Here is a 121896-nt window from a genome sequence, read left to right as displayed (position 1 = left end):
TTAAAAGAAAAAATTTTCTGAAGTGATAGCTTGGAACCTGGAGAGCAACACCACTTAGAGCATGTTCCCGGGTTCCTCTCTCTGACTACATGAATACAAAGGTGAGAGCAAATGGCATGTTTGCTTTCTCCCTCACTTCATCTCTCTAATCAGTTTCTCTGTTAGAACTCTCTCTGAGTTCAGAATAGCCATTTCCTTATTGGTTACTTTGTTTCCTGAGAAGTGGAATTATGGACAAATAAGTCTAAGAATATTATAGATCAGTGATTTTCAACCTTTTTCATCTTATGGTACACATAAACTAATTAGTAAAATTCTGTGGTACACCAAAAATATATTTTTTGACAATCTGACAAAAAAAAGGTATAATTTTGAATCATTCATACTGTATGGCTATTGTTGTGTTGGCTGTTGTCATTTAAAAAAAATAGGTTTTTATTGATTTTTAGAGAGAAGAAGGGAGAAGGAGAGAGAGATAGACATATTGATGAGGGAGAAATAGCAACATCAATCTGCTGCCTTCTGCATGCCCCCACACTGGGGACTGAGACAGCAACCAGGGCATGTGCCCTGACCAGGAATTGAACTGGTGACCTCTTGGTGCATGGGTCAATGCCCAACCACTGAGCCACACTGGCTGGGCTCTTGTCATTTTTTAATTTTAGAATCTAAGAGGTCAGTGCCCTGACTAAATAGTCAGGTATTGCATGCTTTAAAAAATTTTTTGGCACACCAGTTGAAGATTTCTGTTTCAGATAATCTGCTTTATTAGAATCGAAAGAGGCCGTATTTGAGTATTTTGAAGGGGGCAAAGTGTTCCAAACATCTTTATTTTTGTTAATTGTATTAAAAATAGGATAATTGGAATCTTTATAAAGCTTCTAAAAATTATGTCTCCTAGTGGTATTTTGTAGATAAGTTAATTTTTAATAAACTAAGACCAGCATTGTGTCAATTATTAAATCACTAGGTATTTAAGCCCTTCTATATTCTGCTTTGTGATGCCAGGAATTGGACTCTGAAACTTCATTTCTGCACTGTTCCCTAGATCCCCATTAGATTGTGTCAATAGGACTTGTATGCATGCATATAAGCATAAACAAAGGATGCAAAACTCTGGGGGTAATGGTAAGGTATGTACACATATAATACCTCAAAAAAATTCTAAAAAAAAAAAAAGAAAAGAAAACATCCTATATAATAAAGAGCTAATATGCAAATGACTGGTCGCTATGACACGCACTGACCACCAGGGGGCAGACGCTCAATGCAGGAGCTGCCCCCTGGTGGTCAGTGTGCTCCCACAAGGGGAGTGCCGCTTAGCTAGAAGCCGGCTCATGTCTTGCGAGCACAGCGTCAATGGCGGGAGCCTCTCCCGCGTTTGCGGCAATGTTAAGGATGTCCAACTGCCAGCTTAGGCCTGCTCCCAAGGGCTCCCAGACTGTGAGAGGGCGCAGGCCGGGCTGAGGGACCACCCCCGAGTGCACAAATTTTGTGCACCGGGCCTCTAGTACTTTGTATAATTTTAGTCCCCTCACCCTACATGCGTAGGCATCCAAAGATTCAAGGGGACTCTTCCACCAAATTCAAGGGTTTGTTTGTATGTGAACGTGTGTGTGTGTGTGTGTGTGTGTGTGTGTGTGTGTGTTTGCATATGCCCCTCTCTCTCTTTCTCTCTCTGTCTCTGTCTGTCTCTCTGCTCCTTCCTCTTCTGTACTCTGTCCAGAAAATTGTCACCTTAGTCTACCCAACTCTGATCTGTCTCTTCAACTATGTAAGACTTTGGAGATCTCTTTGCGTTTCTCTTCATGCTGAGGCTTCGAAAGATGGGATATCTTTAAGCTGTAATACAGGCTAATTTTAGGGCTCACTTTGTTTGTGTCCTTTCTCTCAGGAGTCACAGTCTTTTGCTGCCTGTTGCCCAGTATCTGAACAGCATTGTTTCATTGATTTTTGTCCAGTTTTCTAGTTGTCTGAGACAGGAAGGGAAGTCTAGTCCTAATTACTCCACTATGGCCAGAAGCCTGGATCCCAATCTTATCCTCTTTTGCCCAAGTATTTTGTCTTACCATCTGGTTCTTTCCATCTTTCATCATATCAAGTCTCTCCTCTATTACAATGACTATAAAAGAAGAGCAAACTCATTCTTCTTGATTTACCAACCTCTCTCTCCTCTACCCTTTATAGCCAAACTTTTTGAAAGTGGTCTCTATATCCTTGCCTCTCAAAAGTGTTGCTTGTAGACTGGCAGAATCAGCATCAACTGGATATTCATTAGAAATGTAGAACCTCCCACTACTGATTTAACCAGGTGATTCATTTGAGAAGTTTTGTTCTACATTTTACGGGCCTTGTTTCTTCCTGCTCCATCTTGTTCCTGAGTGCACTGTAGTCTGACATCTGTTCTTGCCTAGGTCATGTGTGTCCATCTCAGCCATTAATCCTCCTTTAAATATTTCTTTGGCTCCTGGGGATGCCCTGTTCTCTTGTCCTCTGACCTCTGGGACTTTTGCAGGCTTTTTTTCTTAAATGCCAATATTCTGTAGAATGTGGTCCTCAGCTTTCCTCAGATTTTACATTTCTTAGTCTATCTCATTTTATCTTGTAACTTCACTTTCAACATATATCTCCATCCTGAATCTCTACCGAGTTCCAAGTTTGCATGTCCCATAATCATCTTAAACTCTGCATCTCTACAGCAGACACAATGATCTCTCCCACTATGTCTTCTTTCTCAGTGACTGACACCTCTATTTAGCTATTGTCCAACCCAGAAACTTGTCAGTCATCTTTGACTCCTCAATCACCCTTACTCCACATTAACTCACACTCATTTCCAATTTTAGTCCTTCTCGAAGGCTTATTGATTTCACCCTAAAAATTCATCTCATCTGTCCATTTCTCTTAGTCACTCTTGGTACTTGTGCAACAGGACTTCAAGTTTCACCTGAGATTACTGCAATGGCTTCCTAACTGGTTTCCCTATCTTTAGCCTGTTCTCTCAAAGTTAAACTCCATTTTGCAGCAAGAATGATCCTTTTAATAAGAAGAAAGTGCTCACCCCTCATCTAAAGCCCTTGCCAAACTTCCTAACTAAGCATACAAAATCCTCACAATCTAGTCCTTTCCTACCCAATTCTGAATTTCCTTGAGTGCGTTGCCTCTTCCACTACCACCTGGTTTCTAGGCCTCTGGTCCTGATGGTCCTTTGGCTACATCCTGCTTTTCACTTGTTGTCACCTATTCCTCCCTCAGGTTTCATGTCAATAATCACATTTTGCATGGATCTCTTTCTGATTCTCCCAGCCAGATCTCTCTGTACTTTACACATACCCTTTCTTGGCTCCCACCACATTGTTACGGCTGTGTTTGTGTGAGTTTTGATTGTATTTGTATATGAGGGTAGATAACTCATGTCTCTCTCTTTTTTTTAATGGTTGGTGTTGTTACTCTTTTTTAAAAAAAATCCTTATTGTTGTAAGTGTTATATAGGTCCTCCTTTTCTCCAAATTTCTCTAGCCTGCTCCCATCATCCCCCAGGCCCTCACCATCCCATTGTCAGTGTCCACAGGTTATGCATATATGTGTACAAGGTCATTGGTTGATCGCTTCCCACCTATCCTCCCCTGCCTTCCCTCTGAGGTTCAATAGTCTGTTCAGGCTTCTATGTTTCTGTGTCTATTTTTCTTTTCTTTTCTTTTTAAAAAAATATATTTTATTGATTTTTTACAGAGAGGAAGAGAGAGGGATAGAGAGTTAGAAACACTGATGAGAGAGAATCATCGATCAGCTGCCTCTTGCACACCCCCTACTGGGGATGTGCTCTCAACGAAGGTACATGCCCTTGACCGGAATCGAACCTGGGACCTTTCAGTCCGCAGGCTGATGCTCTATCCACTGAGCCAAACCGGTTTTGGCATGTGTCTATTTTTGATCATCAGTTTATTTGGTTCATTAGATTCTACATATGAATAAGATCATGTGATACTTATCCTTTTCTGACTGGCTTATTTTGCTTAGCATAATACTCTCCAGGTCCATCCATGCTGTTGCAAAGGGTAAGAGTTCTTTCTTTTTTTGTTGCTACATAGTATTCCATGATGTAAATGTACCACCATTTTTTAATCCACTCATCTGCTGATGGGCACTTAGCCTGTTTCCAAATCTTAGTTATTGTAAATTGTGCTGCTATGAACATAGTGAGTGGTGCATATATTTTTTCTGATGAGTGTTTCAGATTTCTTAGGATATATTCCTAGAAGTGGGATTTTGGATTTGGCAAGCTGTATCACCTAGGGTGGGTCCTCTCCCCACTCGCCCTCCCCCCTTCCACCCCTCCCCTTCCACCCCCCCTCCCCATAGCTCCTCCCAGGAAAAGTGGCTGCTTCAGTTTGAAAGCATATGAATGACCCAATGCAGGACTCCAGACTACTGCTTTTCCAAGTCTCCTTGCCCTGCTTCCCACCCCACCTGTCCTCAGGCACCTCAAGTCTACGCCTCCCTTCCTGTACCAATGCCTCGGTGTGTAGTTGCAACTGAAAACTCTGTGCTCTGGGTTTAGATATTAAAACAAAAAGGCAATAGAAACTGCAGCTTCCTCCCCCTCCCTCCACCCCCCCACTGGCTCTGTCTGCCGGGTCTAGACTAGCGGTCTTGCTATCTTTCGTAGCTGCTTGGATGATATGGGCACTGAGAGTTACACCTGCTGCAGGTCCAGAGGCTAACTAGTGTCGTATTGTTGTAACTTAGGTGCTTAGGATCCTTCATTCATTCAACAAATATTTATTGAGTACCCACATAGATTCCAGGCAAGGTTCTTGATCTCATCAAGCTTATACTTTATGAGAAACCATAAACAACAAAATAAATTTTTTTGCTCTTATATATAGTAGGTTCTTATAAATGTTTTTGAAAGAATTAATGTATGAATATGTATTTTCAAGAACCATTGACATCCAGAAATCTTTGATATAATTGTTATTGACTTAAGCCCTTGAAACTCTGCTCTCTAAAAATGTAAAACACATTTTTAAATTGGTGGTAATTAGGTTATTATTCAGAGCCTTTTACTCTATCTAATCTTCATTTTATTTTACCTAGTTTCCCTGAACAAAGCAAGGTAATCAAAGCTGTTAGAAGTGAACTTTAGAAATAGTAGTGAGAAGTGACGTTTAACCTCAAAAATGAAAAAGTAAAATAATAAATTATGTTACTAAGAAGGATATGTTATTTTCATGGTGTTTTATAAAGGTCAAGTCCTAGATCCTAAAATTAGAAACATTTCTTTTCAAATAGCTAAAATGTAGATTTAAAAAAATAGATTTAAAATGTAGATTTTTTACAGAGAGGGATAGAGAGTTAGAAACACCGATGAGAGAGAAACATCTATCAGCTGCCTCCTGCACACCCCCTACTGGGGATGTGCTCGCAACCAAGGTACATGCCCTTGACCTGAATCGAACCTGTGACCATTCAGTCCGCAGGGCGACACTATCCACTGAGCCAAACCGGTTAGGGTTAAAATGTAGATTTTTGATAGTTAATAGATTATCTCAAATTGGCAGAATATTGGGAACACTTAAGATGCTGTGTCACTTTATTAATTTTTAACTCTTTAATTATATGAAAATGTGATAGTAAATCTGTTTTAAATCTTATATACTCAGAATATTAAGTGTGTTTTTTTTATTGCAAGCATCACAAATTTTAACTAACTTCAGCAAAAAAGGAATTTATTGAAGCTTCAATGATCAATGGAAAAGCTGAAGAACCAACAAATGTCCACTGTTTCATTTAGGCCATAGAGGTTATTTTTCTGTAAGTTACAATTCTTCTGGGTTCTATAATTAATTTCACCTATCTGAATTTTCTTGAGTCCTTATGCCTAAGAGCATATGCTACTTGTTGCATAATTTCTGGTATATTGTAATTGCTTACTTAGACATTCAACACCCCAATGCAGTGTTTTCATCTCAAAGTTTTAATACTGCAGAAGTATCTAAGAATAAGGACATTTTCCTACATAAAAGTACTCTTAATCACATCTAAGAAAATGAAAATTAATTCAGTAATATTATCTAATATGCTAGAAACTTAAATTCACCCAATTATTCCCTAAATGTTTCTTTTTAGACCAGGACCCAATAAAAGATCACTTATTGCATTTGTTTTTGTCTCTTAAGTCTCTTTTAATCAAGCAACCCCCTTGTTTTTGTTTTTCATGACACTGACTTCTTTTTGAAGAGTCTAGGCAGTTAGAATGTCTCACATTCTGAATTTATGTAATCATTTCTTCATGCTTAGATTTAAGTTAAACACTTTTAGCAAGAATATTACATGCTTCTTGCTGGAGCCCATCAGGATGTATAAAATGTCAGGTTGTCTCACTACTGGTAATACTGAAGTTGAAGACTTAGTTAAGGTGCAGACCACCAAATCTGTGCATTACAAACCTATGACTGTCTTTTTTCCAGAAACCTTTATCCCAAAGGTTGAACATTCAGCAATAATGAATTGATTGTTACTTCAATTTTAATTAAAATTTTGGAAAAAGCAGAGGAAGGCTGAAAATTGAGGAAAAGGAAATCAATAATATGATATATTTTATTGAATAAATGAATGCAGGTATTTCTCGTTTTGGGGAGTGGATGCTGTGAATTAGAATAATCAAATTGAATTTCCCTATAAGGACATTATCCTGGAAAAGAATTTCCGATCCAGCTTTGATTAGAAGTTAACATTCACTGACTTTATGCTAAAGCAGTACCATAAAAACAGTAGAAAGCATGTATGTGGATCAGACAATTAAAACCATCATTATAATATTAACAACCTATCACTTAATCTTAACTTGAGACCCAGAAAAGGAGTTGGGCATGCTTGGTAGATCAGCCTTTGGAGGAAGTAGCTGTGCAGGGCAGAGAGGGCCTAAGCTCTGGAGCTGAGAGCAGTAATTGTGATGGAGCAAAGCAGGGTAGAAACAGTCCTTAACGCTTAAGTGTTGCCTGTTCGTATTCGATTACATGAATGAATATATGTTGTTGAGAACTTTGGATGTTACATTACTGTAACTTTTAATTTTTAATATTTTTTTATTGAGGTATTATATGTGTACATATCTTACCATTACCCCCCTCCACCCCACGCCCACACATGCCCTCCCCCCCCAGAGTTTTGCGTCCATTGTTTATGCTTATATGCATGCATACAAGTCCTTCGTTTGATTTCATAACTCCCCCACCTCTCCCTAACTTTCCCCCTGTAATTTGAAAGACTGTTTGATGCTTTACTGTCTCTGTATCTATCTTTTTGTTCATCACTTTATAATGATCTTTACTATCCCTAAATGAGTGAGATCATGTGGTATTTTTCTTTCACATTACTGTAACTTTTAATTTTTAAACTTTTGGAGAGCTTAAAGCAGGCGTCCTCAAACTATGGCCCGCGGGCCACATGAGGGTGTTTTTGCCGTTTTGTTTTTTTACTTCAAAATAAGATATGTGCAGTGTGCATAGGAATTTGTTCATAGTTTTATTTTAAACTATAGTCCGGCCCTCCAACGGTCTGAGGGACAGTGAACTGGCCCCCCATTTAAAAAGTTTGAGGACCCCTGGCTTAAAGCAAGAGAGGTGACAGTGGACACCAAAGGATCAGGAAGGATAAAAGGTAGCAGTCAGATTAACTGGATGAGAAACAAGGGTCAAAAGTAACATCATTGGGACCTTGAGTGGGAAGTGGTTGCAGGAGCCTGGGACAGGGTGTGGTCATCGTGTCTGCGAGGGGACAGGTGGAAAGCCAGGCCTCTGGCCCTAGAATGGTTGGTACAGTCACTCCTGGAGTTTTCTTTTTCTGCAACCATAGCTCCTTGGAGGCCAGAAGAAATTAGCCAGCTATGCGCCAGCAAAGCATTATATGTTGTGATTTGGGGTTTGGTTTGACTGTTGGTTTCAGAGAAATTATATTTTGACTGTGGGCCTCTTAACACTGTTTTCTCCAACTTTGGGACTTAAGCCTCAAGCAAGAGGGGACAGCCCTCTGAGGCCCTTTGGGGCCCCCACATTCCAACCTGGAACTTTGAGACAGTGGGGCCTGGGGACCAGGGGGTACTGGGCATTCTGGGCTGTTGGGACAAGAGATGAGGAGGGCAGGGGCCTACGCCTACTATGGAGCAATACCTTAGCACCCTCTCCAAGGCTTCCAGCGGGGCTACCACCAGGAAGAACTCTAGCAGCCTGGTCAACAACAGCCAGCAGTGTGGAGATGTGAGTGGCAAGAGGCTCCGTTTTCCTGTGGGGCGGGGCAAGGAGAGCCACGGACAGATCCCATGGGTGTAACTGTGGTGCTTGGGATGCCCTCATGCAGTGCAGTGGGGAACAGCAACTGGCTAGGGACAGACCAGGAGGTCTTCGGGGCTGTCTGGCAGGCCAGGCCCCTTTAACCCTGACTGTATGACCCTTGGCTTCTTTGGTTAAAGTAGGGGTAGATAGACTTGAACTAAGTAAATAAAGCCTAAAAGGAAAGACAAAACTCTCCAATTGTTCCTGACAGGGTGTGCACAAAGCCCACTTCCCTGGAGTTGGAGTGACTGCACTACTGGATCTGCCTCTTGGGGTCAAGCTGCCTGTGATCCCAGGGAGCAATAATTTATACTATACCACAAAGTTAAACAAAAAGGTAATTTTTGTCTTGACATTGGTTGACTTTGCCAATTTCTACTTGCTTTTAAAGTCAGGTGCTACATTATACAAACTCCATTAAGGGAATTCGCATTAACAGTCCCAGAAAAAAAAAAAAATCAACTCAAACCCACATGTAAACCAAGATATTGTTTAGCATTCATGCCAAGTAACTTCATCTAGTATGGCTTGCACAGAATCATGGGATGGACAGGTGTTATTCTTAGTTCTCTCAAGTTTTGGAAGCATATTAACTTTTCTTTGTAACAACACAAAATACACTTATTTAGTGAGATTTTTTTACTCAGAAATAACTATGTTTGGTTCAAAGGTGGAAAATTATTGGTGTTGGCTGGCATTTAATTATGTTATGATTTTAACCAATCATAAATTGTACAAAACTCTCATTATAGAAACTTTTCTATGATTTTTTTGAGAGAAATATAACAACAGTGACAATAAAATGGAATTGAAATGAGTTGACCTGATTCAGTACTTTATCTTCACTTTATTTATTTTCTCCATTTTTTAAATTAAGGTATTATATGTGTACATATCTTACCATTGCCCCCCCCTACTCCCATACATGCCCTCACCCCCCAGTGTTTTGCGTCCATTGGTTATGTTTCACTTTAATGGGAGAAGGCTCTGCCTCCCCGAAGAGACTCCATGATTTCCCCCAACTTTCCTATCCAGTCTTACTCCCACACAGAATCTCAGTTTCCTCCAGTTGGGGTCTTTCATACCTCCTCTCACATATTGAACTTTAAAATCCAGATCTTGATTTTTTCCTGACTGTAGCACTTGAGATTGTTTGATTTCTTGTACTAGATAAGATCCCAAGAAACAATAACTCTTTAATCCATCATTTTTAACATCTGAGCTTTACTTCTATTATTATTTGATAAACTTGTTTCCATGCACCTTGGAAAAAGATTTTCCAATTTCTTCACTTTAGATTATTGAGATGTAACAGTCATAGTTAATATTATTTCTTTATACTTTGAATGCAGTGCCTTGACCTGGATGAGAAAGGGAGGAAATGGAGAACTTAGCATTAGCTTTATCCATTAAAACACATTTTATCCTAGTCTCTTTCATTTCCTCTCTTCCTTTCTTTTCTGGCTCAGGGGCAGAGACTGATGGAGATCAGTGGAGGAATTGAGTGAGGGTGGGTTTTTAGAATAATTCAGGTCAGGTGTGTGTGTATATGTATGGGTGAGGGGGGTAGGAATAAGCAATTAGCATTACACAATCCAAATCTTTCTGTTGCTGGTTTTCTCCACGTCAAATTCTTCTTGCATGCTTTATTTTGAACAAAAATTCCAGTCATTTTCTAACTTTACATTTGTCATCTTTTTAAATCTGTGTTTGCAGCTTTTTCAACCTTCTTATGGTTTTAACCTGACTGATCCTTATTGTCGACTTTTGGACAACCAATATAATAGTCTTCATGATCCACATTTAAGAGAATACCATTCACGTGAAGATATCCGGAGAAGATTAAAGAAAGGAGGCTACATCACCAGCAATGATGAAGTGGGTTGAAGATTACTTCTTTTTAATCATTGAAGACTTCCAAGACTTGATATAAACTGGCTTCTATACCTCACTGGGGTGGGCGGTGGGGGAGGGGTTTCACTTTTAACTTGGTCATGAGAGATACTTAATGAGGAATTGTATAAATTACTTAGTATTTTGGGTCAAAAGAAATCAAACAACATTTGTGTTTCTAAATGATACTACTTCTTCCAACTTTTTTATTTATAATATCAAAATATGATAACTAAATAATTTGAGGATATAAACATATTTTTCTGACTGTATCATAGTTCTCTATCTCTGTCTCCATGATTTTGTATGCTTGTCAAGGATTATGTCTTATGAAATTTTTAAAAACTAAAGACAAAATAAGAACACGGGTGCTTACTTTGGCAGCACATATACTAAGATTGGAATGATACAGAGAAATCAGCATGGCCCCTGTGTAAGGATGATATGCAAATCCATGATGCCTTCCATATTTTTTAAAAAGAAAAAAAAATTAGGAACACAGCAATATTAGCCTGATACAATCTTGATAAAACATAAGAATAGTTTTATATTCTAACTAGAGGCCCAATGCACGAAGATTCATGCAAGAATGGGCCTACCTTCCCCTGGCTGCCGGCACCGCCTTCGCTCTGGCCGGAGCTGCCTTTCTGCCTTCCCACGCTGCCCAGAGGCCCGGAGCTGCTGGGGCAGTGCAGAATGCCTGTGTCGTTGCCATGGTGATGATGCAAGCATCCTGCCCCGTCCCTGGGCACTTGGTGCCTGCATATGCAAATTAACCCGCCATATTTGGTGGGTTAATTTGCATAATCAGTCCTGATTGGCTGATGGGTGTCGCGAAGGTATGGTCAATTTGCATCTTTCTCTTTTATTAGTGTAGATATGTATTGAATATGTAATTATTATTATACTAGAGGCCCAGTGCATGAATTCATGCACATTGAAAGGACATTAATTAGAAGAAATATTTTAGAGGCTGGGGAGGGACCATGGGAGTTTGGCTCCAGGGCGTGGGGGCCCATCTCGCCCAGTCCCGATTGGTGGGACTCCAGCAGCAAGCTAACTGACTGGTGGGAGTGTCTTCCCCCTGTTGGTCAGTGTGTGTAATAGCAACTGATCAAGTGGTCAACCAATTGGTCAGACACTTAGCATATTAGGTTTTTATATACATAGATTGGTATTTTATTCTACTAACTCCAATTATGTGTACTAAATTCATAAGTCATTTTAAAAAAGTAATGAGACTTAGAAATGTCTTGTTGTTTAACAATTGTAGAGAGATACTACTTACAAAATTGTTAGCAATTTATTACTCTTGATACCAAAATGCTATCAAATTGTATATTATTAACATTTTTCCTTCAGAAAGTGATTGCTATGATTTTTAAATGTTTAAATTTACATTTTTTGTTATTGTTTTGTTTTTTAGATTATATGTAACTTGGCTGAGTTTAACAAGTATAGGCAATATCTTACAAGTCTGAAATTAGACTTCGAAAGACACTACTTAAAAGAACAAGTAAGTTAAATAGTTAAATTTGTTTTCTTACATAAGGTTTGGAAGAAAGGTTTACTTGTATAAAAAGTATTTTCTTATAATACTTTTACCTTTTATTATGACCGACTAATTAAATATTTTTTCCAAATGAAAATTTAGAGCAGGAATAAAGAAGAATTTGAGGTGGTTTTATTGGGCCAAGAAATGGAAAGGGACCAAGCCATCTATTAATATGCCAGTGGTAGTTGGGTATAATTTAATAACTAACTTGCTAATCCAGTGTGTTTCTTCTGATTTGGGGCCAATAGGAATAATCTATTGTGGCAACAAGATTTTTAAACTGGAACCAAAGTCAGCTTGACTAACAGGAGAGAAACAGTGTGAATAGTTATAATGTCCTACAGGTGACTCAAGAACTTGTACACTGTGTGTATGTACTTATGCACATGCAGCTGTGTTCATCCAGTAAAAAATTATATTAAAGGTAAAGTGAAATGATTAGGGGTAGAGAGAGTGGGTATGAATAGTGACTTCTTTTCAATTTTAAAATTTTTATTTTAAAAAAGAATAATTTCATTGATTTTTTTTAGAGAGAGAGAGAAGAGAGAAGCATTGATATGAGAGCTCAACATGGAGTGGCTGCCTCCAGTCTGTCCGCTATGGGAATTGAGCCTGAAACCCAGACATGTGACATGAGGGGAATGCTTTGACCAGAATGGAACCAGCAACCTCTCAGTGCATGGGACAACAGTCAAGCAACTGAGCCACATTGGCCAGGCTCCTTTCAATATTTGACTCAAAATTAGTGTGTGTGTGTGTGTGTGTGTGTGTGTGTGTGATGCAAACACATGCCCATGAGTGAATTTGGATTTTAGGGTCAAGAAAGGTATGTGTATTTACAAATTTATGTTCTACAGTTGAGAGAGTGGTTTAGAAATGAGAATAACTTACCTTTACCTTTAAGTGTTCTCTGTTTCCCCCTCTGTGTCTAGAGTTTCTCTTGTCCTTCTTCCATACTTTCATTTAATTTTTTTCAGAATGGATGGAAATGTACAATGAGATATTTACTTTTCATTTGTAGAGAGATATGTTTTTACTTTGGTTCAGTTACCCGTGTCTGTAATGGATTCAAAATAGATTTAAATGCAGTTAAACAGACTTAGTTATTTAGAAAGTACAAGAAGTTTACTAAACAGTAAGTATAAAAAGGTATGTCAAAGGATAATTCATTTCTGTAAATTTTAAAAACATTATAAATATGTATAAATATACACACATACAGATATATGCATTTATATGATACACACTTTTTAAAATAGGGAATGCTTGCAAAACAAATAAATAAACTACAAGAAAACAATCAACTACGTGGACTTCCTGATGATGCACTGTTCCAAAATTGGTTGTTATGGGAGGAAGCCCAATCTTTTAAGGAACCGGAGCCAGTAGAAGGGCCCAGGTAAGATGGAAGTGAATGTATATTTTATGTATAGATTGTGGACTTAAATAAATTGGAAAAATGCTAGAAAGAATTGAAGCTAGAAATTTTTAAAAATGTAGTAGACACCATTTAATTCCACTATTGACCTAAGTATAGAGAGGAAGGGAGACCAAGAGGTACAGAAATTGGGAACTTGAGTGTCAAGGAAAGGAAGAGCAGGGTTTCTGGTACAAGAGGTAATCCAAACTGATAACTAAAGGACAAATGAGATCCAAAATTCTTTCTGTAGTTACAAATGAAGGAAAACAATCTTTTAGCAGCAGCCTTTAGCAGTAGCTTTTTATGATTCATCTTTAAGAGCTGATAGCATTGAATTTAAGGAGGTTCATGCAAAGTCAAAAATAGAGGTTTGGCTAAACTATATCTAATGCCAATATAGAGGTGCATTGTCCCCAAAAGAAAATGCTAAGCTCTTCAAATATTACCTGCTCATGCTCAACCATTACCATTTCATGGTCAAGCCCGTATCTTAGGGATATTATCGGTTTATCCTCCTCCTCTTTCATCCTTCATTAAGGTGAGGGATTGGGCTACATAGCCTGACTTTTATATTCTGTGGGTCCATTTTGTGGTAGTTCCATAAGCATATTGACATACCAGAGACCCGGATTATAGATGGAAGATGTTGAAGGCTCTGTAAGTCACAGGGGACCCAGGACACATCTTTTTCTTCGGAAATTCAACTTTTTTTTCTTTCTAGATTTGAAATTAAATGTTCAGTTATTGTAGCCTTCTTTGCAAACTCATATACATAAACCCACTGAGTTATGAATAATTACTGTGCAAAATGTTTGTTGTTGTTGTTGTTGATCCTCAACCAAGGATATTTTCTCTATTGATTTTCAGAGTGGAATTAATGGGGGAAAGAGAGAGAGAAACATCTATGTGAGAGAGACATCGATTGGTTGTCTCCCACATGAGAGCCAGAGATTGAGCCTGCAACCAAGGTACCTGCTCTTGACTGAAATAGAACCCACGACCCTTCAGTCTGCAGGTTGACACTCTGTCCATGGAGCCAAAATGGCTAGGACTGTGCAAAAATGTTTTGAAGGAATCCGCTCCACATTTTACCACTGTCTTGGACATAAGAACAGATACTGACATGGTAGAGAGATCTGTATGACAAAGCATGGTGAGAGCTGGCTTACAAATCCATGAATAGAACTGAGAGAGAAACTGAAAATTCTTATAGTGCAAGAAATAAGACTGAGTAAGGAGGTTGTCTGGGTGTATCAAAGCAGCTAATGCCACTATAAGGGAAACATGCAATTCACCTTTGCTTGCATTTGCACTTTTATTTAGTTATTTGGATATGATAAGTAGGAAGTTAGACCAATGTGGACGTACAAAAGAAGAGCAGCGCCTCCTCTGGATGGAAAGAGAAAAAAAACGACAGCAGGAACAAACAAGACGAAAACATATTCTTCGTAAAAAATTTGAAGAGGTGAGAGATACATTTAAAATATTAGGAGAAAAATTGTGCCTAGTGTTTTATTTGAAAATAATTTTAGCTGTCTATAATATTTCTTGAAGCCATTTCATGTCTAGGTAATTTACCCACATTAATCTTTCTTCACAGCTATGATATACAAGTTGTTACATAAAATAATGAGGCTAACACCACAAATTATATCTGTTCTTAAAGAGAGGATTGTGGAAGTTACCAGGCACCATTTAACTCCTTGATCACCCTCAATGTGAGGGGGATACCTTTTTAAATTTAGTGAAAAATAACCATGCCTGCATTCCTAGTCAGTGTGCAGGAAGGAAAGAAGCCCATTCAAAAGCCATGTATGACTTTCCCTACACTTGACCTGGTTTCTGTTAGGCTCTTGACTTGTACTAATTTGCTTATTGGTCGTGGAAAAAATACAAAGGGTTACTGTAAACATTAACCACAGTAACACTGTGCTCTCCAGGAATGGAAGAAAAAAGAGATGTTGCTTCTGACTAAGTCTGCAGAAGGTGTTCAGAGAGAAGTTGGGATAGAGGAACAACGGCGCAGAAATAGAAGAGAGAGTGACAAAAAGGTAGATTTAACTTTCACCTCTAATCTGGGTTGTTAGAGGAGAAGCTTTTGTTAGTTTGGATTTTTGAAAGTACACTATACAAGATGACAATGGGTTGGTTCCCCTAAATCCGTGGTCGGCAAACTGCGGCTCGTGAGCCACATGCGGCTCTTTGGCCCCTTGAGTGTGGCTCTTCCACAAAATACCACGGCCTGGGCGAGTCTATTTTGAAGAAGTGGCATTAGAAGAAGTTTAAGTTTAAAAAATTTAGCTCTCAAAAGAAATTTAAATCGTTGTACTGTTGATATTTGGCTCTGTTGACTAATGAGTTTGCCGACCACTGCCCTAAATGATTTGTGTACATTCTGACTATACTATAAAAAGTCCTGCCTTATTATTTGATACTACTGCCCCGGTGCATTGATTTTTGCACATCGAAAGGAAATTAATTAGAAGGTGGCCGGCAGGACTGGGCCAGATGGGCTGGGCACATCCTGGAGCCAACCTCCCACGGTCCCTCCCCGGCCGGCTGCACCTGGGTGGCGCCGAGGCTTGAAGGGTGTCTGCAGAGTGAGCAGGGTCCCTCTGGCAGGTGGGGTCCTTCAGCCTGGCCTGTAGGGATCAGGCCGAAACCAGCTCTCCAACATCCCCTGAGGGGCCCCAGATTGTGAGAGGGCAGTTTTCGGGTGACACACCCCGCAATCAGGCTCCCTTTTCTCTGGTTCCAGGGTGCGTCACCCAAGAACTGCTGCTGCCAAGTCACCACAGCTCAGCAGTTCTTGTGTTGAGCATCTGCCCCCTGGTTGTCAGTGCGTGTCATAGCTACCAGTCAGAGTGTCTGCCCCCTGGTGGTCATTGTGTGTCATAGCTACCAGTCAGACGGTTGGGTGGTTGGACGGTTGCTTAGCCTTTTTTTTTTTTTAAGAATTTTTTTTTATTGTTTAAAGTATTACATATAGTAGTACATATATCTCCTTTTTCCCCCCCATTGATCTTCCCCCAGGCTCTGGTTCCCCGTCGCATGCCCTCATCCCACACCCCCAAGTGTCTTGTGTCCATTGGTTGTGCTTATATGCATGCATACTAGTCCTTTGGTTGATCTCTTTCCCCCCCTCCCCAACACTCCCCAGCCTTCCCGCTGTAATTTGACAGTCTGTTCGGTACTTTACTGCCTCTGTATCTATCTTTTTGTTCATCAGGTTATAATGTTCTTTATTTTCCATGAATGAGTGAGATCATGTGGTATTTTTCTTTCATTGCCTGGCTTATTTCACTTAACATAATGCTCTCCAGGTCCATCCATGCTGCTGCAAATGGTAAGAATTCTTATTTTTCATAGCAGCGTAGTATTCCATTGTGTAGATGTACCATAGTTTTCTAATCCACTCATATGCTGATGGGCATTTAGGCTGTTTCCAAATCTTAGCTATGGTGAATTGTGCTGCTATGAACATAGGGGTGCATATATCCTTTCTGATTGGTGTATCTAGTTTCATGGGATATATTCCTAGAAGTGGGATTACTGGATCCCCTAAGAGGTCCCAGATTGTGAGAGGGCAGTTCTCGGGTGACACACCCTGCAATCAGGCTCCCTTTTCTCTGGTTCCAGGGTGCGTCACCCAAGAACTGCTGCTGCCAAGTCACCATAGCTCAGCAGCTCTTGTGTTGAGCATCTGCCCTCTGGTGGTCAATGCATGTCATAGCTACCAGTCAGAGTGTCTGCTCCCTGGTGGTCATTGTGTGTCACAGCTACCAGTCAGACGGTTGGGTGGTTGGACGGTTGCTTAGCCTTTTATATATATAGTAACTACTTTTGATTTTATCTCACACCATGAACTATACTTGTAATTCTTATAGAAAAATGATATAACTGATTTTTTTCTTAGAATTTCTTGGGAAAAGTTCTCAATTTTTACCTGCCAGTTAATTTTAAAGTTAGTGCTTTTAATTTTAAATAATATATAATATTTTATGATTTAGAGTATAAATCTGTTTAAAGAGAAATCATTTGCAATCCCAGCACCACCCTATTAACTGTGTACACACACACACATAATATTTCTCTGAATATTTAAATATTCCAATAAATAAATAAATTCATGTTAGTATACCTCTTAGGCTGTTTTGTCGATTGCTTTATTTATTTTTATCCTTTTAATCCCTACCTGAGGACATTTTTACATTGATTTTTAGAGAGAGTGGAGGGGGATAGACAGAGAAACATCAATGCGAGAGAGACACATCAATTGGTTGCTTCCTGCATTGGGATCAAGCCTGCAACTGAGGTACATGCCCTTCACTGGAATTGAACCTGAGACCCTTTAGTCTGCTAGCTGATGCTCTAGCCACTGAGCCAAGCCAGCCAGGGTACGTAGATTACTTTTTAAAATAACAATGGCAACATGCCATATCAATAAATGTTGGTTTAATATTATAAACTAGAGGTCCAGTGCATGAAATTTGTGCACTTGAGGGGGGTGGGGTCCCTCAGCTGGGCCTGTGCCCTCTAGCAGTCCGGGAATCCTCAGGGAATGTACGACCAATGGCTCAGGTCCGCTCCACCACTGCTGCGCTCACCTCTGCTGCGCTCACCAGTGCTTGCCAGCCCTGTGGGAGTGCACTGACCACCGGGGGGCAGCTCCTACTTTGAGCGTCTGCCTCCTGGTGGTCAGTGTGTGTCACAGCGACTGGTCATTCCGCCGTTCAGTCGATTTGCATATTACCCTTTTAGCCAGAAGCCGGGCTTATGTCTGGCGAGCGCAGCAGCAGTGGCAGGAGCCTCTCCCACTTCCGCGGCAGTACTAAGGATGTCCGACTGCTGGCTTAAGCCTGCTTCCCTGGGGGAGCGGGCCTAAGCCATCAGTCAGACATCCCCCAAGGGCTCTCAGACTGCAAGGGGGTTCAGGCCGGGCTGGTGCCCCCCCCCCCGAGTGCATGAATTTTGTGTACCAGGCCTCTAGTGTAGTATAATCATCTTAGGTAACTTATTTTTGACATACCTAGACTAAGTATAAGCTTTACATAATTTAGTTATACATTGATATATATTGCTATATCACAAATTTTTTAATATCGGAAATTCAAATATGTATGGAAAAGATACTTTTGTCACACGTACTTTGTAGTATTATCAAGAACTCACTGCTTAGATGGCAAGGTCAGCTCATTTCAATTTATTGTAATTATTATTTTCTAATATTCAATTTGTTACCACTTTTTTTAGTGGGAGTTCTCTCCAAGTTAGCTTTTTTTCCTTCTTTTTTGCTTCCAGACATCTCTGAAAATATCTTTGTTTGGAGAGCAACAGAATGCCCCAGGTTTCCCCTTAATTTTTGCCTGATGCTAATTTCTGTTCAATGAATCCTAGCCAATATTAGTGGCAATCAGTACAATGGGTAAGTTCTGGCACAGGAAGTACCCATTAGACATGACCACTGATGGGAGGCATGGTATCACTACAGGCTCCTTAAGGTATGTTAATGGTGGAGCTATTTGAAGCATTGATATTTCCAATAGAGTTATTCTAAATTGGCTTTTTTTACATCATGTTTTACTGTAAGAATATTTAAATTCATTTGTGTGTGTATCAATATTTTTATATCTTTTCTTTCAGATTTGACATTATGTATTTCATAACTCCAAATTATGGGCTTGAAATAGAGTTAAAAAAATCTTTATGATAGACTTTCTGACTGGTGTGAGGTGATATCTCATTGTGGTTTTAATTTGCATTTCTCTGATTATTTGTGACTTTGAGCATTTTTGTGTGTGTGTCTCTTGGTCATTTGTATGTCCTCTTGGGAGAAATGTATATTCAGGTCTTCTGCCCATTTTTAAAATATGATTTCTATATTTTTGAGTTTGAAGAGACTGACTGTGTCCTAATATGTGGTCTATCTTTGAAACTGTCCTGTGTGCACTTGAGAAGAATGTATATTCTGTAGCTTTGGGGTGAAATATTCTGAAGATGTCAATTAAGTCAATCTGATCTAGTGAGTCATTTAGGATTGATGTTTCTTTGCTGATATTTTGTTTAGAGGATTTGTCCAGTGATGTCAATGGGGTAGTAAAGTCCCCTACTATGATTGTAATGCTGTCGATCTCTCCTTTGATATCTTCCAGAAGTTTCTTTATGTATTTGGGTGCTCCTATATTAGGTACATATATGTTTACCAGAGTTATACCCTCTTGTTGAATTTCTCCCTTTAGTATTATGAAGTGGCCCTCCTTATCTCTTGTTATGGCCTTCATTTTGAGGTCTAGTTTTGCCAGGTATATAAGTATTGCTTCCCTAGCTTTTATCTCATTTTCATTCACCTGAGTATTTTTTTCATCCCTTCACTATCAGTTTGTGTCAGTCCTTTGTTCTGAGGTAGGTCTCTTGTGGACAGCAAATATATGGGTCATGTTTCCTTATCCATTTCAGCAACCCTATCTTTTGATTGGAGCACTTAATTCATTTATGTTTAAGGTTATTATTGATAGGTACTTGTTAGTCACCATTTTTATTCTTTATGCCTGTGTTCCTACTTCCCTTTCTATTTCTTCTTTTTACAGCAGTCCCTGTAGCATTTCTTGCTTGGTGGTAATAAACTCCTTTAGCCATTTTTTGTCTGTGAAGCTCCTGATTTCACCTTCAATTTTGAATGATAGCCTTGCTGGATATAGTATTCTTGGATTCAGTCCCTTGCTTTGCATCACTTTATATATTTCATTCCATTCCCTTCTGGCTTGATGTTTTTCTGTTGAGAAATCAGTTGATATTCTAATGGGAGATCCCTTGTAGGTAACTTTGTGGCTCTCTCTGGCAGCCTTTAAGATTCTTACTTTGTTATTGATGTTTCCCAGTTTAATTATGATGTGCCTTGGTGTGGGTCTTTTTGCATTCATCTTGTTTAGGACTCTGTGCTGCTTCGAATTGTGTGGCTCTTTCTTCCCAACATCAGGGAAGTTTTCATTATTTCTTCAAACAGCTTTTTTATTCCTTGCTCATATTACTCTCCTTCTGGAACTCCTATTAAGCGGATGTTGTTTCATTTTGTGTTGTCCCAAAGTTCCTTTAGGTTCTCCTCCTACTTTTTAAGTTCTTTCCAGTTGCTGCTGTGCTTGGGTGTTTGTTTTTTTTTTCTACCTTGTATTCTAACTCACTGATGCAGTCCTTAGCTTCTTCTACTCTACTGTTGAAACTTTCCATTGTGTTCTTTATTGTGGCTGTGTCATTCTTCATTTACTCTCAATTCTTCTTCATGTCCTCTTGATTCTTACACATGTTGTTGAATTTTTCTTCCGTCCTTTTCAGTGTCCTTATAACCATTGTTCTGAATTCTTTCTCTGACAAATTGATTGCCTCTGTTTCCTTTATTTCCTTTTCTGGTGATTTCTCCTTTTCTTTTGAATGGGGGTTGTTTCTTTGTCTCCCCATTTTTGCTGTTCCTTTGTGATTGTTTCTACGTATTGTCAGATCTAACTGCTATGCCACCCAGATTTTTTGAATTTGTCTTATATAGTAGATGTCTTATGGGACCCAGTAGTGCAATCTCTCTAGTCCTCTGGGCTGGGCAATCTAGGGGTGCCCCTTACTTGGAATATTTGTGTTTTCTTGGTGTAGTTGGGTCTTGAGTATTATTGTCTATTTGTGGATGGAGTCTCCTGTCAGATTGTCTGGTTATGTGGCTTGCTCTGTATCACATTGACCAAACAGCACAAAATGCAACTCAATAAGACATGACACAAAGGGAACAAAACACGAATGTACTCTCGACACCGATAACCCAATATAAGTGACTACCATAAAAAAGAGAGCAAAAGTGATATCAAAGAAAGAAAAATGGTAAGAGAGAAAAGAAAGAGAAGAAGAATGAAGAAAAAAATATATATGGGGAGAAAACACCAGAGAACAAACAGATAAACCAAAAAATGCAAACAATAAACACCCAGAAAAGAGGGTGGAGGCAGAATCTGTAGAGGCAAAGCTTATAAACTGAAAGTAAGGTTAAGGAATTAAATAAATATGGGGAGGACCTCGGTTCAGTATAGAGAAGGTAGAAAGAGAATGAGTAGATAAGAAGAAAGGAAAGAGAAAGAAAAAAATTTAAAGTAAAAAAATAAGATAAAATAATAATCCTATATAATGAAAGCCTAGGTGGCATCATGTGCGACATCATCACTAGATGGCCCCCACAAGATGGCTGGCAGGGGAGGGCAGTTGTGGATGATCAGGCCAGCTGGGAGGGCAGTTAGGGGCAACCAGGCCTGTAGGGGAGGGCACTTGGGGGTGATCAGGCTGGCAGGGGAGCAGTTAGGCGTCATTCATGCTGGCAGGGGAGTGGTTAGGGAGCGATTAGCTGGCAGGAAGAAGCAGTTAGGGGTAATCAGGTAGGCAGGCAGGTGAGTGGTTAGGAGCCAGCAGTCTCGGATTGTGAGAGGGATGAACGACTGTCAGTTTAGGTCCAATCTCTGCAGCATTGTGCCTAAACCAGCAGTTGGACATTCCCCAAGGGGTCCCAGATTGGAGAGGGTGCAGGCCAGGCTGAGGGGACCCCCCCCCCCATGAACAAATTTCATGCACCGGGCCTCTAGTAAAAAAAATGGAATGAGGAAAAAATAATGTGCAAAATTAAAAAAATAAACAAAAATACAAAGAAAATGAAGAAAAAAAGTTTTTAAAATATTAAAATAAAATAAAATAAAATAAAATAAAATAAAATAAAAATAAAAAAGCGAGGTGTTGTTCATTTCAGTCGAATTTTAATGCCTCATGGGGGCTGGTTTAAGATCCCATACTTCTGTACTGGCTGCCACTTCTCAGTTTCCTGTTAGGTAGTCAGCACCATGTTGAAGTTCCAAATGGTTCACTGCTCCTCTGTTTGTGTCTATCTCTACTGCCTTGACTGCCAGTAAGCAGGACCAATCTGCCCACTAAGCCTGTCTGCCCACTGTCACTCTTAATCTCTCAAGTGGCTGTTTCTTTCAGGGCTATAGTTAGGGAGGTTGCTTTCAAGGACTGAACAGCCTCTCTTCAACACAGTCTCTGAGGGCTCTTCGGTGCTATTCAGATGATTTGTGTCCTTTGTACAACTCACTGTAGTATGGGTGTGGCTGTATTGGTTGCCTGGAGACTGCTGGGAGGGGTTATCTCTTCAGGAGAAAATGGCTGCTTACGTCCGGAGTGTCAGAAATGTCCCAGTGCCAAACTCCTGGTCACCTCTCTCTGACCTGCGCTTCTCCACAGCCTCTACCCAGACAACACAAGTCTGCACCTCCTCCTGCACCTCAGCCATGGGTGAATGTATTTGAAAGGTCCCATGAACTGGGTTTAGCAAATAAAAGCAAAGACCAAAAAAGAGAGGAACAACTGCGTCACTGTGAGTTTCTTTCCCTCTGGCACTGCATGGCTTGGGCTGTTCTTCAGGCCGCCCCCTCTGGACTCAGCCTCTAGCAGCTGTGAACTTAGATCTAGACTCCCCTGCCACCAGAAGCCCTGTGGACTCCCTTTCCACAGTCAGATATTATTCCTGTCCCCATGGGATGTGCCTTGGTGCTGTGCGGCTTTCTTCTGACTCTCTTGGCTCAGAGGTCTCACAACTCTCTCCAGCCCAGATCCCTGATCCTACCATTCTCCTAGTGCCCTCTGCCCTTCCCAGCTGCAAATTGTCTCACCAGCTGAATCTACTTTGCCAATTCCGGGTGGATATTATTCGATTTAGATGCTACTTCTATCTGTTCCAGGATAAGGCACGGGACATGTCTGCCTATTTGGCCACCATTTTGTCTCCCCTCCATCCCATTTTTGTTTTGTGTGTGTGATTTATACACAGTATATTTTCACTCCATTATTTAACAGTAGAGGCCTGGTGCACAAAATCCATGCACTTGGGGGTCCCTCAGCCCAGCCTGTGCCCTCTCCCAACCCGGGAGCCCTCAGAGGATGTCTGACTGACAGCTTAGGCCCGCTCTGCCATGGAGGCAGGAGAGGCTCCCACCACCACCACTGTGCTCAGCAGCCATGAACCCGACTTCTGGCTGAGCGGTGCTCCCCCTGTGGGAGCACACTGATCACCAGGGGGCAGCTCCTGCCTTGAGCATCTGCCCCCTCTTGGTCAGCATGTGTCATAGTGACTGGTCATTCTGCCATTTGGTCGATATGCATATTACCCTTTTATTATATAAGATTAAGGTCCCTTTTATGTACATAACTAGGGGCCCAGTGCACGAATTCATGCACCTTGAAAAGAACTGTGGGCTGCGAGGCTGTGGTGGGCTGCCGCCTCCCACTGCAGCCCCTGGTCCCCTCTCTGCTGGCAGGCCCGCTCCTGCCGCCACCACTCCCATGTGCTGATGGCACTGGCCCCACTCGCACCTGCTGATGGAAGCAGGGGGAGGTGGAGAAGCCCTGAGGGGCAATCAGAGCTGGCAGCCACCCATTGCACCTGCTGATGGTGCCAAGTGATCGGGTCCGGCACCCGGTGCTAGCATTGGGTGGAAGTGGCAGCTCCAGCTGTGGGTGAGAGTGGGGCCGTCACCAGCAGCAGGTGTGAGAGGTGGCTGCCAACCTTGATCATCCCTCAGGACCAGGGAAAGGTGGAGAAGCCCTGAGGGGCAATTGAGGCTGGTAGCCATCACTCACACACTCTGATGGGGCTGAATGATCCGGGCCAGCACTGGGTGATGGCAGCAGGTGCGAGTGGCGACTCTGGTGCTGGCAGTGGGTGAAAGTGCCAGGTGGGACCGTGCCGTGCGGAAGCAAAGAATTTTCAGGTTCGCCCCAATGGCAGCGACCGGCGCCCCGCGTTGGTCTGGTGTTCACACTCACCTGCTCCACCATCCTGCTGGAGCCTATGTCCGCCATGTTCCGCACTCTGCTGCCTACTTCCAACACCTGCCATGTTCTGCGTGCACCCCCTGGTGGTCAGCGCATGTCATAGCGACCAGTTGTTCAGTTTTTCCACCATTTGGTCTATTTGCATATTAGGGTTTTATATATATACTAGTGTTCCCGTTGCAGGAAAAATCCTGCAATAAAATTTCCTGCTGCACTCTACCCCGCTCCGCTCCTCCCTTGTTTGCCCGCCTCACCTTCTCTGCCAGCCCGCCTGCTTTTCCCTTCTCCCCCGGCCCCGCCTCCGCTCTGCCCTTGTCACCCGCCCCGCCTTCTCCGCCAGCCCGCCTGCCTTTCCCTTCGCCCCTGGCCCTGACTTCACTCCTCCCTTCTCCTCCCCCCGGCTTGCTTGCTTCTTCGAAGCTTTACTCCCTTCTGCAGCTCTTGGCTTCTTTCGACGCTGTCTTGATATGCAAATTAGCTGCCATCTTTGTTGGGGTGATTTGCATACTCGTCCTGATTGGTTGGTGGGAGTGGCTTGGCTGATGGGCGTGGCTTGGGTGTAGCGAAGGTGCGGTCAATTTGCATATTTGTCTATTATTAGATAGGACTAGAGGTCCAGTACATGAAATTTGTGCATGGGGGAGGGGGTCCCCTCAGCCCAGCCTGCACCCTCTCCAATCTGGGAACCCTTGGGGGATGTCCAACTGCCATTTTAGGCCTGATCATGGGGATCGGCTTAAACCGGCAGTCGGACATCCCTCTCACAATCCAGGACCACTGGCTCCTAACTACTCACCTGCCTGCCTGCCTGATTGCCCCTAACTAAGCACCCCCTGCTGGGCTGGTCACCCCCAACTGTCCCCCCCCTGCCGACCTGGTCGCTCCTTACTGCCCCCCATGCTGGCCTGGTGGCCCCCAACTGCCTCCCCCCCAAGTCTAGTCACCCCCAACTGCCCCCCCTGCTGGCCCGGGCGCTCCACGCAGCCTGCTGCTCAGTCATTGGTCACCCCTCACTAACCTCCCTGCTGGCCTGGTTGCCTCATGCAGCCTGCTGCTCAGTCATTTGGTTGTCCCTCACTAAGCCCCCTGCTGGCCTTGTCACCCCAAGCAGCCTGTTTGGTTGTCCATTCGGTTGCAATGGTCGCTTAGGCTTTTATTATTATAGATAGATGTATGTATATATCCACACACACCCCCCAAAACTTTTGAGGGTGATCAGGGCCTTTGTGCCCTCTTCTCAAATTCTTAATCTAATCCTGAGCCAGTCAGACATCCTTAGATCTTCTTCTGACATCAACAAATTAACACTGTTGCTTGAACAGGTTTGAATCATATATCCCTAACCTGGATCCTGGCCATCAAATAGCCTTCCCTCCTGCTATCACCTGGTTCAAAGGTCCCAGTGATTTTCTAAGAAGCATTATGAGCAATTAATTTTAAAATAGGTATATAATCATAGAATATAAACATTTTCCACTAAGTAATTATGGCTTACAGGGTAAAGTTTATGGGTAATAATTTGTTATTTTCTTTCCCCTCTGTGCTCTTGTAAGCAAACAGAGCCTGTTAGAATTTCCAGCGTAACTAAATTCTTACATGTATGAAATTAATTTTTTTATTGTGGAGTATATTTTTATTGAAAAAGTCTAGTTGCATCAGTTAACAAATAAATAGTATTTTAAAGTTAATTGATACCAAATAGGTATTATAATACAATTGATAATATTCTTTGTAATTTAATAGCCTTTTAGACTATTTAGGTCTTAAATAGAAGCAGAAACTCACTGGTACTTAAACTACATGTAATTAAAAATGATAAATAATAGCATACACTTTGGCTAATCATTTTACATAACTTTTCCTCTAAACTCCTAATAAATTGAAGTCAGGGAAGTTCATTGCTTGACTGGAATTAATTTAAGGTACCCAGTACCCATAATAGTTTAGAAATAACAAATTTCTCATTGTTTTACTGTTTCTCTCTACTTTAGCAGAAAATTTGCTAGTTGAAATTGTCCCTCCTTATTCTGGAATAATAGATGCCAGTTTCCAAAACAGGGTCCTAGTCTGACCAACCCACCCACTGGCCTCAGGTTGGGTCTAAGAGATGAGGTGAAGCTTTGGGTAGGGAGACAAGTAGAGGATGCCAATCAGAGGGATTCACTGAGCACCTCTTTCCAGGACATGCAGCACATTCATATACAACCCATGGGAAATCCTACTGGCTCTGTCTTCCGAATGCATTCAGATTCCCTTGCTTCTCAGCGCCCTCTGCTGGGCCTCCACCGTTCTTCATGCACAGGTCTTCTCACCTGTCTGAAATGCTAAGCACACTCCTGCCTCAGGGTCTTGTTACTGCTCTCCCTTTCTGAAACATTCTCTCTATCTGGCACTACATTTAGGTCTCTGCTCCAAGGTCACTTTCTCAGTGAGGTCTTTCAGCCCCCATATTACAAAAATCCTCCCAGTCTCTCTCTCTCTCTCTCTCTCTCTCTCTCTCTCTTTGAATAGTGCCTGTGTCTACCCTACTTCATTATTCTCATCATACCTGTATTAGTTTCCTGTGGCTGCTGTAACAAAGTACCACAAAGCAAAATCAATTTTTATTAAATTAAATTTCTGTTGTATCACATTTAAATTTCTGTGGCTTAAAACAACAGATATTTATTCTCTAACAGTTCAGGAGATGAAAAGAACAAAATCCAGGTATCAGCTGAGTTGATTCCCTTCAGAGCCTCTGAAGGAGAGACGACCCGATGCCCGTCTCCTAGCTTCTGGTGGTACTCAGCAATTCTTGGCATCCCTTTGCTTGTAATCACATCATTCCAATCTCTGCTTCCACCTGCACATGCCTTCTTCTCTCTCTGTGTCCTTTTCTTTTCTTCTTCATTTTTTAAAAAATAATTCTTTACTGTTGAAAGTATTACATATGTTCCCTTCCCGCCCCATTAATCCCCTCCAACCAGCTCACCGCCTGCCCCAGACTTTCACTGCCCCATTGTCTGTGTCCATGGGCCTTGCATATATGCGTACAAGGTTCTTGGTTGATTACTTCCCACCCACCCACCCTCCCCTGCCTTCCCTATGAGATTCCTCACTCTGTTCCATGCTTTCATGTCTCTGGTTACACTGTTCATCAGTTTATTTTTGTTACTTAGATTTCATATATGAGTGAGATCATGTGATGCTTGTCTTTCTCTGACTGACTTATTTCACTTAGCATAATACTCTCCAGGTCCCTCCATGCTATCTCAGAGTAAGAGATTCTTCTTTTTTACTGCTGTACAGTATTCCATGGTATAAATGCACCAGAGTTTTTTTTTTATCCACTCATCTGACAGGCACTTGTGTTGTTTCCAGATCTTAGCTATTGTAAATTGTGTTGCTATGAACATAGGGGTGCACACATTCTTTTAGATTGGTGTTTTGGTTTTCTTAGGATATATTCCTAGAAGTTAGATCACTGGGTCAAATGGCAGTTCCATATTTAATTTTTTGAGGAAACTCCATACTGTTTTCCATAATGGCTGTATCCCACCTGCAGTATACTAGGGTTCCTTTTTCTCTACATCCTTGCCAGTACTTGTCATTTGTTGATTGTAGCCATTCTGACAGGTGTGAGGTGATACCTCATTGTCATTTTAATATGCACCTCTCTGATGATTAGTGACTTTGAGCATTTTTTCATATGTCTCTTGGCCATCTGCATGTCTACTTTGGAAAAGGGTCTATTTAGGTCTTTTGCCCATTTTCTAATTGGATTGTTTGTCTTCCTTTTGTTAAATTGTATGAGTTCCTTATATATTTTGTATATTAACCCTTTATCAGATGTATCATTGCTAAATATGTTCTCCCATACTGTGGGGTCCCTTTTAGTTTTATTGATTTTTTTTGTAGTACAGAAGCTTTTTATTTTGATGTAGGCCCATTTGTTTATTTTTCCTTAGTTTCTTTTGCTCTAGTAGATGTATCCGTAAACATATTGCTACAAGAGATGTTTACTGCCTTTGGTTTCTCCTAGGATATTTATGGTTTCATTACTTATACTTAAGTCTTTTATTAATTTTGAGTTTATTCTTTTGTATGGTGAAAGTTGGTAGTCTAGTTTCATTTTTTTGCATGTATCTGTCCAATTTCCCAACACAACTTATTGAAGAGACTCTCTTGACTCCATTGTATGCTCTTGTCTCCTTTGTCAAATATTAATTGAACATAATGGCCTGGGTCAATTTCTGGGTTCTCTGTTGTGTTCCATTGATCTATATATGCCTGTTCTTGTGCCAGTACCAGGCAGTTTTGATTATGGTGGCTTTGTAGTATAACTTGAAATCTGGTATTGTGATTCCTCCGACTTTGTTTTTCTTTCTCAAAATTGCTGCAGTTATGCAGGGTCTTTTCTGATTCCATATAAATTTTTGGAGTATTTGTTGACTGGATCTGTGAAATATGCTATTGGTATTTTAATAGGGATTGCACTAAATATGTAGGTTGCCTAGGTTAGTATGAACATTTTAATGATATTGATTCTACCAATCTATGAACACAGCATATTCTTCCACTTGTTTATATCTTCTTCTATCTCTTTTTTTCAACATCCTATAGTTTTCAGAGTACAGGTCTTTTGCCTCCTTGGTTAAGTTTATTCCTAAGTATCTTCATTTTTTTGTTGCAATGGTAAATGGGATTGTTTGTTTAGTTTTTCTTTCTAATAATTCATTATTGGTGTATAAAAAGGCCATCGAATTTTGTACCCTGCTACATTGCCAAATTCACTTATTTGTGATTGTTTTTACTGTAGTTGACTTCTAATTTCATTCCACTGTGATTTGAGAAGATGCTTGATATGATTTCAATCTTCTTGAACTTGTAGAGACTTATATTGTGTCCTAACATGTGGTATATCTTTGTGAATAATCCATGTGCACTTGAGAAGAATGTATATTCTGTTGCTTTGGAGTGAAATGTTCTTTAAATGTCAACTAAGTTCATCTGATCCTGTGTGTCCTTTAGAGTCACTGTTTCCATTTTAAGTTTTTGCCTGGAAGATCTATCTAGTGAAGTCAGTGGGGTATTAAAGTCTCTTACTAAGACTATATTGTTGTTAAGTCTCTCCCTTAAAGTCCTCTACAAGTTTTTCTAAAAAAATATATTAGGTGCTCCTGTATTGGGTGCATATATGTTTACCAGGGTTATATCCTCTTATTAGATTGATCCCTTTAGTATTATATAGTGCCCTTTGTGGTCTCTTGTGATGGCCTTCATTTTGAAGTCTATTTTGTTTGATATGAGTATTGCTACTTCAACTCTTTTTTTTCTTTGCCATTTTAATGGAAAAAAATTTTTTTCATCTCTTTACTCCCATCCATTAATTCTGATGTGGGTCTCTTCTAGACAGCATATAATTGGGGCATATTTTTGTATCCATTCAGCTACCCCTGTCTTTTGATTGGAGCATTTACTCCATTTATATTTAGGGTTATTATTGACCAGAGGCCTGGTGCATGGATTTGTGCACCAGTAGGGTCCCTCTCCCTGGTCTGTGCCCTCTCACAATCTGGAACCCCACCCCGGCTGGGGAAGGACCGTGGGAGGGCTCCAGGGCATAACCAGTCCCAATTGGGGCCTATCAGGGCCATCTCGCCCAGTCCCAATCAGAGCCGTTCGGGATGGCCAGCCAGGAAGGGACCATTGGAGTTTGGCTGGCGGGGAGGGACCACAGGAGGGCTCCAGGGCCCTTTTTGTGTTTGGGAAGATCTTTATTTGACCGTCTATTTTGAATGATAGCCTTGCTGGATATAGTAACCTTGGTTTCAGATCCTTGCTTTCCATTATCTTGAGTACTTCATGCCAATCCCTTCTGTCCTGTAGAATTTCTGATGAGAAATCAGGTGTTAGCTTTATGGGAGCTTCTTTGTAGGTAACAGTTTGCTTTCCTTTTGCTGCCTTTAAGATTCTCTCATTGTCTTTAATTTTTGCCACTTTAATTATGATGTGTCTGGGTTTGGTCCTGTTTAGGTTCTTCTTGCTTGGGGTTCTCTGTGTCTCCTGTAATTGTGTGAGTTTTTCCTTTACCAGGTTAAGCAAGTTTTTTTGCCATTATTTCTTCAAACATGTTCTCTATCCCTTCCTCCCTCTCTGCCTCTTCCGGCACACCTGCTATTCTAATATTGTTACATTTCACGTTGTCCCACAGCTCCCTTAAGTTGTCCTCCTGTTTTTTTTAATTGTTTTTTCTTTTTGGTTCTCTGATTGAGAGATTTTTTTCAACCTTGCCTTCTAATTAACTTATTCTATCCTCATTTTCCCCTAATCTGCTGTGTATTCCTACCAATGTGTTTTTCATTTGTGCTATGCAATTTTTTAATTTGTTTTCATAGTTACTGTATATTTTCTCAGGTTGTTGAACATCTTTACCATCATTATTCTGAACTATGTTTCCGATAAATTTCCTATCGCCATTTCATTTATTTCTTCTTCTGGAGAATTCTCTTGTTCTTATATTTGGGGGTTGTTTCTTTGTTTCTTCATTTTGGCTACCAGTTTGGGTTTGTGATTTATGCATTAGGTAGATCTGCTATGCCTCTCAATCTCTAGTGTAGGACAGTGTCAAATGCTGTTTCTGACTAATTAGATCAGGTAAAGACTCAAAGTCTCCAGAGACTGCTTCTGCCTACAGACTGATAGGATACCAAATTGAATTACCCTCAGGTGATTGTCCACAGATGAGAAAAGAGTTTTTTTTTTTTTTTAACAAGGTGGGGCAGTTGCTTCTCCCTGGAGGCTAATTATTATTTTTAGTCTCTTAAGTGGCCTTAGGAACACTGCATCTCAGGGCAAGGTGTTTTCCAATAGGTTGGATTAACTGTCTTCCCCCCAGGCAAGGTAAATGTCTGTGTGGGGAAGATGTCCTCTGCTGTGTGAGGGAATGACTCAGCCCAGGAAACCGGGGTTGTCTGCCTTCTGAGCTCTAAACCCTGAACCCCCAATCCTGGTTTCTGCTCCCACAGTTCCAGTCCACTCTGCCCTCCCTCTGCTGGGGCACAAGGTGGGTGGCTCTACAGGGAATTTGTTGCATTGGCCCTTTAAGAGGGTGCCTGAATTTCCAGCTGTCTCTCCCTGGCAGGCAGCAACCCTGCTGCTTTTAACAGCCAGATATTATGGGGTACCCTTCTCAGTTCTGGTGCTTTCTTCTGGGGGGCCCAGCTTGGGGATTAGATCCCAGAGTTCTCATTGCCCCTCCCCCCCACACAGCTGAGATATCTCTCCAGAACTTCAGTTGCTGTCTGTGGGTCCCTGACCAGCCCTTTTGCACCTCTGCCCTTCCTACCAGTCTATATGTGGTCTCCACTTTTGGTCCTTGGGTATCAGGGTTCTCTCCAGCGAGTCTTCCGTTGATTATTCAGTAAGTTTTTCTGTATTTTAGTTGTAATTCCAGTTTGTTCCTGGGAGTGTGTCCATGCAGCATCCTCTTACTCTGCTGCCATTTAAAATCCTGCACATGTTTTAATTGGATTGTTCATCTTCTTTTTGTTGGAGTTGTATGAGTACTGTATATATTTTGGATATTAACCCCTTATCAGATGTATCATTGGAAAATATGTTCTCTTGTTCAGTAGGTTCCCTTTTCAGTTTGATGGTGGTTTCTTTTTCTGTGCAGAAACTTTTTATTTTGACATAGTCCCCCTCAAGGGGTCTCAGATTGGAGAGGGTGTAGGCTTGGCTGAGGGACCCCCCACGCCCCATGCATGAATTTCGTGCACTAGGCCTCTAGTTGATGTATAAAAAGCCATTGATTTTTGGGTGTTGCTTTTGTACCCTGCTACACTGCCAAATTAATTTATTAAATCTAGTAGTTCTTTGGTGAAGTCTAGGTTTTTCTATGTACAATAGCATGTCATCTGTGAATAATGAGAGTTTTATGTCCTCTTTCCCAATTTGGATGCCTTTTATTTCTTCTTCTTCTTCTTTTTTTTAATATATATTTTATTGATTTTTTATAGAGAGGAAGAGAGAGGGATAGAGAGTTAGAAACATCGATGAGTGAGAAACATCGATCAGCTGCCTCCTGCACACCCCCCACTGGGGATGCGCCCGCAACCAAGGTAAATGCCCTCGACCGGAATCGAACCCAGGACCCTTGAGTCCGCAGGCCGACGCTCCATCCACTGAGCCAAACCGGTTTCAGCTATTTCTTCTTCTTGTCTGATCTCTGTGGCTAGGACTTCCAGTATTATGTTAAACGAGAGTGTTGAAAGTGGACATCCCTGTCTTGTTCCTGTTCTTAGGGAAAATTGTTTTAGTTTTTGCCCATTGAGTATGATGTTTGCTGTACATTTGTCATCTATGGCCTTTATTATGTTGAGATATGCTACCTCTATTTTCACTTTGCTGAGAGTTCTTAGGGTTTTGGATTTTTGTCGAATGCTTTTTCTGCATATATTGGTATTATTATGTGATTATTTTATTTGCTTATGTGATGTATCACATTTATTGATTTGCAAATAATCATACCAGATTTGCATCCCTGTAATAAACTTCACTTGGTCATGGTGTATGATCTTTTTAATATATTGCTGGATCCGATTTACTAATATTTGTTGAGGATTTTAGCATCTATGTTCATCAGGGATATTGGCTGGAAATTCTCTTTGTTTGTCGTGTCTTTATATGGTTTTGGAATTAAGATAATGCTGGCCTCATAAAAAGAATTTGAAAGTGTTCTTTACTCTTGGATTTTTTGAAATAGTTTGAGGAGTATAGGTGTTAGTTCTTCTTTGAATGTTTGGTAAAACCCCCCTGTGAAGCAGTCTGTCCCTGGGCTTTTGTTTGCTGGTCATTTTGTAATCACTCTTTCTGTTTAATCAGTTGTTATTGGCCTATTCAGGTTTTCTGATTCTTCCTGATTGAGTTTTGGAAGATTCTATTTTTCTAGGAATGTGTATATTTCATCCAGGTTGTCCAGTTCATTGGAATATAGTTGTTATTAGTATTTTATTTATTTATTTACAATTTTTTGTATTTCTATGGGGTCAGTTGTTACTTCACAACCTTCATTTCTGATTTTATTTATTTGGACCCTCCCTCTTTGTTTTTTTAATGAGTCTGACTAATGCTTCATCAATTTGGCTTATCCTTTCAAAAGAACTAGGTCTTGTTTTCATTGATCTTTTGTATTGTTTTGTAGTCTGTATGTCATTTATTTCTGTTGTAATCTTTATTATTTCCTTCTACTTATCCTGGGATTTTCTTGTTGTTCTCTCTCTAATTCTTTAAGTTGTAGGGTTAGATAACTTATTACTTTATCTTGTTTTTCTGAGGTAGGCCTATAGTGCTATGAATGTCCTTATCAGGACTGCTTTCACTATGTCCCATAGATTTTGGGTTTTGTGGTTCATTTTCACTTGTTTCTAGGATGTTTTTTTATTTCTTCCTTGATTTAATTGGTAACTTGTTTATTGTTTAATAACATAATATTTAGCCTCCATATGTTTGAATGTTTTTATTGTAGTTGATTTCTAATTTATTACCATTTAGAAGATGCTTGATATGATTTTAGTCTTCTTGAACTTTTAGAGATTTATTTTATGTCCTAACACGTGGTCTATCTTTTAAAATGTGCCCTGTGCACTTGACCAGAATGTATATTCTGTAGCTTTGGAGTGAAATGTTATGAAAATATGTTATTTCTATTTGATCTAGTGTGTCATTTGTGACCACTGTTTCTTTATTGATATGTTTTTGTCTAGAAGATCTATTCAGTGATTTCAGTAGTATGTTAACATCCCCTACTACGATTGTATTATTGTCAATTTCTCCCTTAACCTTTTGCACTTGGATGTCGAGTGTGACTCGACACGGTTAGCATTAGAATAAAGGAACCGAGAAAAAAGCAAGCGAGTGCAAAGGGTTAAAGTCCTCCAGAAGTGTTTTTTATATATCTGACTGCTCCTGTATTGGGTGCATATGTGTTTACCATAGTTATATCCTCTTGTTGTATCAATCCCTTTAATATTATAAAGTGGCCTTCATTATCTCTTGTTATGGCCTTCTCTTTGAAGTCTGTTTTTTTTTTCAGATATGAATATTGCTACCCTAGCTTTTTATTTTCATGTCCAATTGCCTCGAAATTTTTCTTTCATCCCTTCACTATCATTCTGTATGAATCCTTTGTTATGAGGGGGGTGTCTTATAGACAGCATGTATAAGGGTCATGTTTTCTCTTCCATTCAGCTACCCTATATCTTTTGATTGGTACATTTAATCCATTTACATTTAAGGTTAGATACTTATTTATTGCCATTCTTAATCTTTATGCCTGTGTTTTTCTCTTTCTATTTCTTCTTCTTACAATAGTCCCATAGTATTTTTTGCAGTGCTTGTTTGGTGGTAATAAACTCTTTTAGTCTTTTTTTTTTTTTGGTCTGCAAAGCTCTTTATTCCACTTTTGATTTTGAAAGATAGCCTTGCTGGATAGAGTAGTCTTGGGTTCAATTCCTTGGTTTTCATTACTTTGTATACTTCATGCCATTCCCTTCTGGCCTGAAGTGTTACTATTGAGAAATCAGCTGACAGTCGAATTGGAGTTCCCTTATAGGTAACTTTATTTTTCACCATTGCAGCCTTTAAGATGCTTTCTTTGTCTTTAATATTTGCCATTTTAATTATAATGTGCCTAGGTGTGGGTTGTCTGGGGTTCATCTTTATTGGGATTCTCTGTGTTTCTGGAATTTGAGTGACTTTTTTTTTTACCAGGTTAGGGAATCTTTCTGCCATTATTTCTTCATATAGGTTCTCTGTTTCTGTCTTAGATCCAGCTCCTTCTTACACCCCTGTAATGGAAATGGTGTTACATTTCATGTCCCAAAACTCCCTTAGACTCTCCTCCTGCTTTTAAATTTTTTTTCCCCATTTGCTGCTCTGAATGGGTGTGTGTGTTTTTTTTACCTTGTCTTTTAACTTGCTGATTCTGTCTTCAGCTTCTTCTAGTCTACTGTTGAAGCCTTTCAGGGTGTTCTTTCATTTATTTTGTTCCTCATTTCCAATTGATTCCAACCTCTTTTTTCAAGTTGAGTAGCTCTCATTACGTCCCTTATAATTTCCATTAAGTTCCTTATAGTTCTCACTAAGTTGCTTGTAGTTTTCACTGAATTGTCTGAGTACCCTTATTATTATTAGTCTGAGTTCTTTATTTGACAAATTGCTTGCCTCTATTTCATTTAGTTCCCTTTCTGCTATTCCTCCTTTTCTTTAATTTGGGGGTTATTTTTTTCTCCCCATTTTGTTGTCCCTTTGTTTTTGTTTCTATGTATTAGATCAAATTGCTATGCCTCCCAGACTTTGTGGGTTGATCTTGTGTAGAAGGTGTTTTGTGGGACCCAGTGATGCAGTCTCTTAGATTTCCTGAGCTGGCTGCTCTAGGAAAGCACCTTACTTGAATTACTTGGGTTCTCCTGTTGTAGTTGGGTTATTGTCCCGTTTGTAGATGGTCTCTCCTCTCAGTTTGGCTGACTATGTGGCTCACCTCTGACCACATTGTGCAAGCTGTTTTGGAGGTGCTGACCAAACAGAACAAAATACAACACAAGAAAACACGAAAAAAAAGAAAGAAAATGAAAAACATACACAAAACCACAACAGCACCAACAAAAGCAATTACCAGAGAAGAGATAATTAGCAAAGAGAAAAAAAGAGCAAGATTGACAGAAAGGAAGAAAGAAAAAATATGAGGAGAAAACAAAACAAAACAAACAAACAAAAATCACAAAGAAAAACCAACAAAAAGTGTGTGTGTGTGTGTGTGTGTGTGTGTGTGTGTGTGTGTGAGGGATATATAGATGCAGAGCTGAAATAAAGAAAACAAGACTAAGGAATTAGGTGAATAGTGGAAGGAAAACGGTTTAAAATAAAGGTGATGAAAAGCAAAGATGGAAAGAAAGGAAGAAAAAAATTTTGAAAAGGAGAACAGAGGAGAAAACAAATAGATCTAAAATAAGAAAAGGAAAAAAAAATGAGAAAGCAGGAGAAAAACAAAAGAGAAAGAAAAAAATTTGAGTTGTAATAAAAAGAAAAAAATTTAGTAGGCAAAGGGAAGAGGAAAATTAGATATATGAATGAAACAACAGATCCTAGAATAATAACAAATCAATAAAGCAGATAGATTAAAAACAAATAAAAAAGGAAAAAAAAAAGGAAAGAAAAATAATTTAAAGAGAGAAGAAAATAAAAAAGGGAAATAAAGAGAAAAAAAGTGAAGTGCAATTCATATCAGCAGTTTAGTGATCCATGGGAGCTCCCTTTGGGTCCTGCTCTTCTTTTCTGTCTGCCAATTCCAGGCTTCCTCTGAGGTACTTAAGTGCTAACCAATCTCAGGAATTGTTCTTTTGTTTTCATTAACCCGCTTGAAGCTCTAAGCGATCCACCATTTGTGTCTGTCTCTACAGGCCTTGGCTGCAGGCAGGAGGGGCCAATGTGCAACTAGCTCTGTTTGTTAGCAGCATGCGGCCCAGGGGTGGGTCAACAAACTTCCCCTCATTCCCCGGGCTCCGCCTCTGCCTGCTTTTGTTTGCCAGCCAGCTGTCAATCTTAATCTCTCAAAAGTCTGTTTCTGAAAGGGCTTTACATAGGGGAGGTGCTGTTTAGCTTTCAGGAAATGTTGTAGGTGTGTCTCCCTGTCCCAGAGCTATTTCTCTGTGAAAGGCCCAAAATATTACTTTGCCCTTGGCTGGACAGAGATCCTTTTATGAAGTTCAGTGGGTTCCGCAGGAGTTTTTATCAGCTCTCCTGTGCAGGGCAAGTACCAGTCTGGTTCCCCGGATAGTGGGGCAGATGGCCCCTACCCCAACCCAGTCACTGGCACTCCTGGGACTGTTCAAACCTGTAGGCTTGGCTTCTGCTTTGGTTTCCTCTGAAAAGTTCAAAATGCAGGGTGTGCCAGGCAGGGCTCCTGAGGATAGGACAGACGGTATCACCTAGGGAGGGTTTTTTTCTTTTCCTGCCCTATTGCTACTGGAAGTGGCTAGCTCCTCTCAGGAAAAATGGCTGTTTCAGTTTGGGAATGTACAACCAAATAACTCCTGGCTGTTGCTTTTCCAAGTCTCCCTGCAATGCTTCCCACTCCAGCCTCTCCTTAGGCACCTCGAGTTTGTGTCTCCCTCCCTGCACCAAAGCATCAGGTGAATAGTTGGAAGTGAAAACTCCTGTGCTCTGGGGCTTAAAAACAACAACAACCCAAACACAACAGCAGCAGCCAAACCCCTGAAACTGGGGCTTTCTCTCTGCCTCCAGTCTACCCTCTCCAGACTCTGCTGCGGCCAGCATCCCTGCTTTCATGTTATCTGGGCTGTGGGTCTTGGTTGTAGTGCTCCTGGGTTGCAGGCCTCTATCTTCTGAGAGAACAGATCCTCCCATAGCCAGGACCTCCCTCCTCACTCTCAGCCCTGCTGCCCCTGGGAGTTAGGTCAGCTCCTCTCTCAACCTCACCCTTCCTGCTGGTCTCCACATGTTTTCTGTCCTTACTTAATATAAGTCTCCTCCTCAGCTGGACCTCATTTGGTAATCCCATGTGGATGTTCTCTAATTTAGTTGTATTTCCAGTCTGGACCTGGGAGGAGGTGCATGACAGGTCTGCCTATTCAGCTGCCATTTTTTTCTCCAGCCCCTTTCTTTCTAAAGATATTACAGTGTCCAAATCTTACACATACTTTTGGTATATTCATCCCTCGGTATTTCATAATTTTTACTATTATAATTTGTATTTTTTTTCAAATTAGATGTTAGTATATAAAAAAGCAATTTTATATTCACCTTGAATTCTGCATTATTAAAAATCATTTTTTCCCAGATGCCAATTTGATACGGAATTTTTGGACTGGAACACCTAGTGTTCCCCTGGGCAGGATGTCCCGGATTCTTTGTCCACCAGGGTTGAAGAATGAATCCACGGACAGCACATGGTAGAGCAAAGGTGGAAATTTATTAAAGAACAAGTACAGACCCCTACATAGGAAGGGGGAAGACTCCCACAGACTTCCTGTTTCCATGGTTTATAGAGGCTGCAGTTCCTGCATCCTGATATCCCCTTTGATTGGTCAATATTCCCTGAGGCCCTCCTCCTTCACTGTCCTACTCCTTCTGGGCTTTCTTCTTTATTTTGTAACTATAGACCTCTTGGATACTCCCAGTTCCCTTATCTTATGTAGATGTAGCTGTTGCCTCTCCCTTGTGTTATGGAGATGTACCTGTTGCTGCTTCCTTGTCTTATGGAAATGTAACTGCCCCTGGCTTCCTTGTGTTATGGAAATGTACCTTCTCCCAGTCTGTAGCCCTGTGTTTTTTTCCATGGACCCCAATTCTAAAAATTCCCTAAGCCTGCCTATAGTCCCCTAAAATTCCTGTTTCAAATTGATATTTACACAAATGATCAGATGGTCTATAAATAAAGGTAGTTTTATTTCTTTTCTTCAAATTCTCTTCTCTTTGTATTTCTTTTCTTGCCTGATTGTATGGACTAGAACCTCCACTATATGTAGAATGGAAGCAAATGTAATAAATATTATTATCAAATACTTCTTTTCCCCTCTCTCCTCTCTACAGGCATATTAGGCTGCTTGGTGTTGTCCCACATCTCACTGATACTCTTCATTTTGTCATTTTGTTTCTCTTAATTTTTCCTTTGGATGATTTCTGTTCCTCAACAGGAATTAATTACTCTCTTCTTTGGAATTGTCTACTGTGCCTTTAATGTATCCATTATATTACTGTCTCACATATTTAAAATTTGTATTTTGGACATTTTTATATCTTTCATGTCTCTTCTTTGCTTTGTGAATATGTGGAATGAAATTATGTTATCCATGTTAATGTTATTTTCTTTAATTCTAACATTTGTGTCATTTCTGGGTCAATTTTGATTGATTTAGTCATTTTAAGGGTCATACCTCTGTTGAATAGTCTTTGATTGGTGCCAGATATATTGAATTTTACTTTTTTGAGTGCTGAGTATTTTTATGTTCATATAAAGGTTTTTAGCTTTTTACTTGGATGCAGATAATTTACTTAGATGTAGTTTGATTGTTATAGATCTTGCTTTTTAAAATTTGTTAGATGGAGCTAGAACCATGTGAGGTCTGGGACTAGTTATTCCCCACTACTGAGGCAAGACCCTTTTTAATACTCTACTCAACACTCTGTAAATACCATGTTTCCAGAGGGGCTGTTGAGGATAGATATGACAGGTGGGTGAGGAACGCTGTTCTCTCTAATCCTTTAGGGTGGGCCTTTCTGAGACCTTAGTTTTTCACATGCATGTACTGATCCATTCTCTTGTTGAATACGCTAGGGAACTCTCAGAGGAGATCTGGGGTTCTTGCTCTGTGCAATCCTATCCTTTCTGATACATCCAGGATCAATATTAGTCCCGAGATTCACAAAGGGAAGTCACATTTCATGTATTATGTCATATTTACCTATGGTCAGCCTGCGTGACTGTGGTTAAGTCACTCAGACATCTTCCAATTGAACATGATTTAGAAATTCCCTCAGCTTCCCAGGACAGCTATGGATTAAGCAACCTTTTCATATATGAAACTGGACTAGTTCTCTGACTATGTGTAGTGAAGTAAATTGCATCAATGTGTTAAATATATACTAGTATATTCATCATGTTTGACCACAAATGGAAATTTAACCCTTAATATACACCCCTCCCAGATTTGTACTCAGCATAACCTTACAAGTCATAAAAGACCATTCATTTCCAATATATTATCATATTATATCTGTGCAGCAGCCACATACTCTGGTGCCATTTTTTATCTTATACGATCCTAATATATAAAAAGCCAGGGGCCGTCATGACAGAAACAACCAGACGGACGACCAAACAGCAGGCTGCATGGGGCGACCAGGCCGGCAGGGGGGTTAGTGAGGGATGACCAAACGACTGAACAGCAGGCTGTGTGGGGCAACCAGGCCGGCAGGGGGTTAGTGAGGGATGACCAAACGACTGAACTGTAGGCTGTATGGGGTGATCAGGCCGGCAGGGGGGGCAGTTAGGGGTGACCAGGCCAGTGTGGGGAGAAGTTGGGGGCACCAGGCCAGCAGGGTGGCAGTTGGGAGCAACCAGGCTAGCAGGCGGGGGGCAGTAAGGGGCAACCAGTTTGGCAGGGGGGGCAGTTAGGGGCGACCAGGCTGGCAGAGGGGGGCGGTTGGTGGTGACCAGGCCAGCAGGGGTGGCAGTTGGGGGCGACCAGGCCAGCAATGGGCAGTAAGGGCTGACCAGGCTGGCGGTGGGGGCAGTTAGGGGCAACCAGGCTGGCAGAGGGGAGCAGTTAGGGGCGACCAGGATGGCAGGGGGCAGTTGGGGGCCACCAGGCTGGCAGGGGGCAGTGAGGGGCAACCAGGCCAGCATGGGGGCAGTAAGGGCCGACCAGGGTGGCGGAGGGGGAATTGGGGGCAACCAGGCCAGCAGGGGGGGCAGTTGGGAGCAACCAAGCTGGCAGGGGGGCAGTAAGGGGCAACCAGGTCAGCGGGGGGGAGGGCAGTTAGGGGTGATCAGGCTCACAGGGGGGCAGTTAGGGGCGATCAGGCAGCAGGCAGGTGAGCAGTTAGGAACCAGTGGTCCCGGATTGTGAGAGGGATGTCTGACTGCTGGTTTAAGTCTGATTCCCAGGATATCCCCCTAGGGTTCCTGGATTGGAGAGGGTGCAAGCTGGGCTGAGGGGACCCCCCCTCCCATGCACGAATTTCATGCACTGGGCCTCTAGTTATATTATAAATACTAGTGGCCCAGTGCACGAAATTCGTGCTCTGGTAGGGTCCCTAGCAGCTGCTGGCCAGGTACTTTCTCCCTTCCCCCAGCCACCTGCCATCACTGCCAATGCTGCCAGCTAGAGCCTTCTCCCCAGGGCCTCCCTCTCCAGGACCTCCCTTCCCCTGGCAGGCCCCGCCCCCTGGTCGAACTCCTGGATGAACTCCCCGTTGAGGAGACAATTTTCATACTACACTCTTATTATATAGGATTTGTTTTGCATTTTAAATAGCAAGTTGATGCTAACCAATATATTTTATTTAATGTTTTAGAAACAAGCCCTTTTAGAGAAAAAAATGGCTTATCGTTTACCAAAAAAGCAAGAAAATGGCTTCAAAAGAAAAGAGATGGGAAAAAATCCATCTGATGACAAAGGAAAAGATGGAACACAGTGTGAATGCAAGAACTTTAAAAGTGATGTGGTTCTGTAGAAAGCACTCTTCTATGTATTTACATTAAAATTCTTTTGTAAAATTTTGCTTACTCTTTCTCTACTTGCTTTGTACTAGGCACAGTTCTAGGCATTTCCCTATTATAGTTCAAGGTGAAAAGTAGACATATATGTAAAAAAGAAATCAAATAATCTTACCAAGTGGTTCCATGGACAAGCTTGCTTATACTGTAGTTCTATCCAATTTCCCTATACTTAAAATAATGTGTTTGCTACTGAAACTTGAAAAAGTTGCATGTAAGATAATGGCTATTATATACCAATACTAGGGGCCCGGTGCAAGAAATTCATGCACTGGGGGCTGGGGGTCCCTCAGCCCAACCTGCCCCCTCTCACATACTGGGAGCCCTCAGGGGATGTCCTACTGATGGCTTAGGCCTGCACACCACAGGGAGCGTACCTAAGCCACAGTCTGGCCTCCCTTTGATGGAGGCAACCGGGCTGGTCAGGGGAAGGCACCAGCCTCATCACCCCATTGCTGTAGCCACTGCCAGTCACCGCAGCCACCAAGGTGTTTTCATCAACACAGACTCCAGTCCCTTCACCAAGAAAAAATGACAACTTTCTTTAGGCATTTTCAGATGTGTCTTTCATAGGATATGGATTTCTTTATTTTTTATTCTCACCTGAGGGTATGTTTCCATTGACTTTTAGAGAATTTGGAAGAGAAAGGGAAAGACAGAGAGAAACACTTTGATTGGCTGCCTCCTGCATGAGCCCTGATCTGGGCCCTGGCCAGGGAGGAGCCTGCAACCTAGGTACATGCCTTTGATCAGAATCAAACCCAGACCTTGCTGTCTGCAGGCTGAGGCATTATCCACTGAGTCAAACCGGCTAGGGCAGGATATGACATTTCTTAGCCCTCCAGCAGCGGACCTTCCTTTTTTTCTCCAGAAGTGTGGTGGAAAAACCCTAGATTACCTTTTTGGATTCTTATTACCCAAGTTACTATGAATATTACCATTGGCATACAGGAAGCTTAGCCAATGTGTAGTCAGAAAAGGTGTTTCCTCTATAGTTCACACCAATGGAGGGCTGGGCCCTGCCCAGGCCCAAAGCCTCTGGCCGAAGCTTTAGGCCTGGGCAGGCCTCTCCAGCTCCCTCTGATCACTGGCTCAGCCCCTGCCCAGGCCTGCCCAGACCGAAAGCCTCTTGGGCAGGAGTGGACCCCCAGCTCCCTACAATCAATTGCAGGGGGTCCGCTCCTGCCCAGGCTGAAAGCAGACCCCCAGCTCCCTGCCCAGGTGATCAATCGCAGGGGGTCTGCTGGTGTACCAGGCCAAAGAAACCCCCAGCTCCCTGTAGTCGATGGCAGGGGGTCTGCTCGTGCACCAGGCCAAAAGCCTCTGGTGGAGGCTTTTGGCCTGGTGCCGAAGCGGACACCCAGCTCCCAGCTTTCGATGGCAGGGGAGCTGGCCCCACTTTCGATGGCAAGGGGTCTGCTCGCCATGCCTACCATCCAATCAGAGCGAGGAGCTGGGTGTCCGCCATGCCCACCATACATTGAAAGCCGGGAGCTGGGTGTCTGCTCCGGCTTCAGGCCAAAAGCCTCTGGCGGAGGCTTTCGATCTGGTGCCAGAGCGGACCCCAGCTCCCTGCAATCTGTCACAGGGGGTCAGCTCAGGGCGCCTATGTATGCAAATTAACCGCCATCTTGGTCGGGTTTATTTGCATACTCGCTCTGATTGGATGGTGGGCGTGGCTTGGCTGGTGGGCATGGCTGGTGGGCCTGGCTTGGGCGTAGCGAAGGTGTGGTCAATTTGCATATTACTGTTTTATTAGGTAGGATAGTTTTCTGCTATGTTGCCAACAGAAAGAATAATAGACAATACCAGAGAAAAACAAAGGGAAGAAAGAAGGGAGGAGTTAGAGAAGGAAGGAATGTAAGAAAGAATTAAAGGGAAAAAAGAAGGAAATGAAGAAAGTTAAAAGGAGAAACATCAGGTCTTGACTTTGCTATGCTTGATCTCTATCAGCTGCCTTTTATTTATAATATTATAAAAATACTAGAGGCCCAGTGCATGAATTCGTGCACGGGTGGGGTCTGGCTGGCCCATCCCGATGGGGGCCCATCTGGCTGGGGCCCTTGGGGGGGAGGGGCCAAGGGCGTTTGGTGGCTGGCCCTGCCCCTGATTGAGGTGGTGGGGCCGATCAGGGGCTGGGTCGATGAGGAGGTGCAACTGGGGCCTGGATCAGGCTGGTTGGCTGCCGCAGTGCGCATCATAGCCACTGTTTGTTCTGGTTGTTCTGCCTTTCCAGTTGCTGGGCTTTTATATATATAGATAGATAGGGTACTTTACAAAATCAATTTAATTAATAATATTGATTAAAATTTCATGGCCAGAATGCAAAAAATATGGACTTGATTTAATTATCAATGACTATGTAGTATCAGGAAAACATGATCATCTTCCATGCAGTTATCCTCAAAGCATCCATCCACCCTATCTGTCCCACTAGTCCTGTTTCTAGGTGAGAGCCTACCTATGTCACTCCAGTAAATTACTAACTAGTCTCCACTGGCTCTTAATTTAACCTATTTCAAACCCATTTTTTAAACTGCTACATAATGATACTTTAATTTGTCTTCTGATTGTTTCTTTTCCTGGTTCCAGAATGTAAAGATCCCCATTACCTCTCAGATGAAGCTCAGACTTCTTATGCAACTAACCATTCATCACATTCATCATAGTCTAGTGTACACACCAAATGTAACTTTTTAATTTATTGCACATATCTCCTTGAAGAAGGCATCTATGATCTAGGCGATATATACATAGACTCTTGAGCCAAAACAGTGAAGTCCTGGTTACCATTTTCTAACCAGGTAAATAGCTTGGACAAATAACCTCTCTAAGCCACAGTTCTATCATTTGAAAACAAAGGTAATACTCCTAAATTATTCCTATAAAATATTTAAACATTCTAGCCCATAGTAAGCACTCTATTTCATTGTCCAATCAAATGGGACTACTGACCATTCCTAAAACACAAATTCCCTTTCATACTTCTATGTCCCTCTCTTCCAATTTTCTCAGCCTGGACTGATGTGCTCACTGAGCATCTGTCCAAATCCTATAATCATTTAAGCTCCACTGTAAATGACACTCCATGAAGTCTTATGTAATAAATGTAACTAGAACATCCCTCTCCTTTGAATCCTTATAGTACTTTGTGTAATTGTTCTTTATTTTTGATATATTCAAAGCCCACTGTTCTTTTATTTTATTTCTTTATTTTGAATTGATCCTAAGAGAGGAAGGAAGAGAGAGAGAAAGAGAGAAACATTGATATGAGAGATAAACATTGATCAGTTGCCTCCTGTATGTGCCCCACTGGGGATTGAACCCACAACCTAGGTATGTGCACTGACCAGCAATCAAACCTGCCTCCTTTTGGTGAATGGAATAACACTCTAACCAACCAAACCACCCTGGCCAGGGCTACTTTGTGTCATTCTTGATACGCTAATTACATACTTCCAACTGTCTTAATCACTCATAATATTGTAACCTTTGTATTTCCCAGGGCACCTGGTTCCGTATGTAGATATGTAAGTATAGACTAATAATGTGTTTGCTGAGTGAACTAATCCATCTATCAGCTCATTGAGACAATGACACAACGTCATGCTTCAGAAATCACTTCAGTAACTACATGAATTTCTTACTCTTCAACTGTTAACTTTCTCATTAAATAGCAAAAACAGTTTCAAGTAGACATTTTAAATATTTGTTACCATAAATCCCCCTCTTTTGAAGAAGTAGATTATAAATTATCTAATTTATATTATTGAGGTGACAGAGGATAAGAATACTTGTTTCACAGATGAAATGAAATCCTTCCTCTGTAGTAATGTCATCTTCCACAAAGTAGGCTGCTTCCAGAGGGACAGGGAGAGAATGGACAAGGAAGGGACTATCGAGGGAATCTGCTCCAGTAGGGGGATAGATCACTTTCACATTTTATATCTCTACCAAAAACCCATTGAGTGCACCTGTTGAGAGGGTACTTTGCCCCCCAAAAGTTTTAGGAACAGGAACTAAAATCAGCTCTATCATGGATAAGGGACATGTATATGGTTGCTTATGCCTGGCTGTGGGCACACAAGAACTGCAATGGTCACTGTGGGCTGGTGGATCTCCAGCCAGTATGTTGGTGTGCATCCCCACAAAGAGGAAATGACATTTTCCAGTTGAGCTGGGTGTAGCCTTTCCTCTCTGCCAGAAGAAAATTCTACCCTCATTTAACTTGAGGGATACTATTTCAAGAGTTATTGTCTTTCTTCCAATTTCACATCTCTCCATCTTCCCCAATACTTCCCCACAGTCCCACATGTAAATTAACATATGAAATAAATGTCACGTGTTAAATAAAACTTTGTACATGTTTGGCTAACCTAGCAAAAAAGACACTAAAAGTATCATAGATTGAATTGAAAAAAAGTATATTACCTGGTAAAAAACTGTTACAGCTGAAATTTCTAGACATAACAGATGTCGAGCTATTGAACCAGAACAATGCCTTTAAATCCATGTAGCATTAGTGTGAGTTCTCAGGTTGTTGACTCTGTTTGTGTTGTGCTACAACAGAAGTTGGCTAAGTTTTCATGTGAAGAGCTAGATAGTAAACATCACAGGATTGCACAGCATATGGCCTCTGTCAAAACTATTCCATTGTGCCTTTGTAGCACAGAAGAAGCTCTGAACAAAATAAGAACAGATGCATGTGGCTGTGATTCAATGAAAATTTATTCATGAACAGTGAAATTCAGATTTTTATTTTTACATCACAAAATATTATTCATTTGATTTTTTTCATGATTAAAATATTGTAAAACCATTCCTAGTTTTGCAGGCTGGTCAAAAATAGATGCTAGATGCCAGGCCAGATTTATCCCATGGGTGGTAGTTTGCTCCCCTGTACTATTTAAATTTTGGATCCATACATTAGTTGAATATGATAACTGTATTCTGTTGTAGTGTTTAGATGTCAGTTATATTCAGTTCATTGTTTTTATTGATTTTCTGCCTGCTGAATCTGCCCATTTATAATAGAGGGGTACTGAGATCTGCTAGAGTCTTTCCGCAGCTAGGGTTCAGGAATCTGGAGAAGGGGCTGTGATGTAAATGAATTGGACTAGACAATAAATATAAATTTGGGAGGCATGGGGGAGCCAGGGGAGGCTCCACTTTCTAGTGAAGTGGGTTCCCCGAATGTCCACACCCTTAGCTTTTTATTCACACATTTTCCCTTTAGCAAAGCAGATATACATATCAAAGGTAAGGTTTGGTAAACAGTAAAGGATGATCAGGTTAGGGGAAATGCCTTCGGCTGTTCTAGAAGCAGGTAATAACATGCAGATTTTCATCCCTGCTGAAGCCTGAAGATCCATCAGCCTTCTGATGAACTTCTTGCATAATTATGACCTGCTGGAATTTTCTTCCAGCATATCCCCCTTTTGGATTTAATAAATTTAACAATAATGTATGCCATTTGCAGAGCTTGGGTCCTTTTAAGATTTTTAAATTCAATGGAAAGGATTGAGTTCTTTCATGTCTCTTTAAATTGCTGCCAGGCATCAAAGGAATCAGTTTTCAGTAAGCTCCTTTCTGCGCCAACAGTTCTTTGAGTCCCCTTTCCAATCACTGTCCAACAGTTTTTTATGGGTTCCCTTCTCAATTACTGTCCCCTGTGATATGGCAGCAATGATACTCCAGTTCTGGATGGTGAACAGGCAATGACAATGCAGGTCCAACCTTCTTTGGCTTGTACTGGGCAACCTGCAGCGACACACAGTTGCTGACTGCTAGCATGGCAAGGCATCCCTCATCTCTGGACTGTTTCTCCTCTGTCTCCTTAGCATGTTGCCTGAGACCACTACTATCTGTGGCTGGAGTGGTTTGGTCAGTTCCTCTCTCAGATCCATTGTTGCAGGAATCCACACGGGCTTGAAGGAGTTTTCTGGAAATACACAAGCATATTCTCAACCAAAGGTTAATAAAGGAATCCTTTCTATAAACTAGACTTGGGATCTTTTCATTTTTCCAAACCATTTTCCTTTGGCTTATTCTGATACCATTTGTGTCTTGCCATCAGCATTACAAGTGAAAAAAATTTTAAAGTAAAAATTTAAGTAATTAAGGCTTGATGTAATTTACTTACAGGAGATTACTCCACTATCACCCTTTTTTTTGTTTTAAATAATATTAAGAGGCTTTTGGAAATCATGCAATGCAGTCTTGATAGCTTTTTTATTCAATTCTTTGCACAGAAATATGACTGGTCTGAATTCACTGCATGATAAGCAGTTTTTACTATGAGATGAACCATCAGTAAAAAATTAGTTAATGCTCCAGGAATAGGTTCCTGCCTAGTACAACTAAGTTCCCCTGAATATTCACCTTGCCAATTTAAATTAGTCTGAAATAAGGCTTATTTTCTAACTTTACTTGTCCTTAGCTATGGATAGTAAATGACATTAATAGAATTTCTCCTATTAGTCTTTGAGCAAATTTACATAAACTTTGTTTAAGGAGGCAAAATGCAAATTACTTACTTTTCTTTTTGAGGCCTAATACATTGACTTTTAATTAGAGTTTTATAGACATTTGCAGGAAACCTCCCTTTATTTCCGCCCAGAGTAATTTCTAGGCCACATTTAGAGACTTTCTTTTTTTAAAAAAAACAAACAAACACCTTTTTCTTTCTTTTAAACTGAGCAACACACATGATTGCTTTTGAGCAATATTCCCATACCTACATTTTAAGTGACTCTCTTACTACTTATGGTAACATTATAAATAATCAGATTTAATGCTTGAATAATAACCTTTAGTTTACCCTGTAAATAGTAGTGGAAGAGATTTTAAAATTTCTCATTTTTATTAAGCTTAAATTTTACTTTTAAACAGTACTCTTTTTGACTAGTGTTCATTTGCATACATAGAGGGGTTATAGGAGGTCTCAGGAACTGCAAATTTTTACATTGGTCTTTGTTAAAGCCAATTGCTTATAAAAACATTGGCTTCTCATTTAAATGAAATTATATGAGACCTTGATTATATTATAAAAAGCTAATTTTTAAAGTAATTAAAGTAGGCATCTTTATTGAAAAAGCAAAGCAAGTAAACTTGTATGTTTGACCTATGAGGTACAGATGCTGTTCCATCCTCCTACCCTATTTGAAGTGCAGGCTGCCAGGGCTTTTTGCCTTTAAAATTCCATTGCTTTTGTTTTTTAAAATTCCACTGCTGAAGAAATCTGGTTCTGCTTAAGAAATATTCAACAATCTTGCCTTGCCCTCCCTTAGAGATTAAAACCTTCATAACATTTAACATATATGTATGTAAATGAAATATATTTATTATTTTTTATTTGATAAAGCTTTGTACGTGATTTCAAGTATATTAGATTGGCCTAATTTAGTTCAAAAATATTTCTTTTAAGAAGAGAGAATAAATTCTTGAATCACTCCAGGGCCCTTGGAATGTTCCAAAAGTCATCTCTTGATTACAGTCTTGAAATTTAACTTGGAAAAATCATCATTATATATATATATATATATCTCCTAAAGATTATATTAATACTTTTAATAATTATTCTAAAAGATATCAATTAAATTTAAACTGATTTTTATATTAAAAATTTGGTTCAGACCATAGAATTAATTCTTCTTTTTAATTAGACCATATAAAATATTATATCTTAGAATTATTTTCTCATAAATAAATTTCTATACTTTATGCATTTTGTTATTGCAACTATATGATTTCTCCTAACTTAATTAGAGCTTTAAAGTTTTAGAAGCCTTAAATTTTAGATGGCAAGTTAAATACTTAGCATTTCTCAGATTAATAATAACTTCACATTTTAAAGGACATATTTCAAATAAAATACAAGACATTTAATTAATAGATTAAATTCTATCCTCTAGATTTTTCATATGAGGCAAACTCAGGTTATAACATTTCAGTATTTTGTCATTTCAAAATACCTAGATATTTAATAAGTTTTATTATTTAATTCAGCAAATTCCAAAGCTTCAAGTTGCTAAAGGCTCTGGAAAACCACATTTCTGGCTGGTGAAAGGAGCAGGGAATCTGGGAGCTATTTAAATGTAAAATCGCCACATTCTTTCTGCTGGCGGAGATGTGACCAGCCCCCTCCTTTATCAAAGAGTGAAGCCAGTTTCCCCTGGGATACTTGGACCTTCATAATTAATACATTATTTATCCATGTTTCAACAATTTTGAGATTCTAAACCCAATTATTATTATCCAAGGCATTTTCTTGGGCAAATTCTCTAACAGAGATAACTTACTGCCTTTCAATGGCCTTAAGGTTAACTTTGGAATTTGGTCTATTATTATTCAAAAACTGCCCTTTATTATAGAAACACTAATCTTGTTGCTTAAAACCAGCCTGTATTTTTTCTTTGGGTCATCTTTGCCATCTTTTTTCTTTTGAGAAAAAGTCTTGGGGTTTATTCTATATCATCCGTAAAGAGATTGATTTACCCCCAAACCTGTCCAAAATTGGATGGAGTGCTCTTTTGTTTTAAGCTAGCTTTCTCTCTCTATGAGAACAGAAATCCCAGATGCATTCCTAAATTCTGCTATGAACTGTTAACTTGGCAATGATGAGACTTTTCTTAGCACTCTCAGGAGTGGGAGTTCATTTTACAGGATCACCTAGTGTCTACCTACCCCCATATCCAATTTCTCTGGGGAAATTCAGTAAATAGTCTGGCCACCCAGGTTGTTTCTTTTCCCAGTTAAACTAAAGGCATGCTTAATAAACTAACAATAAACACATTAAACCAAACAAAAATGACAGAAAAAACTACATTCAACAAATAACATGTAGACTTAATAAATCATTTTTTTTTTCTTGAATCTTTTCTTATTCTGCTCTCCATAGCATTGACTGGCCTTTAAAGTTATTTTAGCTAAAATCTGCTTGTCCCAAGGTGTCCTATGATAATTTTTAAATAAAGCATCAGGGAGTTCCCTGGTGAGAGGATTAACAGCTCCACTCTCTATAGCTGCCAAGTCTTTCCTCACTAGTTGATCCCCAAAACGAATTAGATATAATACAGTTTGAACAAGACCCCACATAGTTAAAGATGACAACTGCACTCTTTGTTCTTGAGCCTGATTTAAGAAAGTACCTTTCGACATTTTAATTTCTCTATAATTTTGCCTTTTAACCAAATTCTTCCCCATTATGGCCTGGCTTTAAACAAAAGATGTTCTCGCCCACTCTGGTTCACGAATTCCAAAGTTTGGTACAGGCTTTACCTGCAGTGAATTTCCCCACTGCATTTTCCGTGACCCCCACCTATTTACTGTGATCCCCACCTTTACCAGTGATTAACTTCTTTTCTTCGCTCTGGCGAATCTACTTCTCTAGATTTCCTTATCTTGGTCACCATAAATACTAGGGTCTTTCTGCAGCTAGGGTTCAGGAATCTGAAGAAGGGGCTGCGATGTAAATGAATTGAACTAGACAATAAATATAAATTTGGGAGGCATGGGGGAGCCAGGGGAGGCTCCACTTTCTAGTGAAGTGGGTTCCCTGAATGTCCGGACCCTCAGCTTTTTATTCACACATTTTTCCCTTTAGCAAAGCAGATATACATATCAAAGGTAAGGTTTGATAAACAATAAAGGATGATCAGGTTAGGGGAAATGCCTTCAGCTGTTCTAGAAGCAGGTAATTAACATGCAGATTTTAATCCCTGCTGAAGCCTGAAGATCCATCAGCCTTCTGATGAACTTCTTGCATAATTATGACCTGCTCGAATTTGCTTTCAGCAAAGGTCTCCAATTATGATAGTAAATTTGTCTGTTTTTCCTTGCAGTTTTATTTGTTTTGCCTCATGTAGTTTGTCACTCTATTATTGGGTGTATACATGTTAAGGATTGTTTTCTTGGAGAATTGGCTGCTTTATCGTTATGTAATGCCCTTCAGTATCTCAGATATCTTTCCTTGCTTTGAGGTCTGTTCTATCTAAAATTAATACAGCTACTCCTGCTTCTTTTGGTTAATGTTAGCTTAATATATGTTTTCTATCTTTTTACCTTAATGTATATGTCTATATTACATGGAGTTTATTATAAACAACATTTAGTTGAGTTTCTTTTGAGCCAGGATGACATTTGTCTTCTAGTTGGTGCATTTAGACCATTAACATTCAAAGTTATTGCTAACCATAAAGGAAATTAAAGATAAATATCACTAATCTTTCCAAACTTTATAGATCATTTTAATGTCAGAACCTTTACTGGCAAAACAAAACAAAACAAAACAAAACTGGTGCAAATATTCCCAAATTATAAATTAAATAGATCATATGAAGTTCTCAAAATGAACACTAAATTATAAATTTTCCCATATCACAAAGAAATATTGTTCTTTCAATTCAACATTTCAATGCTGTAGCACTTAAAAGATTGCTATGTAATTTAAGAATGCTATTTAATATAAACTTTCAAAAATTGAAAAGCATAGTGAAATATATTTTTGTGAGGCAGATTATTTTGTGATAGTACATATTACAACTATAGTTTTTGATGGGAAAAATCACATTTGGAATTTTTTATTATCTTTATTGTGAGGTAACATTGGTTAATAAGATTATTAGGCTTCAAGTGTACATTTCTATGATAGATGTGTGCCCACCACCCAAAGTCAACTACGATGAAATACCAGTTCACATATGTTAGAATGGCTATTACTAATATTTGGAATTTAAAAAAATCTTATTTCAAAAATTCTTACTAAAATAACAAGAAAGTTATAGCAGAGAGGTAATTTGGGGAAGATGAAAGAAGTAATTCTAAAACAATCCAGGAAATCATATAAAAAGAGAAATGAGAGTTCATTAAGACATCCAGTTTGCTTTTGACCAAAAGCAGATTAACAGCTATACTCAGTTTAAAAATATATATTTTTATTGATTTCAGAGAGGAAGGGAGAGATAGAAACATCAATGATAAGAGAGAATCATTGATTGGCTGCCTCCTGCATGCCCCCTACTGGGGCTGGAGCCCCACAACAAGGGCCTGTGGTCTTGACTGGAATCTAACCTGGGACCCTTCAGTCTGCAGGCTGATGCTCTAACCACTGAGACAAACAAGCTACGGCACTAATTTTTTAAAGGCAGTTTGTGACAGTGGAGGGACCAATGGAAGAAAAGCCTTTGATATTTTTATGGGAGGTAAAAGCTTAAATTTGGAGAAATGTTGAGTTCTAGGGATAAAACAAGAAATATACTTAGGACACCGGACGGAGGCCCGGGCGCCCTCTCCGTGCACCTCCCGGTGGCGCTAGACTTCAGTAGAGTTGACTGAATTCAAGGGATTAAGAAGTACAAATTGGGGGGACGCCGCGGCGGCGACGTCCGGAGCGCGGCGATGGCGGTGCCTGGAGCTCAGCGGCCGCCCAGCGCTCGTCCCAGCCGCGCGGCCCTCGCGCGCCTGGTTCCGCGGGACGCGCGCACTGCGCACCGGACGGAGGCCCGGGCGCCCTTTCCGTGCACCTTCCGGCGGCGCTAGACTTCAGTAGAGATGACTGAAATGAAGGGATTAAGAAGTACAAATTGGGAAGTTTGAAAAAGATGGCGGCGGAGGTTAAAGGCTGTTCTGTTGCATCGCACCCAGCGAAATCGGAGGGGATGAGGTGTGGAGGCGCGTGGGTCTGGCTGGTGGCGGGGGAAAGGGGCTTTTGTTCCAAACCTAGGGTAGATTAGCTCTCCATCACCCTGAAATCCATCTTCTGGCGAACCCCGGGAGACCCAGATGCCTGCGGGGAGAGGCGGGACTCTTGTGGAGGTGGGCCCAGCAATCAGTGTTTGCTGCGCTGGAGTGCGGAACGAGGGGACTTAGATACGTGGAAGGCAGAAGGACCAGACTCACAGCCATCGCGGCTCGCTACACCATGGCCTGTTGGCGCCCTGAGACCCCGCCCCGCCCTGGGACCCGCCCCGCACGTTTTGAAGACCTGCCCCGCAAGTCTTGCAGGCACACCTGCGCCCCAAGCAACGGCTTATGCATGTGGGTGGCCTGCCCTCTGGCAGCGGACCAGATGAACTGCTGTTCTAGTCGGACTGCTCCAGGGCCACTCAGACAGGAGGAAGAAACTACAGTTTTTGCTGTAATCCTTGCTGAGTGCCTAAGGCAGTAGCTGATCTACACCCCATTGGAGACCCAGAAACGAGGGCATCTAGTGGTCTGTGGGAGATGACACCAGATTTCAACCACGTGCATAAGGGACACATTCAACAGGAATATTCAGTGAGCGCCAAAGCTTTGCTGCACCAAGACCCGGCCCATAAACGTGTCTCCTGCACAGCAACTCTTCCTTTATAGACAAAGAGAGCCCCCCCAGTGACACCAACAACAATCAAGACTTAACTATACAAAGGAGGACCAAGATGGAGGCATAGGGCGGAAGCCTGATTGTTGCCTACCACAACAACTTTGAGACTACGACAAGAGAGCAGAGCAGACACCATCCAAGACCACCATAGGGCTGGCTGAGTAGATGCTCTACAACTAGAATAAAAGAGGGGTATGTGGGATGATGCTGATGCCGGTGACCCAAAGACCACACTTTAAGAACTACGGCTCAGGCGACACAAAAGAACTATGGCTCAGGCGATACAACAGCGGCCTGGAACGTGCTCGGCGCAGTTTCCCCGGCGGTCTCAGGCTGAGGGGACGGCTCCACTGGCAGCCAAGCACGGACAGACGAGCCCCTATGAGACATGGGGTGGGAGACTCCGCGCTTGCTGACCTCCGAGTCCGTCAAGAATCTCAATGCCCCGGAAGCGGCCAGGTGCGCATGCTCGGCGACCGGCCACCGATGCAGACCCAAGGGCCGACGCAGCGACGCCAGACCGGCCCACCGCCATGCACCGGGTGCACCGGAGCTTCGCCGAGCCGCCGCCCGACGAGTTCTGCAGCAGCCATACTGGAGCTCTGGAAGGATGGCCAGGGGAATTGCTGAGGGGGGATTGACCGGCAGGAATTGGGATCGGGAAGACGGGGCCCCGCTGAGACCCGGGTGCGGGCGGGGTTGCGCGCCTCTGGTCTAGGGTGTGGTCACACGCCTCTGGGTATAAGTGAGGCCTCACGTCCCTGGGTCTAGGTGAGGCCACATGCCCCTGGGTCCAGGTGAGGCCGGACTCTGGGTCCGGGTGAGGCCATGTGCCCCTGGACCCGGATGACGCTGGATCCCGTGCCCGGGCGAGGCCAAGCGCCCCTGGGTCTGGGAGAGCCCACACACCCCTGGGTCCAGGCGAGACCATGTGTCCCTGGATCCGGGTGAGGCCGTGTGCACCTAGGCCCGGGTGAGCCCAAGTGGCCCTGGGTCTGGGAGAGGCCAAGCGTCCCTGGGTCCAGGTGAGACCATGTGTCCCTGGAGCCGGATGAGGCCTCGTGCACCTAGGCCCGGGTGAGGCCACGTGCCCCTGGGTCTGGGAGAGGCCAAGCATCCCTGGGTCCGGGTGAGACCATGTATCCCTGGATCCGGGTGAGGCCTCGTGCACCTAGGCCCGGGTGAGGCCACGTGCCCCTGGGTCTGGGAGAGGCCAAGCGTCCCTGGGTCCGGGTGAGACCATGTGTCCCTGGATCCGGATGAGGCCTCGTGCACCTAGGCCCGGGTGAGCCCAAGTGGCCCTGGGTCTGGGAGAGGCCAAGCGTCCCTGGGTCCGGGTGAGACCATGCGTCCCTGGATCCGGATGAGGCCTCGTGCACCTAGGCCCGGGTGAGCCCAAGTGGCCCTGGGTCTGGGAGAGGCCAAGCGTCCCTGGGTCCGGGTGAGACCATGTGTCCCAGGATCCGGGTGAGGCCTCGTGCACCTAGGCCCGGGTGAGCCCAAGTGGCCCTGGGTCTGGGAGAGGCCAAGCATCCTGGGTCCGGGTGAGACCATGTGTCCCTGGATCCGGGTGAGGCCTCGTGCACCTAGGCCCGGGTGAGGCCACGTGCCCCTGGGTCTGGGAGAGGCCAAGCGTCCCTGGGTCCGGGTGCGACCATGTGTCCCTGGACCCGGATGAGGCCTCGTGCACCTAGGCCCGGGTGAGCTCAAGTGGCCCTGGGTCTGGGAGAGGCCAAGCGTCCCTGGGTCCGGGTGAGACCATGTGTCCCTGGATCCGGGTGAGGCCTCGTGCACCTAGGCCCGGGTGAGCCCAAGTGGCCCTGGGTCTGGGAGAGGCCAAGCATCCCTGGTTCCGGGTGAGACCATGTATCCCTGGATCCGGGTGAGGCCTCGTGCACCTAGGCCCGGGTGAGGCCACGTGCCCCTGGGTCTGGGAGAGGCCAAGCGTCCCTGGGTCCGGGTGAGACCATGTGTCCCTGGATCCGGATGAGGCCTCGTGCACCTAGGCCCGGGTGAGCCCAAGTGGCCCTGGGTCTGGGAGAGGCCAAGCGTCCCTGGGTCCGGGAGAGACCATGTGTCCCTGGATCCAGGTGAGGCCTTGTGCAACTAAGCCCGGGTGAGGCCACGTGCCCCTGGGTCTGGGAGAGGCCAAGCGTCCCTGGGTACGGGTGAAGCCAGATCCTGGGTCCGGGTGAGGCCGTGCGCCCCTGGATCCATCCGGGTGAGGCTGGGTCCCAGGCCCGGGTGAGACCATGCGTCCCTTGGGTATGGGTGAGGCCACGTGCCCCTTAGTCCGGGTGACGCCGTGCCCCTGGGTTCGGCCGAGACCAAACCAGAGGGAGTCGGACCTCCATTACCACCATTTGTCCACCATCCAGAGCTGAGGGGTCAGTGCTGACATGTACACATAAGGAACTACTGGACATCGAAATTGGGTCTCAAAAGAACTGTTGGTCCAGGGGGAAGCTCGCTACAGATTGATTCATTTGCCTGTCAGCATAACTATTATTGCTCGTCTCACATTCAGTTCTTATTAGTATATATCTAGTGACATATGATCTCGCTCATCTAGGGGAAATGATGAACAACATAGACTGAGGAACAAGAACAGAACCAGAAGCAAGGAGGCATCGATCGGACTATCGGGCCTCAGAGGGAGGATAGGGGAGGGTAGGGGGAGGGTGGGGGGAGGGGGAGAGTTCAACCAAAGGACCTGTATGCATGCATATAAGCCTATCCAACGGTTAAGTTCAACAGGGGATTGGGGCATGCGTGGGGAGAGGGGTGGGATGGGAATGGGGGGATGAGGACAAATATGTGACACCTTAATCAATAAAGAAATTAAAAAAAAAAAAGAAATATACTTAGGAAGTGCTCATATCAATTAAATTTTGTTCTTGGAAGAGTTAACTAGTTCTTTTTACCTTAATAAGAATGCACAGATGTTACATTGGTGGGACAAACTGCTCCCTATGGGCACAGTGGCTTCCTTAGAGAATACTGCTATTTGCACCCAGAAAAATCTGAGGTAAGAGAGACCAGAGAGTTGATGAGAGAGACATGACTTTTCACCTCAGTACATGCAAACTACAAGTGCTACACGCTGTATTTTAGATTTATATTCTGATGCTCTTGAATACCATAAGGTCACTACATCAAATATTTACTAAGTTTCTACTATGTCTCAGGCACAGTAGGGAATGTGAGCATAAGAAAGAAGCTTGTAGCCTCTGGCTCAATATAATATTTTAATTCTCTAATAAATATCCATTGAGTAATTTAGATATGCTTTCTCAAATAGTCACATTTCAAACATATTTGGGAATTGCTTAATGGTTACGTTTCTATGTTATGTTTTGGATAAGCTTGGTGTCCATGTTTAATTAATAAAATATGTTAGGTAATGAGTACATTGTTCTGATGATTATCATAACACAATAATATGTTAAGCTCATTACATAAAATTAAGTTATCATTACATTTCACAGAAAGTCAGATTATTAATATTTAAACAAAATAACGTTTTTGCATAAGAACAAAAGGATGTAGTCTATCCTCAATGTCAATCATTTTACAGGTGAAGATCATGTTTCAAAACGTTTTTCTAGTGAATTCTTAATAAATAAGCAAAGGCCTTCTGGTACATTTACACCATGGAATACTATGCAGCAGTAAAAAAGAAGTATCTCTTACCCTTACAGACAGCATGGAGAGAATTGGAGAGTATTATGTTAAACAAAATAAGCCAGTCAGAGAAAGACAAATATAACATGATTTTACTCATATATGGAATCTAGAGAACAGAATAAACTGATGAATAAAATAGATACAGAGACATAGATGCATGGGATAGACTGTTGAATCTCTGAGGGAAGGTGAGGGTGGGTGGGTTGTTGGGAAGATAGTAACTAAAGAACTTGTATTTATATATGCACTAGAGGCCTGATGCATGAAGATTCATGCAAGAATAGGCCTTCCTTCCCCTGGCTGCCGGCACCAGCTTTGCTCCGGCCTGGAGCCACCTTTCTGCCTTTCCACACTTCCCAGAGGCCCGGAGAGGCTGGGGTAGTGCAGAATGCCTGCACCCCACCCTGGCTGCTTGGCACCTGAGTATGCAAATTAACCCACCATCTTTGTTGGGTTAATTTGGATACTCACTCCTGATTGGCTGGTGGGCATCATGAAGGTATGGTCAATTTGCATCTTTCTCTTTTATTATTGTAGATAACCCATGGACACAGACAATAGTGTGGTGAAGACCTGGGGTGGGGGGGTTGGGTATGGGCTAGAAGGGGTTAATAGGGAAAAAAAGGGACATCTATAATACTTTCAACAATAAAGATTAAAAAAAAAAGCAAAGACAACACATTCCTAAAACCCTGTAACAATACCCTAATCAAATGTGAGTTATGTAAACAATATATTCTCATTAAATTTTGTTAAATATTACATGAATTAAGAATCATGTGATTGGAGAATAATACCTGTTATACAATAATTATTTCTTTATATGATGACTTTAGAATGTATGAATTCACTTAAAAGACATTACTAAATAACTTTTCTGAAACTTTTTCTAATGTTAGTATTGGGAAATGCTAACTGTTAAAAATGTAAGTGATTTATCAAACAGAAAATTGATTCACATAAATAATATTTCATTATGACTGGGACTAGAGAAACAACAGTAAAATATATAGAAAAATATTTATATGTCAAAAAATACATTTGAAAGTAGAACATTTTACAAAGAATATTTACAAAGACTTTTTATAATGTTAAATATTAAATACTAAGAAAAGGTATTAAAGGAAGATTTGAAAGTTTTTCTGTATAATTTTATCAACAAGAGAGAATATTCCAAATCTAGAGACATGGCAGCATGTGACCAAGTGCCAACTCCTTTCCCTCCTCCCTTACCTGCTGACACTTGACAAAATAGACAAAATATTTGACTTTTAGAAACTTAAATACCTGCTGAAACTAAACAATGGTGACAATCTCCTAAGGTAACAAGAAATAAATACAAGAAATTAATTAAATCATGGCCAACTAGAAATTCTCATTTCTAAAATAGCATCATAATATTGCTTAAAGTAATCCTGGGAAACTTCATTGACTAACTTGATTAGAGATTAAAAGGCCTTTGAGTGAGAAAGAACCACCTCCTACCATCCACCACATACTTTTGTAAGCACATAGAAGAAAGATGAAGGAGAAAAAATCCAAATACAAGGGCAATTGAGTTTTGGGAGAACATTTTCTTGTGGTTGGGGACCAGCCACTGTAGTATTACTCAGGGGTAAAGGATATAAAAGAACATGAAAAACTGGGAACTTCTTTATTTGGAGCTACATTTGCCACCACCATGGTGTAATATAGTAAGATATTGGATGAAGACAGCTGACATGTTGGGGCAACAGAAAAAAACCCACACGATTAATTGTTATCACAAAATTTATACTTAAATTTATTCCCCTATGCATAACATGGTAAACACAGAATGAAGTAACGTCAGAAGAGTGGCAGTGTAAGGGCACAACTTTTCCTCTCCCCCCAACATTTCAACAAGTTAAACATCTATAACTCAACAAAGAAATCTCTGCTCAGCACAGATGCATGCCTGAGAGACCCATGCAGTGAAACACATAAAGGTGGGAATCTGGGAATAAACAGGGAAACCAGAAGGAAGGAAAGCACAGAAGGCCTGCACATGCAGCCCTGCAGCTGGGAGCTCATGGCTCAGCCGACCAGGAGAGGGGAGAAAGGTGGAGGTAGCAGGTGCTTCCCTTGGCTAGGCAGGAGGAACAAAGAGCTGTAGGGAAGGGGGGCAGCCCAGCAGAGTGAGCTGTGAGCAGTGAGAGAGCAAACAGTGTCTGAGTCGGCAGGCTCCTGACACAGCACGGGGTTCTGCCATGCAGCTCCCCACTGTTGGGCTGGACAGAGGTGTTTCAGACAGAGAAACAGAGCCACAGAGCCATGTCATAGTTTGAACTCCGAAGACTCAACTCCTGTTGCCTTTGGAATTGGGTCCAGGAGTATATCATCTGTAATTCAATAGCTGTTGTAATAGAATTGCTGTTTCCTTCTGTGACTGATCCCCAGGAGGGGTGCTTGGGGTGGGACCCTGTGGAGGTCAGAGGTCACCATTATAGTGAGGGCAAAACAAACCCCTCCACCAAGCAATGTGTCTGTACTGTCCTAAGGAAGCCACAGAGGTTCAAGACTGGGAGACAACAGAGGTAAAAATCTCATGATTCAGTGCCATCTACTGGAATATAGTGGAAAAACCTTTTCAGAGAGAAATGCGAAAACAAAGGACAGCAAATACCATGAAGAACCACAGTAACAATGATAACCAGAAAGAAAATGAAAAATCCCCAGAAAGCAGGCTGGAACACATGGAAATATGTGAAGTAAATATTTCAAGACAGATTTCAAGATTGCAGTTCTGAAAATACTCAACAAGATACAAGAAAATACTGACAGGCTATTCAGTGCACTCAGAAAACAAATCTTTGAACAAAATGAGTATTTTACTAAGGAAATTGAAATTTTGAGAAAGAATCAATAAAAAATTCTGGAAATGAAGTTTGCAATTAAGGAGATTAATAGTGAGCAACTGAGCATAGAAAATAGAATCAACCAGTTAGAGGCAAGAACTAGTGATATCAGAGATAGGAATCAAGAAATGACACAAAGGGAAGAAGAGAAAGACATAAGAATAAAGAAAAATGAAAGAGCTCTATGAAACCTCCCTGACTCCGTCAGAAAAGGTAATATTAAATTTATAGGCATTGTGGAGGAGGAAGAGAGGGAACATGGAATGGAGAGTCTATTAAAACAAATAATGGATGAGAATTTCCTGAATCTATGGAAAGAACTAGTACCTCGAATCCAAGAAGCAAACAGAACATCTAGTTACCTCAATATAAAGAGGCCCTCTCCAAGGCACTTGGTATTGAAGCTGTCAAAAATTAATGACAAAGAAAAAATTCTCAAAGCAGTCAGGGAAAAGAAGGACATGACCTACAAAGGAAATTCCATCAGAATTTCATCCGACATCTCAGCAGGAACTCTACAAGCCAGAAGAGAGTGGAAACAAATATTCAAATGTCTAAGAGAGGAATTACTAGCTACAAATAATATATCCAGCAAAATTATCTATTAAATATGAGGGTGAAATAAAGACATTCCCAGACATAAAGAAGTTGAGGGATTTTATTGCCAGAAAACCTCCATTCAGGAAATACTCAAGGGACTTATTCTGCCTGAAACAGAGAACATAAGGTCACAACATTATGAGTAAGATCACTAAAAACTTACAGCATAAATGGGGATAATTTGTGACAACAAAAACATACAAGGGGAAAGCAGGTCTGAACTGGCAAAGAAAGGTGAAGATCAGATGCACTCAAAAGGGGAAAAAAACTATGGTATATGCAACTTCATTTTTTATACACCTAATGGTAACCACACACAAAAATCTCTAAACCAGGACATTTAGCTTAAACAAAAAGAGGGAACCTTTCATCCCAGAACATCTGATTATACATTCTTCTCCAGTGCACATGGAACATTCTCAAGGATAGACTATATGTTGGGTCACAAAACTAGCATCAACAAATTTAAGAAGATTGAAATTGTACCAAGCATATTCTCTAACCATGATGCCTTCAAATTAGAAATCAATCGCAAAAAGGAAGTAAAGGAAACCACAAATACGTGGAGATTAAATACTACTAAAAGTGATTGGGTCAAAGAAGAGATAAAAGATGAGATCAAAAGATATATAGAGACAAGTGAGCATGACAATACAACATAGCAAAACCTCTGGGACGCAGTGGAAGTAGTAATAAGAGGGAAGTCTATATCATTACAGGCCTATCTCGAGAAACAAGAGAAATCCCAAGTAAACAACATAACATCACATCTTAAAGTACTAGAAAAAGAACAAAAGCAACCCAAAGGCAACAGAAGAAAGAAAATAATAAAATTAGAGCAGAATTAAATGAAATAAAGAACAAAAAGAATATTAAAAAAATCAATTAAGAAAGGAGCTGGTTCTTTGAACAGATTAATAAAACTAACAAGACCCTGGCTAGCCTCACTAAGGAAAAAAGGGAAAAGACCTATATAAAAAAATCAGAAATGAGAGAGGAGAAGTCACCACAGACATCACAGATATACAAAGGATCATACTAGAATATTATGAAAGACTATATGCCACCAAATTCAATAACCTAGAAGAAATGGATAAGTTCCTAGAAAAATATAATCTTCCTAGACTAAATCATAAAGAATTGGATTATCGAAATAGACCAATCAGCTGTGAAGAAATTGAAAAACCATCAAAAACCTGCCAAAAAAAACAAAAGTCCAGGACCATATGGCCCCACCAGTGAATTCTACCAAATGTTAAAAGAAGATTTAAAACCTATCCTTCTCAAACTCTTCCAAAAAATTGAAGAGGCAATACTTCCTTACATATTCTATGAGGACAATATAACCCTGATACTAAAACCTGGCAAAGATAACACAAAAAAAGAAAACTACAGACCAGTATCTCTGATGAATACAGATGCAAAAATCCTAAACAAAATACTAGCAAATCAAATACAACAGAACATACAAAAAATAATAAATAATAATAATGATCAAGTGGGGTTCGTTCCAGGGACACAACATATGCAAATCAAGACTTGTAATACACCACATTAACAACAACAACAAAAACCAGATAAAAATAATATGATCTTATCAATTGATGCAGAACAAGCAGTTGATAACACACCCATTTATGATTAAAATAATAAAATAGGAAAAGAAGGAAAATACCTCAACATAATAAAGGCCATATATGATAAACCCTTAGATAATATCACTCTCAATGGCAAAAAATAGAAAGTGTTTCCTTTCAGATCAGGAATAAGACAAGAATGTCTACTCTCACCACTCTTATTCAACACTAGGGGCCCGGTGCACAAAATTCGTGCACTGGGGAAGGGTCCCTCAGCCCAGCCTGCCCCCTCTCACATACTGGGAGCCCACAGGGGATGTCCTACTGATGGCTTAGGCCCGCTCCCTGTTGGGAGCAGACCTAAGATGCAGTCTGTCCTCCCTTGCAGGAGGCGACCGGGCTGATCAGGGGAAGGCACCAGCTCCATCACCCTGCTGCTGCAGCCACTGCCAGTCACTACAGCCGCCAAGGTATTTTCATCAACACGGATTCCAGTCCCTTCACCATGAAAAAATGACAACTTTCTTTAAGCATTTTCAAGATGTGTCTTTCATAGGATATGACATTTCTTTCTTTCTTTTTCTTTTTATCCTCACCTGAGGATATGTTTCCATTGATTTTCTTCCCCCTTTCCTCTGATCCCAGGCTCGGTCCCTGCCCAAGCCTAAAGCCTCTGCCTCTGCCCCAGGCTTTAGGCTTGGGAAGGGGTTCCCCCACCCGGCCCCTCCGATAGCAGGCTCAGCTCCTGCCCAAGCCTAAAGCCTCTGCCTGATGGCTGGCTGGGAGTGACTTGGGTGCCGAGGAGGTTCCCGGGACCCAGGTATGTATGCAAATTAACTGCCATATTTGTTGGGTTAATTTGCATACTTACTCTGATTGGCTGTGGGCATAGTGGAGGTACAGTCAATTTACATGTTTCTCTATTATTAGGTAAGATAGTGCTGGAAGTCCTAGCTAGAGCAATAAGGCAAGAGAAAGAAAGAAAGAAAAGACATCCAAATAAGGAAGGAAGAAGTCAAACTGTCACTGTTTGTGGATGACATGATTCTGTATTTATAAAACCCTAAAGACTCCACCAAAAAAACTATTAGCAATAATAAACAAAGATAGTCAAGTTGCAGGCTACAAAATCAATGTGCAAAATCCGCTGCCTTCTTGTGCACTCACAACAAAACTTCAGGGGAAAAAAACGAAAAAATCAACAATAACAATTGAATTGCTACATTTGGTGTTACAATATAAAATATTCATATGAATTCTTGAGGAACTAGCATATCTGTTCTGTTCTGTTTTTTTTTAAAAAAATACATCATTTTTTTGGGTGAGGTTTTGCTCCAGAGTTTTAAGGAGTTACTTTTAGTACTTAAAGTGAATGTCATGAAGAATGCAACTTTTTGTATAATATGTTTCCTATTAGATGTTGTAACATATTATACAAAAAGAATGTAACTTTTTGTATAATATGTTTCCTATTTCAGCCATTTTTATGAATATTTTAGACTTTGCATCTTTTAATATGGCAACTTTTGAATAAACTTATTACTGTCATGAAGATGGAATCAACTAGCTCTGAGGAGTCATTATGAAATAAACCTGAGTTTTATACACAACAATGGGATTTGCAAAATAAAACAAACATGAATCTAACTCATTCTGTTAAGAAAATAGATTTTAAAATAGAGGAGATACTTTCATGTAGTACATATTTGATTCATTTCTCATAATGAAAAGCTCCTGCTAGTTACCTTCTAAATTAAAAAAAATTTTTTTTTGTGATTCTGGATACATATAAAAATAAAGTTTTAATGCTTTAAAATATATGTAGATATAAGAATTTAAGCTGGAGATATAGTACATTTAAATATACTTAATATTAATGTTGAAATATTTATAATTCATCAACAAGTTTATTCTTGGTTTCAGTATAAATTCATAATTAGACTAACCATGGTTTGAACTTAGTTTATGTTTTCAACCAAGAAAGTATTTTACATAATTAATATATTAATTTTACCCATTATACTTGGATTTTACATCTATATCTTTCAGAAGAGCTCTAACATCCTCAATTGCACCATGTATTATTTTTTCAAGATAGCTTTGTTTTATAGATTTATTGCACAATTATTTCAGAACAATATGAGGACACAGAGATATCACATTCATTTTATAAGCATATTTTTCTTTTCATTGTGTTTCATGGTTGTATAGGGAACCATAGTTCCGTAATTTGCATTTTATTTGAATACTAGTGCTTCGGTGCACAGATTTGTGCACATTGAAAGGAAATTAATTAGAAGGTGGCTGGCAGGGTGGGACTGGGGGAGATGGGGCCAGACATCCCCTGGAGCCAACCTCCTGTGGTCCCTCCCTGGCCCAGCACCTGGGGCAGCGCCATGGCTGAAAGGGTATCTGTGGAGTGAGGGAGGTCCCTCTGGCAGGTGGGGTCCCTCGGCCTCATCTTTGGGGATCGGGGTGAAACTGGCTCTCCAACATCCCCAAGGAGTCCTCAATTGTAAGAGGGTGGTTCTCAGATGATGCACCCCAGAATCAGGCTCCCTCTTCTGGTTCCAGGGTGTGTCACCCCAGGACCACCACTGCCAAGTCACCACAGCTTGGCAGCTCCTGCATTGAGCATCTGCCCCCTGGTGATCATTGTGCATCATAGCTACCGTTCGGGCAGTCGGACGGTTGCTTAGCCTTTTATATATATAGATTGGATATTTATTTGAAATTTTAAAAGACATACAGTAGTCCATAGTGAAGAAACTATTTCCACCTTTTTGTAGATATGGAGATGTATCACCTGATCTGCCATCAGGAAGGATTACTTCCTAACAGTGGAAGATAGGAAGACAGCTTGTAACGTCTTCAGAGCCTGCCTCAGCTTTACAGAGCTGGCCTCCTCAACTTCATGCTCTTCTCTGTGGCCAGTGACTGAGAAATGAGGGGACATGGGCCTGATTCTTTTTGCCCAGCAGGTTATCATCTGATGGGCAACACTCTCCTGAGAGCTATCTGCCAGGGTGACCAAGGCTTTTTTTGAATCTCCATTATAGATTGAGTATTCTTCTACTGAACTGAGATATTTAAAAAAATGCGAATTCTCCAAACTACTAAAGCAGATATTATGGGAGTGGGTAGCAGCAATTTCTGGGTGATTCCAATGTTTGAGAACTATTCTCCTCAATCATTCTTCCTCTCCCTTCCCACTACTGACTTTAATCTCTAATAATAAAGAATTGCAGCCCAATTCTTTCTCAGTGCCTGCTTATTGGGAACCTAACCTGTGACAACTTTGTTATACCAGTCAGTTCCTATGTGAATCAAGGATCTTAATATCAACCTGAAAATAAATATGTGTGACACTTTTAAGAACTCACAGAACTTTAATCTGTGGCCAGGTCTTTAGCAACCTAAAAGCATTACAACATTCTGTTTGGGAGCACTTACTTACTTGAGTCTCTTAGTTTCAAGCCTGCTCCTCTATGTTTCTCTCAGTGATCCTGAGGTTGGGAATTTGTAAGCTTTATTTAGCCATCTCCCTTACCAGCTGAGAATTAGTGTCTCCTAATGGTAGTCACTGGCAGAAGGTTAGAAGACTGGAAGTTAGGAAGAGCTTCCAGCACCCTGGTCTTGTTGATCTCACTCTGCTTAGGACAGGCAAGCTCAGAACCCAGCTCCTTTAGACATATCCTGTGCCCTCTGGGTTATGAATAACAGCCCAGAAACAAGCATCCAGGAGTTAGAGTTTCAGAAGCACCGAGCTGCATCTGCCTCTCCTCTGCACTCAGCATGATCAAACCACAGGCCCGCATCAGAGGTCTGAGCACCAGCTGCAGGAGGCCGCCTCCACCAGGTTCAGGTAATGTCACCTTTCCCCTCGGTTTCCCTGTTCAAAGGGTGGTAGGAGCTTTATGCTGCTTTGATTTTCTGTGTGTGTGTGTGTGTGTGTGTGTGTGTGTGTGTGTGTGTTGGGGAAGGGCATATATAATATGCCTACAGGGTTGGGAAGTTTAGATAACTAAGTAGAAAAATATCAGACTGTAGAATTGTGTTGACTTATTCCTTTGATCTTGCCAAAAAAGGGAAATAACATTACTGAGAATTAGAGATATTAGAGGATCATGCAGACCATTGTGAGAATTCTGCCTTTTGCTTTGAGTGACATGGAGAGTCATTGAATGGTTTTGAACATTAAAGTAAGATGATTTAGCCCTAGCCAGTTTGGCTCAGTGGATAGAGTGTTGGCCTGCAGACCAAAGGGTCCCAGGTTTGATTCCAGTTAAGGGCACATACCTCGTCCCCCTCCGCCTCCCCTGGCCTGGGCCCTGGTCCAGGCACGTACAGGAGGCAACCAATCGATGTGTTTCTCTCACATTGATATTTCTCTCTGTCTTTCCCTCTCTCTTCCACTCTCTTGAAAAAAATTAATGGAAAAAAATATCCTTGGATGATGATTAAAATAAATAAATAAAATGAGATGATTTAAATAAAAATTTAAAGGCTCACTCTGGTTTTAGAGTAGAGAATGGACATCAGAAATGCAAAGAAAGTCCAGTTAGGAATCTACACTAATAAAAGAGAAACATGCAAATTAACCATCACTCTGCTATGCCCACAAGCTACACCCACCAGCCAATCAGGAGCAAGTATGCAAATTAACCCAACCAAGATGGCAGCCGGCCATGGAGCTGAAGAGAGCAGGAGGCTTGGGTTGCTCCCAGCGATGGAGGACGCCAAGCTTCCCGCCCGCCCTGGCCGGCCCTGGCCTCTACTCAAGGCTACAGAGTTTCAATTATAGAAGATAAATAAATCCCAACAAAAATGGCGGCAGCCACGGAGCTGGAGAGAGCAGGTGTTAGATGTCTCATCTGTGAGTTTGATTTGCATGTCTCTCATAACTAATGAAATTGAATACTTTTTCATATCCACATAGGTCATTTAGATATAGTCTGTGAATCATTTGCTCATCATTTTTTCCTATTGAGTTGCCTATTTTATTCTTTTGTTTGAAAAAAATGGTTTGTAGTTGGTATGAGTAGTTTGTTAGGTACATATATTGCCAGAATTATTTCCACTCTGTGACTTGTCTTTTCATTTTCTTAGTTGTGTCTTTTTTAAAAAATGTATTTTTTTTTATTGATTTAAGAGAGGAAGGGAGAGAGGGAGAGAGAGAGAAACATCAATGATGATAAGAGGGGAAAATGGGTCTCATTGGGCTAAATCAAGGTGTGGGCAGGGCTGGCTCCTTTCTGGGGCTCTAGGACAGAATCCATTTGTTTGCACTTTCCAGCTTCTAGAAGTTACCCATGTTCCTTGGATTACGATTTTTCCGTCTTCAAAGCCAACACCAACAGGTGGAGTTCTTGCATCTCTTCCCTTTAGTCTGACTCCTCTGCCTCTTTCTTTCTTCTTTTTTTTAAAATATATTTTTTATTGTTTATAATATTACAAATGTCTCCCATTTCCCTCCTCCCCTTTTCCCACTTCTCCTAGCCCCTAACCTCCCCCTCCCCAGGTCTTCACTGCCCTATTGCCCGTGTCCATGGGCTATGCAAATAAGTATATAAGTTCTTTGGTTTTTCTCTTCTCGTCCCTTCAACCCTACATTGAGGTGTGTCAGTCTGTTCCATGCCTCCATGCTTTGGGTCTTATTTTGTTGTTCAATTCATTTTGTTTATTAGATTCCACAAATAAGTGAGATCGTGTGATATTTGTCTTTCTCAAATTGCTTATTTCACTTAGCATAATATTTCCAGGTCCATTCATGCTGTCCCAAAGGGTAAGAGATCCCTCTTTTTTATAGTTGCATAGTATTCCATAGTGTAAATGTACCACAGCTTTTTTATCCACTCATCTGTTGATCGGTACTCGGGCTATTTCAAAATCTTAGCTCTTATAAATAATCCTGCTATGAACATAGGGGTGTATATGTTCTTTCTGATTGGTGTTTCTGACTTCTTAGGATATATTCTGAGAAGTGGGATCACTAGGTCAAATGGGAGTTTAATTTTTAATATTTTGAGGTAACTCTATACTGTTTTCCATAGTGACTGCACCAGTCTGCATTCCCACCAGTAGTGTACTAGGATTGCATTTTCTCCACATCCTCACCAACATTTGTTGTTTGTTGATTTTTTGATGATAGCCATTCTGACAGATGTGAGGTGATACCTCATTTTGATTTTGGTTTGCATTTTGATTTTTGTGATGATTAGTGACTTTGAGAATTTTTTCATACGTCTCTTGGCAATTTGTATGTCCTCTTTGGAGAAATTTCTATTCAGGCCCATTTTTTTTTCTTTTTACTCATATATTTATTTATTTTAAAATCTTTATTGTTGAAAGTATTACATATGTCCGCTTTCCCCCCATTGACCTCTTCTAATCTACTCCCCTAGGCCTTCACCACCCTATTGTCAGTGTCCATGGGTTATGCATATATGAATACAAGTTTATTGGTTGATCTCTTCCCACCCACTCACCCTCCCCTGCCTTCCCTCTGAGGTTCAACAGTCTGTTCTGTGATTCTATGTCTCTGGATCTATTTTGTTCATCAGTTTATGTTGTTCATTAGATATTACATATGAGTGAGATCATGTGATACTTATCTTTCTCTGACTGGCTTATTTTACTTAGCATAGTGCTCTTCAGGTCCATCCATGCTGTTGCAAATGGTAAGAGTTTGTTTTTTATAGCTGTGTAAATGTACCATTTTTTTAAATTGGATTTTTGGTCTTCCTTTTATTAACTTATATATATTGGAAATTAACTCTTATTAGATGTATCATTGGCAAATACTGTGTGTTCTCTCATGCAGTGGGCTCTCTTGTCATTTTGTTGATGGTTTCTTTTGCTGTGCAGAAGTGTTTTATTTTGATGTCCCATTTGTTTATTTTTTCTTTTACTTCATTTGCCCTTGGAAATGTATTGGTAAGCATATTACTATGAGAAATATCTGAGATTTTGCTGCTTATGGTTTCTTCTAAAATTTTTATGATTTCAGGCCTTACATTTAAGTTTTATATAATTTTGAGTTTATTCTTGTGTGTGGTGTAAGTTGGTGGTTCATTTTCATTTTTTTTTATGTACCTGTCTAATTTCCAAACATCACTTATTGAAGAGGCTTTCCTTACTCCATTGCATGTTCTTGCCTCCTTTGTCAAATATTAATTGAGCATAATGGCTTAGGTCAATTTCTGGTCTCTGTTCTGTTCCATTTTTCTATCTGCCTGTTCTTGTGCCAGTATCAGAGTGTTTTGAGTACAGTGGCTTTATAGTTTGATATCTGATGGTGTGATCCCTCCTACATCATTCTTCTTTTTTCAAGATTGCTGCAGCTATTTGGGGTCTTTAAAAAAAAATTCCATATGAATTGTTGGAGTATTTGCTATAGCTCTGTGACATATACCATTGGTATTTTAATAGGGATTGCATTGAATCTGTAGATTGCCTTGGGTAGTATGGACATCTTAAGGATGTTAATTCTTCCAGTCCATGAACATGGTATATGCTTCCATTTGTTTTTATCTTCCTCTATTTCTTCTTTTCAATGTTCTATAGTGTTCCAAGTGCAGGTATTTTTTCTCATTCGTTAAGTTTATTCCTATGTATCTTATTATTATTATTTTGTTGCAATGGTAAATGGGATTTTTTTTAAAGTTTCTCTTTCTGTGAGTTCATTATTGGTGTATAAAATGCCATAGATTTCTGGATGCTGATTTTGTATCCTGCTACCTTGCCAAATTCATTTATTAATTCTAGTAGTTACTTGGTCGAGTCTTTAGGGTTTTCTATGTATAATTTCATGTCATCTGTGAATAATAAGAGTTTTACTTTCTTCTTTCCAATTTGGATGCCTTTTATTTCTTTTTCTTGTCTGATTGCTGTGGCTAGGACTTCCAGTACTATCTATATAATAAAAGCCTAAGTGACCATTATGGTGGAGTGACCAGAATGACCAGTCACGATGATGCGCACTGACCACCAGGGTGCAGATGCTCAATGCAGGAGCTGCCCCCTGGTGGTCAGTGTGCTCCCACAGGGGGAGTGCCGCTCAGCCAGAAGCTGGGCTCATGGCTGGCAAGCACAGCGGCAGTGGCGGGAGCCTCTCCTGCCTCAGTGGCAGTGCTAAGGAGCAGCGAGCAGAGCGGTAAGGAGCAGTGATCAGGTGGGCGGTAAGGAGCTAGGGGTCCTGGACTGTGAGAGGGATTTCCACCTGCTGACTTAGGCCCAGGGGGATTGGGCCTAAGCCAGCAGGTGGACATCCCCCAAGGGGTCCCAGACTGGGAGAGGGTGCAGGCCTGGCTGAGGGACCCCACCTCCCCCAGTGCATGCTTTTGTGAACCGGGCCTCTAGTGTTGAATAAGAGTGGTGACATCGGACATCCTTGTCTTGTTCCTGTGCTTAAGGGAAATGATTTTAGTTTTTGCCCATAGAGTATGATGTTGGCTGTAGGTTTGTCATATATGGCCTTTATTATATTAGATAGTTTATTCATCCCTTTTCTTATTTCTTGAGGTAGTCCCATAGTGCTATGAATTTCCCTCTCAGAACTGCTTTCATGTGTCCCATAAGTTTTGGGTGGTTGTGTGTTCATTTTCATTTGTTTCCAGGAAGTTTTTAATTTTTTGCTTGATTTCATTGGTAACCCATTCATTGTTTAATAGCATGCTAGTTAGCCTCCAAGTATTTAAGTGTTTTGAGGTTTTTTTTTTTTAATTGTAGTTGACTTCTAACTTCATGCCATTGTGATCTGAGAAGATAGTTGGTATTATGTCAATCTTCTTGAATTAGTATAGACTTTGTTCCCTAACATGTGATGTATCTTTGAGAGTGTTCCATGTGTATTTGAGAAGAATATATATTCTGTTGCTTTGGGGTGAAATGTTATGTTAGATCTATTTAAGGCCTTTTATCCTTGTTAATTTTTTTTTTGTCTGGAAGATCTATCTAGTGATGTCAATGGGGTGTTAAGATCCCCTACTATGACTGTATTGCTGTCAATTTCTCCCTCAAAGTCCATCAAGAGTTTTGTTACGTACTTGGGTGTTCCTATATTTGGTACATATATGTTTACAAGGGTTATATTTTCATATATATATATTTATTTATTTATTAAGGTATTACATATGTGTCCATATCCTCCCATTGCCCCCCCCCCGACTTGCGTACATGCCCTCACCCCCCAGTGTCTTGCATCCATTGGTTATGCTTATATGCATGCATATAAGTCCTTTGGTTGATCTCTTACCTCACCCCCCTCCCCAGCCTTCCCGCTGTAATTTGACAGTCTGTTCGATGCTTCTCAGCTTCTGTATCTATCTTTGTTCATCAGCTTATAATATTCTTTATTATCCAAAAATAAGATAATGTGGTATTTTTCTTTCACTGCCTGGCTTATTTCACTTAGGATAATGCTCTCCAGTTCCATCCATGCTGCTGCAAATGGTAAGAATTCCTTCTTTTTTAAAGCAGCGTAGTATTCCATTGTGTAGATGTACCATAGTTTTCTAATACAAGGATTATATTTTCTTGTTGAATTATTCCCTTTAGTATTATGAAGTGGCCATCTTTGTCTTTGTTTTGAATATTTTGTCTGATGTGAGTATTGCTACCCAAACATTTTTTTTCCTTTTCATTTGCATGAAATATATTTTTCCATCCCTTCACTCTCAGTCTGTGTGTATCTTTTGTTCTGAGGTGCGTCTCTTCTAGATAACATATACTGTATATAGGTCATCTTTTCTTATCCATTTAGTCACCCTATGTCTTTTGACTAGAGCATTTAATCCATTTACATGTAAGGTTATTATTGATAGGTATTTATTTAATACCATTTTATTTTATTTATGCCTACAATCCTCTCTCTCTCTTTTTCTTCTTCTTAAAGCAGTCCCTTTAACATTTCTTGGATTGCTGGTTTGGTGGTAATGTATTCCTTTAACCTTTTTTTTTTTGGTCTGGAAAGCTTTTATTTCACCTTCAGTTTTAAATGATAGCCTTGCTGCATACAGTAGTCTTGGATTTAGGCCCTTGCTTTTCATTACTTTGAGTACTTCATGCCAATCCCTTCTGGCCTGAAATGTTTCTGTTGAGAAGTCAGCTGACATTCTAATGGGAACTCCTTTGTAGGTAATTTTCTTTGCCTTTAAGATTTTTTCTTTGTCTTTAATATTTGCCATTTTAATTATGATGTGTCTAGGTGTGGGTCTCTTTGAGTTCATCTTGATTGGGACTATCGATGCTGCAAAGTCCTCCTCTTTAAGTTACAGCACGTACAGAAAACTACTTTCTGAATTTTTTAGAGTTTTTTTTTTTTTCCCAGATTAGTTCTCCACTGTGATAATTAAAGCTGGGATTGGCAATTATCTTGATAGTTCAATAGTATCTTGAAAGTGGATTACTTGGCTGTAATTTGAATAACTGTATTTGTTCTTCACTTAGCCAGTTAGTTCTTTGGCATAAAGTGTTTTAGAAGGAAGGTAGATGCTGAGGAGGGTGGCTTTTTTTTAGCAATTGTGAACATCCATTGGAATATGGTTGTGTTGTAAGCCTGAGAAATGGTTACCATAAGGATAATGTGATTGACTTTCTATCATCACTTTAAAAAATACTTATGTAGTTTACCGTTATTTGAGGAAAGAAAATATTCTTAAATGGGATTTGTATATCTATTTAAAAATGGAAACATTTTATAATTGCTCATGAAAAAAGAAGCTTGTATTGTTAGCCTAGGCCAGTGGTCGGCAAACTGCGGCTCGCGAGCCACATGCGGCTCTTTGGCCCCTTGAGTGTGGCTCTTCCACAAAATACCACGGCCTGGGCGAGTCTATTTTGAAAAGTGGCGTTAGAAGAAGTTTAAGTTTAAAAAATTTGGCTCTCAGAAGAAATTTTAATCGTTGTACTGTTGATATTTGGCTCTGTGGACTAATGAGTTTGCCGACCACTGGCCTAGGTAGCTAGATATTAATAAAGGAAGGGAGCAAAGTGATTCAGACATTATTAAGCTTAATAAACTAGGGAGCTAAGTAGACACTGAGCCTGCTTTGTTAGGAAGTTGCAACATTTATAGGCATCCCAGGGGGTCCCAGCATTGCCTCACCAAGGGGATTAACACAACTCAGTCCCCTTGTGTAGGAAGGACCATCTTTCCACTCTTCCCAGGATACAACAGGTCCACTCGCCCACGTTATGGCAGGAAGGAATAAACAACAAAGGAGAAATTCTTCTGCTAGGCACATGCCTAGTAGAAGTTAGGATGGTGCAGGGGGAGGTGCTTCTACTTTGAGGCATGGGCAGTAGCAGCCATGATGGTGACCATAAAGGCCTGTCTGTCTAGCCTGGGAAAAGGATTGAATTGGATAAGGAACACGGAACCCAGGGAAATCTAGAAAATGGATTGGTTAGGGGGAGGACCCAATGCCAGCCGCTGAATGATTGGGAAGTTGGTTGGTTAGTTTGAAAGGGTGCCTGGTCCTTCCAAAGCCTGAGATAATATACTCAGCCTAACAAAGGAGCCCCCGCCCCCTCTCTCTCTTCCTTGGTGACACACGCTGGCCCATGTGCTTGTGTGTTCTCGCTTCATAACAGCCATGTGGGCCTAACAGCCCCCTGGGGTCCAGGCTCCAAATGCTAGCCTGGGTACAACAATGCTGTGCCAACCAGAGCACAGTAGGAAACACTACACTAGCCAGATAGGGACAGATATGGAGGAACTGGACTAAGCTTTGGCATGACACAGAACTTTTGGACACTGGCCTTTATTCTGGGCTTGATGAAAACAAGGTGAACTTTTTTCACAGCAGGAAAGACAGAAATGAGATCCCAGGAATCTGAGGGAAGCCTTCCATTTCAACCTCAAAAAACCTTACCACTACATCATAACAAACTCCCATGCGTGGGTCCCTGGAATGCTTTTTGCTGTTGTTAATCCTCACTTGAAGTTATTTTTTCTATTGATTTTTAGACAGAGTGGAAGGGAAAGGATGGGAGGAAGAGAGAGAGAGAGAGAGAGAGAGAGAGAGAGAGAGAGAGAGAGAGAGAGAGAAAGAAACATCGATGTGAGAGAGACATATCAATCGGTTTCCATCTGCATGCACTCTGGCTGGGCTGGGGATTGAACATGCAACCCAGGTATGTGCCCTTGACCAGGAATTGAACCCAAGACCCTTAGGTGTGCAGGCCAATGCTCTAATCGTTGAGCATACTGGCCAGGGCTGGAAATGCTTTTCTTCTGACCCTGTGAAAGGACCCCATTTTCACTGGCAACAGTCTGATTCATTTAGGCACATATAAGCCTAGAGGTAAAAGACTAAGTAGTTTTATCTAACTATGTTCATTTAAAAATCAGTAAAATCTTAGCAAAGATTTTAATCCACCAGTCTTTTCAGCTTTATAATTAAATTTAAAGTGCCTATATAACATTTGCTTCAATAGTTTTAGGGAAAATAAAAAACTTCTTTTGGGGTTGGGACAAGAGAATCCATTCCTTCTTTAGCAGGTCCCTCTCACCTTTGTGCCTGTCTTCTTCTGAGCCAGTCTTCTCTTTTTCCTTGAGAGAAACCTGAAGGTCATCCTTGATTTCCCTTTCTGCTTCATTTCTCACAGGAATCAAGTCCTGCCTCATAAGTATCTCTGGAATTCATCCCTTTCCCACTGCCCAAATTCAGACTTGCATCAACTCTTTCGAAGACAACCATGTCACTTTCCTATCTCAGTTTACTTAATCTCAATCCAACTTTTCTGTTGCTACCAGAGTTATTGTTCTAAAATGCAAAACTTACTTGCTCAGCAATTCTGTCTCAGTTATGGAATAAAATCTAAAATTGGGAACATAAGGTCCTCTCTGATACATCTCCTGCACACTTACCTCTTCCTCTCACCAACCACTCCTACGCAGATCTATTCCAGCAATACTGAACTGCTTGTAGCTTCCTCTTCAAAACCTCTGTGCCTGTGCCTTCTGCTGTAATGTCCCCCATTGTTCTCCTAGCACACTCCTCTGGTGACAGTTCTTGCCTGATGCCTTCTCTGATGCTTCCAGCAGAATGTCATCTCTATTGTATTACCTTTGCAAATATATTACCCCCTCTGTTGTATTACCTTTGTATATGTTTGTTATTTAGAATTGAGCCTACCATTTTTATAAGTATTTGTTTTCCTTCTGTTTTTTTTTTCATTTGTCTCTGCATTTTCTTAAAAAGTAGAGGCTCCAGTCCAGTAGCTATCTCAGGATCTGTCATGAGTTAGGTGGGAATAATTATATAATTTAAAAGAACTGAGATATAATTAGTAATACATGTCAGTTTCCGGTGTACAACAAAATGATTTAAGAGAGAGAGAAACATTGATGTGAGAGAGACACTGATTGGTTGCCTCCCTCATGCTTCCCAACCAGGGCTGGGGATCATTGAGCCTGCAACTGAAGTATGTGTCCTTGAATGGAATAGAACCTGGGACTGTTCAGTCTGCAGGTCTAAGCTCTAGCCACTGAGCCAAACCGGCGAGGGCGCAGATATCTTTTTGAGTTAGTGTTTTCATTTCCTTTGGATAAATACCTAAAAGTGGAATTGCTGGGTCATGTGGAATAATTATAATGTATAATGTTCTATTTTTAATTTTCTGAGGAACCTCTATACTGTTTTCCATAGTGGTTGCACCAATTTCCATTCTCACCAACAGTGCCCAAGGGTTCCCTTTACTCCACATTCTCACCAACACTTATTATTTCTTGTCTTTTTTATATTAACCATTGTAACAGGTATGAGGTTATATCCCATTGTGGATCTGATTTTCACTTCCATAATTAGTGATGCTAAGCATCTTTTCATGTACCATTTGGCCATTTGTATGTCTTCTTTGGAAAAATGTCTATTCAGATTCTCTATAAATTTGTAATTGTTATTTGTTTGCTATTGAGTTGTATGAGTTCTTTATATATTTTGAATATTAACCCCCTATTAGATACATGATTGGAAATAATTTTTTCCATTTGGTAGGTTGCCTTTTTATTTTTTTAATAGTTTCTCTTGTGCAGATTTTAGTTTGACATAATCCCACCTATTTATTTTTGCATTCGTTGCCTTTGTTTTCAGTATCAAATCGAAAAAATCATTGCCAATACTTATGTCATGGAGCTTACCATGTGTGTTTTCTTTCAGGAGTTTTATGGTTTCAGGTTTTACATCCATGTCCTTAATTCATCTTGACTTAATTTTTGTGTATAGTGTAAGATGGTCGTCCAGTTTCATTCTTTTGCATGTGGCTGTCCAGTATTCCCACCATCATTTATTGATAAGACTGTTCTTCCCCTATTGTATATTTTTGACCACATATATGTGAGTTTATGATCTGGGCTCTTGATTTAATTCTATGTGTCTGTTTTTATGCCAGTGTAACACTGTTTTGATTACCATAGGTTTGTAATACACAATTGATCTTTGAACAACATAGGTCCAAATTGTGTGGGTCCACATATATACAGCTTTTTAAAAAATTTAATAAATCTTTATTGTTCAGATTATTACAATTGTTCCTCTTTTTTCCCCCATAGCTCCCCTCCACCCAGTTCCCACTCCACCCTCTGCTCTTACCCTCCCACAACCCACTGTCCTCATCCATAGGTGTACAATTTTTGTCCAGTCTCTTCCCACATCCCCCACACCCCTTTCCCCCTGAGAATTGTCAGTCCACTCCCTTTCTATGCCCCTGATTCTATTATATTCAATAGTTTATTCTGTTCATCAGATTTTTTTATTCACTTGATTTTTAGATTCACTTGTTGATATGTATTTGTTGTTCATAATTTTTATCTTTACCTTTTTCTTCTTCTTCCTCTTCTTAAAGAATACCCTTCAGCATTTCATATAATGCTGGTTTGGTGGTGATGAACTCCTTTAGCTTTTTCTTATCTGTGAAGCTCATTATCTGACCTTCAATTCTGAATGATAGCTTTGCTGGGTAGAATAATCTTGGTTGTAGGTTCTTGCTATTCATCACTTTGAATATTTCTTGCCTCTCCCATCTGGCCTGCATAGTTTCTGTTGAAAAATCAGCTGACAGTCATATGGGTGCTCCCTTGTAGGTAACTAACTGTTTTTCTCTTGCTGCTTTTAATATTCTCTCTTTGTCTTTTGCTCTTGGCATTTTAATTACGATGTGTCTTGGTGTGGTCCTCTTTGGATTCCTTTTGTTTGGGGTTCTCTGAGCTTCCTGGACTTGTAAGTCTATTTCTTTCACCAGGTGGGGGAAGTTTTCATTCATTATTTCTTCAAATAGGTTTTCAGTATCTTGCTCTCTCTCTTCTTCTGGCACCCCAATAATTCTGATGTTGGTACACTTAAAGTTGTCCCAGAGGCTCCTTACACTATCTTCTTATTTTTGGATTCTTTTTTCTTTTTGCTTTTCCAGTTGAGTGTTTTTTTCTTCTTTGTATTTCAGATCTTTGACTTGATTCTTGCGATCCTCTAGTCTACTGTTAGATCTCTGTATAATATTTTTTTTTCAGTCAGTGTATGCTTAATTTCTAGTTGGTCCTTTTTCATATTCTCAAGGGTCTTGCTAAATTTATTGCTTTTTTTCTAGAAAATTCTTGAAAAACCTTATAACCGTGGTTTTGAACTCTATATCCAGTTATTTGCTTTCCTCCATTTCTTTCATTTGTGATCTGTTTCTTTGTCTCTGCATTTTGGCTGCTTCCCTGAGTTGATAGAGTGGCTTTGTGTGCTAGGTGTCCTATAGGGACCAGTGGCTCAGCCTCCCCAGTTACCTGAGGTGGACACTCTTGGTGCACCCCTTTGTGGGCTATGTGCACAGTCTTGTTGTAGTTAAGTCTTGATTGTTGTTGGTATCACTGGGAGGTATTGACCTCCAGGTCAATTGGCTGTGAGGATCAGCTGTGTCTATGCTGGGAGAACTTCTGTGCTGGAGACACCCTTATGAGACCAGACTTGCAAAAGCCTCTGTGCTCAGCTTGGATGGGGCGGAGTCTCAGGGCGGAGCAGACAGCATTGGTTTCCTGTCAGCCCTGCCCTAAAAGGCTCCTGTGTCTCAGTGTCCCATGGTAATCGCTGCAAGCACCTCTGAGAGAAAGCCGCCCTCAAGTTCCGCCCGCTGCCAGACAGTCCAGTTTCTCCCTGAATGAGTCTGGGTCTCCAGAGCCTCGCCTGGAACTGGAGTTCAGCGCAGTTGGGAGCTTTTGTCTTCCTCCCGCTTGAGAAAGCCAGCTGCACACTCAGTTGCCAGTCCTCTCCATGCGTGCGTTTCAGTACCTCTGCCTCCTGCAGCTCCTCTGAGTCTCAGTGTGCTTTTATCTTTCCTTCTAGTTGTAGAATTTCCACTCAGCCAGCCTTCCTGTGGTTCTGGATGATGTGCGTTTTGTCTTTTAGTTGTAGTTTTGAAATTGTTGTGCGAGGCAGCAGTTTAGGTGTTTACCTATGCCGCCATCTTGGTTTCTCCCTATATAAGGCTTTTTAAAAATGTATTTTGTAAATGCACTTTCTCTTCCTTATGATTTTCTTAATATTTCATTTTTAGCTTACTTTATTATGTATAATATGGTGTATAATACATATACAAAATATGTGTTAGTTGACTGTTTATGTTATTGGTAAGGCTTCTTCTCAACAGTAGGCTATTAGTTAAGTTTGAGGAATCAAAAGTTATATGTGTCAGTTCCCTTAACTACCACATTGTTCACAGGTCAACTGTAGATTGAAATGAGGAAGTGTGATGCCTCAGCTTTATTCTATTACTCAAGATTGCTTTGGGTTTTTGAGGTCTTTTGTGGTTCTATACAAATTTTAAAGTTGTTTGTTCTATTTCTGTGAAAAATGCCATTGGAATTCTGCAATCAGTAGGGATTGCATTGAATCTGTATGTTGCTTTGGGTAGTATGGACATATTAACAATGTTAATTTTTTCAATCCATAGACATGTTTGTTTTATATAGTTAGGAACTTTTGATGCATAATTATTTAGAATTGATATATTTTCTTGGTGAATTGATTCTTCTCTCCCCCCCCCCGTCACCTGAGGATATGTTTATTGATTCCAGAGAGAGGATGGGAGGGGTGGGGGGAGAGAAAGAGAGATAAACATTGATGTGAGAGAGAAACATCAATTGGTTGCCTCTCCTACACACCCCAACGGGAACCAAATGTGCAACCCAGGCACGTGCCCTGACTGGGAATCGAACCCTTGACTTTTCGGTGCATGGGATGATGCTCCAACCAACTGAGCCACACCTGCCAGGGCAGTGACCCTTTTATCATTGTATAATGTCCTTCTTTGTCTCTTGTAAGAGGTATTTTTTAAAAATTTATTTTAAAATATTTTTTAATTGATTTCAGAGAGGAAGAGAGAGGGAGAGAGAGAGATAGAAACATCAATGATGAGAGAGAATCATTGATGGGTTGCCTCCTGCATGGCCCCTACTGGGGATTGAGCCCACAACCTGGGCATGTGTCCTTGACTGGAATCAAACCCAGGACCTTTCAGTCCACAGGCAGACTCTCTAACCACTGAGACAAACCAGCTAGGGTGGAGGTGTTTTTTTTTTTTTTTTTAAGATTTTTTTGTTGTTGTTAACTCTCACCAGAGTATATTTTTTCCATTAATTTTTATAGAGAATGGAAGGTGGAGGGAGGGAGGGGAGAGAGAGAGAGAGAGAGAGAGAGAGAGAGAGAGAAACATTGATGTGAGAGAGACACATTAATTGGTTGCCTCCTGTACGTGCCCTTACTGGCCTGGGGATTGAACCTGAAACCCAGGTATGTACCTTGACTGGGTTGTTGCTCTACTCAATATCAAATAACTTCTCTAATTTCTGATTCTTTATATTTTTTCTATTTTGCTACTGAAGCCCTCTAATAAAATTTCAGTTTAGTTATTGTAGTTTTTAGCTCTAGAATTTGTATTTTTTTTATAGTTTATATCTCTTTATTTATATTCTCATTTTGGTCATGCATTGTTTCCTGATTTTGTTTAGTTGTCTGTCTTTATTCTCTTTTATCTGACTGAATATTTTTTGATAGTCATTTTAAAGTCTTTGTCAGGGAGCTTATGGGTCTGTATTTTTTAGGGTTAGCTTCCGGCATATTATTTTGTACCTTTGATCGGGCCATGATTCTGTTTCTTTATATGCCTTTTATTTATTTATTTATTTATTTATTTATTTATTTATTTATATTGTTTAAAGTATCCTATCTAATAAAAGAGTAATATGCAAATTAACCATCACTCCACTATACCCTCAAGCCATGCCCACCAGCCAATGAGGAGCGAGTATGCAAATTAACACCAACAAAGATGGCTGCGGCCACTGAGCGAGCAGGAGGCTTGGGTTTCCCTGGCAATGGAGGAAGCCAAGCTTTCCGCACACCCTGGCGGGCCCAGGCCTCCACTCAAGGCTACAAAGTTTCAATTATAGAAGATAAATAAATCTCAGATACCAGGGCCTCCACTTGGGTCGCCAGGGGGCATGACTGGCCTGCAAACCACCACAGGCCCCTTGCCCAGGCAGCCCCACACCCCAAGGGAACCCCCACCCTGATCCAGGACACCCTTCAGGGAAAACCAGCCAGCCCCCACCCGTGCACCAGGCCTCTATCTTATCTAATAAAAGAGTAATATGCAAATTGACTGTCACTCCAACACACAAGATGGCTGCCCCTATATGGTCAAAGATCCTGCTCCCATGTGAACACAAGATGGCCACCACAAGATGGCCAGCAGGGGAGGGCAGTTGGGAGGGACCAGGTCTGCAAGGGAGGGCAGTTGGGGGTGATCAAGCCTTCAGGGGAGGGCAATTAGGGGTGGCCAGGTCGGCAAAGGAGGGAAGTTGGGGACGACCGGGCCTGTAGGGAAGGGCAGTTGGCGGGGACCAGGCCTACAGGGGAGGGCAGTTAGGGGCAATCAGGCTGGCAGGGGAGTGGTTAGGGGGTGATCAGGCTGGCAGGCAGAAGTGGTTAGGGGCAATCAGGAAGGCAGGCAGGCGAGCAATTGGGAGCCAGCAGTCCTGGATTGTGAGAGGGATGTCCTGTGGGATCAGGCCTAAACGGGCAGTCGGACATCCCTCAAGGGGTCCCAGATTGGAGAGGGTGCAGGCTAGGCTGAGGGACACCCCCCCCTTCCCCGTGCACGAATTTCGTGCAACGGGCCTCTAGTTATATATAGTATTACATATGTCTCCTTTTCCCCCAGTGACCTCCCCTGGCCACACCCACCTCCTGGCACATGCCCTCACCCCCCCTAGTGTCTGTCTATTGGTTATGCTTATATGCATGGATACAAGTCCTTTGGCTGATTTCTTACCCTCACCCCCCAGCCCTCCCCTGCCTTCCCACTGAAGTTTGACAGTCTGTTTGATGCTTCTCTGTCTCTGTTATCTATTTTTGTTTATCAGTTTATGATGTTATATTCCACAAATGAGTGAGATCATGTGATATTTATCTTTTTCTGACTGGCTGATTTTGCTTAGCATAATGCTCTCCAGGTCTATCCATGCTGTTGCAAAAGGTAAGAGTTCTTTCTTTTTTATAGCAGTGTAGTATTCTATTGTGTAGATGTACCACAGCTTTTTAATCCACTCATCTGCTGATGGGCACTTAGGCTGTTTCCAAATCTTAGCTATTGTAAATTGTGCTGCTATGTACATAGGGGTGCATATATCCTTTCTGATTGGTGTTTTTGGGTTATTGGGATATATTCCTACAAGTGGGATTACTGGGTCAAATGGCAGTTCCATTTTTAGTTTTTGAGGAAACTCCATACTGTTCTCCACAGTGGCTGCACCAGTCTGCATTCCCACAAGCAGTGCACAAGGGTTCCTTTTTCTCCACATCCTCGCCAGCACTTGTTTTTGTTAATTTGTTGATGATAGCCATTCTGGCAGGTGTGGGATGGTACCTCATTGTTTTGATTTGCATCTCTTGGATGATTAGCAACTTAGAGCATGTTTTCATATGTCTCTTGGTCTTCTGTATGTCTTCTTTCGAAAAGTGTCTATTTAGGTCCTTTGCCCATTTTTTGGTTGAATTCTTTATCTTCTTTTTGTTAAGTTGTAGGAGTTCCCTGTACATTTTGGAGATTAGGCTCTTATCAGATATAACATTGGCAAATATGTTCTCCCATGCAGTGGGCTTTCTTGTTGTTTTGTTGCTGGTTTCTTTTGCTGTGCAGAAGCTTTTCATTTTGATGTAGTCCCATTTGTTTATTTTCTCCTTAGTTTCCATTGCCCTAGGAGCTGTATCGGTAAAGATATTGCTATGACATATGTCTGATATTTTGCTGCCTATGGATTCTTCTAAGATTTTTATGGTTTCCCATCTTACATTTAGGTCCTCTATCTATTTTGAGTTTATTTTTGTCTATGGTGTAAGTTGGTGGTCTAGTTTCATTTTTTTTTTGCATATATCTGACTACTTTTCCAAACACCATTTATTTAAAAAAATATTTTATTGATTTTTTACAGAGAAGAAGGGAGAGGGATAGAGAGTTAGAAACATTGATGAGAGAGAAACATCGATCAGCTGCCTCCTGCACACTCCCTACTGGGGATGTGCCCACAACCAAGGTACATGCCCTGACCTGAATCGAACATGGGACCTTTCAGTCCACAGGCCAATGCTCTATCCACTGAGCCAAACCGGCTTCGGCCCAAACACCACTTATTGAAGAGACTCTCTGTATTCCTTTGTATGTTCTTGCCTCCTTTGTCAAATATTAATTGAGCATAATAGCTTGTGTTGATTTCTGGGTACTCTGTTCAGTTCCATTGGTCTATATGTCTGTTCTTGTGCCAGTACCAGGCAGTTTTGAGAACAGTGGCTTTGTAATACAGCTTGATATCTGGTATTGTGATCCCTCCTACTTTGTTCTTATTTTTCAGGATTGCTGCACCTATTTCGGGTCTTTTTTCATTCCATATGAATTTTTGGAGTGTTTGTTCTAAGTCTGTGAAATAAATATCCCCTATCTTTAAGTACTGGCCTTGTGAAGATGACAACCTTTGCCAATTAGCTTGGCTAGAGGTTCTTGGACCTCTCAACCTTTTTCTGATCTCTTGCTCTCCCTGGCCTGAGCAAGCTTTAAAGTGCTGCTTTCTGTTTTCAGTGGCATTCTGACTCTGGTCCTGGTTCTGTCAGCACTCAGACTCAAGCAAGACAGGAACCAGTGCCTTAGGCAGCCTCTGTACAGCCAGAATGTAGAATGCTTAGTCCACCTTTCATTTCTATGCTGACTGAAGAACCCCAGTGTGGTTTCCTTTTGAATGCATCTCACTCTACTTCAGAGGGTGAGTGACATGGACAAGTGTGCTAAATGCTACCAATATTTTTGTTTTATAATGGGCTGGGTGCTCAAGCTAAACTGGTCTCTACAGTTCTCACAGAGATATTCTGGTCCATATATTGTTAACTCAGTGTCTCTTGAAAGATGGAGAGCCAGGTGTTGCTCATTGGTTGAGCGTTGACCCATGAACCAGGAGGTAATAGGTTTGATTCCCAGTCAGGGCACATGCTTGGGTTGTGGGCTTGAGCCCCAGTGGGGGGCATGTAGAAGGCAGCTGATCAATGTTTCTCTCTCATTGGTGTTTCTATCTCTCTATCCTTCTTCCTTCCTCTCTTTCTAAAATAAATAAAAACATATTTAAAAAAAAATGAAAGGAAACCAGTAACCTCATAGCCCACCATCTTTCTAGAAATAACATTTTAAACCAAAGTAATTATTTAGGATGTAGTATCTATTGTCTGTAAGTGATCACTTATTCTATTTTATTATGAAATGAATAAGAATTTGTGCACAGGTGGGGTCTGGCTGGCCCACCCTGATGGGGGCCCATCGGACTGGGCCCATTGGGAGGAGGGGCCATGGGCAGTTGGCGGCCAGCCCCGACCCTGATTGAGGTGTTGGGGGTCAATTGGGGGCTGGGTCAGCTGAGGGTGTGGCCAATAGGGGCCCAGATCAGGCTGGTTTGCTGCTGCAGTGAGCATCATAGCCACCAGTCATTCTGGTCGGTCTGGTCATTCTGCCTTTCTGGTCTCTGGGCTTTTATATATGTAGATGACACATTTTGAAATTAATTTAGTTTTATTGTTTAGTTCATCCTGACTCGAACTGTTGCTCAGTTAATTTATCTTAGGAAGGGACAGGGTTACCTCTGGGATTCTTACAGTAAATTCAAGTTAACTATTTGCTTACATTGTCCCAACCTGATATTTTTTTTGCATAGTTAAAATAAAAAAAATACTTTTGTTCAGGCAATAGGATAAACTAAGTTCTCTCTCTCTCTCTCTCTCTCCTCTGTGTAGGCATGTGTATGCGTGTGTAATGAGGAGACTATGGAAAGAGCTGGGGTCTTTCAGAGTTTTCAGAAGTAGGATGCCTGCATTTGAGACTAGTAGAAAAGATTGTCTGTGTTGGTTGAATTCATTTATGGATGCATTGAAATCAGGAAAGAGGTCAGATTATAAGGTATGGCCCATTGAAATTAGTAAACTACAAATAGTTATTGATTACCACTGTCACCCACTGTTGAAGGTGATTGTGTGATTATGCTACTAATGTTGTATTTACCACTTACCTTAAGCTAACTGTTATGGGTTGAATTGTGTCTCCCTATAAAAAAGGTATGTCAGAGTCCAATCCCCAGTACTTCTGACTGGAGCTTATTTGGAGATAGGGTATTTATAGAGGAAACCAAGTTAAAACAAGGTCATCAGGGTGTGCCCTAACCCAGTATGAACCGTTTTCTAATGAAAAGGGAACTTTAAACAGAGCTAGACAAGCACACAGGGAGAATGCCACGTGAATATGAAGATAGAGATTTGGTTGATGTGCCTATAAGCCAAGGAACACCAAAAATTGCCAGCACCCATCAGTATCTAGGAGACAGGCTTGGAACAGATTCTCTCTCACCGACTTCCAAAGGAACCAACCCTGCCAACACCTTGATATTGGACTTCTAGCCTCCAGAAATGTGAGACAATACATTTCTGTTGTATAATCCATACAATTTGTGATATTTTTGTTACAGCAGCCCCAGGAAATGAATACAGTAACCTCTTATATTATGCTGCATATTTTTTCTAAAATCTTCATAAATGATTATCAAAGATGTGCTATATCCATTATTGTAAACACGGACGTGCTGGGGAGTCTTTCTTTTACTCTAAAATTTCTCTACTCTTACCTCACTCAAGTGTTTTAACATTCATGGTGTTGACATGCAGATGTGCAAGGTACTTTTGTGATCTTGGGGACAATATTTGATAGAATGAATAGATACTTTTGTGTGAAATCTTTTAGGGTCACCATTATCTCTGCTTTTCTCTTAAGACATGTTTGGGTAGGACTGTAAGACCCTCATTCATAACTGTGTAAAGGACAATATTGGAAGATAAATTATTGTGGCCAAACAAGAAAGACTAGAAATTTCAACATGTCTAGTTCTAGTTTTTATATTTTTCTCTCTTAAAAGGATTCTGCTGATCAAATAAGACGTTTTTTTTTTTGTTAGAAATTATTTTGCAATATGGATCACTATCACTTTAACTCACTCAACTTTGAGCTAAATCAAATTTGCTGAGCAAGGTAATTTGGTTATTTGTGTGTACAATCATAAGGGAAAGAAGAACAAATGGCTTGTAACAGATGCTATGCTTCCAAATGTCAAAGTTTTCAGTGAGCCCATGGTTTTAAAAGGTCACACCATTTTATAGTTACAACTTTTAAACTCAGTAATAAATACAGGATATGTGTTATACTTCCTACTCTTAAATGCATTGGTTTCCCAATTTTCCATGTCAAAGAATGGCTTTACCATCTGTCACTGTTTTATAGAATTTCTTCAAACTCAACCCTTTCCTCTTTCCTGATGGGTTTGTTAACTTTTAGGAGATATTACCAAGACTTTACAGTATGGAGTTGTTTTATAACATTTAGCCAATTGTGATGTGAGTGATTGATTTGTAATAGCCCTCAATGTAAGAAATTGATCTAGCAAATAATTACTTGAACTCTAAGATCATTGTTAAAATTCTGATCAGCATGACTCAGTAAGAAGATCATGCTATATTCCTTTTCTGCATGTCAATTAAATCAAACCTTAGTTGTTTTATTCAAAATTTCTATTTCCTTACCTATATTTGTGTATTTGATTTGTCATGAACTGAGAAAAAATGTTATAGTCTCCTATTATAGATTTATTTTTGCATTTTATTGGATTTTATATATTTTAAATCTATGCCTAGAATTTCATGAGATGTATTGACTGTATGCTTTATCATATGAACCACCTTAATTATATATACACATACCCACTTTATATTTTGACCTTTAATTATAATTTATGTGGTTTACTATAGTACTTACTTTACTTTTTTATTAAAATTTTTTTTTCAAATGTTGACAACAGGAGTTTTCTCTACCCTTTGCCCACCTTCACCCTCCCTGCCTCCCTGTTCCTTGGCCTTTTTATAAAAGCATTTAATATCTTCATATTTTTATTCTGTGTCATTTTTTAGATGTGTCCTAGATAGCTGGGTTTCATAATGCAATATATGAATTTCTATTTTTAATAAAGGAATTTACCTCATTTGCCATTTGTTTTTATTGTTGATATGTCTGGAATTATTCTAGCTATGTTAACTTGTAATGTTTATTTTTTTTATATTTTCAAATTATTTATTCCTTTGATATTTTCAATTTTCTGCTCTTGTTTTAATAAAAATATTTGTATTCTGTTTTTCTTTCCCAATTATTAAGAAATTATACGTCCTATTCCTCTGCTTTCTAGAGCTTAACCTTTATTTTGTAAGGCATACACTTGAGCATATTTTTTGATCAGTATCTAAAATAATCAGTAAATATATCCTTGCATAACAAGCCAGGAACCTCAGTACTTTTTATTTCATTCTACCTCCTATTCCTAGCCTCTCCCCCCATGTTGAGATAATCTGAGATATTAATTACAGATCATTATTATTTAACATTAAAATTTATTTAGCTAATCTTTTATTGGTTTCATTGCTATTTATTGTTTCTTTTGACCATTTCTTAGGTTCTAATTAATTGATTAATTAATTTTTGGCATTCACATATTGATTTCCTACCCCTCCCACTCCAGCTTTATTGAGGTATAATTGACTAAAGTTGCATATATTTAAGATATACATGTGATATTTTGATATGCCAGTATCTTTTACTTTTTGAAAGTTTACATTACACCACTTTGTTGTTGTTTTTTTGAGTGATATAGCAAAGGAATTTATTTTATAAGAGGAAATATTTCTCATTTGTAACATGGCATGGATTTAGCCAAAAGTGTTGCAGTGAATCACCAATATATTATAAAGTATTTTTCAACTTCCAACATCTAATGTATTACATGATAACACATGTGAGAAGATATAATAATTTTCTGAAAGTAAGGTAATAATTTAGTAAAATAAATAATTCAATGTATATTGAGCAATATTTTTTATTAAATGATGCTTTTAAACATTTTAATTGAATTTATTGGGATGACATTGGTTAATAACATTATTAATAAAATTCAGCTGTACAATTCTATAATACATCATTTGTATGTTGTATTGTGTGTTCACCACCCAAAGTCTCCTTCCGTCACCATTTATTGCCTCTTTACCCCCTTTTTACCTACCCCCGCCCCCATTTCCTTGGTAATTACCATACTGTTTTCTGAATCTATGTGTCTTTTTTTTAGACCACCTTCTTACACCATATACAAGAATAAACTCAAAATGGATTAAAGGCTTAAATGTAAACTTGAAATCATAAACGTCCTAGAAGAAAACATAGGCAGTAAGATCTCAGACATTTCTCCTAGCAATAGTTCTTCTGATATAGCTCCTCAGGCAAGGGAAACAAAAGAAAAAATAAATAAATGGGACTACATCAAACTAAAAAGTTTATGCACAGGAACCATCAACAAAATAGGAGAACATATTTGCCAACGATACATCTGATAAGGGGTTAATATCCAAAATACATAAGGATCTCATACAACTTAACAAAAAGAAGGCAAACAATCCAATTAAAACTTTTTTAACTAAAAGCAGTTTATGGTGGGTAGTCATGTCCTAGGCCGGTATCTTCCCTGACAAAGCTTAATCTTTACCCTAACTGAGCCTGTCTATTGTCTTCTTGCATCTACGATAACATACTTTTGGAATGTCAGAGCAATTTTCCTTTTTCTGAAACCCTCAAACACAGGCAGTGCTATGCTGAGACCACAAATCCTCTCATTGTTATTGCGTTAATTGTTGACTGTGAACTCTCCTGCACCCATCTGTAGAAGCAGTATGTGTTCATCATTTTACTTTTTATCCAATCCCCGCTTTGCCTTCTCCCACCTCTCTAATCTATCACCAATGGATTTCATGTAACCCACTTATGTCTCCTGTTTTGATTGTAATGTATAAAATAAGGTGCAAAAATGCCATTCTCTGGAGCAGTGGTCGGCAAACTGCCGCTCTGTTGACTAATGAGTTTGCCGACCACTGCTCTGGAGCATTATCTCAATCCCAAAGATTTTGCTTCCTGGGTGAAAATACCACTTTGCTTCTACAAAAGACCTACATTCGTACTTATTTTAGCCAATTGAAAGAAATTTGAAGAGGATTTTTGCTTTTACAAAAGACAAAAAACAAAAAATGAAAATAGCGGTCAGTGTTAGTTTTGCAGCGAGCTGTTAGAACGGACAGCACTTAACCCAGCAGTGAGAGTGGCACCACCAAAGCTCCTTCCCTCGAAATTACACTCAGCATCTCATCATCAAACTTCCATAGGTGATGATACCCATCGGATTCTTTAAAAAAATTAGATAACCCACCATCTTTCCTCTCAAGGCATTTACCATCTTGACTTTGTCCTTGGTGGGTTAAAATTATATTAAAATGTGAGTAGGTGTAGCTCCTTATTTATTAATCTGCCTCAGTCCTTCAATTTTAAGACAAGAGTCTTTCTTCAGCTATGGGAGTGTGTCTTCCATTATTTTATTGATTATTTTTCCTGCTGTAATTTTTCTGCTCATTTCTTATAGAACTTTTAAAAATGAAGGTGGGGATCTTGTAGATTTATGCTCATGTAGTTTACAATTTTTATACCATTTATTTGGAAATAAATTTGCAAGAACACTGCAAGAATAGTACAGACAGTCCTCGGATTACGTTGGACTCGACATACATCATTTTGTGGTTACATCGCCATCTCCCATTTATTTATATAAAAAAAAAGTTTTGTCATTTTGACGTATGTACATATGTGCTTTATGTTTTTTATTATTTATTTACCACAAGTAAAGGTCAGGAATTGTTATCTTTCTTCTAAATTTTTTTTTTTTTTTTTTTACTGTTTCACTTCATTACTGCTGTGTATGTGCTCCATGTGAGTGACGTAGGTGCTTATGTAGGTGGGTTCCGACTTACGGCGAAAAGCGCGTTACATCGCGCTGTAGGAACGGATCTGCAACATAACCCGAGGACCTACTATACAAAGAACTTATGCATAGCCTCCAACCAGATTTAGAAACTTAACCTCTTGCCATATTTGCTTTATCATTCTCTTTTACTTTATATGTAGATAATTTTTTCAGAATCACTTTAGTGTGTATTTCCTAAGAACAATAATATTCTATTTTATAACCATATTATAATTAATTAAAATCAGGGAGTTTAACATTGATTTACTAGTATTATCTAATTAATTATTTATTTTATTTTATTGTTTAAAGTATTACAAATAGTAGTACATATGTCTCCCTTTTTCCTCCATTGACCTTCCCCTGGCCTCCCCTACCCACGTCACATGCCCTTACCCCCTCCCCCAGTGTAATTAATTTTTTATAGATCTTTTTATTCCTTTTGTGTTAGAGTGTGGGAAATTTTTAATTTTAACCTGTGTGCATTCTTTCCCCCCCAGGCCCATTTATTGAGTTTTCATTTTAACAATCATATATTTTATTTGCAAGATCTATACCTGATTCTTTTCATAACCTGATCTTGTTTCATGGATAGTTTGTCTTTTCTTATTTTAATTATGTTATTAATTAAATTTTAAGAAATTTACTTGTGTTCCCTCAATATTAATTCTTATGTAGTGCATGTATTGTTATGTTTACTGATATTTAGTGCTTCGCTTTCATTGTGTTGTTTTTCCTTAAATATTTTGGTAATTTTTGGTTTTGTGTTCATCTTTGTATGTGAGCCTTTGTAGATAACAGTGAATGCTGTTTCAGTTCACCACGTCTCACTCACTTATTGTGGGGAAGGCTGTGTCAGTAGCCAGTTTCTGGTTGTGGACAGTTCCTGTTTCTCCTACACGTTACCAGCCATTAGATACTGTGACTTTCTTGGCTATGATGCATTCACACCAACAACTCTTGCTAGGGACAGATGACTTTGCTGTGCATTCCTTGGTATAGTAGTAGAAGGGTAGCTTATATCAGTTATCTATAGCTGTAACAAAATCAACAACAAAAAAGCTCTCCAAAACTTGGTAGCTTAATGCAAGAATATAGTTATCTATATATATAAAAGCCCAGCAACCAGAATGAACAGTGGCTATGACGCGCACTGCGACAGCCAACCAGGCTGATATGGGCCCCAATCAGCCCCTCCCCTGGCAAGCCCAGCCCCCAACACCCTGATTGGGGGAGAGGACCAGCTGCCAACCATCCGCAGCCCCTCCCCCCCATCGGCCTGGCCCAATGGGCCCCCATTGGGGCCAGCCAGCCGGACCCCACCCATGCACGAATTTGTGCACCAGACCGCTAGTTTAGCTATAATTTTGTGGGTCTGCTGGGTGGTTTATCTATCTGGTCTTGCTTGGCTCTGCTGATCTGGTTCATGCATCTTGAACTAGCAAGTGGTTCTGTGGTTCTACTGTTCTGTTGTCATTTGGGGCCAGCTGGCTGCAGATGGTTTCACTCATATGTCTTATAGTTGGTTGAACACCTTGGTTCTCTTCCATGAGGCCTCTCATCCTTTAGTAGGTCATCTGGGACATATACACATGGTTTTCTCAGGGTTTTAAGTACAAGAGAAAAAGATTTTCAAGCCCTGCTTGTTTTATATTTGCTAATGTCCCATTGGCCAGAGCAAGTGAAATAAATGGCCAACACAGGTTTAAGGAGTGGGGAAATAGATCCCATTTCTTGACAGGAGGGGCTGCAACATCACACTGCAAGGGTGTGAATGCAGGGAGGGGACCATCTTAACAATCTGCCCTGATTGCTGATCCACTGGCTGCAGTAAATGTGGTTCTCCTAACAATAACCTGAACAGTTTCCCAGGTTCTCTTATCCTACCAGGTTTTGCCACTTCAGAGCTTGAAGTACCCCTGGTGTCTCTCCATCTTATTTCAGCCTCTGTCTTTTCTCTGTTTGGATCATGCTTTTTTTTCTTACTTCCAGCTCCATTTGCCTTCCATTTTATAAGATTATTTTTGTTGTTACTTCTGATACACCAAGGGTACTTGTTCTTTAAAAAATAAAATATTAAAAAGATTAATTCTAGGTATATTTTAGGCAGACAGGAATAAGGGAATATTCTTTATCTGCTTTCTTATTTTATTAATTTTATAAGCAACCATAAATTTAAAGCATAGAACTGAAGTACTTTCATTGTTCTATCAGCTATTTCTACTGTCTCCTCTGGGATGACCACCTATAGAGCTCACCTATGGTGACTGTGTTACACTATAAAAACTTTATCTTAGTTAAGAAACTTTATCTGAATATGTAGAGTTTCCTTTGGAAGAATAAAAGAGCAAAAATTGACCACTTAAAAATTTTATCATATTGTATGGAGTTGATGAAAGATCTGAAAATAATCAACATTGAAAGGCTTTTTGCCTTTAGCTGCTTTTATTCCTGCTACCTAAAGTAGGTATTTTATAAGAGGAAACAATTATTATTTCTATTTTTTATTCATCACATTGGCCATTGTAGTCTCCTCAGTACAAAAATTTAATATGAAAAATCTCTCCCTTGAACATAGAGCCCTTTCAACATGAACTTGTTCTTTGAGAGTCTGAAAAGATTGAATTTGTCTGGAAAACTGCTATACTATTGAGGTCTACTTACATAAAGTTCAACTAGTTTATTCACTTCACTGCATTCATAAATGGCGCTGTCACACAAATGTGTCAGTTATTGAAACTATTTTCCACAGCATGCACTTTTCCTGAAGAGTGCATGCTAGTCATTTTATTAGTTTCACTTGCTTTCCTAAACTCGAGAATGAGCGAGTGAATGGATGAGATGAGAATAGTAGCAGAAAAGTGTTTGCATCCTGAGTTCTTTCCCTCCCTTCAGCATTTAAATATTCTTATCTGCTCATCTTTAAAGAGCCTCTGTATATTCACCTCACCCTTACAGCAGTGCCCCATCCACAATTTCACTTCTCTAAATTCATCAGAACTCTGTGAAATTGCTAGTAGCCCTGCTGTTGTGTTCTGAGCACGGTTCTAGATACTGGGATACAGTGTTGAACGAGACAGATAAAATTTGTGGTGTCATGGAGCTCATATGACCACGAATATCAAGCAGTGATAAGTATTATGATGAAAATAAAAGAGGTAGGGAGAGAGAGAAAGAATGAATGCTTTGACAATTAAGTGACAAGAAGGAGCCAGCATAGCTTTATCTGAACCTAGAAGTAGTGGGAGGAGCCACAGTGCTCCTGCTGAGGTATCGCTGATGGAGGCCATGCTGAAGCTTTCCTGTGTTACACAGACAGTGGTGTTAGGAGATGAGGAGACAGTGGGCTGGTGTGGTAGCTAGGTTCTCCAAGGCCCAGGAGATGGTGGGGTGGAGCAAATTTGGAAAGATGCATCAACAGCCCAATCGAGAATCATGAGAATAGTGGTCATGCAGCAAAACAACTTCTATTTCCTTACAGCTCACTTCTCCCCCCAACATATCTAGTAGTAGTCCAATTTTCAAGGACTTGAATAATCTTATTAACAGTGTATGGGCTGGGCTGGATCTATAGTTTTCACCAGATCACCAATAATGCCCTTTACTGGAGGTTTTGAAAGTCTTTGCCGTAATATTCTAATGGATTTCTACTGTATATGAGGCATTTAGTTTGTCACAGTGTTAGAATGACCAGGTAGTTGCTCACATTGGAATTTGTAGGTTATCTAACCTAATAATACCCAAACATGCAAATTGACCGCACCTTCGCTACGCCTACAGCCAATCAGAGCGAACAAGATGGCGGTTAATTTGCATATGCGGGTGCTGAGCAGCCTGAGTCCTGTAAACGTCCTCTGGACCCAGGCTGCTCAGAGCCTGTAGGCCTGCGCTTAGGTCCTGAGCGGCCTGGGTCCCATAAACATCCTCCGGACCCAGGCGGGATCGCTTAGGTCCTGAGCCGCGGGGACCCCAGAACGCCCCCTGGCCACTGGGAGCCTTGGTGGGCGGGAACATTCCCGCCCCCAAACACTTGCAGCAGTCTGGGGTCTGGGACCTAAAGCTGCTCAGAGCCTGTAGGCTGGCGCTTAGGTCCTGAGTGGCAGGGGCCCCAGAACGGCCCCCTGGCCACTGGGAGCCTTGGCGGGGCGGGAACATTCCCGTGTCGCTATGTTCCTGCCCCCAAACACTTGCAGCAGTCTGGGGTCTGGGAAACATCCTTCAGACCCAAGCCTCTCAGATCCTGTAGGCCTGCGCTTAGGTCCTGAGCAGCCTGGGTCCCATAAACATCCTCGGGACCCAGGCCAATCAGAGCCTGTAGGCCTGCACTTAGGTCCTGAGGGGCAGGGTCCCAGAATGCCCCCTGGCCACTTGGAGCCTAAGGGTGCAGGCGCCAAGGGGCTGGGTCCCGCAAACATCCTCAGGACCCAGGCCAGTCCGAGCCTGTAGGCCCCTTGCTTAGGTCCTGAGTGGCAGGGTTCCCAGAACGCCCCCTGGCCACTTTGAGCCTATAGGTGCAGGAGCCAAGGGGCTGGGGGCGGGGCAGGGTGGAAACATCCCCTGTCACCATAGTGCCCCCAGCTGCTTGGGAATGCTCCAGCACCAAGAGGCAGTTTGGTTCCACGCCCCCAGCCTGGCGCACATGATGGGGGGCTGGCTGCTGGCCTCTGGGGTGTGTGGAGACCCTTGGGGGCCACCACTGCGTGCGGCCCAGGGGTCCCTGCATGCCCCCCAGCCTGGCGCCCATGGTCAGGGCTCATACAGGAGGCAACCAATTCAAAGTGTCCCTCTCACATTGATGTTTCTCTCTGTCTCTCCCTCCCTAAAGAAAGTTGTCATTGTTTCTTGGTGAAGGGACTGGAGTCCGTGTTGATGAAAACACCTTCGTGGCTGTGGTGACTGGTAGTGGCTGCAGCAGTGGGGTGATGGGGCTGTGCCTTCCCCTGATCAGCCCGGTTGCCTCCCACAAAGGAGAGTGGGGAGCGGGCCTAAGCCATTAGGACATCCCCTGAGGGCACCCAGTATGTGAGAGGGGGCAGGTTGGGCTGAGGGACCCCCCACCCCTGCACGAAATCGTGCACCGGGCCCCTAGTGATTTAATAAATTAGATGACAGCTGCTACATAGGAAGCGGTTTGTGTTTGCCTTTTTTGGAGGGACAATTCACTGGAAAACTGTGAATAATATTGCACATAAAAGAGACAAGAATGGATTAAGGTGAAAGGGAATACATTTTCTCTATAAGGAGCAAACAGTCATGAATCTCTTATTAAATTTTCCAGGCAGGGAGCCTGTCACTGTAAGCAGGACTTCTTATTGTAAGGAAAATGTAGACTTTAGTTATGGTCTTATTGTTCCAAAGCAATCAACCAGAGATGAAATGTTTTACATATTGACCACATTTTTTTTGGGGGGGGGAGGGCAGAATCAAGGGTAAAATAAAAAGCCATTATTAAAAATTGTAAGCATAATAGTTTTTAGTTGGAAGCAATGGAAACCAAACTTGGTTGATTTGAGAAGAAAATTATTCAAAGGACATTGGGCTAAAGAATCAGTCTTGGACTATGCAGATGGTAACAACAGTCCAATACATGCTGCAGAACTAGCTCAGTGAGGACATTGCTGTCATTGCTGCTGAGAACTACAGCTTGCACTGTGGACATCCCCAGTAATGGACTCCAGAAGCTGCCATCAGCTTTGCTATCCCTGCTACCAAAAAAATGCAATTTTTGTGATAGCCACCTTCATTACCCTAGATTACTTATTCCTCTGTGCCTCACTAACAAGAGGAGTGAGACTACCTTGGCCAGCAAGGGCCTATCATAGGATTTGGTGAGTTTGGGGGTACTTATGATGTCCAGATTCATTCATTTCCTCTCATGTCATATCTCAGTTTTGCGCTAGCCTGATGATTGGTTTTACTTCTCCATAAATGATCTCAGTGGGCTGTGAATTAAACTGACATTATAATTTAGAAACCTGTGATTTCACTTCATGTCTCTTGCTAAGAATTTGTGATTTCAGCATGTCATTCTTTTCCTTTAAGGAACATAGCACTGTTAGAAGCAACTTCCATGCCCCATAGTTCTTGAATTCCTCACGCCTATAATATACTTCTGTGGCAGTGGGTTATCTGGTCCTTATTTGCCTTGCCTTCAGTGAGGATTTCTTTAAGATGATAATTTGATAATTTGTGCCCTGAACTTCCAGATTCTCATCTCTTTCTCTCTTTAAAAAATGTTTTGTTGTTGAGGGTATTACATATGGCCCTCTTTTTCCTCCCATTATCTCCCTCTGTCAGTTCCCACCCTGCCCCAGGCCTTCACCACCCTACTGTCTGTGTCCATAGGTAATGCATATATGCATGTAAGATTTTTGGCTAATTTCTTCCCACCTCCTCCTCCACTTTCCTGTGATATTCATCAGTCTGCTCTACATTTCCATGCCTTTGATTCTATTTTATTCACCATTTTATTTTGTTCATTAGATTCCTTGTTCATTTATTTTGATTTATAGATTCAATTATTGATAGAACATTTTAATGTTCATTTTTCTTCTTCCTCTTCCTCTTCCTCGTCTTAAAGAATACCCTTCAACATTTCATGTAATACTGGTTTGGTAGTGATGAACTCCTTTAGCTTTTTCTTATCTGTGAAGCTCATCTGACTTTCAATTCTAAATGATAGCTTTACGAGGGGTTGAGCGTCGACCTATCAACCAGGAGCTCCTGGTTGGATTCCCGGTCAGGGCACAGGCCTGGGTTGCAGGCTTGATCCCCAGTGGGGGGCGGGCAGGAGGCAGCCAATCCACGATTCTCTCTCATCATGGATGTCTCTATCTCTCTCTCCCTCTCCCTTCCTCTCTGAGATCAATAAAAAAAATATATGCTTAAAAAAATAAAATAAATGATAGCTTTGCTGTGTAGAGTAATCTTGGTTGTAGGTCCTTGCTATTCATCATTTTGAATATTTCTTGCCACTCCCTTATGGCCTGCAAAGTTTTTGTTGACAAATCACCTGACAGTTGTATGGGTGCTCCCTTGTAGGTAACTAACTGCTTTTATCTTGCTGCTTTTAAGATTCTCTCTTGTCTTTAATAACCCTTGGCATTTTAATTATGATGTATCTTGGTGTGGGCTTCTTTGAGTTCCTCTTGTTTGGGACTCTCTGTGCTTGCTGGACTTGTAAGTCTATTTCTTTCACCAGGTAGGGGCAGTTTTCTGTCGTCATTTCTTCAAATAGGTTTTATTTAAAAATATTTTTATTAATTTCAGAGAGACTGAGAGAGATAGAAACATCAATGATGAGAGAGAATCATCCACAGGTTGCCTCTTGTACACCCCCTATTGGCAACTTAGGGATATGCCCTGACCAGCAATCAAACTAGTGACCTCTTGGTTCCTGGGTCATTGCTGAACTGCTGAGCCACACCTGGCTGGGCAAAATAGATATTCAATATCTTGCTCTCTCTTCTCCTTCTGGCACTCCCATAATGTGAATGTTGGTACATTTGAAGTTGTCCCAGAGGCTTCTTACATTACCTTCATATTTTTGTATTTTTTTCTCTTTTTGCCTTTTTGATTGGGTGTTTTTTTCTTCCTCATAATCCAGATTGTTGGTTTGATTCTTGGAATCCTATACTCTACCATTGAATCCCTGTAAATTATTCTTTATTGCAGTTAGTGTATGCTTAATTTCTGACTGCTCCTTTTTCATGTCTTTGATTCTTGGAAGTCTCACTAAGTCCCTTGAAGCTCTCATGAAGATACTTGAGTAACCTTATAACCACGGTTTTGAACTCTGAATCCAGTAGTTTCCTTGCTTCCATTTCTTTCATTTGTGACATGTTTCTTTGTCTCTGCATTTTGGCTGCTTCCCTGTACTAGGTAGAGCTGCTATGTCTCCTGGAATTGATAGAGTAGCCATGTGTAGTGGGTGTCCTGTAGGGCCTAGTGGTTCAGCCTCCCCAGTCATCTGAGCTGGGTACTCTAAGTGACCCCTGTGTGGGCTATGTGCACAGCCTCATAGTTAAACCTTGATTGCTGTTGGTGTCATTGGGAGGAATTGATCTCCAGGACAATTGGCTGTGAGGACCAGCTGTGACTACAGTGGAAGAGCAGCTGTGTAGGAGACACCTCTATGGAGCAGGACTTGCTTCAGTGGGGCTTTGGTGCTCACTGAATCTTCCCCTTGAGTATGTCATTTGTGGATGTGTAGAGTTGTAATCTGGTATGGTCTGAAGCTATCCACTGGGTTCACTGGCTCTGGGACCTCCAGGGAGATGCAAAGTTAGCTACTGTGTGGGGCTACCCTTCAGGAGGTACAGAGCATTCTGCAGATGGGTGTTACTTGTATTGGGCTTAAAAGTGCCCTGGCAAGGCTCAGCTGTGAAGCAAGGCAGGCTGGTATTAGTGCCACGTATTGGTCCTTTTATTGATAGGTTTAGGGCATGCCAATGCCAGCTGCTGCTTGTTTGAGAGATTTTAGCAAAGTCTGAAGCCTGAGCCAGGACAGACCATTCATATGAAAAAGTTGCTGCAAACAGCTTGGGTGGGGCAGCAAATTGGATGGGGCGGGGTCTCAGAGAGTCATCAGGATGGAACAAACAGTGTGAGCCATGGAACAAACAGTGATGGAAACTCAGATATGGCTGCCAGTCAGTTCTGCATTTGGGGAGGTCCCAGCATTGAACAATGACCCATGTGAGGACCCCTGTCTGGGAGAAAGCTGCTCTTGAGTTCCTGCCCTGATGCCACACATTTTAGTTCCTCCCGTATGTCCCTGGGGTCCCCAAAGCTGCCTGTCACTGGACCTTAGAGGGATCGATTCCTAGTAAGTTCATGCACCAGCGCTTTCAGAGGAACACCTGGGCTTCTGTGTCACTCAGCCACAATCCCTGCTGGTTTTTACAGCCCAAAGTTATGAGAACTTCTCTTCCCAGCTCTGGAACCCTGGGTTGAGGGGGAGGGTCTGGTGTGGGAATGGGACCCCTTGTTCCTCACAAGGGGCCTCTGCAGCCAAGATACCCCTCCCAATTAAAAAAATGGCACACATGGGTGTTGATCAGCTCTGCCCCTCCTTCCAGTCTCTGTGTGCTTTCTTTTTTAGTTCTCTAGTTGTAGAACTTTCATTCAGGCAGCTTTCGGGTGGTTCTGAATGATGGTTGCATTGTTTTTTAGTTGTAATTTTAATGTGGTTGTGGGAGGTGGTGAGTACCAGTATTTACCTACTCTGCCATCTTGGTTCTCCCCTTTCAGGGAGCACTTGCTCCTGAGCCCACACATATTCCTGAACGCTGTTTGCTGTGCCAATTGTTGGGGAGTACTCACTCCTTTGTCCTGCCAACTACACCAACGGGTATGAGTCCCTCTGCCAGGGACTGGACTTCCTTGGATGCCGGGTATTGGATGGAGAAGAGATGAGAAGTCATAGGCATATAGGAGAGTCTTTATTGTAGTCTAAGTAGCCATTGATACTAAGTAGCTATCAGACAAAGCAGTTCTTTAAAGGAGCCTCACACAGTAGTCACTGCTAATATAGCAAACATAGTAGGAAACATAGGAACCATACCAAGCAGCTGTGCACTGGCTGGTTAATATTGCATCTTTCCTACAAAGCAGACACCAACATTGGAGCTATACAAACATAGTAGCCTGACTAAGCAGCCATACACAGGCTGGTCAGTAACATACTTTATACCAACTTTGACAGAAGAAGCTTCTTGCCCAAATAGTGAATCAATCTTTTGGGTTATAGAATAGCACACTTGGGTAGTACAATAAGATTGCTGTGTCCTTGCTTTTGCACCTGCGTCTGGGAAATTGGCTTTAGCCTTGAACATCCGGCCTACTTTGGACAGGGCTCCCACACTCAAATTGACCTTGAACATCCAGCATACTCTTAATTAGGGTTCCCACATCCCCTCAAATCCTCATCTCTTAATACTGGCTGGATTTTTATTGTTTTTATTTTCAACCAAGCCAAGATACCTACTTCCATTTTTCTGAGGGACCATTCCTTGAAGCTGCAACTGGTACCAATTTATATCTTTGTATTCTTAGTTGAAGCAACTTTATATGATATAAGCAGAAAATGAATTAATTATTAGGACATTTAATTGCACAGAATCTCCAGGGCTACAGAGCTAGGAACAATGCTCCAAGTCATATCCTATAAGGGCACCTTTGCTTCTGCTGCTCAGACTAGGTGCTGTACTTTGCATCACTGACAGCAGTAAAAATGGACCTTGGATTGGGGTAATCAGCACTGCTGTGTATGCCACCTGAGGACTATCATCATGTTCCATATTTTGTCATGGCCATAGTAAATTGCTCACTTTCTCCTCTTCCTTGCACCACTAGTTTACAATTTACAATCTGGAGTGGATGCATCTGAACTTAAGTTATGGGCCCATGTTATAGCTGTGAGGGCCACTAGGAAGGTGATTATCTGGCATTTTCTTTTCTATAGTGCATAGTAGGCTTTGCCACCTACCAATACCCATTAGGTAGGGAATCCCCAAAGTACAGGGAGTAGATTGTAGCAAATACTGTAGGTTGGCTTGTTCAACCCATTCCAACCCTCTTCTAGATAGTCTTTGTCTGGAAAGTTACACTTTACATTCCCAGGCTCCAATGTCACTCTAGAGCATCTATGTAAGATTGGGATATAGAGCCAAGTTATGTGAGATGGTGACTGCATGCAGGGAGAATGAACCTTCTATAAGCATGGTTGTAAAGTTGACAGTTTTTTGAGTGGCTGTGGGGGACTTCTGGCATCCAGAACCAAGTGTATGAACTTCAGTGTGGCTGTCAAGGGAGTTTTTTCTTTTTCCTACTTTTTTTTAGGACAGACCCATAGTATAGCTATGCATTTTTCTCACTGTGTTGATCTTCACTCACTGACTCTTTAAGCCTCTAAGTCTTATTTTTTGGCTCCCTCAGGGATTCTGTGAGCTAGTTAATATTTTTATATAAATCCCTTTCTGCTGAAAGTAGCTTGATTCAATTCTGTTGTTTGAAAGTATAAGTCCGATTAGAGAGTTTAATAATGGTAGATGGCCCAAAAGAATGGTAAATACCTCCTATGCTAAAATATACCTGTAAAGATCGAAGGTGTTGATCTTAACTGCGTATTTGTAAGAAAAAAAATGATTAATATACCTAGAGGATCAGCACAACTAGAGAGCAAAATATTCTACTAGACTAAGTCCACTTGTGAGTTTCAAGTGTCAAATTCTGTCATCTGGATGTGAGTATGCATTAGCTGCATTGCAGAAGCGGTGGCATGTGAGAATATTAATAGCTGGCATTTGTTGAATGCTCACTAGATAATACCAGGTGGATTATGTAACCCTAGTAATAAACTTAAGTATTTTATATTGGCATCTCTATTTTACAGATGAGGAAATTGAAGTTTAGATGCGTTAAAATACTTGTTCAAGGTCACATAGGCAGGAGTGGAGTTTGGACTTATGACTGTCTTACTGTAGATTCCTCATTTATGTCATTAAGTAACACTGCCTCTTATCTTTGAATGTAGATTTAACTGCTCTGCTCAGAATTGCATAGAATTTGATGAGGAAATTAAGATGCAGGGTGCATATTTAACAAAGAAAGCCAGAGAAACAACTTAAGTGCTTCACAGGTTAGAAGCTAATGTTTCTCCTGGATAGATCTCTTCTGTGTAGGAATTAGGAAAATCTTAAGACAAGTGAGTTATGCTCATTATGCTTGAAAGCCTTGATACTCCAAGTATGGTACATGGAGCAGCAGTATTGGCATGATCTTGTTAGAAATAGGTTTGCTTATGAAAGAATGAAATAGGAATAGCAAATGAAGGAAGTTGAGAAACTTTCTGGATAAAACATTTCATGTTTTTGTATAGGAAAGGTTTTTGTGTCCTAATGCAAATATTTAATGTGTAGTAATAGTGTAATGTAGATTAGATGTAGAATTAATTTTTTTCTAATATATTTTCCTTCTGTTCTCTCTTAATTACATTATAAATATAAAGAATCATATATGTATACCTATATAAGTGAAAGATACTAAATGACCTTGCTATGTGCCCATGTTTCCTCACTGATATCTTATTATATTTACTGTGCTCTTACTTTATTCTTCCAAGTTTTAAAATTCCAAGTAGTATCAGAGAGCTTGAAAAACACATGGTACTTAAGAGATAATTCAATCACAGCCATCACTGACTTGGGTCAATATGTTCCTTGTTGTCATGACTCCTGGTGTAGGCTTTTCTGACAGAGATTACTTAAATTCTCATTCCAGGGGCACCTCATACAGTTGTGAGAAAAGAACCCATAATGTTTTCCTGATGGAACCAAAAAGCTTTCTGCAGTCTAGGTGGCTTTCATAGTCTTAATCTGTCCAGACTCATTAAATCTTGGCACGCATACCCAGGAAAGGACTAAGACTGTCTCACCCATGAACACCTGCTGATTGAGTGGAAAGTTTCCATCTGTGTGCCCAGGAAGAATGATTAATGAAGACAACTGCTGTTTCTGAATGGTTTATTTTCCCAATTGTTCTCAGGGCTATGACTTAGCTGATAAACACATTTGAGACACAGATTATGCAAAGAAGGCATTTAAAATGATAAAGCCGTTACCTTTTATTAGGGCACCACCCTAATTTTCATGTTTTTATTTATTTTACTGTTAAATATTTTGGAATGATTTATCAAGATTCATTTTCATTACTTATTATTGTCTTCTTTTCTCAAATCATTGGCGGGAAATCGAGAGCCCTTATGAGTAAATGTGATTGAGAAGGTTTCATCAGTCTCATATTTATAAAATAAAACAACAAAAATAGATATAAAGTTGATGTTGAGCTTAATTGAACCATATCAACTCCCTTCCAGGAATTGACTCCTGCCTCCCCAACAGCCCCATCTCTCACTCTCCCTTCCTCAGGTCCCATGCTCAACCATGCTGAACTGGATTTCCCTAACAAACCACGTTGTTTTAGAGCTCTTCCTCTTACCTTTTTCTGTCATTTTCCTGTGTGCCTTTCCACATTTTGAATGCTTTTTCATCTTCAAAGATGCAGCCCATGTTCCTTCTGAATGGAGCCTTTCCTGATTTCTCTATAGAAAGCTGACTTGGTTTCCCCCCTGTACCCATAATGCTCATAGAACAACTTTTACATTGTTTTACATAAAACAATGGATATTGAGTAAATAGTGACAAATAATGAAATAATAAAAAGTAAAGAATTAAGAAGATTCCTTAACTCTAAACCAGTCATGCAGGACCAGAAAAATCACAGGCAAGAATAATTTTTCTTTTGCATACATTTATGTCCTATTTACTGAAAAATCTGTTGTACACAATCCATGACTTATTAATCTTTGCATATTCAGTGTCCTCTTCAGTGATCATCTGATTAATGATGCTGTTTTTAGAGGTTAAATGATCAAATAATGATTTCATTGAAAAGTATTACTTCATTGGCTTGGGACATTCATCATGACCTTAGATTCCTGAACTATACTGTCTTTTTTGGATATCAGAGAAGATTAGTTTTTATATAAAGGTCCTTTAAAATTTTTCTCCAAATGTCAGGATTAAGAGCATGGGCACCTTTGCTCCTGAATGTTTATCCTATTCTTCACTGATGATCAATTTAGAATGTGTCTGTTCAGGCAAGAATAAACAGAGCAAATGATCTCTTTCTCCCACATGAGCTCTTGAATTTCACGTTTCGCTAGAATGAAAACTGCTTTTTGCCAATAAGGGATTTTTTATACTGTCATTTAAAAATGAATTTTCTTTTATCAAACCAGTAACCTTTATATATGTGGAGCTGTGAGACCAGCTTCCACAGATGCTGTTTTGTGGTGAGTGCTGTCAGTAAAAGAATGTCATTTGTCACGCCTTAGACCGAGTAGCAGATAAGAAAAATAAGCTCCTCTCTGCTCAAATAAGACAAATGTACTTGGGACCTTTATTCTTTCCTGTGATTTTCTGGTCTTGCATCACTGGTTTAAGAGTTAAAGAATCCTCTTGGTTCTTTACTTTTCATTGTTTCACAGCTCTTTGTCACTAGTCACTTAATATTCACATAGAGATTGTTTTATGAGCAAAATTATTAAGCAATTCAGGTCTATCTTGGTGATATCCTATTTCTTTTTCCTGTGATTTTTTTTTTCCCTCTGAACCTTGACCAAGTACTTAGCATGCTCACACCCTGATTATTCCGTTCTCCCTACAACCTGTCTGCCCTCTTGAGCCAGTGTACCAACAACAAAATTATTCTCCTTTAACTAAAATGCTCAACAGTTGGCTGTCAAACAGAAAATCAATCTTATTAGGTCCCTCCCTCCAGGGAGCTATTGATCATTAATGACCCCATGTCTTATTCTTCTAGGATGAAGGGAATGTTGCAGAACAGGTAAGAACTTCATGGCAAATTCATTAACTAAGGAAGTGACTTTATAATTGTGGTATATCAGCCATCATGAGATAAGATGCTGGGAAGCTGCACATCTATAAGGGGAGCATAAACTGCTGCCTACCCCTTCTGTTTGTAAGATGGGTACCGATGATGGTGAGAGCAATATAAGGATTTCCAGTTCTAAAATTTGGTATCTCAGTTCTCCCACGGAGGAATATAAATGCTGTTATGTCATGGTAACTGCATTGTGCTTAATATAAAATCATGTACATCAAAGGGAAAAAAATCACTGTATTTTCTTCTTTAAAAAACATTCCTGGAGGAACTTAAAGAACAGCAGCAATAAGACTATTAAATTCTCAATAATTCATGGATACACCATTATTCTACACTAGAGGCCCGTTGCACGAAATTCGTGCATGGAGAGGGAGGGTGTCCCTCAGCCCAGCCTGTACCCTCTCCAATCTGGGACTTCTCGAGGGATGTCCGACTGCCCGTTTAGGCCCCACAGTGGGATCGGGCCTAAACGGGCAGTCGGACATCCCTCTCACAATCCAGGACTGCTGGCTCCCAACTGCTCACCTGCCTGCCTTCCTGATTGCCCCTAACTGCTTCTGCATGCCAGCCTGATCACCCCCAACCACTCCGCTGACAACCTGATTGATGCCTAACTGCTCTCCTGCCAGCCTGTTTGCCCCCAACTTCCCTCCTCTGCCGGCCTGGTCACCCCTAACTGCCCTCCCCTGCAGGGTTGATCGCCTCCAACTTCCCTCCCTTGCAGGCCTGGGTCCCTCTCAACTGCCCTCCCTTGCAGGCCTGCTGCCTCCAAACTGCCCTCCCCTGCTGGCCATCTTGTGCTGGCCATCTTGTGTTCACATGGGGGCAGGATCTTTGACCACATGGGGGCATCCATATTGTGTGTTGGAGTGATGGTCAATCTGCATATTACTCTTTTATTAGATAGAATAGAGGCCTGGTATAGGGGTGGGAGCCAGCTGGTTTGCCCTGAAGGGTGTCCCGGATCAGGATGGGGGTTCCCTTGGGGCGTGGGGTGGCCTGAGCAAGGGACCTGTGGTGGTTTGCAGGCCAGCCATGCCCCCTGGTGACCCAAGAGGAAGCCCTGGTATCTGGAATTTATTTACCTTCTACAATTGAAACTTTGTATCCTGGAGTAGAGCCAAGCCTCCTGCTTGCTCCGTGGCCGGCAGCCATTTCTGTTGGGGTTAATTCACCTTCTATAATTGAAACTTTGTAGCCTTAAGCAGAGGCCTGGGCCTGGCCAGGGTGTGCGGAAAGCTTTGCTTTCTCCATTGCTGGGGGAAACCCTGGCCTGCTCTCTCCAGCTCCGTGGCTGCCACCATTTCTGTTAAGATTTGTTTACCTTCTATAATTGAAACTTTGTAGCTTGAGTGGAGGCTTAGGCCTAGCAAGGGCAGGCGGAAAGCTTGGCTTCCTCTGTTGCCTGGGAAACCTTGCTCTCTGTGGCTGTAGCCATCTTGGTTGGGTTTATTTGCATACTCGCCCTGATTGGCTCGTGGGCGTGGCTGGTGAGCGTGGCTTAGGTGTAGCGAAGGTGTGGTCAATTTGCATATTACCCTTTTATTAGGTAGGATTCTAAATTTTGCTGAAATCTCTGATCAGAGGTTTAAAATGTGTATTTAAAGATCTGTGACACAGAACATATATTCTAACATAGTTTGCTTCAGATTATTCTCTGGAAACAAATTAATTGAGTATACAGAATGTGACTAGTCATCAAAGCATTTCTTTTTTTTTTATTATGTAAAGTTCAGCAAAAGTTTATTGACAGTTTAACATAATTCAGGAACCATGTGAGTGGCTTGAATTAGAGATATCGCTAAGATCCCTTCTTACTGAAAATACAGAAAAGAAAAATATTAAACATATACTAGGATGAACATCCTGACATTTTAGTCCATGGGTTATCAATTTCATATGGAGATATTAGAGAAACACAGGCATGTGGGTTTTTTTCCAAGTAAAGATAATGCATATTCTCCTATAAAGCCATGAAATACATTCAGATATTCATGATCAAAATAGCATATGCAGTAAAATTGAATCCCAAGTGTAACTTTACAGCTCCATTTTTGCTGATTTTTAAAAGCATTTGAAGTAGCCATTTGTAAAATACAGACAAATCTATATGCCTGCTAAGACTCCTTTCTCAGGCTTCTGGGATACCAAGTTCAATCAGCAATGACTGTCAGATTAGATTTGGGTAACATTTAGTGTGTATGATCACTGGTATCTCCTTTATCCTTTCTGCAGTGAGGATTAATTGGGTTTGTGACCTCAGCAGAGGAAAAATGCCGATCCTTGTGCCCAAAGGACATTTAAGTTCCAGATGTTATCTTCTTGTGGCAATAGGCAAATCATTTCTTATATTAGAGAAATGACAATGATATATATAGCAGAAAATTGTAGGAAAAGATTTCAAGTATAAAGAATAATTACAAGGAAAGTATAAAAACAGACAGCAGATGGCACTGTTGCTTTTCCATTACCCTTAGCCTCATTTTTTGTGGGGGGTGGAGGTGTTGTTCTGAGAATTCTAATAGGTTAAACAAGTTCACATATGCTAAACTTCTGTTTTAAATCTTATATATATTAAGGTTATAACTGTAAATATTGCATATATAATTTATAAAGAAGATACTTATCACATTTTATATGCTTAGGTTTATTAATTCACCTTTATAAGTTGATAAAATAATTTTTATAATTATGATCCAATTCAAAATGGGTTCCTATTAAAAGGAGGTGTTATCCACCTTGAAGATAAGCTTGACCTGATCTTATTTTAAATTATCATTCATGCTCTGGCCGGTGTGGTTCGGTTGGTTAGATGTCATCCTGTGCACTGAAAGGTTGCTGGTTTACTTCCCAATTAAGGCATGCCCAGGTTTTGGGCTTGATCCCCATTGAGGGTTGTGCAGGAGACAGACATTTGATGTTTTGCTCTTACATTGATTTTTTTTCCCCTCTCTCTCTCTCCCTCTCCTTCCTCACTCTCTAAAAATCAATAAAAATATTTTAAAAATTACCAATCACAGCATTTGCTCTCTTCATGTAAGTACTCAAATACATAGCATCAAATCTTGTCTGTGATGATGATTTAAGAGAATTTTTATCATATCCAGCCAGTTTTATGTAGAAAATATCTGGGGAAAAAATATTCCACATCAACTTTCAAAATACTAATATTTTCCCCATCTCATATTTTCTCCAATTCAACTCTAATTTCCAATTACAGTGTTTTCTCTTCAATCTAATGTCTAGGATGTACACCCTCAATTTCTCATCTTTCCCATCTAATCAGTTACCAGATCTTATTGATTCTACCATCTGTATTTTCAAAAAATCAACATCTTTCTTTCCATCACAAACTTTAAACTTCATAGTACACAAGTCAAATATGTGACACACACACATACATTTTTTTGTAAGAACATGGATAATTTTTCAGTTTCAATGGAGTTACATTATTTCAGGAGAAAGAAATGATGCAACCTTGGTTTTAACATGAAATAAATACAGCAAGAAATTATAATAATACAATTATAACTTATAAGGATTTATTTATTTTTTTACAAAATCTAATCTTTTTAAAAAATATGTTTTTATTGGTTCTAGAGAGAGAGGAAGGAGAGGGAGAGACAAAAAAAAAAAACAAACAAAAACAAAAAAAACCCAACCCATCAAGGATAAGAGAGAATCACTGATTGGCTACTTTCTGGAGGTCTCTTACTGGGGATTCAGCCCACAACCTGGGCATGTGACCTCCTGATTCACAGGTTGAGGCTCAACCAGTGAGCCATGTGAGCTGGGCAACAAAATCTAATCTCTTAGGCAGAAAGCAGAAGCTTGACCATTATATTCTTAGACATGTTGAGCCTTTAAAAAAATCTGTACAATAAGGAACTTGGATAAAATATTCCTAAATTGCTTTCCATTGATAAAATTGTATGCTTGAATAAGAAGTACTGTAAAAAGATACTTAGAGAGCATTGTTTTTTATTTCTCTTAGAATAAATTTATCAGTAGGTAATTTTGGTAGCATTTATAGTTTGTATATAAGTTCCCTGCTTTTATAAAAATGCATCCCATATTACTATTTTCTAGAACTAAAATGAAAGTATATGTTGAGCATGTATTGGGAAATTAAGCTTTTTACAATCATAAGACAGTAATGAAAATATGTTGTTCACCCTTTACTTAGAATCTGCTACAACTGATTGACAATTCAAAGAATTTAATGACATTGATCTACAAATTTGAAGATAAGCCCATGAATGTGTATATGATGAGGTCATTGGAAGAAATGAAAAAAAACAAACCCCAGTTAATTTTTATTTTTTAAAATTTTTATTTATTTTTTAAAATATATTTTTATTGGTTTCAGAGAGAAAGGGAGAGGGAGAGAGAGAGATAGAAACATCAATGATGAGAGAGTATCATTGATCGGCTGCCCCCTGCACTCCCCCTACTGGGGATCAAGCCCACAATCTGGGCATGTGCCCTTGACCGGAATGGAACCAGAGACCCTTCAGTCCGCAGTCCGATGCTCTATCCACTGAGCCAAACCAGCCAGAACCCCAGTTAATTTTAGATTTTGTTTCTTTATTGAAAATATGATTAATAATAATATTGATATGGGTTGGGAGAGGAAGGATATAGGCCATCAGGATCTTGTTATGAGTTCTAATGAGTCAGCATTGCAAACTGGTGTCACGTTCAAATCAACTATAACAAATATATCCAGAACTGCTGAAATAAATAATTTTCATTACCAATGAATTGGAATGGTTCTCTGTACCTGGTTCATGTATTATTTAATTCAGCAAGTGTTCTGAAGAGGAATTTAGAAATTGGGTACTTTATTCACTGGTAAGGACTTAGGTGCTTACAGATACATTATTTCTGTGGTGTATCACAGGATATTACGTTTTGAACACATTGCATCTTGAATATAGCTCTTGGTTTGAAACTTGGCCTTACCGCTTTTAATCTGTGTAACACTGTTCAAAAAATTTTAGTCTCTCACAAATGCAGTTTCCTTATAAAGGGAGAATACATTTTTCATGGTTATTATGAAAATTAGAGTTGATGCATTTAAAATACTCAAAGCTAATATATGTGTAAGGTGTACCATAAATTATGCATGCATATATATCATCATCATCACTAGCAGCAAATATTTCTCAATGGTTTTTTGAGTTCAAAGCTTTCTGTTGTGGTCTCCAAGTGTATAGTCAGAAACAATGCTAAAATAATGTACTTACTAATTGGTAAAGTACTTCTTTACCTGGGACCTTTAAAAATTGTTGTAAAATTTTTTAGATTTTAATTTCAAAGCCTTCTTCTCTTAATAGTAACTCCCTGACTATCTCACTCTTTTACCAACAAGGCTAGTAAAGTTAGTTCACCAATTTTACTATTCCACTCACCTTTCATCCTTAGACCTAGACACTCAAATGATGGAGGCTATGATGACATTTCAGAGTTAACCTGCTCTCCACTGATATTCTGGTAAGGATGTGCAGCAGCCTGGGATGGAGCAGGTGCTCCTCATGAAACTCCAAGGTAGAAAGTGGACTGACTATACTATCTTGGTAGTACTGACTTACACCTTTTACATGTAAAAGATAGGTTTATGTAACTTCAGAATATGGATCTCAGCTATCAGATCCTCTAGCAAGGGTGTGTAGGCTCTTCACTGGTCGTCTTGTGGCATCCCCATCCCCTTCCTCTGGGTCCCCATGCTTCAAAGAACCACAGATGATTTACCTTTGGTTACTATCTGTCTTCCAATTCCTTCACAGTTTTAGCTAATTTGCTTTCTGCTATCAACTTAGAATTCAGACAAGAAATGATCATGTATATTCATATATGTGTACATTGTTGTCTGTAATTCATTCTCACTAGTATGAATAACTTTCTGAACATACTCTTAATATTTAAATCCATACTCTTAATATTTAAATCCATACTCTTAATATTTTTGTAACAATTCTCAACTGGTGGGGAAGTCATTATCAAGTATCAATTGTTTGTTAGATGGGGGACTGCTGACATATGAGAATATTCCCCCAAATCACTCCCTGCCACAATATTCATCATTCCAACAAGTTTACTGAGCATTTATAATTGCTAAATATTGATTTAAGTGATATACATATGATAACATATGTATTTTTTAGAACAATCTATGTGGGCACTCTTATTATCTCTATTTGGGAGATTAGGATAGATTAGGATAAATATATGCAATCAGAAGCAAGTAATAAATATCTGGTTCTAACTTTGCAAATTTTATTTTTGGTAGCAAAGGCCTCAGGGGCAAAGTTTTCTTATTTATGCCTGCTGATATCTTGCACTTCGTTGTGCATATACCAGGAATTCAATAGTTATTTGTTGAATTAATGAAGTATTTTAAGGAATATTTTTGTATTGATTTCAGAGTGGAAGAGAAAGATAGAAACATCAATAATGAGAGAGAATCATTGATCAGCTGTATTCTGCACACCCCCTACTGGGCACTGAGTCCACAACCCAGGCATGTGTCTTGACAGGGAATTGAACTGTGACCTCCTGGTTCATAGGTTGATGCTCAACCACTGAGCCACACTGGCTTGGCTTAATGAAGCATTTTTAAGGTGCTGTTCAAGTCTCATATAAAAATATGCAAATTCTCTTAGACTAGAAATATTTCCAAAGTTATTTAAAACCATATTATGTTTGGATCATATATCAGTTTGGGCTAAATTGATTTTTCAAGCTGCTTGTTTTGGCATAGTGGTAACTATGAATACATTAGTTATCTCTGGAAGAAAAATGATTTTTATAGGTCATATATTAGGTCAGTTACTCATCATAGATTTACTGTGTTTCTGATGCTGTTTCTTTAGATTTGATCTGACTTCTGTCTTGTACATTTGAAGCTTATTTAGGATTGTGTCAGAACAAGCTGTCTCTCCAGCCTGAATTGTTAGCCTTGAGGGCAGGGACCACATTGTTATGTTATGTGCAGAACAGGGCACAAGAGAGAGCTGCCCAGATAATAAAGGATGGCGATGAGCTCAAGTGGGTGACCTGGCTTCTCAGTCTGGACACTTCAGGCTGGAGAGCATGTGCTGTCTTTCTCAGAGTTTTTTTCCTTGACAACTTCTCTGATGCTACTCTTCACCTTGGTATAAAGTCTTATTTTATTTTACTTAAAAAAATACTTGCCTGTAGCATAACTTGCTTACTTCCATTTTATAAGCATTCCAGTTTTATAAGAAGTTAAAACATACTTGCCCTATTTGTTTTTATGCTTAATACTTAGCAGAGTTCCTGGCATATGCAGGAGTTTTATAAATGAGTACTGCATCAATTTGAGTTGGTACCTTTGACAGTGGGAAATCAGGCAGTTGAGAGCACATTAAGATTTAGAACCCAGATTTCCTGTCTCCTTTCAAAGGAACAGTGAATTTTGAGAGCTCTTTGACTCTCAGTCAGAATCCAGCCTGGTTTAGGGTTGCCATAGATCTTAAGGCCATGGGATTGATGGAAACAACAGACTTGGAAAAGGTAGTTAAGTTTGTAATTGAATTTGGTGTTGCCTTAGGTTTGCAATGCTAGCAGTCAGGGGAATACCTGGTTCTCCACCACTTGGAGAAGTTGGTACTGCTTAAAGGAGTTCAGAGGAGCTGGGAAGCTGGAGCAGGAAGATTTACACTTCTTATTAACCCTTTTAGTGCCAGCCTCTTAGGCCTGGTATACGTGAAAAATGCCACGGCTTTTTTGACGAATTTGCATGTTTGTACTAAGAAATTTATATTAAGCTTAATACTTATTTGTTGAAGCTAGTTTTTTTTACATACACTCTTAATACTTTCAGGTATGATAAAAAAGTTCATTTATGTTGTTATCTCTTTTATAAATTTATGAAAAAAAGTAAATTTTCAAATTTATTATTAAAAAATTTAAACTTTTACATTCAGATTAGAAAATTTGTTCTTTAATATTTTTTGACAGTATTAATTTTGTTAGCATTAGTTTCTACTACTATTTATTAGCTCACCAACAAATTTTTATGCTTTTGCCATTATTTTTTAAATAGTAACATTGAATTTACTAAAATGTCCCACACACAATTTAACACACGCACTTATGTTCAGGATAGCATGCACCATGAAGACCTTGTTCACATTTACCACACACTGCACGGCTTCTTCTTCGCTTCCCTCTCTCTGTTTCACACTTTTTGCTGCACACACAACAGTCCTTCTCCTTTTTTCCAGGTAATGTTTTTAACGGCTTCTTGTCTCACATGTTCCTCTGATTTCCCACATTTGTTATTTTTCTCTAGGAGCCATTCATTACCAAGATCTTCAACAATACTAATAGTAAAATCCAAAGGAGACATAGGGCTTTTCTCAGAGGGGAGGTCATCGGAAGTGTTTACGAAAAGAGGAATGAGCTTGATAGCAATACAAAGACGGATGATACAAGGTCAACTTATGTAGATATGGCATCCGCTAGCAGTAAAAGCAGGTACGCTACAAAGCAGAAAATACCTTATGTTCTTCTAGCCAAAAAAACGAACATATATTTAATTTTCACAATGAAAATTAGTCAATAATGATTAGGAAGCATGACAGGTACTAAAAATATGTCTACAAAACCTATGCGAAGCACAGAAAAGAAAAGGCGTGAGCGTAAAAACACCCGGCTGATAGATCGGCCCGTGGCATTCTTCGCACATACCCCATGCGCCGATAGATCGGCCCGCTGGCACTAAAAGGGTTAAAAATGGACTTTGTTGAAGTAATGATGGCATGTTGAAGTCTTATAAAACGTCCATGTGATATGGAATTTTTGGACTGGAACCCAGATTCTTTGCCGGAACTGAAGAATGAATCCATGGACAGAAATTGGTATCACAAAGGTGGAGATTTATTAAAGAACAAGTACAGACTCCCACATGGGGAGAGGGAAAGAGTCCCACAGAATGGACTCCCAAGTAGGGAGAGAAAAGGGTCTCACTGAGTTCCTTTTCTCTATGGCTTATAAAGGCTGCAGCTCCTGGTGCCTTGATATTCCCTCTGATTGGTCACTATTCCCTTAGACTGGTTACTATAGTAACTCCTGGGCTCACATATCTCCTTCCTTATTGTTTTTCTATTCCCTTTGGCTTTCTTCCTCTCCTTCTGGACAAAGGGCTTCCTTCTCTTTATTTTGTAAATATAGACCTTTTGTTGTTCCCAGCTCCCTCATTCTATGAAAATGTACCTGTTGCAACTTTCTAGCTCCCCCTATTCTATGGAAATGTACCTTCTGCTGCTCTGGAGCCCTGTGCTTCCTCCATGGTCCCCCTAATTTCCAAAATTTCTAATATTTCCTAAACCTGTCCTATCTTACCCCTAAAATTCTTGTTTCAATTCTCCCTCTGATTAAGAAACCCCAACTTCCATTGGGGATAATGGATGCTGATCTGTCTGGATGCTTTCTGCTAGCAAAGGGTCATTGTTTGGGGGTGGCAGTCAGAGTCCCATTGGAAATGGGCTACTAAGGGTCCTTGAACCATGGGATACTAAGGGTCCTTGAACCATGGATGTAGTGGCCTTTGTCTGCAGTTTCATGCAGAGGGCCATTTGGAGCTTTAGGGCTTCTAAATAGGAGGATATAGGGAGAAACCAAGATGGTAGCATAGGTAAACACCTAAACTGCTGCCTCGCACAACAATTTCAAAACTACAACTAAAAGACAAAACAGACATCATCCAGAACCACAGTAAAGCTGGCTGAGTGGAAATTCTACAACTACAAGGAGAGAGAAAGGCACACTGAGACTCAGAGGAGCTTCAGAAGGCAGAGCTATGGGGATGCGCGCTCAGAGAGGACCGGCAACTGAATGCGCGGCTCGCCTTCTCAAACGGGAGGGAGACAAACGCTTCTGACTGTGCTGAATTCCAGTTCCGGGCGAGACTCTGGGGACCCAGACTCATACTGAGTGAAACTGGACTGTCAGGAAAGAGAAAAGCACACTGAGACTCAGAGGAACTGCAGAAGGCAGGTACAAAGGTGCGTGCGGAGAGGGCGGGCAACTGAGTGCGTGGCTGGCTTTCTCAAGCAGGAGGGAGACAAAGCTCCTGACTGCACTAAACTCCAGTTCCGGGCAAGACTCTGGGGACCCAGACTCATTTGGGGAGAGGCTGGACTGTCTGGCAGCGGGCAAAGCTCGAGGGCAGCTTTCTTTCAGAGGTGCTTGCAGCGATTGCCTTGGGACACTGAGACCCAGGGGCCTCTGGGGGCAGGGCTGATGGGAAGCCAAGGCTGTCTGCTCTGCCCTGAGACTCTGCCCCATCCAAGTTGAGCACAGAGGCTTTTGCAAGTCTGGTCTCATAAGGGTGTCACCAGCACAGAAGTTCTCCCAGTATAGACACAGCTGATCCTCACAGCCAATTGACCTGGAGGTCAATTCCTCCCAGTGATACCAACAACAATCAAGGCTTAACTACAACAAGACTGTGCACACAGCCCACAAAGGGGTGCACCAAGAGTGTCCACCTCAGGTAACTGGGGAGGCTGAGCCACTGGGCCCTATAGGACACCTGGCACACAAAGCCGCTCTGTCAACTCAGGGAAGCAGCCAAAATGTGGAGACAAAGAAATAGATCACAAATGAAAGAAATGGAGGAAAGCAAATGACTGGATATAGAGTTCAAAACCACGGTTGTAAGGTTTTTTAAGAATTTTCTAGAAAAGGCCTATAAATTTAATGAGACCCTTGAGGATATGAAAAAGGACCAACTAGAAATTAAGCATACACTTACTGAAGTAAAAAATAATATACAGAGATCTAACAACAGACTATAGGATTGCAAGAATCAAGTCAAAGATCTGAAATACAAAGAAGGAAAAAACACTCAACCAGAAAAGCAAAAAGAAAAAAGAATCCAAAAATATGAAGATAGTGTAAGGAGCCTCTGGGACAACTTCAAGCATACCAACATCCGAATTACGTGGGTGCCAGAAGAAGAGAGAGAGCAAGATACTGAAAACCTATTTGAAGAAATAAAGAATGAAAACATCCCCCACCTGGTGAAAGAAATAGACTTACAAGTCCAGGAAGCTCAGAGAACCCCAAACAAAAGGAATCCAAAGAGGACCACACCAAGACACATCGTAATTAAAATACCAAGAGCAAAAGACAAAGAAAGAATATTAAAAGCAGCAAGAGAAAAACAGTTTGTTACCTACAAGGGAGCACCCATACGACTGTCAGCTGATTTTTCAACAGAAACTATGCAGGCCAGATGGGAGTGGCAAGAAATATTCAAAGTGATGAATAGCAAGAACCTACAACCAAGATTACTCTACCCAGCGAAGCTATCATTCAGAATTGAAGGTCAGATAAAGAGCTTCACAGATAAGAAAAAGCTAAAGGAGTTCATCACCACCAAACCAGTATTATATGAAATGCTGAAAGGTATTATTTAAGAAGAGGAAGAAAAAGGAAAAGATAAAAATTATGAACAACAAATACATATCTATCAACAAGTGAATCTAAAAATCAAGTGAATAAAAAATCTGATGAACAAAATAAACTGGTGAATATAATAGAATCAGGGGCATAGAAAGGGAGTGGACTGACAATTCTCGGGGGGAAAGGGATGTGTGGGGTGTGGGAAGAGAATGGACAAAAATCGTACACCTATGGATGAAGACAGTGGCGGGGACTGGGGCGGGAGAACCGGGTGGAGGGGAGCTATGGGTTTGCAATGCTAGCAGTCAGGGGAATACCTGGTTCTCCTCCACTTGGAGAAGTTGGTACTGCTTAAAGGTACTGCTTAAAGGAAAAAAGAGGAACAATTGTAATAATTTGATCAATAAAGATTTATTAAATCAAAAAACTAGGAGGATATGAAACATAACAAGCAATGATTAAAGATGAGTAATAATAAAAAAGTACAAACCAAGGCCTGAAGAAGTGGTTTTGGTTGGTGGTAGCGGTAGCATAGGTTGTCCTATAGACCAAGATTTAACACATTTTACTCTGAATTGGGCTGCTTATAACATACTTAGTAGTTAGGGATTTGGGGAGCCAGTATGGCTTGAGAAATGTACTGTACCAGGGTTAGAGAGGGGCTATAAGTAGGAGTATCTTGTGGCGTTTCTGGGTCCCAGTAAGGACAGAGAAGGTCTCCTCCAGGTACCAGGCCTAGGATTCAGGTGTCAATGAGTAGAAGTTTGGTGATCTAATTGATAGCAATGCAGCTTCGTCTTCCTCCTGTGCTGGCATTCAAGGCTCACTGGAGACAGACGAATTTAGGAGTTGATGCTGCTGACCTATGGGGAGACTTAAAGAGGTGCCTGTAAAAGGCTTTTTGAGTTGTTCAGAGGCCTGCCTGAATAAATGAGGTCTATTCCCAAAGCTCTGGAGCAGTATTGTCTATGTTAGCTGATGGCTTTGATTCTGAACTAGTCCTGCCCTTCTATTAGGCTCTTGTACCCTAAGATGGGGTATTGTAAGGATTATGTCAAGGTTTCAACAAACATTGGGCTTCTAAGATAGATGGCCTATTAGAGTATTGACTCCTTCTAGAGCCTCAAGGTTGAGAGGCTTTTTGCAGGGTCAGGAAGGCATGGGAAAAGAACAACTTACCGCAGCTATGCCGCAGCGATGGCGAACCTATGACATGCGTGTCAGCACTGACACGCGTAGCCATTTCTGATGACACGCGGCCGCTGAGGCAGGCCGCATGCCGAGGATGAAACATTTGCGAAATAATGTTTTTTTCTCAAAGTGACACACTACCCGAGTTATGCTCAGTTTTTTGGCGAAGTTTGACACACCAAGCTCAAAAGGTTGCCCATCACTACCCTATAGGCTGAGAAAAAGATCTCTTTCTTGGCTTCCCAGACATGCCAGTAACAGCTATAGCCTCTGAGGATGGTTTACCAGGGTTTGGGAGGAGCACAGAGAAGGTGGCTCCAGCATCGGGGAGGAAATTAATTTCCTTGGTCCCCCACTGTCAGGCTTACCCGGGGCTCCCAGGTGGAGGTGGCAGTACTCTGATGAGCCCGATTGAGAGACCCCAGGCCCCATCAGTCCTGTTGGGCCAACTGGTCACCAGCCCTGCCCCAAGGGACCTCAATCTCCAGAGGCAGTCTGACTACCAGTGGTTTCCTTGACAGGCAGATCAGGGCTTCAGGAGTCCACCACGCCCCTTGGGGCAACTCTGGCGCATAAGTCCAACCTGTCTACAGTTGTGGCAGGTGACCGACTGGCCCTTCGCCTCCGGGCTCTGACTGGGGTCCTTGCCTTGCCGAAGGGCGGCACTAAGAGCGTTGGTTCTGGCCTGGCTTCCCCTGTTTCTCCTTTTTTCCTCCTCCTGGTCTCTATTATGGAACACAGAGGTGGTAACTTTCAGGAGATTTTTAAAGTACTCTTGGGACCAATAGCCAATTCTTGCAACCTCCTGATATCTGGGATAGCTTGAGTGATAAATTTGTCCTTTAAAATTAGTTGTCCCAATTCTGAATCTGGGGTAATGTTAGTACGCTTAAGCAAAAGCCTCCTTGAGCCTTCCAAAAAGGCCAAGGAGTTTTTGTTATCCCCCTGATTGATGGTGGTTAATTTAGAGTAATTAACAGGCTTTGTTTTACCAAGTCTGAGGCCTTCTAACATACAAAACTGGCAGTGCTTTATTTTGTAGTATAGTTTGCTTTTCAGTGGCTGAGAGGGTCAGGTTTAATATGAACATGATGTTTCTATGTGAGAGATCAAATACTTGAATGAGGCTTTGGAAGACCTCAATGTATTTGTCAGGGTCTTCTGAGAACTTTCTTAGATCACTTTTAATTTGTCTCATGTCCCGGGGCAAGAAGGGGATCTGGGCTGAAGTAAGGCCAGATCCTTCATCTGTCTTGGGGCAAGCTAAGGTTGGCTCTGCCCTGGGTGGGTGCATGACCTCTGCCTTCTCCTTCGGTGGACTTTGGGTTGTTATTGCCAGGAACAAAGGATTAAATTTATAGTTTCCCACCTGCCTTTGACTTGTCCCCTTGACTAAAGAAAGCCTGGATATATGGGGCGTCCAACTACTTCCCATTTTTCCTATAGAAAAGATTAAAACTTCCTTCTGCGTCTAGTTTTTACTATTTTCTAGTTGGCATTTGAAGCTAAACTTGAGGGCAGAGAGAGATCAGGCGTTATTTCTTTAAGGTTTGTGGGTCAAACTCTTGAGGATACATCCTAATGGACTACCTTTTTGAAGTGTAGAAAACACGCTTCCCATCTGAAAGAAAAAGAAAAAGACATGCAGGGACTCTTCCCCCTCCCTATGTGGGAGTCTGTACTTGTTCTTCAATAAATCTCCACTTTTGCTATAAAAAGAAAAGAAAAGAAAAGAAAAAGACGTGCACAAGGATGTTTAAAAGGGCCTGAGTGAACAGTACAGGTCCTGTATCCGTTGTGCTTTAGAAAGAAAAGGGCCCGAGTGAACGGTCCAGGCTTAGAAAAGGTGTCCTTGCCTGTGATGCGTCCCCCACCTGGCCAAGGCTGAAGGGAGCCCCACTCTCAAATTAGGAGTGAGGGGTTTCTTGCCCACGTAAGACCGCAAACAAGGTTGCCAGGTGGACTAGTCGTTCTGACCACCGCGGTGATGACCCGAGCTCACGCAGAGGCCATCCACATGCCTCCCGTGGAAGCGTGTATAACCTGTGCTATGGTCTAGGTCCTTTGTCTGTAATTTAAAAGGACTTGAGTGACTGTAGTGTTTTGAATTACCCACTGAACTGGATGGGTTGGAGTGCCTGCTGACCTGAATTTCCTAGGGGTCTACTCTAGGATGAGGACTTAAGAGAGTTCATACAGTACCTGGAACCCTGGTTTGGCCAATCTCCAGTGATCCGAGTAAAGTATTCACAGCTCCGGTCACTACCTCTTGTATGCCCTCATCATTACAGGATTTATCCTCTGCCTGATTTTATATTTTAAGCTTCCTGCTCACTGGCCTAACTTTTAGTTTCTACTGACCCTTAATTTTTGCTGTTTATTTTCAAACTTTAAGAATGTTACCTTCTTTTAAAACTGGGCAACCAACTTGGTTGCTTCACCTGAAAAAATGCCTGCAAGAGGGACATGCTAGTTGACTTTGCAGGGAATTACAAAGGCACACCCTTCTAGTTTTTATTAATGGTGAATATTGGTGGAAGAGATTTTTTTTAAAACTTTAAGTTTCTTTTATTCAGGTATGCTAGGAAAGGGGTGCCACAATTTCCTAAAGTTTTACAAACACCTTTTAGTTCCACTATGACCTACTTAGGAGCCTGCAATTTAGAGTAAGTCCGAGTCCTGTCTATGGGTTTTCTAAAGACTTAAATGCACCCAAGTAAGGCAATGGGTGTCCAATGACAAAATCCAAAAGTTGCAGGGTTATAGATTTGTTTAAAATGCAATTGATGAAACTCTGCTGAGACAACAACCTTCTACTACAGTGGTTCTCAACCTTTCTAATGCCGTGACCCTTTAATACAGTTCCTCATGTTGTGGTGACCCCCAACCATAAAATTATTTTCGTTGCTACTTCATAACTATAATTTTGCTACTGTTAATGAATCGTAATGTAAATATCTGTGTTTTCCGATGGTCTTAGGCTCTATAGCAGCAGTTCTCAACCTGTGGGTCGGAACCACTGTTCTAGTACAACAAACAATTTGTATATAACCTGTAGCACATGGCTTATTGTAGACGGCGCATTAAAACATTGAAAATAATTTATAAATCCTAACTAGAGGCCCAGTGCACGAAATTCGTGCATGGGGTGTGGGGGGATCTGTGTTCCTCAGCCCAGCCTGCACCTTCTCCAATCTGGGACCTCTTGAGGGATGTCTGACTGCCTGTTTAGGCTCAATCCCAGGCCTTGTACAAGTCCCTTTTTAACACTTTTATGATCCTAAAGTTCTCTGGATGCTATGACAAGGAGCTCAAGTTTTATTAAATAAGCAATTGTGAATTTCAAAAATATTTTGAAATGTGACATCTTATCTTCATTTGTTATTCTTATAAGTGTCATGGGGTGACACAATCAGAATAGTGCTTTGTAGGCATAGATTAAAGAGGATTATTTTGGCAGCAATGTAGCATTGAATGAAGTAGAGAAGGACTGAAGGTTGTTGCAATAGTATAGATTAAAAATGGTATAGTGTAGATTAGAAAAAACTGTATAGGTTAGAAACAAGGACCTGAAATATGATGGCATCAATGGGAATAAAAATTAGAGACAAATTTAAGATGAATTTTAAAATTATATTTGATAGTGCTGGGAAATTGATTTAATAGTTTATATATATTACTAGAGGCCCTGTGCATGAAATTCATGCACTGGGGAGGGTGTCCCTCAGCCCAGCCTGCACCCTCTCCAATCTGGGACATACCTCTCACAATCTGGGACCGCTGGCTCCTAACCGCTCACCTGCCTGCCTGATTGCTCCCTAACTGCTCCCTTGCCAGCCTGATTGACACCTAACTTCTCCTCTGCCAGCCTGATTGCCCCCAAGGCTTTTATTAGTATAGATATGACCCTTCACAGAAAATTTTACTAACCCTGCTTTACAATAAGGGCTTGAAAATTGAATCATTGGGACCAGACACCAAGATTTCTTTTCTTTGAATAGTGGAGGGAATAATTATCTTGTCTTTAAGTTGCCCTGAAATTAAAATGACATATGACTTAGAAAAGTATAAAAGCACCATATAAAGACAACTGTCTTTTTCATGTACTGAAAAGACAATAGAGTGGTAAAATGAAAAACACTATTTTTATTCTCCCCATTCCTTCCTTTACAGCCTTTATTTAAACTAAAATTTATAAAAATTTCACTCCAACTTTCATTTCTTTACATTCAATATTATTTTGTATTGGTTTCAGGTTTTATATTAGTTACAGAATAGTGGTTAGACAATCATATACTTTACAAAGTGTTCCCCGATATTTCCAGTATACACCTGGCATCATACCATCATTACAACACTATTGACTATATTCCCTATTTAAGTGACAATGGGTTTACAGGTTCCTTCCAGCCTTGCTTTTGTGTTGTTTGCCTTTGCTTTTCTTTCTCACTTCTTCCCTCACTTTCCTTACATAGTATCTCAATTGGCCATCAAAGCTCAGTGAAGGCACTGGGACACACCAGTTAGTACTGAGAGCTTCTCTGCCGCACATCTGCAGTGCAGCACCCCTCTACTGAGGTGGCACCGCCCCTCAACCCCCGTCTCAGGGCTGTGGGTCATTGTCCCTCCGCCCCGGTGTCCTTCCATGCCCCTTGATCCCTGGCCGGGCCCACCCGCATCTTGGGGCCACTGCAGAACCTCTCTCTCTGCAGGCGAGGCAGATCACTGCCTGCCGGTCCCCTGCCCCAGCCCGAGCCCCCTCTGGTGCACCCCGCCTCGCCAGGTTTTTGCCTTTGATCTATGGCATTGGTGACAGCACACTCCTAGCAAGCCTGGTACCCAGAGGGGCACAGGGTCAGGTCTTTGCCCAGAATGCTAGAGGTTGCAGTAGCATTTGCAGATGTCACCCAGAGCC

General features: G+C 40.8%; 1 protein-coding gene and 1 non-coding gene across 3 annotated transcripts; both read left to right on the top strand.

The window, feature by feature from the left end:
• Positions 1-8141: 8141 nt before the first annotated feature.
• Positions 8142-41340, top strand: LOC114229368 (fibrous sheath-interacting protein 2-like). 2 transcript variants are annotated; one of them, XM_054722583.1, is made up of 8 exons: positions 8142-8261; positions 8548-8673; positions 10053-10214; positions 11656-11745; positions 13044-13183; positions 14528-14669; positions 15145-15255; positions 41135-41340. In XM_054722583.1, the coding sequence occupies exons 1-8, from the start codon at positions 8163-8165 to the stop codon at positions 41291-41293; spliced, it is 1029 nt and encodes a 342-aa protein (XP_054578558.1). In that variant the 5' UTR covers positions 8142-8162; the 3' UTR covers positions 41294-41340. The 2 variants fall into 2 exon arrangements, with proteins under 2 accessions (XP_054578558.1, XP_054578565.1); XM_054722590.1 differs by lacking the exon at positions 8548-8673.
• Positions 10598-10703, top strand: LOC114229371 (U6 spliceosomal RNA). Its single transcript, XR_003615458.1, has one exon. It is a non-coding gene; the product is annotated as a U6 spliceosomal RNA (small nuclear RNA).
• Positions 41341-121896: the final 80556 nt, after the last annotated feature.

Source organism: Eptesicus fuscus, chromosome 2 (genome assembly GCF_027574615.1).
Source record: "Eptesicus fuscus isolate TK198812 chromosome 2, DD_ASM_mEF_20220401, whole genome shotgun sequence".
NCBI classification, from domain to species: Eukaryota; Metazoa; Chordata; class Mammalia; order Chiroptera; family Vespertilionidae; genus Eptesicus; species Eptesicus fuscus.
Note: the sequence above shows the minus strand (reverse complement) of the source record. Positions and strands in the feature narration are given on the sequence as shown.

Bases quoted from the DNA above. Each gene is read 5' to 3' on its own strand.
- LOC114229368 (XM_054722583.1), top strand. From the start codon at position 8,163: ATGGAGCAATACCTTAGCACCCTCTCCAAGGCTTCCAGCGGGGCTACC. The intron at 8,674-10,052 runs GTAATTTTTGTC...CTGTGTTTGCAG, and splicing joins CCACAAAGTTAAACAAAAAG to CTTTTTCAACCTTCTTATGG. The intron at 15,256-41,134 runs GTAGATTTAACT...TTAATGTTTTAG, and splicing joins GAAGAGAGAGTGACAAAAAG to AAACAAGCCCTTTTAGAGAA.